The following is a 144,179-nucleotide window of genomic DNA, read 5'->3' as shown; positions in this document are numbered from 1 at the left end:
TGATGATCATGATAATTTTTATGCGCGCTCGCTGGCCGTTTAAGAGTGGGCACGACCATGCGCACACACCGTACGGGACACAGCGGACTGGAAGTGAGCGCTGACATCTCCTAGGAAGGAGATGGGGACCAGCACTCACAGATCCATGGCTGAGGGCGTTGGGAGTGAGTGAACCCGACGGAACCGCGGCCATAGACGCTACACTCTGGAAGAGTGAAGACCTCTGCTAGAGGGCGCAGCTCACCCCATCCTGATATAGACTGACCACAAGAACCTCACTTATCTCCAGTTGGCTCAACGGCTAAAAACCGTCAAGCCAAGTGGTAGCTGTTCTTCACCCATTTCCAATTTGTGCTCCACTACCGTCCCACCGACAAAAATGTGGGGGCTGATGCCCTGTCCTGGTCGTTTGAAACAAAAAAAAGACACTGTGGAGACCCCTCAATGTATCACAGACCCATCCTGCATTATTACTGCTAATCCCCTGCAAGTTAGACATACCTCCGGGGAGGGCTTTTGTTCGGTTGGCAGACATGAGGAGAATTCTTCGCTGTAGACACAGCTACAAACTTGCTGGGCACGTGGGTGTTCATAAGACTCAAGATCTGATTGCTCGTCATTTCTGGTGACCCACACTGCCCAAAGATATTGTGGACTTTGTCTCTTCCTGCACTGTCTGTGCGTCTAACCAGGTTGCTCATTCCAAGCCTGCCGGTCTGCTCCAACATCTGCCTGTGCCCAACGGCCCCTTGCAGCATATCGCAATGGACTTTGTCACAGATCTCCCTCCCTCAGCAGGATGCAATATGGTCTCAGTGGTGGTGGACCGGTTCTCGAAGATGGCACATTTTATTCCACTGACAAGCCTACCTTCTGCTCCTCGACTGGCAAATCTCTTCATTCAGCACATCTTCTGCTTGCCTCTTTATATCGTGTCTGATCAGAGGGTTCAGTTCCACTCGAAATTCTGGAGAGCCCCCTGTAGGCTCCTGGATGTGAAAGTGGACTTTTCCTCAGCCTACCATCCCCAGTCCAATGGTCAATTCGAGAGGATTAACCAGATCATGGAGAATTATCTTCGTTATTTCATCTCCATGCAGCAGGAAGACTGGGTACAGCTTCTTCCATGGGCCAAGTTCTCACATAACAACCACACAAGTGAGTCCACTACTTCCACACCATCCTACATTGTCTACCGCCAACATCCATGAATCCCTCTTCCCGCTCCAGCTACATCTCAGGTACCCGCAGCTGACTCTGCATTTAGGTACTTCCCACAAATCTGGCAGCAGACCCGGTCCTCTATTCTGCTGGCTATAATCGACAGAATAATAAAAAAGTTATGTAATGTGGAAGGTGGGGAGGAAAAAACAAAAATTAAAAACCTAAAAAATAATTGCAGAGGGAAGGGGTTAAGACATACCGAATGTATAACAGGCATTACCACATGGGACCTTTTATAGGCCATGAGTTGTCAGTATAAAACCATCAGCCTTACAGTGTCAGGGCTGGAAGACAAGCGTCCAATGAAGAAGCTGTGCTCGTGTGATCACCGAGGGAGCTGTAACGCTCAATAGCGACCACAGCATTTAAGTGGTGTGACATAAGGAGGGAGCTCCCTCTGTCAGCCATCAACGACCTGCAAATACGTAAACCGGCCGCGGATGGGATGCCATGGCAGCCGATGGCCTAACAAAGGCCGACGGGCCGGTTATGACTATAATCCTATTTAGTTGTGCATCAGCAGATTGCATCGTGAAGTTCCCTAGTGAGACTAAAAAAAATATATTAAATAGAATTAAAGTTTATTTTAAAAAAACGTAAAAGTTCACAGTAAGGGTATGTTCACACGTAGTCAACCAAAACGTCTGAAAATCCAGAGCTGTTTTCAAGGGAAAACAGACCCTGCTTTTCAGACGTTTTTTACCAACTCGCATTTTTACCAACTCATTTTTTTACCAACTCGTTTTTGGAGCTGTTTTCATTGGAGTCTATGAGAAAACAGCTCCAAAAACGTCTGAAAGAAGTGTCCTGCACTTCTTTTGACGAGGCTGTATTTTTACGAGTCATCGTTTGACAGCTGTCAAACGACGACGCGTAAATAACAGGTCGTCTGCACAGTACGTCGGCAAACCCATTCAAATGAATGGGCAGATGTTTGCCGACGTATTGCAGCCCTATTTTCAGACGTAAAACGAGGCATAATACGCCTCGTATACGTCTGAAATTTGGCCGTGTGAACATACCCTAACAATTTTTACCATAAGGCGGTTTAATTTGTACAAGTATAAAAAAAAGACACACATATAGCGCCACGATCGTAACGACCCGAACTGTGAACACGTTATTTAAGAATGCAAAAAAACACAGCCAAATAACTATTTTTTACATTTGTTAATTAAAATCAGACAGTGAAACGTATTCTTTAATTTTTTTTAATCTATTTTATTTTTTTATTGTAGTTTTAAAAAAAAAAAAAAATTCTCTGCAGAGGTCATTGTGCAGAGAGGGGGAGGAGGGGAGCTGTGTCCATCACCTATTGTCAATGGTGGATCTTGTGCTATCTATATATGGGTGTTACCCGTCAGTGTAATTCTGCATGTGATAATAATGAGATGACTGCTGAGAAGTGATCTCTACAGAACAGGAAGGATCAGTCTAATATGAATGGTGGATCCTGTTAGCAGAGGGAAAAGTGCAAGATATTTTAATTATTTTTAAATACAGATAATGAAAAATGCAAAAATCTAAAAGAAAAGTCTAAAGAAAAATGTTTAAAGGGAATGTCGGGAATAAAACCTTTTTTTTAAGTAAGTTATTTATTTCTATTATATTTTTTACGTTTTTTTGCTGTATTTTTTCTTTCTTCCACATGGTGGAAAGTATTAAAAATTAAATAATAATTTGACATGTTTTCCTATTTTGGCCACCAGAGGGAGCACTTCCCAGACTTACAGCAAGGTGAATAAGGCAAAGCAACCGGACTCACAGCTGTCGTAAATGTGGGAGGGAACCTCACCCCCCCCCTCCTACAAGCCAGGAAAAGGTGTCTTCAAATTGCTAAGCAGTGCCCGGCTGCCATTTTGGGTGTGATTCTGCAGCTGGCAGAAGCTGTAGGACACACCAAAAGGCTAAGGGTGTGTTCACACGCTTACTAAATTAAAGGGAAAATAGCTCCTGATTTTCAGGCATTTTTTTATCAAACTCGCATTTTTGGCGCCACTTTTTTACGGCCGTTTTTGGAGCTGTTTTTCTATAGAGTCAATGAAAAACGTCTCCAAAAACTTCTTTTTGGCGGGCGACATTTTACGTGCAGTTTTTGGAAAACGGCCGCGTAATACCCCCCGTCGGATCAGAATGCCGTATTTCACATTGAAACCAATGGGCAGATGTCTGTAGGCGTTCTGTTTCTGATTTTTCAGTCGTATTTCGAGACGTTTACTGCGTGTGAACATAACCTAAGGGTATGTGCACACACACTAATTACGTCCGTAATTGATGGACGTATTTCGGCCACAAGTACCGGACCGAACACAGTGCAGGGAGCCGGGCTCCTAGCATCATACTTATGTACGATGCTAGGAGTCCCTGCCTCGCTGCAGGACAACTGTCCCGTACTGTAATCATGTTTTCAGTACGGGACAGTTGTCCTGTTGCAAGGCAGGGACTCCTAGCATCGTACATAACTATGATTCTAGGAGCCCGGCTCCCTGCACTGTGTTCGGTCCGGTTCTTGCAGCCGAAATATGTCCGTCAATTACGGACGTAATTAGTGTGTGTGCACATACCCTTAGAACGATGAAAGTGAAGTGAATGACTTTTCAGTTGACCGGTTCACACGGCGTGTATTTGACAGGTTTTTTTGCGCATTTTACGTGCCAAAAACCGCATAAAAAAATTGCTTGATTACATTTGATTTTTCATGTTTGGGTTGTGTGTGTGTGTGTGTGTTCGCCGCTAATTCGCAGCTATGAAGTATCAGCGGCGCCCGTGCATACTCCGCTCTGCTACAAACACACACACACACACACGCAGTCAGCACTACTACATACATACATACACACACACACACACACACACACACACTCAGCACTGCTACATACATACAAACAAACAAACACTCAGCTCTGCTACACAGACACACACTCAGCACTGCTACATACAGACACACTCTCAGCACTGCTACACACACATTCAGCACTGCTACACAGACACACACACACTCAGCACTGCTACATAAATACATACACACACACACACAGCCCTGCTACACAGACACACACTCAGCACTGCTACATACACACACTCTTAGCACTGCTACACACACTCAGCACTGCTACACAGACGCACACACTCAGTTCTGATACATACATACATACACACAATCAGCACTGCTACATACAGACACACACTCAGCACAGCTACATACAGACACACACACTTCGCTCTACTACGTCAGACAAGTTTAGCTCCTCACACTGTCCACACAGACAGTACATGTAGCGACGGGGGGGGGGGGGCGGGGGCCTGTGAGAGAAAGAGGGACAGACAGAGACACACACCTTAACTGCAGTGAAGATGGTCTTCATAATGGCGCCTATCTACCTACAAACCGGCTTCTCTGCTGTGTGACTCTGACCTGCATCTGCGAGTATACCCCTCTGAAAAAGCCATCTACGCGAAACGCGCGTCGGGGATTCTCCGTACTCGGGAAGTTACTGAACTACAGGAACCATATGGGTTAGTAACGTTCTATGCTGTGCACTATACTTTTGACTTGCTCCTTTTTCTTGTGGCTGTACTTTCTGGGAAGATCTGTCTGCTTCATGTGGGCTCTTGTAGGTATCTTTCTGACCATTACATAAGTCCATCGTACAATTTTTATCTACAATGTTATTATAAGTCTGGCTATATGTATGATGCAATTTACCTAAATTACATATCTTGGCTTTTTGCCTTTACTGCTATTAATCGCATTCATTTGTCACCTTAGCTTTAGCTGATATTTCATTATTTGTTAGAAAGACCTTTTCTTCCTGTAGCTGCATTTATAAGAAGTGGTTCCTCTATGTTCCTTTACGTCACTTGGGAGGTGTACAGTTCTTGGATTTGTAGTCTATTTTTAAATTATATGTAATCTGTATTGTCCTAATAAAATTTATTTTTCTATGCCACTGGCAAACTTTATCCTAATAGTGCATGACTCCTTTGTTCTCAGTGTTTTTCATACATACACACAATCAGCACTGCTACATACAGACACACACACTCAGCACTGCTACATACAGACACACACACTTCGCTCTACTACGTCAGACAAGTTTAGCTCCGCACACCGTCCACACAGACAGTACATCTAGCGACGGGGGCGGGGGCCTGTGAGAGAAAGAGGGACAGACAGAGACACACACCTTACCTGCAGTGCAGATGGTCTTCATAATGGCGCCTATCTACCTACAAACCGGCTTCTCTGCTGTGTGACTCTGACCTGCATCTGCGCAGTACAGAGCCAGATAGCAGAAGCAATGAACGGCTGCCGTTCATGGAGTCCTATGCATTGTGCTGCCGTATTCCATCTCTGTATGTGTCGTTAATCGACACATACAGAGATTAAAAAAAAATGGCAGCCCCATAGAGAAGTAAAAGTTTGAATACATTAAAAAGTAGAAAGTGACAAAAATAAATAAAATTTTTATTAAAATTATCTCCACGTGCTTATTTCAACAATCCAGTTTTAGTGTTGCTAAACCCAGTCTGGCGGCTCAGTTGGCAGCGTTTGGCAGACACACAAATGTCAAGATTGGGCAGTCCCTTTTTAGATAGTGCCACAGAGCCCTCTGTAGATACTGCCACAGTGCCCTCTGTAGATACTGCCACAGTGCCCTCTGTAGATATACTGACACCCACCCGTAGCTAATGCCACAGTGCCCTCTGTAGATTCTGCCACACACACTGCTCCCCCCCAGTAGATAGCTCCATTGGGGCTCCCTCTAGGAGTGGAATCCCCAGCCAGAGTGTTGCCGACGCTTTGGCCAGGGATTCCTCGGCTGGATGAGCCCCTGATGTCACTGTCCATACACAGTGACGTCAGGGGATCCTCCTGGACCGGAATGTGAGGTCAGGGGCATTCGCAGAGCCGTTGTCCCAGAGCAGAGCACTAGTATAGGCGCTGCTCCGGAACTCTGGGGAAGTCACTGACATCAGTGTCCATATATGGACAGTGATTTCAGGGGCTTGCCCAGAGCTGGAGTCCTGGAGCAGAGCCGCTTCTAGCACTCTACCTGGGATTCCAGCTCTGCTCTTGATACCACTGTTCATATATGGACCGAGATGTCAGGGGCAACCCCAGAGCTGGAGTCCCAGGCAGAGCACTAGTAGCACTCCTACTGGGACTCCAGCTGTGCTTCTGACATCACTGTCCAGATCTGGGGAAGCCCGAGACATTGCTGTCCATATGTGGACAGCGATGACAAGGGGATTCCAGAGTCCCAGAGCAGAGCCTATACTAGCACTCTGCACGGGACATCGCTCTGGGGAAGACCCTGACAACACTGTTCATCAGTGGCATAACTACCATGGAAGCAGCCGTAGCGACTGCTGGGGGGCCCGCGGCTTGAGGGGGCCCGTGCCATCAGCCGACATGTCCCCCATATGCATGGTGGCACCGCCAGCAGCCGTTATGGCTGCTACAACGGTAGCGACTCTACTACGGGGCCCGTGCCGCCGAGCCTCTGACAAGTATAGGCCAGGCAACATAGGCCCTCTCATGCCCGGGGGCGTCGCTAGCACCGGAGGGGGCCTCAGTGCTAGCGACAATGACCCCTCTTGCAGTAATTGTACCTGCGTCTATAGCACGCAGGTACAAATACATGCATTAGCGCTGGATAGCCGGGCAGGTTCCGTGTCCGACCTTTCAGCGCATTAGAATAATGTGCCTTACAATAATGCGGATTGGCGGGGCAAAATAACCTATCAATCAGCGCCTTTCAACGACGGTAGCGTAGATTCTGCCCTGCTTAGAAGAGAGCAGATCTGCATTGCCACTGGACCATGCGGGAACGGGATCAGGGTATGTAATTATTTATTTTTTTGCTACAAAGACTGAGTGGCATTATCTAGAGTGGGGGCTCTATCTAGAGTGGGGATGTGGGGCACTACACCGTGTTCCAAATTATTATGCACATTGGATTTAAGTGTCATAAACATTTAATTATTAGTTTTTCAATTAAACTCATGGATGGTATTGTTTCTTAGGGCGCTTTGGATCATTGCAATCAATCTCAGACACCTGTGATAATTAGTTTGCCAGGTGTGCCCATTCAAAGGAAACCTACTTAAGAAGGACGTTCCACATTATTAAGCAGGCCACAGGTTTCAAGCAATATGGGAAAGAATAAGGATCTCTCTGCTGCCGAAAAGCGTGAAATAGTGCAATACCTTGGACAAGGTATGAAAACATTGGATATTTCAAGAAAACATAAGCGTGATCATCGTACTGTGAAAAGATTTGTGGCTGATTCAGAGCACAGACGGGTTCGTTCAGATAAATGCATAATGAGGAAGGTTTCTGACAGACAAATTAATAGGATTAGGAGAGCAGCTGCTAAAATGCCATTGCAAAGCAGAAAACAGGTATTTGAAGCCGCTGGTGCCTCCGGAGTCCCGCAAACCTCAAGGTGTAGGATACTCCAAAGGTTTGCAAGTGTGCATAAAGCTATTATTCGGCCACCCCTAAACAATGCTCACAAGCAGAAACGGTTGCAGTGCGCTCAGAAATACATGAAGACTAATTTTAAAACTGTGCTCTTTACTGATGAGTGCCGTGCAACCCTGGATGGTCCAGATGGATAGAGTAGTGGATGGTTGGGGAATGGCCACCATGTCCCAACAAGGCTGCGACATCAGCAAGGAGGTGGCGGAGTCGGAGTCATGTTTTGGGCTGGAATCATGGGGAGAGAGCTGGTAGGCCCCTTTAGGGTCCCTGACAGTGTGAAAATGACCTCTGCAAAGTACATAGAGTTTATGACTGACCACTTTCTTCCGTGGTACAAAAAGAAGAACCGTTCCTTCCGTAGCAAAATTATCTTCATGCATGACAATGGACCTTCTCATGCTGCAAAGAATACCTCTGTGTCATTGGCTGCTATATAGCATAAAAGGAGAGAAACTCATGGTGTGGCCCCCATGTTCCCCTGACCTCAACCCTATTGAGAACCTTTGGATCATCCTCAAGCAAAATATCTATGAGGGTGGGAGGCAGTTCACATCAAAACAGAAGCTCTGGGAGGTTATTCTGACATCCTGCAAAGATATTTAACTGGTTGCCGACACAGGACGAGTATGCTCGTCCTGAGCAGCGAGCACTTCGCGCATTAGGACGAGCATACTCGTCCTGTGTGACAGCCGTCTGTGCCGTCTCTGTGTGTGCGATCGAGAGCGGGGCAACGGCTGTAATACACAGCCACGGCCCCGCTCTGACAGCGGAGAGGAGAGAAACATCTTCTCTCCGCTGTTAACCCTTTGAACGCCGCGATGACAGCTGATCGCGGCGTTCAAGGAGGGGGGACTGCACATTGATCGCGTCACAGAAAATAACTGTGACGCGATCAAAGCCCACAACTCGTATGGCCAGACAGCCCAGGGTCCAGTGAAGGACCCCAGGGCTGTCTGAACATATTTCCTGTTGTTAGGGCATACTGAGGTATGCCCTAACAACTGCCTGTGTACGATCAGTAACAGGCTAATGTACTGGCATATAGATCTATGCCAGTACATTACAGTTACAAAATAAAAATCAAAATGATAAATCCCTTTATGGGATTAAAAAAAAAAGTTAAATGAATGTAAAAAAAAAATAATGGTAAATAAATAAATAAAAAGTAAATAAAATACACAGAAATACACATTTTTTATAATAAATCAACTTTTTAAAATATAAGTCCCAAAACATGAAATAATATAGACATATTTGGTATCGCCACGACCGTAACAACCTGTACAACAAATGTGTACCATTATTTATGATGATCGGTGTATTGTGTAAAAAAATAAATATTAAAACTGCTGCACAACTGCTTTTTTTCTGCATTTTAATCTATTTAAAAATTTATAGAAATTAAACGATAATGTATTTGTACCAAAAAATGGTACGTACATAAAGTACAACTCGTCCCGCAAAAAACAAAGTCTCATACAACTACGTCGTACAAAAAATAAAAGCGTTATGAGCGTCGGGATGCAAAGAGGGAAATATAAAAAAAATTGCTCTGTCCTCAAGGCTAAAATTGGCCGTGTCCTTAAGGGGTTAAGCAGAAACTGTCCAAATACTCACAAATTCAATGGATGCAAGAATTGTGAAGGTGATATCAAAGAAGGGGTTCTATGTTAACATGTAACTTGGCCTGTTCAGTTTTTTTTGATTGAAAGAGCTTTTGATTTCTGTAAATAGGACCTCCTGATGCTGCAAATTCAACAAATGACCATTTTAATTCTCTTTACAACCTTTAAAATGTTTTGATCTCTGTTGTGCATAATAATTTGAAACAGTGCATTTTGAGTTTTTTACTTCTAGAAAAAAATCTGTTATCATTACGAGATTTGTTCAATAAAATTTGCATTATACTCCAACGGTTGATGGCTTGAAGATTATACTGACTGTCATTTGCATCGACTATTTAGGAAAATCATTGAAAAATAATATTTGCATAATAATTTGGAACGCGGTGTATTAGGGTGCTTCGTCCCTTTTGCTTTAGTGCTTCTAGGTTGTTGTTGTCATTAGTAACCTATTCTATATCACATGTAATATCAGTGACAGAAGCATACACTGTAGTAGCATCCACTGAACACAGCTTGTTGCCATTAGTAACCTCTTCTATATCACATGTAATATCAGTGACAGAACCATACACTATAGTAGCAGCCACTGAACACGGATTGTTGTCATTAGTAACCTGTTCTATATCACATACAATGTCAGTGGTGAAACATACACTATAGTAGCATCCACTGAACACGGCTTGTTGTCATTAGTAACCTGTTTTATATCAAATGTAATATCAGTGACAGAAGCTACACTATAGTAGATCCACTGAACACGGCTTGTTGTCATTAGTAACCTGTTCTATATCACATGTAATATCACATGAATTTTCTTCTTCTTCGCACATATATTTATTCATTATATATATTATTCACTTAATTTCTTTTTTACTACTTTTTCACACACATTTACGTCTATATTCTTTCTTTTCTTTGTTTATTTATTTATCTTTCTTTATAAAGATTATATAAATATTTAATGTATATTTTCACTCTATATATATATATATATATATATATATATATATATATATATATATATGATACACCTATATATTTTTCCATTTAGTATTTCGTAGTACCATGCCTTATTTATTATTACTATTTATTATTATTATTTTTTACTTTATTTATTATTTCTTACTTTCATTTATATTTTAAATATCTATGGATATCTATATAACACTGTGTTTCACTATATACACTTTTCAATGTTCCATATATACCTTCTGGTTGTATGCATAATTTATATGGGTCCTATCTTGTACATATATATGTTTTGACTCATATTATTTCACTTTATTATTAATTAATTTTAATTAATTATTTATTTATTTTATTTTTTTCTCTCATGGATTTTTCTCATGATTTTTACACCATTTATCACATACATCTCTCTCCTGTATATTATTCTATATAGACATGATACAATGAATATTTGCGCAATATGTATTATTTTGACATCAGATAGTACCCACTTACTTCTTTCTATACACATCTATTTATATATTGATATATTTTTAATTCCAATATTTTTAGAATGTAGTGAATAGAAGTTAAATCTATATAGGTGACCAGCATATATCTCCATTAAATATACACCAAAACCATGTTAAGCATCAGAATATCCTTACTTCTATGTGGATATATATATAATTATATCGATTGAATATGCCATTGATATACACGGGGTACATATATCTACATTGTGCATCACCAGTATGGTGAAGCATACTGTGTATTATAAAGATCTGCTTCGTTATTCCCATGTATTTGCTTATGTTTGGTTTATTTTGTATTTGATATTAAACCTCAGCACATGTTGTCTTTATATATATATATATATATATATATATATATATATATATGTTCTACTAATGGTTTAAAAATTAATAAGTAACATCTATGGCTCCTCGCTTGGATATTGCCGTCCCGTCGGACATGTCAGACATTGTCTTGGTTATATCTTACCTTTCTGCAGTGTCTGTATGTGCGCTTGTGTCGGGGGGAGTGTCCTGGTGTCCTTCTGATCCGTGCGTCTGCATCTGGGGGGGCGTGTCTCCATGGCGTCAGACGCCGTGGATCCACGCCCTCCGGATGACGCGCGGTCGGGGGATTCCCATGGGCTCTCCTGTCCGGACACATGACGCCAATGACTACAGACTTTATGCGTCACGTGACATTTGTCTGCAACTTTGATTGGACGGCTATTTATGTAAAGGGGAGGCCCCTGCTGGAGAGACGCCACCCCCGGACGAAGGCATTTCGCCGAAACGCGCGTCGGGACTGACGTTCTCTCTTTGCAGAGGGCTATTATGGGTATGTCATATGCTGTACTTTTCGTGTACTACTTTGCTCCAACCATCTGCATTATTACCAATTGCACCTGCATCTATTAGGTCTATCAACAGGCAGTTATCTGACGTTACTTCTCAGCTCTCTGTGGTTTTCTGCAGCAGAGTCTCCTATCTCTGCTCTCTCACACATGTTATGCAATTTTTTGCAAAATGTTATTTATATAGAAGCTGCAATCATCCCCCTGGTTAGACTTCTTTTGGTCTAGTAGTACACATACTTATTTATTTTGTGTTACCTATATGTCCTCTGTAACTGATAGACGTTTTATTCCATGCTTTGCATGATTCATCTTTTAATATTGTTATATTGTTATACTCAATAGAATTCATATATGTTTTTCTAAAACGACTATGTGTTAATTGACCCTACAGTTTATAGGTTTTCTATTGTTTGAAGAGGGCAATACACAAAGGTTTACTTGGTTTCATTACAGGTCTAGTGTAGGATATAGGTACTCATAGAGCATATATTTACACATATATTTATACACTAACTAGACCTCCCCTGCATGTACCAGTAGGTTACTGTAGTAGCATCCAATGAACACGGCTTGTTGCCATTAGTAACCTGTTGTATATCACATGTAATATCAGTGACAGAAGCTACACTATATTAGCATCCACTGAACACGGCTTGTTGCCATTAGTAACCTGTTCAATATCACATACCATGTCAGTGGTGAAACATACACTGTAGTAGCACCCACTGAACACGGCTTGTTGTCATTAGTAACCAGTTCTATATCACAAACAATATCAGTGACAGAAGTATACACTATAGTAGCATCCACTGAACATGGCTTGTTGCCATTAGTAATCAGTTCTATATCACATGGAATATCAGTGACAATATCTACATTATAGTAGCACCCACTGAACACGGCTTGTTGTCATTAGTAACCAGTTCTATATCACAAACAATATCAGTGACAGAAGTATACACTATAGTAGCATCCACTGAACATGGCTTGTTGCCATTAGTAACCTGTTCTATATCACATGTATTATCAGTGACAGAAGCATACACTATAGTAGCTTCCACTGAACATGGCTTGTTGCCATTAGTAATCTGTTCTATATCACATGTAATATCAGTGACAGAAGCTACACTATAGTAGCATCCACTGAACACGGCTTGTTGCCATTAGTAACCTGTTTTATATCACATGTAATATCAGTGGTGAAGCATACACTATAGTAGCATCCACTGAACATGGCTTGTTGCCATTAGTAACCTGTTTTATATCACATGTAATATAAGTGGTGAAGCATACACTATAGTAGCATCCACTGAACACGGCTTGTTGTCATTAGTAACCTGTTCTATATCACATGTAATATCAGTGTCAGAAGCATACACTATAGTAGCATCCACTGAACACGGCTTATTGCCATTAGTAACCTGTTCTATATGACATGTACTATCAGTGGCAGAAGCATACACTATATTAATATCCACTGAACACGGCTTGTTGTCATTAGTAACCTGTTCTATATCACATGTAATATCAGTGACAGAAGCACACAGTGTAGTAGCATCCACTGAACACAGCTTGTTGCCATTAGTAACCTGTTCAATATCACATACAATGTCAGTGGTGAAACATACACTGTAGTAGCATCCACTGAACACGGCTTGTTGCCATTAGTAATCAGTTCTATATCACATGTAATATCAGTGACAGAAGCTACACTATAGTAGCATCCACTGAACACGGCTTGTTGCCATTAATAACCTGTTCTATATCACATGTAATATCAGTGACTGAAACATACACTATAGTAACATTCACTGAACACGGCTTGCTGTCATTAGTAACCTGTTCTATATCACATGTAATATCCGTGACAGAAGCATACACTATAGCAGCATCCACTGAACACAGCTTGTTGCAATTAGTAACTTGTTCTATATCACATGTAATATCAGTGACAGAAGCATACACTGTAGTAGCTTCCACTGAACACGACTTGTTGCCATTAGTAATTAGTTCTATATCACATGTAATATCAGTGACAGAAGCATACACTATAGTAGCATCCACTGAACACGGCTTGTTGTCACTAGTAACCTGTTCTATATCACATGTAATATCAGTGATAGAAGCATACACTAAAGTAGCATCCACTGAACACAGCTTGTTGTCATTAGTAACCTGTTGTATATCACATGTAATATCCGTGACAGAAGCATACACTATAGTAGCATCCACTGAACACAGCTTGTTGCCATTAGTAACCTGTTGTATATCACATGTAATATCAGTGACAGAAGCATACACTGTAGTAGCATCCACTGAACACTGTTTGTTGTCAATAGTAACCTGTTCTATATCACATGTACTATCAGTGACAGAAGCATACACTATAGTAGCATCCACTGAACACAGCTTGTTGTCATTAGTAACCTGTTCTATATCATATGTAATATCAGTGACAGAAGCATAAACTATAGTAGCATCCACTGAACACGGCTTGTTGCCATTAGTAATCAGTTCTATATCACATGTAATATCAGTGACAGAAGCATACTTTATAGTAGCATCCACTGAACACAGCTTGTTGTCAAAAGGAACCTGTTGTATATCACATGTAATATCAGTGACAGAAGTATACACTATAGTAGCATCCACTGAACACAGCTTGTTGTCATTAGTAACCTGTTCTAGATCACATGTAATATCAGAGATAGAAGCATACACTATAGTAGCATTCACTGAACACAGCTTGTTGTCATTAGTAACCTGTTGTATATCACATGTAATATTAGTGATAGAAGCAAACACTATAGTAGCATCCAATGAACACAGCTTGTTGCCATTAGTAATCAGTTCTATATCACATGGAATATCAGTGACAATATCTACATTATAGTAGCACCCACTGAACACGACTTGTTGTCAATAGTAACCAGTTCTATATCACAAACAATGTCAGTGACAGAAGCATACACTGTAGTAGCATCCACTGAACACGACTTGTTGTCATTATTAACCTGTTCTATATCACATGTATTATCAGTGACAGAAGTATACAATATAGTAGCATCCACTGAACACAGCTTGTTGCCATTAGTAATATGTTGTATATCACATGTAATATCAGTGACAGAAGCACACACTATAGTAGCATCCACTAAACATGGCTTGTTGCCATTAGTAACCTGTTTTATATCACATGTAATATAAGTGACAGAAGCTACAATATAGTAGCATCCACTGAACACAGCTTGTTGCCATTAGTAATCAGTTCTATATCACATGTAATATCAGTGGTGAAGCATACACTATAGTAGCATCCACTGAACACGGCTTGTTGCCATTAGTAACCTGTTCTACATCACATGTACTATCAGTGACAGAAGCATACACTATAGTAGAATCCACTGAACACAGCTTGTTGTCATTAGTAACCTGTTGTATATCACATTTAATATCAGTGACAGAGGTATACACTATAGTAGCATCCGCTGAGCAAGGCTTGTTGCCATTAGTAACCTGTTCTATATCACATGTAATATCAGTGACAGAAGTATACACTATAGTAGCACCTGCTGAACACGGCTTGTTGTCATTAGTAACCTGTTCTATATATCATGTAATATCAGTGACAGAAGCATACACTATAGTAGCATCCACTGAACACAGCTTGTTGTCATTAGTAACCTGTTGTATATCACATGTAATATCAGTGACAGAAGCATACACTATAGTAGCTTCCACTGAACATGGCTTGTTGCCATTAGTAATCTGTTCTATATCACATGTAATATCAGTGACAGAAGCTCCACTATAGTAGCATCCCCTGAACACGGCTTGTTGTCATTAGTAACCTGTTCTATATCACATGTACTATCAGTGACAGAAGTATACACTATAGTAGTATCCACTGAACACAGCTAGTTGTCATTAGTAACCTGTTCTATATCAGATGTAACATCAGTGACAGAAGCATACACTATAGTAGCATCCACTGAACACGGCTTGTTGTCATTAGTAACCTGTTCTATATCACAAACAATGTCAGTGACAGAAGCATACACTGTATTAGCATCCACTGAACACGGCTTGTTGCCATTAGTAACCTGTTGTATATCACATGTAATATCAGTGACAGAAGCATACACTATAGTAACATCCACTGAAAACGGCTTGTTGTTATTAGTAACCTGTTCTATATCACATGTAATATCAGTGACAGAAGCACACACTATAGCAGCATCCACTGAACAAAGCTTGTTGCAATTAGTAACCTGTTCTATATAACATGTAATATCAGTGACAGAAGCATACACTGTAGTAGCTTCCACTGAACACGGCTTGTTTCTATTAGTAATTAGTTCTATATCACATGTAATATCAGTGACAGAAGCATACACTATAGTAGCATCCTCTGAACACAGCTTGTTGCCATTAGTAACCTGTTGTATATCACATGTAATATCAGTGACAGAAGTATACACTATAGTAGCATCCACTGAATACGGCTTGTTGTCATTAGTAACCTGTTGTATATCACATGTAATATCAGTGACAGAAGTATACACTATAGTAGCATCCACTGAATACGGCTTGTTGTCATTAGTAACCTGTTCTATATCAGATGTAACATCAGTGACAGAAGCATACACTATAGTAGCATCCACTGAACACGGCTTGTTGTCATTAGTAACCTGTTCTATATCACAAACAATGTCAGTGACAGAAGCATACACTGTATTAGCATCCACTGAACACGGCTTGTTGCCATTAGTAACCTGTTGTATATCACATGTAATATCAGTGACAGAAGCATACACTATAGTAACATCCACTGAAAACGGCTTGTTGTTATTAGTAACCTGTTCTATATCACATGTAATATCAGTGACAGAAGCACACACTATAGCAGCATCCACTGAACAAAGCTTGTTGCAATTAGTAACCTGTTCTATATAACATGTAATATCAGTGACAGAAGCATACACTGTAGTAGCTTCCACTGAACACGGCTTGTTTCTATTAGTAATTAGTTCTATATCACATGTAATATCAGTGACAGAAGCATACACTATAGTAGCATCCTCTGAACACAGCTTGTTGCCATTAGTAACCTGTTGTATATCACATGTAATATCAGTGACAGAAGTATACACTATAGTAGCATCCACTGAATACGGCTTGTTGTCATTAGTAACCTGTTGTATATCACATGTAATATCAGTGACAGAAGTATACACTATAGTAGCATCCACTGAATACGGCTTGTTGTCATTAGTAACCTGTTCTATATCACATGTAATATCAGTGACAGAAGTATACACTATAGTAGCATCCACTGAACATGGCTTGTTGTCATTAGTAACCTGTTCTATATCACATGTAATATCAGTGACAGAAGCATACACTATAGTAGCATCCACTGAACATGGCTTGTTGTCATTAAAGAAACAAACGGAATGCAGGAGCTGCACTGTAGCATATATTGGTGTTATCCTCAGAGGAATCTTGACAAAAAACCTCAAACCAAAATTAGATCCAAATCCACAAGAAGAGGCAGCACTTCGATAGTATAGAAAAATACAAAATTAATTCACCCAAAATACAGGCAACGTTTCACCTTCCCCATGAAGGCATTTTCAAGCAATGAATATGTGTGCTCAAAGCATATATCTATAGTGTGCAAAACATGCAAATCGGCAATGTAAGATAATCATACATGATTAACAATAATGTGAACAATACAATAGAATAGTACAGAATAAAGAGTTTGCAATTAATGCAGAACATGTAAAAAATGTGAATCAATAGTTTAATATCAAATATAAACATATCTAAAAATAATCACATAAAATACATAGATATGTCATAAAGTATAAATTATAGTGATAAGAGTTACAGCTGGCACTCACCCATAGTTGTCACGAACCCCTTACCTGTTCTGGCTAAGAAAATCAAGGTAATGTTCTATTACCGTCATGACGCGCAGAAATCTCGGTGTTTTGAAAAACCCACTGCGCATGCTCACATCGGATCATTGAGTTCTCACTAACCACCAATCATGTGTTAGATTGGGGAAGGTTGTGAGAAGGTCATATGACCGTAAATGCATTATCATTGCATTTATTACTGAATTCCCCTGACTTATTGCATGGAGCCAAGTCCCAGAACCCGAACAGTTATTTTTAACAGGGAATATACATATAGAACGGCACTATATTTATGGTTCTCTTAACCACCAACAATCAGGAGGAATATGTCCCTGTATACAGGGGCACAATCCAACAGAGGATCACCAATATAAAACTCGGGATGCGTGTATCACCTACCCCAAGGAAAAATTAGGATTGACGGATTTCAGTGACCAATATATGTACGTGCCAGGGACATGTTCCTCCTGAGTGTGGGTTTATTGAAAATGTATTGTATGTCGTTTTTTTACACATTTTATTATGTAACAAGTTGATTGATGTCAATTGAACTAATGTATAATTCACCTGGGAGACACCGATCACAATTTTCACAGGCTGAAATAAACCATGTGACTTTTTGTATCTACCTATTTAAAGATGATTTTTTTAGATATGATGTTAGGCTTGAAAAAGACCCTTCACTGACTATGGGTCGAAACGTTGCCTGTTTGCCGTAAGATGTTTTGACAATAAAACCGTTTTGAAGATCTGGAGACGTGTTGTGAAGGATCTGCCAGGCACAGCTTCGGGGTTAACTCCCTTAATTAATCAGTCAGCACCTGAATCTACATCCCTGAGACTGACTCCAGCTTCCACCACTCAGGCTGGCAGGCTTAGGAGTGGGAGAGCCTATCGCAGCCTGGCCAGACTCAGCTAGCTCCCGCCCTCTGTCTATTTATACCTGCATTTCCTGTTCCTCCTTGCTTTTTATTCTTTTTCGTGTGGTTTCCTGGCCCAGCTACAGCTCCTTCTATTTTGTTCCTGCTCCATACAGACCCTGGCTTACTGACTACTCTTCTGCTCTTCGTTTGGTACCTCGCACACTCCTGGCTTGACTCGGCTCGTTCACCACTCTGGTTGCTCACGGTGTTGCCGTGGGCAACTGCCCCTTTCCCTTGCTTGTATTCCCTTGTATGTTTGTCGTGTTTGTCGTGCACTTACTGAGTGCAGGGACCGCCGCCCAGTTGTACCCCGTCGCCTAGGGCGGGTCGTAGCAAGTAGGCAGGGACAGAGTGGCGGGTAGATTAGGGCTCACTTTTCCGTTTCCCTACCCCCCGGTCATTACATAATAACAAGCCCATACCTAGTCTACCCTGGTCCCTGACACCACTATGGACCCCCGTGAGACCCTGGCTCAGCAAATGCAGGGTCTCTCCCTACAGGTCCAGGCCCTGGCTCAGAGGGTCAACCAGCCTGATGCTACCTTGGTAGTTCCCCTCCCCGCACCTCTTGAACCCCACCTCAAGTTGCCCGACCGGTTCTCAGGGGACCGGAGGGCTTTTCTCTCCTTTCGGGAGAGTTGTAGGCTTTACTTTCGTTTAAAGCCTCATTCCTCAGGTTCTGAGAGCCAGCGGGTGGGTATAATTATGTCCCGGCTCCAGGAAGGGCCCCAAGAGTGGGCCTTCTCCTTGGCTCCCGACGCCCCTGAACTTTCCTCCGTTGATTGTTTCTTTTCTGCTCTCTGACTTATTTATGACGAGACTGACAGGACTGCCTTTGCCGAGAGTCAGCTGGTGACCTTACGTCAGGGTAAGAGACCGGTTGAGGAGTATTGCTCTGACTTTAGGAAGTGGTGCGTAGCTTCTCGGTGGAATGACCCTGCCTTAAGGTGCCAGTTTAGGTTGGGTCTGTCGAATGCCCTGAAAGACCTGCTAGTTAGCTATCCCTCTTCTGACTCCCTAGACCAGGCTATGGCTTTAGCGGTACGACTTGACCGACGTCTCAGGGAACGACAACATGAACGTTTATGTGTTTTCTCCTCCGACTCCCCCATGATGCCTCCCGAAGTTCCGTTGCTTCGTTCCTCCAGGAAAGACTCAGAGATACCTATGCAACTCGGGGCCTCCGTGTCCCCCCAACAACGTAGAGAATTCCGCAGGAAGAATGGTCTCTGCTTCTACTGTGGGGATGACAAGCATCAAGTGAACAACTGTCCTGAGCGTAAGAATGCAGCCAGAGAACTTCCGCGCCTAAGTGATCATCGGGGAGGTCACTTGGGCGCACAGGTATTTCCAGTAAATAGGAAACGTACTAAGATCTTGCTTCCCTTTCAGGTCTCTTTTGGTGGTAGGTCTGTTACCGGCAGTGCCTTCGTGGATTCAGGGTCCTCTACTAATATTATGTCTGTGGAATTTGCTATGTCTCTTGCTATGCCTCTGATTGATTTGCCTAAACTTGTCCCGATAGTGGGTATCGACTCCACTCCTCTTGCTAATGGTTATTTTACACAGCATACCCCTGTTTTTGAACTCCTTGTTGGCTCCATGCATTTGGAGCAATGCTCTGTACTGTTGATGCAGGGATTATCGTACCACTTGGTTCTAGGCCTTCCCTGGTTGCAGTTGCATAATCCCACGTTTGACTGGAATACTGGGGAGCTAACCAAATGGGGTAATGAATGTTGTACGTCATGTTTTTCTGTTAATTCTATTTCTCCCCCTGAGGAGGCGAATACGCTACCCGAGTTTGTTCAGGACTTCGCTGATGTTTTCTCTAGGGAGGCCTCCGAAGTGTTACCTCCTCATAGAGAATACGATTGCGCTATCGAATTGGTACCAGGAGCTAAGCTTCCTAAGGGTAGGATATTTAATCTTTCTTGTCCCGAACGTGAAGCCATGAGAGAGTATATCCAGGAATCCCTGGCCAAGGGTTACATTCGTCCCTCTTCTTCTCCGGTAGGTGCTGGCTTCTTCTTCGTGGGGAAGAAGGATGGTGGTCTTAGGCCATGCATTGACTACCGTAGCCTGAATAAGGTCACGGTAAGGAACCAGTATCCCCTTCCTTTGATTCCTGATCTCTTTAATCAGGTTCAGGGGGCCCAATGGTTCTCTAAATTGGATCTACGGGGGGCGTATAACCTTATTCGCATCAAAGAGGGGGATGAGTGGAAGACTGCGTTTAACACGCCCGAAGGCCATTTCGAATACCTCGTCATGCCCTTTGGGTTGTGTAATGCCCCTGCGGTCTTCCAGAATTTCATAAATGAGATTTTGAGAAATTACCTGGGGATATTTCTTGTAGTGTACCTTGATGACATACTGGTGTTTTCCAAGGACTGGTCCTCCCACATTGAGCATGTCAGGAAGGTGCTCCAAGTCCTTCGGGAAAACAAACTGTTTGCCAAAACCGAAAAATGTGTGTTTGGGGTACAGGAGATACCATTTTTGGGTCAAATCCTTACTCCTCATGAATTCCCCATGGACCCCGCCAAGGTTCAGGCTGTGGCGGAATGGGTCCAACCTGCCTCCCTGAAGGCGTTACAGTGTTTTTTGGGGTTCGCTAATTATTACAGGAGATTTATTGCTAACTTCTCGGTCATCGCTAAGCCTCTAACGGACCTCACTCGCAAAGGTGCTGATCTCCTCCACTGGCCTCCTGAGGCTGTCCAGGCTTTTGAGGTCCTTAAGAAGTGCTTTATCTCGGCCCCGGTGCTGGTTCAGCCCAACCAAATGGAGCCATTTATCGTGGAAGTTGACTCATCTGAGGTGGGAGTGGGGACTGTCTTGTCCCAGGGTACCAGGTCCCTCACCCATCTCCGCCCCTGTGCCTACTTCTCCAGGAAGTTTTCGCCAACTGAGAGTAACTATGATATTGGCAACCGCGAACTCTTAGCCATTAAATGGGCATTTGAAGAGTGGCGCCACTTCCTGGAGGGGGCTAGACACCAGGTAATGGTCCTTACCGACCACAAGAATCTGGTTTTCCTAGAATCTGCCCGGAGGCTAAACCCGAGACAAGCTCGATGGGCGTTATTTTTTACCAGATTCAATTTTTTGGTTACCTATAGGGCTGGGTCTAAAAATATTAAGGCTGATGCACTGTCGCGTAGCTTCATGGCCAGCCCTCCTTCGGAGGAAGATCCTGCTTGTATTTTGCCTCCAGGTATAATCATTTCCTCGATCGATTCTGATTTAGTCTCTGAAATTGCTGCTGCTCAAGGTTCAGCTCCCGGGAACCTTCCTGAGAACAAGCTGTTTGTTCCCCTGCAATTCCGGCTAAGGGAAAATCATGACTCCGCACTATCTGGTCATCCAGGCATCCTGGGTACCAAACACCTCATTACCAGAAATTATTGGTGGCCTGGGTTGCCTAAAGACGTTAAGGCCTACGTCGCCGCTTGTGAGGTTTGTGCTAGGTCCAAGACTCCCAGGTCCCGACCAGCGGGCTTACTGCGTTCGTTGCCCATTCCCCAGAGACCTTGGACACATATCTCCATGGATTTTATCACCGATTTGCCTCCATCCCAAGGCAAGTCGGTGGTGTGGGTGGTGGTAGACCGCTTCAGTAAGATGTGCCACTTTGTGCCCCTCAAGAAACTACCCAACGCCAAGACGTTGGCTACCTTGTTTGTCAAACACATCCTGCGTCTCCATGGGGTCCCTGTCAATATTGTTTCGGACAGAGGGGTACAATTTGTTTCATTGTTTTGGAGAGCCTTCTGTATGAAGTTGGGGATTGATCTGTCCTTCTCCTCTGCCTTCCATCCTGAAACCAATGGTCAAACGGAGAGGACTAATCAATCTCTAGAACAATAATTAAGGTGTATTGTCTCTGACTGTCAATATGATTGGGTCTCATTCATTCCCCTCGCCGAATTTTCCCTTAATAACCGGGTCAGTAACTCGTCAGGGGTCTCTCCCTTTTTCTGTAATTTTGGGTTTAATCCACGGTTCTCCTCCGTTTCACCTGGTAGTTCCAACAATCCCGAGGTAGAGGTCGTTCATCGGGAACTGTGCACAGTCTGGGCCCAGGTTCAGAAGAACCTAGAGGCGTCCCAGAGCGTACAAAAAACTCAGGCTGATAGAAAACGTTCTGCTAACCCCCTGTTTATGGTCGGGGATCTGGTGTGGTTGTCGTCTAGGAACTTGCGTCTCAAGGTTCCGTCCAAGAAGTTTGCTCCCCGGTTTATTGGGCCGTATAAGGTCATTGAGGTCCTCAATCCTGTCTCCTTCCGGCTGGAGTTACCCCCGTATTTTCGTATACACGACGTGTTTCATGCCTCCCTCCTTAAACGCTGCTCCCCGTCCTTGGCTCCCTCAAGGAGACCTCCTGTTTCCGTCCTCACCCCTGAGGGGGTGGAATTCGAGGTGGCCAGGATTGTGGACAGCAAGATGGTCCAAGGCTCCCTCCAGTACCTGGTCCATTGGAGAGGTTACGGGCCCGAGGAGAGGACTTGGGTACCCGCCCGGGATGTTCACGCTGGGGTATTGGTCAGGAGGTTCCACCTGCATTTCCCCAGTAAGCCATGTCCACTTAGAAAGGGTCCGGTGGCCCCTCATAAAAGGGGGGGTACTGTAAAGGATCTGCCAGGCACAGCTTCGGGGTTAACTCCCTTAATTAATCAGTCAGCACCTGAATCTACATCCCTGAGACTGACTCCAGCTTCCACCACTCAGGCTGGCAGGCTTAGGAGTGGGAGAGCCTATCGCAGCCTGGCCAGACTCAGCTAGCTCCCGCCCTCTGTCTATTTATACCTGCATTTCCTGTTCCTCCTTGCTTGTTATTCTTTTTCGTGTGGTTTCCTGGCCCAGCTACAGCTCTTTCTATTTTGTTCCTGCTCCATACAGACCCTGGCTTACTGACTACTCTTCTGCTCTTCGTTTGGTACCTCGCACACTCCTGGCTTGACTCGGCTCGTTCACCACTCTGGTTGCTCACGGTGTTGCCGTGGGCAACTGCCCCTTTCCCTTGCTTGTATTCCCTTGTATGTTTGTCGTGCACTTACTGAGTGCAGGGACCGCCGCCCAGTTGTACCCTGTCGCCTAGGGCGGGTCGTTGCAAGTAGGCAGGGACAGAGTGGCGGGTAGATTAGGGCTCACTTGTCCGTTTCCCTACCCCCGGTCATTACACGTGTGCTGTTGTCCTACTACTTTTCTTAGAATTTGCATTATGCCAGAGTGGGTTTGCCTGGCTTGACAGCATGCACCGCAAAGGACTCGGGACTTGTGCTGCTTCAAATTTTCTACTTTGGCTATATACAGGAGTATGTGACAAAAAACAGTATTACAAGTGACAGTCAACACGGTTTTACTAAGGACAGAAGTCGTCAAACCAACATGAATTGTTTTTATGAAGAGGTGAGCAGAAGCCTAGACAGAGGGGCCCCTGTGGATATAGTGTTTTTGGACTTTGCAAAGGCATTTGACACTGTCCCTCATAGACGTCTAACGGGTAAATTAAGGACTATAGGTTTAGAAATTATAGTTTGTAATTGGATTGAGAATTGGCTCAAGGACCGTACCCAGAGAATTGTGTTCAATGATTCCTACATTGAATGTTCACCGGTTATAAGTGGTGTACCCCAGGGCTCAGTGCTGGGACCACTATTATTCAACTTATTTATTAATGATATAGAGCATGGGATTAATAGCACTATTTCTATTTTTGCAGATGACACCAAGCTATGTAGTATTGTTTAGTCTATGGAAGATGTTCGTGAATTGCAAGCTGATTTGGACACACTGGCAAATGAGGCTTAATGTAGATAATTGCAAAGTTATGCATCTGGGTACGAACAACGTGCATGCATCATATGTCCTAGGGGGAGCTACACTGGGGGAGTCACTTGTTGAGAAGGATCTGGTGTACTTGTATATCATAAATTAAATAACATCATGCAATGTCAAGATATTGTCGTGTATTAAAAGAGGCATGGACTCGCGGGACAGGGATATAATATAACCACTTTACAAAGCATTAGTGCGGCCTCATCTAGAATATGCAGTTCAGTTTAGGACACTTGATTAACGTTCATGTCTGTGTATGTGGCTGCACATCGTGTTCTAGTAAGAACGTGATGCTGCTGTGTAAATGAATGGAGAGGAGTGTATGACGCTGACTGGTCACTGATTGGTCTGCGTCATACACTCCTCTGTACAACGCCCACTTGGTCGAAAGTAAAAACACACCCACTCGGGCATTAAGAAACTCATTAGCATAAAGCTAAAAATCGCTAATAAAGTGGTTTCAAATAGATTGTTTTTCTAAATAAAAAGCATTACTGTCACCTACATTATAGCGCCGATCACATCATGTAGGAGATAGGGCACTTATAATGTGGTGACAGAGCCTCTTTAATATCTCCTAATGCAAAAAATAGTAATGGGCTAGGTAATGTCCCTACGGAACAACCTCCCTTGTATAATGAAAAGGCAACTCCATAATAATTACATATGCACACAAGAAACAGAGTATAGAGCCAAGTATATATGAAAAGAATAACTAATTTTATTAAATACATATAAAAACAAACATGTTAAAAAGCTACATGAGTGGAGAGACTCTATATGATATAAACACAGGTAAATAGTAAAGCCAGGTGTACGATGTATTTAAAGTCCTTATATTGAGGACATATGAATAGGGCAGTGTGCTATCATGTATAAATTTAGTTGTTTGAGTGTGGGCTATTTTGTTAAAGGGACTCTGTCACCACATTATAAGTGCCCTATCTCCTACATAAGGAGATGGGCGCTGTAATGTAGGTGACAGTAATGCTTTTTATTTAAAAAAACGATATTTTTTCACAAAGTTAGCAGCGATTTAAGTTTATGCTAATGAGCTTTCTTAATGCCCAAGTGGGCGTACTTTTACTTTCGACCAAGTGGGCGTTGTACAGAGGAGTGCATGACGCTGACCAATCAGCATCATGCACTCCTCTCCATTCATTTACACTGCACTAGCGATATAGATATATCGCTATGTGCAGCCTCATACACAAGCCCTAACATTACTACAGTGTCCTGATAATGAATACACATGAAATCCAGCCTGGACGTCATGTGTACTCAGAATCCTGACACTTCTGAATCTTTTTTTGTGAGATTCCGGCAAGTGAAACGATATCTCGTTTAGTTCCGAGATCTCGCGAGATTTCGTATCCATTGCTTGACTCTCACAAAAAAGATTCAGAAGTGTCAGGATTCTGAGTACACATGACGTCCAGGCTGGATTTCATGTGTATTCATTATCAGGACACTGTAGTAATGTTAGGGCTTGTGTATGAGGCTGCACATAGCGATATATCTATATCGCTAGTGCAGTGTAAATGAATGGAGAGGAGTGCATGATGCTGATCGAAAGTAAAAGTACGCCCACTTGGGTATTAAGAAAGCTCATTAGCATAAACTTAAATCGCTGCTAACTTTGTGAAAAAAGATCGGTTTTTTAAATAAAAAGCATTACGGTCACCTACATTATAGCGCCCATCTCCTTATATAGGAGACAGGGCACTTATAATGTGGTGACAGAGTCCCTTTAAGGACAGAAATGTCCAAAGAGTGTTTTCTAGAGTAAAATACTCCTAACATCAATAACTCAGATAGCCTTGAGGAAGCGGATATCACGAAACGTGCGTCGGGGTTCTACACAAAGGTATCCAGGCTACCAGGACTACTATTATGGGTAAGGCTATCTGAGTTATTGATGTTAGGAGTATTTTACTCTAGAATACACTCTTTGGACATTTCTGTCCTTAAAGAGGCTCTGTCACCAGATTTTGCAACCCCTATCTGCTATTGCAGCAGATAGGCGCTGCAATGTAGATTACAGTAACTTTTTTATTTTTAAAAAACGAGCATTTTTGGCCAAGTTATGACCATTTTTGTAGTTATGCAAATGAGGCTTGCAAAAGTCCAAGTGGGTGTGTTTAAAAGTAAAAGTCCAAGTGGGCGTGTATTATGTGCGTACATCGGGGCGTTTTTAATACTTTTACTAGCTGGGCGCTCTGATGAGAAGTATCATCCACTTCTCTTCAGAACGCCCAGCTTCTGGCAGTGCAGATCTGTGACGTCACTCACAGGTCCTGCATCGTGTCGGCCACATCGGCACCAGAGGCTACAGTTGATTCTGCAGCAGCCTCGGCGTTAGCAGGTAAGTCGATGTAGCTACCTACCTGCAAACGCTGATGCTGCTGCAGAATCAACTGTAGCCTCTGGTGCCGATGTGTCCTCGCTCGTCTGACACGATGCAGGACCTGTGAGTGACGTCACAGCGTGATCTGGCAGAAGCTGGGCGTTCTGAAGAGAAGTGGATGATACTTCTCATCAGAACGCCCAGCTAGTAAAAGTACTAAAAACGCCCCGATGTACGCACATAATACACGCCCACTTGGACTTTTACTTTTAAACACACCCACTTGGACTTTTGCAAGCCTCATTTGCATAACTACAAAAATGGTCATAACTTGGCCAAAAATGCTCGTTTTTTAAAAATAAAAATGTTACTGTAATCTACATTGCAGCGCCTATCTGCTGCAATAGCAGATAGGGGTTGCAAAATCTGGTGACAGAGCCTCTTTAACAAAACAGCCCACACTCAAACGACTAACTTTATACATGATAGAAAAATAAATAAATAAAAGTTTTAACTAATAAAAACAATAATCGCCCTGTTTCCCTGATCAACTCCTTTATTATTAGAAAAAAAATGAAAACATGAAAAAAAACTATACATAATAGGTATCGCCACGTTCGGAACGGCCTGATCTATAAAAATGTCACATTACTTTTACCGCACGGTGTACAGCGTAAATTTTTTGGTCATCTTGTCTCCAAAAAAATTTAATAAATAGTGATCAAAAAGTTGTAAGTAAAACAAAATGGTACCAATAGAAACTACATTTCGTCACGCATAAAACAAGCCGTCCCGCAGCGATATCAACTAAAAAATAAAAAAGTTATGGCTGTCAGAAAATGGCGAGACTAAAACATTATTTTTTTTTAGAAAATAATATTTTTATTGTTGGAACGTAGTGAAACGTAAAAAAAACCATATAAATTTTGTGTCACTGTAATCGTATCGACCCGCAGAATAAAGTTAACATGTTGTTTATACTGCATGGTGAACACTGTAAAAAAAAACAACAAAAAAACGTTTTTGGTTTTCCTTATCTCCCAAAAAAATGGAATAAATAGTGATAGGGGAAAAAAAAAAAAAAAAAAAAAAAAAAAAAAAAAATCGCATGTACCCCAAAATGGAACCAGTAAAAATTACAGCTCGTTCCACAAAAAACAAGCCCTCACACAGCTCCATCAACGGAAAAATAACACGTTATGACTCTCAAAACGCAATGACGCAACATAACGGCCCAGACTCATTTTTTAGGTCCAGTAGAATTTCACTAAATACCCCACATCATCATTTGCTGGACCCCACAAGTGGACCCCGTGCAGCAGAGATGAGGAAACTTTAGGGCCTTGTGCTGTTTATAGGGCTAGTGAAGAAGTCAAAGATTAGGCAATACTGGAGCGCAGATATTTTGTATAATACCCAATAAACCCGGCGTGTGTATAAAGGATTGGCTCAAAGCGTACCACACCAATCCATGGATTATTCATTCTCCCCATTATTACATCATCCTATTATGCCCTGATGCACTCCGCCCAGCTTACATATACCGATGTACTACACACAGTTTACATATACCCTGATGTACTACGCACAGTTTACATATACCCTGATGTACTCCGCCCAGCTTACATATGCCCCCACATTATAAAATAAAATACCACTAAAACACCAAGCAAAATCTGCGCTTCAAAAGCCAAATGGTGGTCCAACTGAGCCTGGCAGTGTGTCCAAATGGCAATTTATGACCACATATGGGGTATTACTGTATTCTGGAGAACCCGCTTAACAATTTATGGGATGTGTGTCTACGGTGGTACAAGCTGGGCACTGAAATGGCATATCTGTGGAAAACGGCAATTTTCAATCTGCAACATCTATTGTTTACTCATTTTTGCAAAACACTTGTGCGGTCAAAATGCTCACTACACCCCTAGATAAATTCTTTTGAGGGATTTAGTTTCCAAAACGGAGTAATTTTTCAGGGGTACCACTGTACTGGTACTATAGCTCAATGCAACATGGTGTCAAAAAACGAATCTTGTAAAATCTCCACTCCAAATACTAAATGGCGCTCCTTCCCTTTAGAGCCTTGCTGTATGTATAAATAGCAGTTTATGACCACATGGGTATTTCCGTACTCTGGAGAAGTTGCTTTACAAATATTACAGTGCTTTTTCTCCTTTATTTGATGAGAAAATGAAAAATGTTGAACTTATGCTACGTCTTATTGGAAAATAATGTAATTTTTCAATTTCACTGCCCATTTCTAATAAAATCTATGAGACACCTGTGGGGTCAAAATTCTCACTACCCCCATAGATGAATTCCTCAATGGGTGTAGTTTGCCAAATAGAGTCACTTTTGGGTAGTTTCCACTGTACTGGTACCTAAGGTGCTTTGCAAAAGCGACATGGTGCAGAAAAACCAATCCAGCAAAATCTGCTCTCCAAAAGCAAAATGGCGCTCCTTCCCTTCTGAGCCCTGATGTGTATTCATACAGTGGTTTATTACCACATATGGGGTATTTCCGTACTCTGGAGAAGTTGCTTTACAAATGTTATTGTGCTTTTTCTCCTTTATTTTATGAAAAAATAAAACATTTTGACCTAAAGCTACCTCTCATGTTTACTGCCCAATTCTAGTGAAATCTATGAAATGCCTGTGGGTTCAAAATGCTCACTACACCCCTAGATGAATTCCTCAAGGGGTGTAGTTTCCGAAATGGAGTCACTTTTGGGGGGTTTCCATTGTAGTGGTACCTTAGGAGCTTTACAAATGTGACATGGTGCAGAGAAATGAATCCAGCAAGATCAGTGCTCCAAAAGCTAAATGGCGTGCCTTCCCTTCCGAATCCTGCCGCTTGCCCAAACAGCAGTTTATGACCACATGTTTGGTATTTCCGTACTCTGGAGAAGTTGCGTTACAAATCTTGGGGTGCTTTTCCTCATTTATTTGTTGAAAAAAATTTAACATTTTGAGGTAAAGCTACATCTTATTGGAAAATAATGTAATTTTTCATTTTCACTGCACAATTCTAATGAAATCTATGAAACACCTGTGGGGTCAAAATGCTCACTACACCCCTAGATGAATTCCTCAAGGGGTGTAGTTTCCAAATGGGGTCTTTTTTGGGGTGTTTCCTTTATTTTTGCACCACAAGTCCTCTTCTAACGTGACATGGTGCCTGAAATATAATTTAAGGAAAGGAAGGCCCAAAAATCCTCTAGGTGCTCCTTTGCTTCTGGGGCTTTTGTTTCAGTCCAGTAGCGCACTAGTGCCATATGTGGGATATTTCTAAAAACTTCAGAAATCAGGGCAATAAATATTCAGTTGTGTTTCTCTGGTAAAAACCTTCAGTATTACAGGAAAAATGGAATTTCTGCAAAACAAAATGAAATTTGCAAATTTCCCTTCCACTTTGCTTTAATTCCTGTGAAACGCATAAAGGGTTAAGAAACTTTCTAAATGCTGTTTTGAATAATTTAAGGGGTGCAGTTTTTAAAATGGGGTGATTTGTGGGGGTTCCTAATATATAAGGCCCTCAAAGCCACTTCAGAACTGAACTGGTCCCTTAAAAACATAGGCTTTTGAAATTTTCTTTGAAATTAGAGAAATTGCTGCTAAATTTATAAGCCTTGTAACGTCCTAGAAAAATAAAAGGATGTTCAAAAAATTCTGCCAATCTAAAGTACACATATGGGAAATGTTAGCGAGTCACTAATGTGTGGTATAACTATCTTTCTTACATGCAGATACATTTGAAATTAGAAGATGCTGATTTTTTGAAAAATTTCTCTAAATTTTGGTGTTTTTCACACAAAAATATTGAATATAAATCGACCAAATTTTTTCACTAACTTAAAGTACAATATGTCACGAGAAAACAATCTCAGACTCGTTTCGATAGGTAAAAGCATTCCCAAAATATTTCCACATAAAGTAACACACGTCAGATTTAAAAAATGAGGCTGTGTCATAAGGTCCAAAAGTGGCTGTGTCCTTAAGGGGTTAAATTAATCTCACAAAGTGATACATCGGATTTTAAAACAATGGGTCTGTGTTTACAATGCCATAATTTGCTGAGTCACCAAGGGGCTATTGTCTGTCAATAACCTGGTGAGTGAAAAATATTTTTTTTCCCTCCTATAGCTTTTCCCACATTCCAAACAAGAATACAGGATTTTTTGATGCAATTTTTTTGATGAGTTGTAACATTTTATTTCCATGTAAAATATTTTCCATATATAGAACATCAAAATGTCTTCTCCCCTCTGTGAGTTTTCTCATGTTTAACAAAACTTGGTTTATGTGCAAAACCTTTCCCACATTCTGAACATGAATACGGCTTCTCTCCTGTGTGAATTCTCTCATGTGTAACAAGATTTGATTTTTGCGTAAAACATTTCCCACATTCTGAACATGAATATGGCTTCTCTCCCGTGTGAATTCTCTCATGTTCAGCAAGACTTGATTTTAGTACAAAACATTTCCCACATTTTGAACATGAAAATAGTTTCTCTCCTGTGTGAATTCTCTCATGTATAAGAAGGTATGATTTTTCTCTAAAACATTTCCCACATTCTGAACATGAATACGGCTTTTCTCCTGTGTGAATTCTCTCATGTTTAACAAGACTTGATTTATCTGGAAGACATTTCCCACATTCTGAACATGAATACGGCTTCTCTCCTGTGTGAATTCTCTCATGTTTAACAAGACTTGATTTATCTGGAAGACATTTCCCACATTCTGAACATGAATACGGCTTCTCTCCTGTGTGAATTCTCTCATGTTTAACAAGACTTGATTTATCTGGAAGACATTTCCCACATTCTGAACATGAATACGGCTTCTCTCCTGCGTGACTTACCTTATGTTTAACAAGACTTGATTGAACTGCAAAACATTTCCCACATTCTGAACATGAATATGGTTTTACTCCTGTGTGAATTCTCTCATGTAAAGTAAGATGTGCTTTAAGTCTAAAGCATTTCCCACATTCTGAACATGAATACGGCTTCACTCCTGTGTGAATTCCCTCATGTTTAACAAGATTTGATTTGAGTGTAAAACATTTCCCACATTCTGAACATGAATACAGATTCTCTCCTGTGTGAGTTCTCTTATGTGTAACAAGATATGATTTGCGTGTAAAATATTTCCCACATTCTGAACATGAATACGGCTTCACTCCTGTGTGAATTCTCTCATGTATAAGAAGGTATGATTTTTCTCGAAAACATTTTCCACATTCTGAACATGAATACGGCTTTTCTCCTGTGTGAATTCTCTCATGTAAAGTAAGTTGTGATTTTTTGGTAAAATATTTTCCACATTCTGAACATGAATGTGCATTTACCCCTGTGTGAATTCTCTCATGTAAAGTAAGATCTGCTTGATCTCTAAAGCACTTCCCACATTCTGAACATGAATACGGCTTTTCTGCCGTGTGATTTCTCATATGTGAAACAAGATTTGATTTTGTTGTAAAACATTTCCCACAATCTGGACATGAATATGGTTTCTCTCCTGTGTGAATTCTCTCATGTGCAACAAGATTTAATTTGCGTGTAAAATATTTCCCACATTCTGAACATGAATACGGCTTCTCTCCTGTGTGAATTCTTCTGTGCTTATAAAGACCTGAATTTTTTGTGAACGGTTTACCACATTGAAACCTTTTACCCCCTTCCTGAGCTGCACATGTGGTAACAATCTGCGATTGGTCAGGAGATGGTTCCTCATGATTAGGGGAATTATATGATAGATCTTTACTGTGAAGTCCTGGATGTACATTAAGGGCAATGTGGTTTTCTCCTGAAGACTGTTGCTTGATATCTTCATCTTCTACTTCATAATTTATCAAAAACATTACGTTTCCCTCAGAGTTCTTACTGGCATCTTCTGTTAGGATTAAAAATTAATTTTGTGATTTTTAGATTTTTCAAACCACAAAGTAGACAACTTTATGACATATTAGGCTGCATGCAGGTTTTTTTTTTTTATATAGTCAATCAGAAGTGGATCCAGCAGGAAGGAAAGGTTTGAGCCATTCCTTTCAAAACCAGCACTGGATTTGGCGCAAAAAAAATTCACCAAATACTGCCACAGAAATTGAATTGCCTAATTACAGCCTTATAAATCTTTCAAAAACACTTTAAATGTACAATAATTTTTAATGAAAAACTTGTGTTAATCTAATAGTATACCTGATATCTAGGAATTTTGCTACTTTCGCTCTTTAAAAAATGTCTGCATTATCCTTGCAAAGTCTGTATAAAGTAACTGCCACTAGGTGACTCCTTTTCTATAACTTGTTGTCGACCTGTGGTTGTTCTACAAATTCAGTCCCTAGTTACAGAGAACAGTAGACATGCAGAAAATGGGGATGCCTCTCTCTGCTAAAGCTCCCTGTACTCATAGCCTACCTGAACTCGCTCATGCAAGACGCTACTGCAAGGAATACATCTGTCTGCTTTGTTAAAGATTTTTTCTGAATTTCCAGCATCTGACTCCGATGTGCACTTTGCCCTAGATATCTAATGTTTGCTGCAAGTATTTCTCAATAATAACTAAAAAGCTGCATGTACAGAGTTCTCACCCCACACTAAAAATTTGTCTTTTGCAGAGAATTGCAGGAAATCGTGGCATTATGCCTTGACTTTATAAAAATTGCGGCAAAATTGAACAGTTTTGCTTTTATTTGTAAGAATATTCAAAGCTCTGAAATGCAGGTATGATATAATAACATTGTCGGGTACTGAGGAGCATGACTATTTTGAGCTATTGGTGGCCTATCCTGAGGATAGGCCATCAATTTTTAAGGGATGGACAACCCTTTAACAAACCTCCCATTTCACTTTCTAAATTCATTATTACTTACCTGTGGTAACATCTTCTGGAATTTCCTCCTCCACTCCACTCTTATACGGTTGATCGCCAATCACCCATTCTTCTTCTGCATCAACCTCTGCTTTCATATTAGTCAGATCATTCCCCTGATTTCACATATGTAACAATTCAGTACAATACAGCAGAGAGTGCGAAGAATCTAACAGATCAACATAAGAAACCACCAAAATCTATGACATCTATGACCGCAGGACCAAAAAGGTCCACACACCCCTATATAGTCCTGGTATAGAACTCGGCTTCATCTACCTGATGATTCTCTGGGACATTGTGATTTTCCTCTGGACAATCCTGGGAATACAGAGGACAGGGACATCTCTCCTACTGGATCCATCTGTAGGAATCACACAGTGACTAAATCCATGACTACTGTATATATATATATATATATATATCAGACACTTCCCTCAACACTTCTATGCTTATTGATCAGAGCCGAAATGACAATGTTGCGCCGCGGTCCCAGTGCTTTGTAAGCCGCAGGCCTATTGTATCGTCCGCGATCGCAGACCTCAGATTTCTATAATCATGCAGATGTCTTCCTCCCCAGAGATGCCAGCACATGCGGCCGTCCTGTCCTGCAGTAACCACTGGGGTGTGCACAAGCTCATTTCTGGCCTTAATGGGCCAGAGAACACACATGTTTTAGATTGACGGATTGCTCCCATGGTCACCATGGACTATAAGAAGGGCCCTGCCCATTCCTTCATTGCCTGAGGGTTGTTGTGTTACCCGTGTTAGTCTTTGCAAATGGTCCCTTAGTGTTTTCCAGTTCCCAGTTTTCCTGTTCATGCTACCTGTATCCCGTGCTACCTTGTTCCTGTGCCGTAGAAAGTTGGAGTCGTGTTGTGTCGTATACTACGCCTGCTGTATTTCGCCACGCCTGGTGTCTTCCTGCTGCCAAGGTCCCATCAGAGCTTGCCATCGCTACTGTCTGTATTGCCACAGGTACCCTTATTCGAACAATTGACTTTGCCTTGGTATCATGTTTGGCCAGCTGCTATCCCGCTACGGCAGGACGGCCCAGTGGGTCCAAACCCATCATGACAGTAAGCTCAGGCGATGGACCCGCTGGTCAACCCAAGACCATGATGACGTCACAAGGGATGTGAGCGGATATGCTAGACCTCCGGTCTCGACAGGACCAACTCTTCCAGGCGTTGAACATTATTGCACATCGGCTGAATGTGCAAGCTGCAGTTTCCCCAGCACCTGCTCCTATTGCTTCTGCTGTTCCTCCTACTAAACCTCCGGGCAGTACTGACCCTCCGACTACATGCCCCAGTTGTGGAATGGGGTCCAAGTGCCTGAACCGCTGCCTGGGGCACATCCATCTGGCCCAGCCTCCCCAGCCTCAGTCATTGGCAGGATTGCCTGCTCACTATTCAGTTTGCGGATGTTTTTAGCAAGAAGGAGGCGGAGACGCTGCCCCCACACCGGGTGTATGGTTGCCCAATTGAACTGGTTCCTGACACATCCCTTCCCCGTGGAAGGGTATACCCTCTCTCCTTGCCAGTCAGTCTATGTCCGCCTATATTAAGTAGAATTTGGAGAGGGGCTTCATACGAAAATCCTTCTCCCCGGCCGGGTTATTCTTTATCAAAAAGGACGGATCTCTTCGACCCTGCATCGACTACCGGGGTCTCAACCAGATCAAAATAGATATCCATTGCCACTGATTTCTGAGCTTTTTGACCGCATACGAGGAGCCAAGATTTTTTCTAAACTAGACCTGCGTGGGGCTTGCAACCTAGTCCGGATTCGCCATGGTGACGAATGGAAGACAGCATTTAACACCAGAGACGGGCACTATGAATACCTGGTGATGGCCTTCGGTCTGTGTAACGCTCCCATGGTCTTCCAAGAATTTGTTAATGACATCTTCCGTGACCTCCTCTATGTCTGTATTGTGGTCTATCTTGATGACATCTTACATTTTTATCCAGACCCGACGACTCATCAGAGACATGTCCGTCAAGTTTTGCTGAGATCAAGGGAGAATCACCTGTATGCCAAGTTGGAGAAGTGCGTGTTTGAGAGAAATGCTCTACCCTTCCTGGGCTACATCATCTCGGATAAAGGCCTCAAGATGGATCCTGAGAAGGTAAAAGGCCGTCCTGGAATGACCACATCCTCAAGGCTTAAGGTCCATACAGCGTTTCCAGGGATTCGCCAATTTCTACCTGCAGTTCATCCCAAACTTCTCACTGGCAGCTCCCATTTCCACCCTCACCAAAAAAGGCATGAACGCCAAGGCGTGGACTCCAGTAGCGGAATCCGCATTTAATAGCCTGAAGAGTGCCTTCACGTCAGCCTCTACCTTCCATCATCCTGATGTATCTCGACACTTTTGTTACTCTAAACTTTCTCTTCTGCAGAGCGCAACTACTCGATTGGGGATTGGGAGTTACTGGCCATCAAATTGGCCCTGGAGGAGTGGAGACATCTACTAGAGGGTGCAGTCCATCCCATCCTGATATTTACTGACCACAAGAACCTCACCTATCTCCAGACGGCCCAACGAGTGAACCCCCGTCAAGCCAGGTGGTCGCTGTTCTTTGCCAGGTTCCAGTTTAAGCTCCAGTATCGCCCTGCCGATAAGAATGTGAGGGCCGATGCCTTGTCCAGGTCATTCGAGATAGAGGACAACATAAAGTCTCCACAAAACATCATTGATCGGTCCTGCATTATCTCTGTCAATCCTTTGCAAGTAAGAGACAACCCTCCGGGGAGGACTTTTGAGCGCTTGGCAGACAGAAGAAGAATCCTTCGCTGGGGACACAGTTCTAGACTGGCGGGTCACGTGGGTGTCCGTAAAACCCGAGACCTGATTGCCAGTCATTTCTGGTGGCCCACGCTGCCCAAAGACATGATGGACTTTGTCTCGTCCTGCACGGTGCGCGCGGCTAACAAGGTTGCTCACTCCAAGCCTGCTGGCCGGCTCCAGCCGCTGCCTGTGCCCAATGCTCCCTGGCAGCATATAGCAATGGACTTTGTTACGGACCTGCCTCCCTCTACTGGATGCAGTGCGGTCAGGGTGGTTGTGGACCGCACTGCATTTCGTTCCGCTGACGGGTATACCTTCCGCCTTTCGACTGGTCGACGTCTTCATCCAACACATCTTCCGTCTGCATGGCTTACCTCTGCATATCGTGTCGGATCGGGGGCTTCAGTTCACCTCGAAATTTTGGAGAACCCTCTGCAAACTCCTTGATGTAAAGTTGAACTTTTCCTCAGCCTACGATGCCCCGTCCAATGGCCAAGTCGAGAGGATCAAACCAAATCATGGAGAACTATCTACGACACTTCATCTCCTGGCAGCATGATGACTGGGTGCAGCTTCTTCCTTGGGCCGAGTTCTCCTATAACAACCACACAAGTGAGTCTACCGCTTCTACACCGTTCTTTAATGTCTACAGTCAACATCCACGAATTCCTCTCCCTGTGTCAGCTTCGTGCCTACAGCGGACTCTGCATTCAGGGACTTCCTAAAAATCTGTCAGCAAACCTGATCCTTTACTCTGCTGGCGGTCAGCCGCATGAAGCGAAAGGCAGACACAAGGAGAAGAGAGCCTCCCCAATTTCTTCTGGGTACCAAGGTCTGGCTGTCCTCATGCAATATCCGGCTGAGGGTGTCGTCGTGCAAATTCGCTCCCAGGTTCCTCGGACCCTTTGAGATCCTCCAGCGGATCAACCCGGTCTCTTAGAAGCTTTGGCTGTCCGATATCCTACCCTCAGAATCCCCAACTCCTTTCACGTGTCTCTTCTGAAGCCTGTGGTCCTGAACTGCTACTCTAAGACTCTTAGCCCTGCAGTTGCCCCCAGCGGTTCTGCCGATGTATTTCAGGTAAAGGAGATCTTGGACTTCAAGAGGAAAAGCCTTTTACTTGGTGTATTGGAAGGGGTTTGGTCCAGAAGAGAGGTCCTGGGAGTCAGAGGAGAACCGAAATGTCTTCCCTCATTAAGAAGTTCCTCTCTCATTCTGGCCCCAAGAAGAGGGGGCATACTGTAATGTCCGCGGTCGCAGACTCCTATCATCCTGCAGATGTCTTCCTCCCTAGAGATGCCAGCACATGCGGCCATCCTGTCCTGCAGTGACCACTGGGGTGCGCACTCGATCTAATTCCCAGCCTTAATGGGCCAGAGCACACACGTTTTAGATTGACTGATTGCTCCCATGATCACCCTGGATTAGAAGAAGGGCCCTGCCCCTTCCTTCATTGCCTGAGCTTTGTTGTGTTACCCCTGTTAGACTGCCTTCTACTCCACCATAGTATTCAATTGCATTTGTCTCCTAAGGATGTGAATACACCTGAAATCGCCAGCACACATGGGTCCTATTATTAGAGCCCCGTGCCAACCAAAAGAGTACCAGATTTTTGACCAGGAACAATACTCCCTGCTTATATGGGAAGTCAAAATTTACGAGAGGGAACCCACGGTCAGACAAAGTACCTGTAAGGAAAACAACTACTCCAAGATTTCTCTCTACAAGGGATGGAAAACCACGGAGGTGTTATAGTTATATACCTCCAAGTTTAATTTCCCTGGTGCTGTTATGGCGAATGGGAAAAAAAATAATATTTATGAATACATTTACCAGTAATTGGTTTTCTGTGAGTCTATGAGAAGAACTACACTGTCCTCCTCCATATATACACTGATCATCCATAACATTAAAACCACTGACAGGTGAAGTGAAGAACATTGATGATCTCGTGACAATGGCGCCTGACAAAGGGGGGATATTAGACACGAAGTGAATAGTCAGTTCATTAAGTTAATGTGTTTGAAACATGGAGAAGTATAAAATTACAAAGGACAAATTGGTCAGAGTATCCCCAAAAACTGCCAGTCTTGTGGGGTGTTTCTGGTATGTAAAGGTTCGTACCTACGAAAAGTGCTCCAAAGAAGGACAACCGATGTACCGGCAACAGGGTGATTGGAGGTCAAGACTCAATGTGCGTGAGGAGCTCATCTGGTCCCAACCCACGGAAGGGTTATGTACGACAAATTACTGTAAGGCCTCGTTTACACGAGCGTGATATACATCCGTGCGTCGCGCGTGCTATTCACGCGTGTCGTACGGACCTATATAAAAGTCTATGGGGGCATGCAGACAGTCCGTGAGTTTTGCTCAGCGTGAGTCCGCTGAAAAAAACTCACGACATGTCCTAAATTTGTGCGCTGTTCGCGCATCACGCACCCATTGAAGGCAATGGGTGCATGAAAATCACGCGCACCCCACGGAAGCACTTCCGTGGGTTGCGCGTGATTCACGCAACAGTAGTCAAAAGTATGTTTGCAAACAGAAAACACCACGTGCTTTTCTGTTGACAAACATCCAAACGGAGTGTCATCATGATGGCGGCTGCGCGAAAATCACGCAGCCGCGCATCATACAGGGCTGACACACGGAGCTGGTAAGTGCCTTTTGTGCACGCAAAACGCCGCATTTTTTGCGTGCGCAAAACACACACGCTCGTGTAAACCAGGCCTAAAAGTCACTGCTGGCTATAATAGTAAGGTGTCTGTACACGCAGAGCATCACAGCTTACTGCGTATGGGCTGTGTAGCCCCAGACCAGTCAGGGCGCCCATGCTGACCCCTGTCCACCACGAAAAGTGGCTACAATAGGCAGCATCAGAACTGGGCAATAAAACGTGACGTGGTCCGATAAATCCTGTTTTCTTTTACATCATGTGGACGGCCGGGTTATGTCACTTACCTGTGGAAGAGATGGCAGCAGGATGCATTATGGGAAGAGAAGCCGGCAGAGGCAGTGTGATGATCTGGGCAATGTTCTGTTGGTCCCGGAATTCATGTAAATGTGACACGTACCACCTACCTAAATATTGTTGCAGACAAGTAACCGTTATGGCAGCGGTATCCCTAACGGCAGTGCCCTCTTTCAGGAGGATAATGCCCCCTGACAAAATGCTAATATTGATCAGGAATGGTTCAAGGAGTTGACTTGGCTCCAAATACCCCAGATCTCAATCCGATCGATTATCTGTGGGATGGTCTGGAGAACAAGTCCGATTCATGGAGCCCGCACCTCACAATTTACAGGACTTGAAAGATCTGCTGCTAACGTCTTGTGCCAGATCTCATGGAGATGTCACGTCTCCATGGGTCAGAGCTGTTTTGGCAGCCTGAGGGCGACCTACACAATCTTAGGCATGTGGTTTTAATGTTATGGCTGATCAGGCTAGACACAGAGAGACATTTTACATAGTTACATAGTTAGTGGGTTAAACAAGGTCTAAGTCCATCAAGTTTAAACTTTTTAGACTTACAAACCCCAATTCATCCAGAGGAAGACAAAAAATACTTTATAGAGGACTTGTCGGCTCTCCTCACACGTCTATTTTAGTGCATAATTGTATTCCCCGTGAATCAACAATTCTGGAGCATTTTTTCTCAGAACTCTGCACCATGCTGTTCCTCTGTTATTCCTACTGGAAATGTAAGATTAAATTCAGAAAAGGGTGTTACCATTCCCTTTGGGAAATAGTCGTGTCACTACACCTTCTGATATTGTCAGCACTGATTGGACATGGTCAGACTATATGGACACGCCCCCAGATGGTAACACACTAGATGTCAAATCATTCATACATTTCTAGGAGGAATAACAGAGGAACAGCACAATAAAAAGTTCTAAGAAAAGGTGATGTATAATTATTAAATTATGGGATATGCAAGTATTTAATTTACACAACGAATCCCAGTAGATCCAGAGGAAGGTAAAAAACAATCTTTACACGACAAAGACCCAATTCTACATAAAGTAGAAAATACCTCCCTGCCCCGGCTGACAATCGAACAGATCCCTATTCTACATTTCTACCACTGACCCTGTGTATTGTGTCTTACAAAGAAGATATTCAACCCTTTGTTATATCTGGACATGATTGTCATGTCTGCTGTTCCCACATCAGTCGCAGATCAGTCGCTGGTTATATAAGACTATGTTCACACATGGAAAAATGGTGGCAGAAATTTCTGTGATTGTCCAACTCATCTGATTGTGGTTAGTAAAAATTCATGTACCTGTTGCAGAAAGAACAACATTCAGTTATATAGAAACTTCTACTACAAATCTGTGACTATTCCCTAGTGCAGCCCTGCAGCAAAGCAAGGAACGTGTGATCGGAGATCAGGAATCACATGTCTGTGTATACTGCACATGATGAAATGAACACTTCAACAAAAAAATTAATAATATATAAATGATATATCTATATCTCACCTTGTGATGTGCGCGGCCAGTAGTTCTCCATCATAACCTCCTCGTACAGATCCTTGTGTCCTGCTAGATACTCCCACTCCTCCATGGAGAAATAGACCGCGACATCCCGACACCTTATAGGAACCTGACACACACAATGATACAGTCATCACCCAGACACCTCCAGTGCTGTTACTGTAGAATTTCCCAGGATTCCCAGCAGTGTCACCTCTCCAGTCAGCAGCTCAGTCATCTTGTAGATAAGTTCTAAGATCTTCTTCTCATGTATCCGGGAGTGAAGGGGAGGCTCTGTGATGGGGCTCTGACTACTGCTCCATCCTCCTGACTCATGGATGATGGGAGTCGTACGGTCACCCGATGTCTTCTTCACTATTGTGTACTCCTGTGTATGGAGAGAGACACTTAGAGACTGAACACAGTATTCCCCCCTCAGTAGAAAGAGGGAGATTGTGACCCCGTTGTATAGAGCTCTAGTGACCCTACATCTGTAATACTGGAGACCTCACCTACAAAAAGACATTGAAAAAATAGAACGAGGCCAAAAGTAAAAAGGAAATAATATTGAGGGGACTAGATGGACCATGTGCTCTCCTCCTGCCGCCATCTTCTATGTTTCTATATAGATGTCATCCTGATCCTCCTGGTTCCTGGTCATTCTCATTACTCTACAACATTACTATTGCTGCATTGGTGACATGACACATAACTGACCATATTGGTGGCTGATCTTCAGCTTCTTGACGTCACTTGGAAGGTCTGGACGCTGTTATACAGGACACTGGATTCTTCCTATTATGTATTGTCCCTTCCCTATGTGGGACTTGTTCTATAATGTAGAAAAGTTTACCTCTCCGCTCAGCAGGTAGATGATCTCCAAGGTGAAGTCTAATATTCTTCTGCTCATCTCATTCCTGTCCTTGTCCATCCTTGGTGGGTCATTCAGGAGAAGGAACGTTGTGGAGGAGAAGATGAGAAAACTGGAGGAACTGGAGGATCTAGTACTGCAGACGTCTTTATGAAGAAAGGAGAAGATGGAGATCATACAGGGGACAGCATCATGTGTGACATACAGAACCTCACTTATTCATCATTGAGAGAAATATTTTCTCAAAGCCGTCACCACATGGATTAACCCCTTCCCGACATTCGCCGTATATATACGGCGCACGTTGGATGGGGGAAAACGAGCAAATGTGTCGGTTGTGTGTTGCAGCTAACACTTCAGGGTAACGAGAGGGATCTCAAAAGCGAACGCGGCATTTAAATTACTAGAAACAGGGGGTGGCCCCCTGTTACGTTCCAATGGCCCCCCACGCGACGCGTTCAGGGGGCACCGTTGGATAGCATGGCAGCCTGAGGGCTTGATGAAGGTCCCCAGGTCCGCTATCATATCGTGCAAGAGATCCAACGATCACTGGTTAAAGTCTCCTAGGGGGACGAGTAAAAAAAAAAAGGGAAAAACAGTAAAATAAATAAAGTAAAAAAAAGCCAGTTTTCCCATTTTCCCTCAAGCACAATGTAACAAAAAAACAAAACAAATTAACATAACTGGTATCAACGCGTCCGTAAAAGCCTGGACTATTACAATATGTCATTATTTAGTCCGCACCGTGAACGCTGTAAAAAATTTAAACCATCAGAATTGCTATTTTTTGGTCACTTTATCAACAGCAAACAGAAAAAAAAATATAGCTCGCACAGCAAAAAAAAAAAAAAACCCTCATATCGCTCAGTCAACAGAAAAAGAAAAAACTTATGGCTCTCAGAATGTGGTGACAAAACTCAAATGTTATTTTTAACAATCAATTTTTTTTTCTTGTAAAAGTAGCAAAACATAATAAAAACCTAAATAAATTTGGTATCGCTGTAATCGTATTGACGCGCAGAAGAAAGTTAACATGCCGTTTTTACCACACGCTGTACACGTAACGACTAAACTCCCCAAAAGATAAAGGAATCGCTGTTTTTTTCCTATTCCATCTCACAAATAGTTTTTTTCCAGTTTCCCACAACATTATACGGAAATTTTGATGGAAAAATAAAAGAGTTATGGCTTTTGGAAGGCGAGGAAGGGGCGACGAAAGTTAAAATCCGAAAAATGGCTGCGGCGAGAAAGGGTTAAAAGGGTATTCCCAACACGAACATTTCTTCCCAGGATATGCTAGAAACGTCGGATAGATGCGGCTCCACCTCTGGCCGTGCTCGGCTGTTTCTGGAACTCCTATACAAGTCAATGAAGAGAGTCGTGCACATGTGTGGTCACCTCTCCATTCATTCTTCAACTGGATGTAGTCATCACCTCACCAGGCGAGTCGGGGGACCCCCGTTTTCCACATAGAGATGGGACCCCATATATCAGACACTTGCAACATATCTCTCAGGTGAGAAGAGTAAAATGAAGACATTCCCCCCCCCCCCAGGCGATGAAGACCTGACTCCTGACAACCTGACACATGGCGGATACTGGGGAGACTTTGCTGACATCTCACAAGACGTGGTGCACACTATGCAGTCAGCGTTTGATATAAACTGTGAGGTTCTGCAGCAGCTGAGGTCACATTATATATAAAGGAAACATGCAGTGTGATTTCTTATCATCATGTTATAGCGCAGGTGGAGCGGAGCAGAGTGATACATTGTTTTGTGGGATAAGATTCTGTATAAACTTGTATTTTACTAATTTAACCCCTTCCTGCACAGAACATTTACCGCTCAGGAGTTGTTCACAGGCTATAGGGAAGTCCGGACACCTGCTGCAAAGGCTGGAGATCTGAGAGAACTACGATTATAACCGTTTCACCCCTTCGATGCTGCGGTCAATAGTGACTGAGGCATCTAAGTGTTTGGGGGGGGGGGGCTCCTCTGTAAGTTCATCCTCACCTCGAGATTGTGGACTAATGATGAGTTGTCAATTTCAATTGTGTAGAGAGGAAAAAATAACTTCACTTACATAATGTTTTATTATGGATTTTTTTTTAAACTATAAATAATTGTTATCACCCCAAAAATAATGACCGGACTTATGAATTACGATGTTTTACGACTTCTTTCAGCGTGAAGTTTAAGGAGTTTAGAAACATTATTGTAAAGTGTCTTCCCATTTGCGGTCAGGACTGGATGACATTATTCGGGATGGTGTAAGAATTATTGCAGAGAGACCCCAACACGAGGACAACGTCTCCCCCGAGTTTATGTGAGAGTGAAATACGGAGTCAGACTTGTCTCACCACTGAAGGTTATTTCCACCGTGGTCATAAAAAGCCGATCCTGGAATTATAACAAAGCTACAAATAGTTCTTCATCTTGTACAGATAACGGGGTCACTAGTAAGACAGATATAGATTATAACACATCACGTCATTTATCTCATCCGCTCTCTACAATGTCAGGTTCAATATGTCGGTTGTACAACATTCATGGTGCGAATACATAAACCTCTTCTAGACCGTACCAAGAAAGTCGCCAGTAATCCATCAGTCATGTCCAAACACGGCCATCCCCATGACAACACTGAATGTCATGGTGCGGCAGAGAAGTATGGGGAAGGTTTACAGAATGGGCGATTTTACGAAAAAAAACCAAAATCTAGATTATTTTCAACCCTATAGACAATTTTCGATTTTAATCTCGATGTTATTATTTTTAGGAGTAATTAACCCCTTAGTGACCAGCCTATTTTTTGCCTTCATTACCAAGCTAGTTTTTACGTTTTTAAACCGTCTCATTCAATGAGATATAACTTTTTTATTTTTGCGTCGACATAGCTGTGTAAGATCTTGTTTTTTGCGGGACAAGTTGCATTTTTTAATAGCACCATTTTGGGTTACATATAATTTATTAACGTTTATTAATATTTTTTAAGGGGGGACGAAAAATCAACAGCAATTTCTCCACTCTTTTTTGTGTCCTAAATTTACACCGTTTACCGTATTGTATAAATAACACAATAACTTTATTCAGCGGGTTGTTACGATTGCAACGATACCAAATTTATATACAATCGAAGAAAGGAACTGCAGCACTCAAGTTAATCTAAAGAAGTGTATTTGATTTATTCACCAATCATTAAAAACACTTGCAACATTTCAACTCATGAATGGGTCTTTATCAAGCGCACCAAATGTATCGTTTTCTTATGTTTTACTACTTTTACACAGTAAAAACCCTTTTTTTTTTCAAAATGACTTGTTTTTGTGTCTCCATATTTAAAGAGCCATAACTTTTTATATTTTTCTGTTGATGCAGTTGTATGAGGGCTTTTTTTTGCGGGACAACTTGTATTTTTTATAGGTACCATTTTGGAGTACACGCAACTTTTTGATCACTTTTTATCAGATATTTTTAAGGCAGGTTTCACAGAAAACAGCAATTTTTGCATTGTTTGTTATTTTATTTTTTACGGCGTTCGCCGAGCGGGCTAAATAATGTAATAACTTTATAGTTGGGGTCGTTACGGATGTGTCAAAACCAAATATGTGTAACTTTTTTTTTTGTAACCCCTTAACGCCCTGTGACGTACTATTACGTCACGGGCGGTGGACTGTTAACGCGAACTGACGTACTATTACTTCATCACGTTAACAGGGTACTGTGTCTGCAGACACAGTTTTAAAGCAGTGACAGCTTAACGATACCACTGCTTCAAGGCCAGGACCAGAGCTAGCCTCCGATCCGCCGATTAACCCCTTAGATGTAGCCCTCAAAACCGAGCGCTGCATCTATGGTGTTTACAAGCAGATCGGAACACTGCAATGAAATTGCGGGGTTTCCGATGACTGCTCCGGCAGACCGGAAGCCTAGCAATGGCCACCTGTCTGCCTAGAACAGACGCATGCTAGGTCCCGCCCAGAGGCGGGGCCTAAAAGTCTTCCGGCCGCAGTAACAAAATTGTGCAGGCTCAGAAGCTGAGCCTGCGACATCAGCCGCTGGTGTCAGCTGTATATATGGTTGTGTTCAGATGGCACTGGTTTCTTTGGGTGCTCGAGGTAGGGTCCCAACCCGGGTATAGGTTAAGAATTTGTACTCGGCACACCTTGCTTGTGTTACAAAAATATATTTTTTTATTTTTATTATGGATGCCAGAGGCTGTATGTGCGACGTCGACGTTTCGGTCAGACAGACCTTCGTCGGGCACTGAGCCGTGCTGGGGACTGGATCGGTACAAAATGATGCGTGTATAGCGCTGCTGTGGTCAGTAACCGGCGGCTTACCGCTCTGTGTTGGCGCCAACACAGAGCGGTAAGCCGCCGGTTACTGACCACAGCAGCGCTATACACGCATCATTTTGTACCGATCCAGTCCCCAGCACGGCTCAGTGCCCGACGAAGGTCTGTCTGACCGAAACGTCGACGTCGCACATACAGCCTCTGGCATCCATAATAAAAATAAAAAAATATATTTTTGTAACACAAGCAAGGTGTGCCGAGTACAAATTCTTAACCGGTGTCAGCTGTATGTTACAGCTGACAACATGCTGTAACGGCAGGGAACGGAGCTAGCTCCGATCTCTGCCATTAACCACTTATATGCCACGATCAAAAGCGATCGCGGCATCTTAGTGGTTTGTAGAGATCGGTATCAACACGACGTGATCGTGACAAAGCCGATCCTTGCTATGGCAACCGGAGGCCTAATAATGGCGTCCTGGTCTGCCACGTACAATAGCCCATTAGGCCCCGCCCACAGACGGGACCTAATAGGCTTGCTGTCAGAGAATGACTGACAGATCTAATGCATTGCACTACGTGGGTAGTGCAATGCATTAGAGTAAAGATCAGAGGTGCAGGCCCTCAAGTCCTTTAGTGGGACAAAAAACAAAAGTTGAAAAAAGTTGAATAGAAGTGTAAAAACAAAAGTTTCAAGTTAATAAAAACAAACACTGACTTTTTTCCTATAATAAGCCTTTTATTATAGGAAAAATATGAAAACGTTAAAAAAAAAGTATACATATTTGGTATCACCGTGTCTGTAACGACCCAATCTATAAAACTGTAATGTTATTTTTCCCGCACGGTGAACACCGCAAAAAAAAAACAATAAAACAACAATGCCATGATCATAATGTCCCATATACCCCCAAAACAGTAGCAATAAAAACTACAACCCGTCCCGCAATAAACAAGCCCTTACACAGCTTTTTTGACTGAAAAATAAAAAAGTTCTGGCTTTCCGAATATGGCGACACAAAATGTGCAGAGTGTCCAAAGCGAATAAGATCGGGCACCATTTATCAGTGCGATACTGGCCACATATCTCTGAAATATTATTTATTTACCAAATTATTATACCCTGATGTTCTCAGCAGATTACATATGCCCCCACATTATAAACTAAAATACCAGCAAAACCCCTAAACAGAACTACCAAGCAAAATCTGCGCTCCAAAAGCCAAATGGCGCTCCCTCTCTTCTGAACCCTACAGAGTGCACAAACAGCAGTTTACGTCCACATATTGTGCACTAAAATTGCATATCGGCGGAAAATGTAAATTTTCACTTTGCACCATCCGCTACGCATTAATTATTAATGGAAGAACACTTGTGGGGGCAAAATGCTCACTACACCCCTTAAAATGCCTCAAGGGGTGTCGATTCCAAAATGGGGGTCACTACTTGGGGGTTTGTTTTACTATTTGACCTCGGAGACCTGCAATTGTGGTCCAATGCTGTGAAAATCACCAAAATAGACCTCAAATGCGCATGTTGCTCTTCACTTCTGAGCTCTGTAAAATGTCCAGGCAAATGTTAAATGCCTTGAGTGGTGTAGTTTCCAAAATGGGGTCACTTCTTGGGGGCTTCTACTATACTCTGGTACCTTAGAGTTTTGCAAATGCAACATGGCGCCCAGAAACCAATCCAGCAAAATCTGCATGCCAAATAGCGCTACTGCCTTTCGGAGCCCTGCCGTTTGTCCAAGCAGCAGTTTATGACCACATGTGGAGTAATTACGTACTCTGGAGAAATTGCTTTACAAATGTTGGGGTGCTTTTTCTCCTTTTATCCCTGAGTAAATAAAAATATTCAACTTTTTAGTGAAAAAAATGCTGATATTAATTTTTACGGCCTAATTCCAATAAATTCTGCAAAAGACCAATGCTTACTATACCCCTAGAAAGATTCCTTAAGGGGTGTAGTTTCCCAAAAGGGGTCACTTTTGGGGATTTCCTACTATTTTAGTCCTGCAGGCACTTTGCAAACGTGACAGGTCACCCGAAAACCATTTGAGCTCCAAATGGTGATTCTTCCCTTTTGACCCCTGCCGTGTGTTCCCTTTTTGACCCCTGCCTGCCAGAGTTTATGACCACTTATGGGGTATTGCCGTAATCGAGAGAAATTGGTTTTCAAATGTTGGGGTGCTTTTTCTCCTTTATGCCTTGTAAAAATTGAAAATTTCAACTTTTTATTAGAAAAAAATTGGATTTTCATTTTCCCAGCCTAATTCCACTAAAGTCAGCAGAAAACCTGTGGGGTCAAAATGCTCACTATACACCTCGATAAATTCCTTGAAGGGTGTAGTTTCCCAAATAGGGTCACTTTTGGGGGGTTTCCACTGATTTCATCCCTCAGGAACTTTGCTAATGTGACATGGCACCCAAAAAATCATTGCAGCAAAGCTTGAGCTCAAAAAGACAAATGGTGCTCCTTCCTTTCTAATCGCTGCCGTGTGTCCAAACAGCAGTTTATCACCACATATGGGGTATTTCCGTAATCGGGGAAAATTGCTTTTCAAATGTTGGGTAGTTTTTTTCTCCTTTATGCCTTGTAAAAATTAAAAATTTCTACGATATATTCAAAATAATGTATATTTTAATTTTCACGGCTTCAGTCCACTAAATTCAGTAAAAACACTGTAGGGTCTAAATGTTCACTATACCCCTTGATAAATTCCTTGAGGGGTGTAGTTTGTGAAATGGTGTATTTTTGGGGTGTTTTCACTGTTTTGGTATCACAAGACCTCTTCCAACGGATATGGTGCAAAAATATATTTGAGTAAAAAGAAGGCCCCAAAATCCTCTAGGTGCTCCTTTGCTTCGGAGGTTTGTATTTCAGCGAATTGGCACACTAGGGCCACATGTGGGATATTTCTAAAAACTGCAGAATGTGGGCAATAAATATTAAGCTGTGTTTCTCTGGTAAAACCTTCTGTGTTACAGGAAAAAAGGATTAAAAATGTAAAAAAAAAATACATTTGTACATTTCATCCCTACTTTGCGGCAATTTTTCTGAAACGCCAAAAGGGTTAATAAACTTCCTAAATGCTGTTCTAAATACTTTGAGGGGTTCAGTTTTTAAAATGGGGTGATTTATGTGGATTTGCATTGTATGGGCACCTCAAAACCACTACACAACTGAACTCATCCCTGTAAAAACAGTCTTTTGACATTTTCTTGAAAATGTGAGAAATTTCTGCTAAAGTTCTAAGCCTAAGGATGTTCAAAAAATGATGCCAATCTAAAGTAGACATACGGGAAATGTTAATTAGCATTTAATTTGTGCGGTATTACGATCTTTCTGAGGGTATGTTCACACGCAGTGACCAAAAACGTCTGAAAATACGGAGCTGTTTTCAGGGGAAAACAGCTCCTGATTTTCAGACGTTTTTGTAGCAACTCGCGTTTTTCGCTGCGTATTTTACAGACGTTATTGGAGCAGTTTTTCAATGGAGTCAATGAAAAACCGCTCCAAAAACGTCAAAGAAGTGTCCTGCACTTCTTTTTCGCGGGCGTCTTTTTACGCGCCGTATTTTGACAGCGACGAGTACAATTACACCCCGTGGGAACAGAACACCGTAAAACCCATTGAAAGCAATGGGCAGATGTTTGTTGGCGTAATGAAGCCGTTTTTTCAGGCGTAATTCGAGGCGTAAAACGCCCGAATTACGTCTAAGAACACGGCATGTGAACATACCCTTACAAGCAGATACATTTAAATTTAGAAAAATGCTAATTTTTGGTGTTTTTCACAATAGAATACAGAATGTATAAACAAAATATTACCACCAACTTAAAGTATAATGTGTCACGAGAAAACAATCTCAGAATCGCTTAGATAGATATAAGCATTCCAGAGTTATTAGCACATAAAGTGACACGTCAGGTTTTAAAAATGGGGCTTTGTCCTGAACGTGCCAACTAGTCCATGTCCTTAAGGGGTTAATAATAAAGCATTTTGTAAGGGGAAAAAAGTGGAATTTTCATTTTTTTTCACTTTGTATATTTATTTATTTAATATAAAATTTATTAAACTTTTTTTTCGTTTTTTACTAGTCCCATTAGGAAACTTCCCTATGCGATCATCCGATCGCTTTTATAATACACTGCAATACTTCTGTATTGCAGCGTATTCCTACCTGTCCGTGTAAAACGGACAGCTATCTGTTAGGCCATGCTTCTGGCATGGCCTAGCAGGCATTAACTACAGGCAGACCTGGGGGCCTTTATAGGCCCCTGGCTGCCATAGAAGACATAGGGACCCTTTGATCTTATCACGGGGTGCTGGTGGGATGAGAGAGGGAGCTCCCTCCCTCCAATACCACTCAGATGAGACGATCGCTATTGTGCGCCGCATCTGCGGGGTTAAACAGGTGAGATGGATACTTAATTCTATATCGCCCGTTCGAGCAGGTCTGCTCCCAGCCCTCAGTTACCAGAGGTAGCTGGGGGCAGGGAGATTTAACTGCTCATCTCGGCGTTTATTCCTATGCAGCACCGTAAAAAGGAAATGGCTTTGAATAAAGCCCGAAAGTTGCCACCGTAATAACACTAATGGGCGGTCACTAACGGGTTAAGGAATTACAGTGCATGCATTTCCCTTATCTAAAAAATACCAAGACACAAAACTTTTACATTAGGGAATTGCAGGCACATCTATTCTATAATATACACCGATTATCAGGATTGTCTCTCTCACACATAGTACCAGGGACAATCCTGATAATCAGTATATATTATATAAGTGATCACACATAGTACCAGGGACAATCCTGATAACCAGTATATATTATATAAGTGATCACACATAGCACCAGGGACAATCCTGATAATCAGTATATATTATATAAGTGATCACACATAGCACCAGGGACAATCCTGATAATCAGTGTATATTATATAAGTGATCACACAGCACCAGGGACAATCCTGATAACCAGTGTATATTATATAAGTGATCACACATAGCACCAGGGACAATCCTGATAATCAGTGTATATTATATAAGTGATCACACATAGCACCAGGGACAATCCTGATAATCAGTATATATTATATAAGTGATCACACATAGCACCAGGGACAATCCTGATAATCAGTGTATATTATATAAGTGATCACACACAGCACCAGAGACAATCCTGATAATCAGTATATATTATATAAGTGATCACACATAGCACCAGGGACAATCCTGATAATCAGTATATATTATATAAGTGATCACACATAGTACCAGGGACCATCCTGATAATCAGTATATATTATATAAGTGATCACACATAGCACCAGAGACAATCCTGATAATCAGTATATATTATATAAGTGATCACACATAGCACCAGAGACAATCCTGATAATCAGTATATATTATATAAGTGATCACACATAGCACCAGAGACAATCCTGATAATCAGTGTATATTATATAAGTGATCACACATAGCACCAGAGACAATCCTGATAATCAGTATATAATATATAAGTGATCACACATAGCACCAGGAACCGTCCTGATAATCAGTATATATTATATAAGTGATCACACATAGCACCAGGGACAATCCTGATAATCAGTATATATTATATAAGTGATCACACATAGCACCAGGGACAATCCTGATAATCAGTATATATTATATAAGTGATCACACATAGCACCAGGGACCATCCTGATAATCAGTATATATTATATAAGTGATCACACATAGCACCTAACAGACATCCTGATAATCAGTATATATAAGTGATCACACATAGCACCAGGGACAATCCTGATAATCAGTGTATATTATATAAGTGATCACACATAGCACCAGGGACAATCAGTATATATTATATAAGTGATCACACATAGTACCAGAGACAATCCTGATAATCAGTATATATTATATAAGTGATCACACATAGCACCAGAGACAATCCTGATAATCAGTGTATATTATATAAGTGATCACACATAGCACCAGGGACAATCCTGATAATCAGTGTATATTATATAAGTGATCACACATAGCACCAGGGACAATCCTGATAATCAGTGTATATTATATAAGTGATCACACATAGCACCAGAGACAATCCTGATAATCAGTATATATTATATAAGTGATCACACATAGCACCAGAGACAATCCTGATAATCAGTGTATATTATATAAGTGATCACACATAGTACCAGGGACAATCCTGATAATCAGTATATATTATATAAGTGATCACACATAGCACCAGGGACAATCCTGATAATCAGTATATATTATATAAGTGATCACACATAGCACCAGGGACAATCCTGATAATCAGTATATATTATATAAGTGATCACACATAGCACCAGGGACAATCCTGATAATCAGTGTATATTATATAAGTGATCACACATAGCACCAGGGACAATCCTGATAATCAGTGTATATTATATAAGTGATCACACATAGCACAAGGGACAGTCCTGATAATCAGTATATATTATATAAGTGATCACACATAGCACCAGGGACAATCCTGATAATCAGTATATATTATATAAGTGATCACACATAGCACCAGGGACAATCCTGATAATCAGTATATATTATATAAGTGATCACACATAGCACCAGGGACCATCCTGATAATCAGTGTATATTATATAAGTGATCACACATAGCACCAGGGACAATCCTGATAATCAGTGTATATTATATAAGTGATCACACATAGCACAAGGGACAGTCCTGATAATCAGTATATATTATATAAGTGATCACACATAGCACCAGGGACCATCCTAATAATCAGTATATATTATATAAGTGATCACACATAGCACCAGGGACAATCCTGATAATCAGTATATATAAGTGATCACACATAGCACCAGGGACCATCCTGATAATCAGTATATATAAGTGATCACACATAGCACCAGGTACAATCCTGATAATCAGTATATATTATATAAGTGATCACACATAGCACCAGAGACAATCCTGATAAATCAGTATATATTATATAAGTGATAACACATCTCACCAGGGACAATCCTGATAATCAGATATTATATAAGTGATGACACATAGCACCAGAGACAATCCTGATAATCAGTATATATTATATAAGTGATCACACATAGCACCAGGGACAATCAGTATATATTATATAAGTGATCACACATAGCAACAGGGACAATCAGTATATATTATATAAGTGATCACACATCGCACCAGGGACCATCCTGATAATCAGTATATATAAGTGATCACACATAGCACCAGGGACAATCCTGATAATCAGTATATATAAGTGATCACACATAGCACCAGGGACAATCCTGATAATCAGTATATATTATATAAGTGATCACACATATCACCAGGGACAATCCTGATAATCAGTATATATTATATAAGTGATCACACATAGCACCAGGGACAATCCTGATAATCAGTATATATTATATAAGTGATCACACATAGCACCAGAGACAATCCTGATAATCAGTATATATTATATAAGTGATCACACATAGCACCAGGGACAATCCTGATAATCAGTATATTATATAAGTGATCACACATAGCACCAGGGACAATCCTGATAATCAGTATATATTATATAAGTGATCACACATAGCACCAGGGACAATCCTGATAATCAGTGTATATTATATAAGTGATCACACATAGCACCAGGGACAATCCTGATAATCAGTATATATTATATAAGTGATCACACATAGCACCAGAGACAATCCTGATAATCAGTGTATATTATATAAGTGATCACACATAGCACCAGGGACAATCCTGATAATCAGTATATATTATATAAGTGATCACACATAGCACCAGGGACAATCCTGATAATCAGTATATATTATATAAGTGATCACACATAGCACCAGGGACAATCCTGATAATCAGTATATATTATATAAGTGATCACACATAGCACCAGGGACCATCCTGATAATCAGTATATATTATATAAGTGATCACACATAGCACCAGGGACAATCCTGATAATCAGTATATATTATATAAGTGATCACACATAGCACCAGGGACCATCCTGATAATCAGTATATATTATATAAGTGATCACACATAGCACCAGGGACCATCCTGATAATCAGTATATATTATATAAGTGATCACACATAGCACCAGGGACAATCCTGATAATCAGTGTATATTATATAAGTGATCACACATAGCACCAGGGCCAATCCTGATAATCAGTATATATTATATAAGTGATCACACATAGCACCAGGGACCATCCTGATAATCAGTATATATTATATAAGTGATCACACATAGCACCAGGGACAATCCTGATAATCAGTATATATTATATAAGTGATCACACATAGCACCAGAGACAATCCTGATAATCAGTATATATTATATAAGTGATCACACATAGCACCAGGGACCATCCTGATAATCAGTATATATTATATAAGTGATCACACATAGCACCAGGGACCATCCTGATAATCAGTATATATTATATAAGTGATCACACATAGCACCTAACGGACATCCTGATAATCAGTATATATAAGTGATCACACATAGCACCAGGGACAATCCTGATAATCAGTGTATATTATATAAGTGATCACACATAGCACCAGGGACAATCCTGATAATCAGTATATATGATATAAGTGATCACACATAGCACCAGGGACCATCCTGATAATCAGTATATATGATATAAGTGATCACACATAGTACCAGGGACAATCCTGATAATCAGTATATATTATATAAGTGATCACACATAGCACCAGGGACAATCCTGATAATCAGTATATATAAGTGATCACACATAGCACCAGGGACAGTCCTGATAATCAGTATATATTATATAAGTGATCACACATAGCACCAGGGACCATCCTGATAATCAGTGTATGTTATATAAGTGATCACACATAGCACCAGGGACAATCCTGATAATCAGTATATATTATATAAGTGATCACACATAGCACCAGGGACAATCCTGATAATCAGTGTATATTATATAAGTGATCACACATAGCACCAGGGACCATCCTGATAATCAGTATATATTATATAAGTGATCACACATAGCACCAGGGACCATCCTGATAATCAGTATATATTATATAAGTGATCACACATAGCACCAGAGACAATCCTGATAATCAGTATATATTATATAAGTGATCACACATAGCACCAGGGACCATCCTGATAATCAGTATATATTATATAAGTGATCACACATAGCACCAGGGACAATCCTGATAATCAGTATATATTATATAAGTGATCACACATAGCACCAGGGACAATCCTGATAATCAGTATATATTATATAAGTGATCACACATAGCACCAGGGACCATCCTGATAATCAGTATATATTATATAAGTGATCACACATAGCACCAGGGACAATCCTGATAATCAGTGTATATTATATAAGTGATCACACATAGCACCAGGGACAATCCTGATAATCAGTGTATATTATATAAGTGATCACACATATCACCAGGGACAATCCTGATAATCAGTATATATTATATAAGTGATCACACATAGCACCAGGGACAATCCTGATAATCAGTATATATTATATAAGTGATCACACATAGCACCAGAGACAATCCTGATAATCAGTATATATTATATAAGTGATCACACATAGCACAAGGGACAGTCCTGATAATCAGTATATATTATATAAGTGATCACACATAGCACCAGGGACAATCCTGATAATCAGTATATATTATATAAGTGATCACACATAGCACCAGAGACAATCCTGATAATCAGTATATATTATATAAGTGATCACACATAGCACAAGGGACAGTCCTGATAATCAGTATATATTATATAAGTGATCACACATAGCACCAGGGACAATCCTGATAATCAGTATATATTATATAAGTGATCACACATAGCACCAGAGACAATCCTGATAATCAGTATATATTATATAAGTGATCACACACAGCACCAGGGACAATCCTGATAATCAGTGTATATTATATAAGTGATCACACATAGTACCAGGGACAATCCTGATAATCAGTATATATTATATAAGTGATCACACATAGCACCAGGGACAATCCTGATAATCAGTATATATTATATATGTGATCACACATAGCACCAGGGACAATCCTGATAATCAGTATATATTATATAAGTGATCACACATAGCACCAGGGACAATCCTGATAATCAGTATATATTATATAAGTGATCACACATAGCACCAGGGACAATCCTGATAATCAGTATATATTATATAAAAGTGATCACACATAGCACCAGGGACAATCCTGATAATCAGTATATATTATATAAGTGATCACACATAGCACCAGGGACAATCCTGATAATCAGTATATATTATATAAGTGATCACACATAGCACCAGGGACAATCCTGATAATCAGTATATATTATATAAGTGATCACACATAGCACCAGAGACAATCCTGATAATCAGTATATATTATATAAGTGATCACACATAGCACCAGGGACAATCCTGATAATCAGTATATATTATATAAGTGATCACACATAGCACCAGGGACAATCCTGATAATCAGTATATATTATATAAGTGATCACACATAGCACCAGAGACAATCCTGATAATCAGTATATATTATATAAGTGATCACACATAGCACCAGGGACAATCCTGATAATCAGTATATATTATATAAGTGATCACACATAGCACCAGAGACAATCCTGATAATCAGTGTATATTATATAAGTGATCACACATATCACCAGGGACAATCCTGATAATCAGTATATATTATATAAGTGATCACACATAGCACAAGGGACAGTCCTGATAATCAGTATATATTATATAAGTGATCACACATAGCACCAGGGACAATCCTGATAATCAGTATATATTATATAAGTGATCACACATAGCACCAGAGACAATCCTGATAATCAGTGTATATTATATAAGTGATCACACATAGTACCAGGGACAATCCTGATAATCAGTGTATATTATATAAGTGATCACACATAGCACCAGGGACAATCCTGATAATCAGTATATATTATATAAGTGATCACACATAGCACCAGGTACAATCCTGATAATCAGTATATATTATATAAGTGATCACACATAGCACCAGGGACAATCCTGATAATCAGTATATATTATATAAGTGATCACACATAGCACCAGGGACAATCCTGATAATCAGTATATATTATATAAGTGATCACACATAGCACCAGGTACAATCCTGATAATCAGTATATATTATATAAGTGATCACACATAGGACCAGGGACAATCCTGATAATCAGTATATATTATATAAGTGATCACACATAGCACCAGGGACAATCCTGATAATCAGTGTATATTATATAAGTGATCACACATAGCACCAGGGACAATCCTGATAATCAGTATATATTATATAAGTGATCACACATAGTACCAGGGACAATCCTGATAATCAGTATATATTATATAAGTGATCACACATAGCACCAGAGACAGTCCTGATAATCAGTATATATTATATAAGTGATCACACACAGTACCAGGGACAATCCTGATAATCCGTATATATTATATAAGTGATCACACATAGAACCAGGGACAATCCTGATAATCAGTATATATTATGGAACAGCTGAGCCTGCAATTCCCTTATGTAAAAGAATTGTGCCATATTATAAACAAGGATATCGGATTTATACTGCGGATTCACGGCGCATTTGTTGCAGAATTTCCCTATTAAGTTCAATAGGAAAGTCAAGTTCCGCAACAATCGTCATTGTTCCCAGAATCCTCTGCGGCTACACCGCGTCTTCACAGCAACGATGCAGGTTACATATATATATATATATATATATATATATATATATACATATACATATATATATATAAAAAGAAGGCGTCATGTGACCCCTGTAGCCAATCACAGGCTGGAGAGGTCACATGACAGAGCAGCCGGAAGAGCAGGTACGTTTTGCTATGGTAATGTTCGGAGAGGTGAGGATCGGCCTTGTTGTAGTACATCATTACAAAATACGACTCGTCCCACAAAACAACAGACCACTACAAAGACCAGAAATAGCAACTTACCCCAAAGAGGCCGGCACTGATGGGGTTAAATCCCTGCTCAGTCTGGGTTTAGGACTCCAGTGGGCGGGGTCACTCAATGATTGATACACACTCCTACAGCAACGACTGATAACAGAGAGAACACCCGACCAGCGCCTGGTCTCTACCTCGAATACTGCAATCGCTGAAGGACCTGTGCTGATGTCTCCACCATGGGACCGGCGCAGGAGGGGCGGAGCTTAGCAATAGAAAGTAGTAATGGATCAAGGACCTGTGACGATATCAAGATCACGTGACCGGTGTATCAGGGGGCGGAGCTTAGAAGTGGAAAGAATGAAGAATGGATGAAGTACCTGTGATGAGAAACATGTGACCACTGCAGGAGTTGTCTGAGACCTGAGATAATGTCACAACCATGTGACTGGGGCAGGAAGGGCGGAGCTTATCAGTGGAGAGAAGTGTTGGATAAAGGTCCTGTGACAATCACATGATGTGAGGGCTTGGTGAGGGGCGGAGCTCTGTGAGGGGGCGGGGCTCCTGTGCTATGTGGAGAAGTGATGGATTCAGCGTTTTCTTCTTCTTTTATAGGTTTAGGCAATTGTGTGAAAGCTGGAGCCAGGGGAATGGTGGGAGTTGTAGTCCTCTACTCTTATACCTCCTCCGTGTAATGTCCACTAATATCACATAACAGCCTAGACATGCTGGGAGTTGTAGTCCTCTCCTCCTATACCTGCTCCCTGTCATGTTCTCTGATATTCAGTTACATAGTTTGTATGGTTAAAAAAAAGACATGTCCATCAAGTTCAACCAAGGGAAGGGATGAAACAACATTTCTACACATTGACACAGGAGTTTATATTTTCTCATTACAGGAAATTATCTAAGCCTTTTTTAAAGCCATCTCCTGTCCCTGCTGTGACGGCTTCTGCGGTGACCATTCCATAGATTCACAGTTCTCACAGTAAAGAAGGTTTGTCGTCTCTGCAGGTTGAACCTTTTTTCTCCAGACGGAGGGAGTGCCCCCTTGTTTTTTGAGGAGGTTTTACATGGAACAGGATTTCACCATATTTTTTGTATGTGCCATTCATATATTTATATAAGTTAATCATGTCCTCCCTTAGTCATCTCTTTTCAAGGCTAAAAAGGTTTAATTCTTTCAGTCTTTCCTCATAACTTAGATTCTCCATGCCCCTAATTAGCTTTTTTGCTCTTCTTTGTATTTTTTCCAACTCCAGGGCATCCTTTCTATGAACTGGAGCCCAGAACTGGACTGCATATTCTAGATGAGGCCGCACTAATGCTTTGTAAAGTGGCAATATTACATCCCTGTTCCGTGAGTCCATGCCTCTTTTAATACACGACAATATCCTGCTGGCCTTTGAAGCAGCTGATTGACACTGCATGCTGTTATTTAGTTTATGATTTACAAGTACACCCAGATCCTTCTCAACAAGTGACTCCCCCAGTGTAGCTCCCCCTAGGACATATGATGCATGCAGGTTGTTGGTACCCAGATGCATAACTTTACATTTATCTACATTAAACTTAATTTGCCAAGTGGATGCCCAAACACTTAGTGTGTCCAAATCAGCTTGCAATTCACAAACATCTTCCATAGTCTGAACTATATTACATAGCTTGGTGTCATCTGCAAAAATAGAAACAGTGCTATTAATCCCATCCTCTATATCATTAACCCCTTCCCGCACCTTGACGTAACTGCACAACAAGCTGTGAAGTAAGTTCATGCACCTTGACGTGCAGTTACGTCGGCACTTTAAAAGTTAACCGCCGCGCGGCGCTACACCGCAGAGGCGGTTAACTGTGTAGTCTGCCTGCCCTGGTGTCCAGGTAGAGTACAAGGGACCAATCGAAGCGGTCCCTTGTTAGAGAGGCTCCGATTGGTTAGTCTGTACAGACTAATCAATTGGAGATTAGCACGTTAGAGATCAACGTCAGAGGCTCTGATCTCCTCTGTTGGAGTCAGGAAGTGGAGGAGATCAGAGCCTGCAGCCGTCGTGTGCAACGAGTGTTGAACAAAAAAAACACTTAAAACCCACATTAACGCCATGATCGCAGTCCCAAACTGTGATCACCCCCTCCCCTCCCAGTCTATAAGGGAGCTTTTCTTTTGTTACTTTTTTTTTTAGTCAGATCTAGTCAGTTAGTCAGCGTCAATTTAGCCAGTGTTAGATTAGTCAGATCTAGTCAGCGTCAATTTAGTTAGTGTTAGTGTCAATTTAGTGTTAGTCAGCGTCAATTTAGTCAGCGTCAGACCGCCTGTAAACGTCAGATCGCCCGTTAGCGTCAGATCGCTCGTGTTAGTTTAGTCAGATCTAGTCAGCGTCAATTTAGTCAGTGTTACTCAGCGTCAGTGTTGACGTCAATTTAGTCAATGTCAGACCGCCTATCAGTGTCAGATCGCCCGTTAGCGTCAGATCGTCCATTAGTCATCGTCAGACCGCCTGTTCGTCAGCGTCCGTTAGTCTCAGTCAGTTAGCGTCCTTCAGTTAGCGTCAGTCAGTGTGTGATTGTCAGTTAGTTATTGTCTTTTTGCAAGTGTAGTTTAGTGTTAGTCAGTTATAGTGTCATACAATAAAAAAAATTAAATATATTAGTGTACGTTAGTGTTAGTATTTAGCGTTTTATGTAAAAAAAAAAAAAAAAAAAAGTTCTATTCTACATTTTTTTGTATACACTTTCTACAGTATACAAGATTACATAAACCTTTACTGTACACACAAAAAAAAATGGCCCGCAAAACATTTTCTGCGTAGGAGGCGTATGAGATGCTGGCATCGGACACAGATACTGCGAGTGATGTAGGGTCCGCTTTTGTGTTGTCCTCTTCCTCAAGTGACACTGAGGAACCTCCTCGCAGTCGCAGGAGGGTTAGTGTTCAGGTTACACCTGCACCTAATTGGTTGCCCCCAACCTCCTACACCCCCCAAGTACCGGACTTTACTGCTGCTGCAGGGGTCCAAGTCCAGGCAGCAGGGGTGTCTGAAATTGAGTTTTTTCAGCTCTTTTTTTCGGACAGCATTGTGGACAAAATTGTAGAGCAAACTAATCTTTGTGCTCAACAATTTATTACTGCCAACCCCGGTAGTTTTTATGCCAGGCTATACAGGTGGCATCCCACCGACAAAACAGAAATGCTGCAGTACTGGGGATTGGTCCTAAATATGGGCCTAACAAAGAAGCCATCAGTGAGGGCCTATTGGTCCACTGATATTTTTTACCACTGCCCCTTATACCGCACCACAATGCCCAGGGCTCGTTTTGAGGCAATACAGAAGTTTTTGCACTTCAATGATAATTCCCAGTGCCCCCCCCCCCCCCAGGATCACCCAAATTTCGATCGACTCTATAAAATTAGACCCCTTATTTCCCATTTGGCCCAAAAGCTTTCCATGTCATATACCCCTGGAAGAGAAATTGCTATTGACAAGTCCCTGGTGCATTTGAAGGGAAGGGTGAAGTTCAGGCAGTATTTGCCCAACAAACGTGCCAGGCATGACATCAAGATCTACAAGTTGTGTGAGTCGGAGTCGGGCTACACACATACTTTTAAAATATACGAGGGAAGAGACAGTCAGATTGAACCCCCAAACTGTCCACCCGTCCTGACCACAACTGGGAGGATTGTCTGGGACCTCCTGCACCCACTGTTTAATCAGGGGTACCACTTGTATATTGACAACTGGTACACAAGTGTACCCCTGTTCAAATGCCTGGTGGAACAAAAAACGGTGGCGTGTGGGACGGTCCGCAAAAACCAGAGACCGCTCCCAAAAACCCTTCTCGGCCAACCCCTGCAGCGTGGGGAGAGCAGGGCGGTCCAAGGCGAAGGGGTCCTATTTTTGAAATTCAAGGACAAGAAGGATGTGTTGATGCTAACATCCATTCATGATGCCACCTGCTCTCTTGTCCCTGTGCGTGGTGCAACACCCACCACCACGTCACGGCCTGTCTGCATCCAGGCATATAACAAATTTATGGGGGGAGTGGACCTTTTTGACCAGATGCTCAAGCCGTACAATGGCATGCGGAAATCAAAAATTTGGTATAAAAAACTTGCGGTGTACTTTATCCAAATGGCATTGTACAACTCCTTTGTAATATACAGGAGCACTGGTCAGGAGGGGACATACCTGGAGTACCAGGAGAAGGTAATCAAATCCCTTCTCTTTGGGAATGTGGCAGAGGTAGGAGAAAGTTCTGCCTCTGCAAGTACGGATGTCCCCAGGATAGTTCCAGGGCAGCACTTTCCTGGTGAATTGCCGTCCACCTCAAAAAAAAGCCACCCCCAGAAGAGGTGTCGTGTCTGTGCCAAAAGAGGCATAAGAAAAGACACGACATACCAGTGGAACACCTGTCCCACCCACCCTGGACTGTGTATGAAGGAGTGCTTCCGGATATACCCCACCTCTCTGGATTTCTAAATTTTATTTTCATCTGTCCCTTTCATTTATAATTTTCGGCCCTTTCATTTACAATTGCCGTCCCTCCCATTTACCATAACCATTTCACCATTTAAAATGTGAACATCCCCATAACAAAACTAAAAATTCCCATTATACCCCTAGATGAATATCTAGGATTTGTAATATGGTGTAGTATCTGCACAATTTTTTAGGCCTATGCAAACATGACATGTGCCCAAAAATCATCCAAGTAAAATAAGGCCTCAAAATCCTTGTGATGTTCCAATATTTTCTGTCCCTGACCATATGTCCAGCAACAGAGAATTAGGGCCAATTTGGGGGTATTTCTAAACTCAGAAGAAATATCCTGATAAATGTTGAGGTGCTTTTCTTCACTTGCATGCTCTGTGTCTGAAAATTCTGTCCTATAAATGAAGCATTTGTCATATGTTCTTTTTCACGCCAGATATCCACAAGATTCTGCAAAAAAACTATGGGGTTAAAAAAGTGATCACACCACTAGAAAAAAATTCATTGAGGGGGCGTAGTTTTCAAAATGGGGTCACTTTTGGGGTGTTTACACTGTTTTGGTCCCACACAGTGCATTGCAAACGCGAAATGGCACTAAAAACTATTCTAGCAAAATCTGCGCTCCAAAATCCAAATGACGCTCCTTCTATTCTGAGCCTGTGGGTCCAAACAGCAGTGTATTACCACATATGTGGTATTGCCGTAATCGGGAGAAATTGCTTTACAAATTGCTTTTTGTCCTTTATTCTTTTTTAAAATCTAAAATTTCTATGTTTTTTCAGAAAAAAAGTAGGTTTTCATCTTCACACACGAATGTAAATAAATTTTTCAAAACAACTGTGGGGTCAAAATGCGAACTATACCACTAGAAAGATTCATTGAGGGGTGCAGTTTCCAAAATGGGGTCACTTTTTCTCTGTTTTTACTGTATCGGCAGCACAAGAACTCTTCAAATCTGACATGGTGCCTAAAATATATTCTAAAAAAAGGAGGCCCCAAAATCCTCTAGGTGCTCCTTTGCTTCTGAGGCCTTTGCTTCAGTCCGTTAGCACACTAGGGCCACATGTGGGATATTTCTAAAAAGTGCAGTATCTGGGCAATAACTATTCAGTTGCATTTCTTGGGAAAAAACCTTCTGTGTTACTGAAAAAAATGGATTACATATGAATTTTGGCAAAAAAAAAAATGAAATCTGTAAATTTCACCTGTAGTTTGCTTTAAATCCTCTGAAATGCCTAAAGGGTTAAAACACTTTCTGAATGCTGTTTTGAATACTCTGAGGGGTGCAGTTTTCAAAATGGGTTCATTTATGGAGACTTTCTAATATATAAGGCCCCTAAACTAACTTCAGAACTGAACTGGTCCCTGAAAAAATAGCCTTTTGACATTTTCTTGAAAATATGAGAAATTGCTGCTAAAGTTCTAAGCCTTGTAACGTCCTAGAAAAATAAAAGTAGGTTCCAAAAACGATGCAAATATAAAGTAGACATGGAAAATATAAACTAGTAAGTATTTTGTGTGGTAATACTATTTGTCTTCCAAGCAGATAGATTTAAATTTCGAAAAATTTAAATTTTGATGGTTTTCACAATTAAATATTGAATTTATCGACCAAATTTTTTCACTAACATAAAGTACAATATGTCACGAGAAAACAATCTCAGAATCGCTTGCATAGGTAAAAGCATTCCAGAGTTATTACCACATAAAGTGACACGTCAGATTTGAAAAATCGGCTTCGTCCTGAAGGCCAAAACAGGCTCAGTCCTGAAGTGGTTAATAAATAAGTTGAATAATAGTGGTCCCAGCACTGAACCCTGGGGTACACCACTTATAACCGGGGACCATTCAGTGTAGGAATCATTGAGCACAACTCTCTGGATACGGTCCTTAAGCCAATTCTCAATCCAATTACAAACTATACTTTCTAAACCTATAGGCCTTAATTTACCCATTAGACGTCTATGGGGGACAGTGTCAAATGCCTTTGCAAAGGCCAAAAACACTATATCCACAGTGGCCCCTCTGTCTAGGCTTCTGCTCACCTCTTCATAAAAACAAATCAGGTTGGTCTGACAACTTCTGTCCTTTAGTAAACCGTACTGGCTGTCACTTATACTACTATTTATTGTCACATAATCCTGTATATAGTCCCTCAATAGCCCCTCAAACATTTTCCCCACGATGAATGTTAAACTTACTGGTCTATAATTACTCAGGGAAGACCTAGAGTCCTTTTTGAAAATAGGCACATTTGCCCTGCGCCAGTCCCTTGGCACTATACCAGTCACTAGACAATCTCTGAATATTATGAAGAGGGGGAGAGAAATAACTGAACTAAGCTCTTTAAGAACTCTAGGGTGTAACCCATCTGGTCCCGGGGCCTTGTATACATTTATTTTATTTAACTTAGCTTGGACCATATCTACATTCAGCGAATTCAGTAAATCAACTGATATATAAACCGCACTGGCACCGGAAGCTGCTCTTTCTTCTGTTGTATATACAGAGCCAAAGAACCCATTTAGTAACTCTGCCTTCTCTTGATCCCCTGTGACCAACTCCCCATTACCACTATTTAGGGGTCCTACATGTTCAGACCTTGGATTCTTTGCATTTATATACTTGTACAATTTTTGGGGATTTGTTTTACTATTATTGGCCACCTGCCTTTCATTTTGCATTTTTTGCTGATTCTATTACTTTTTTTGCAGATTTTATTAAGCTCTTTATGTTTTACAAAGGCTACAGATGTACCCTCAGATTTGTATTATTCAAATGCCCTTTTTTTTGTCATATATTGCCCTTTTTACAAAAGGTGTAAGCCATGTGGGGTTTAATTTTAGTCGTTTATACTTGTTACCTATAGGAATAAATTTTGCACTATAAATTATACAAAGTGGATTTTAAGATCTCCCATAGATCATTTGTACCTTTATTTGACATTAGAGGTTTCCTGTCTATGTCCTGAATTGTAGCCCTCATGCTGGTGAAATTGGCCTTCTTAAAATAATAGGTAAAATGTAACTATATTGTGGTCACTGTTACAGAGGTTTTCACGAACATTGACATTCCCAACAAGCTCTGCATTATTAGAAATGACCAGATCCAACAGAGCTTCACCTCTAGTCGGGTCTTCCACAAACTGGCCCATAAAATTTTCCTGCAATAGGTTGAGGAAATTTCTCCCCATCACAGTTGAAGCCAAACCATGATACCAATTAATATCCTAGTAATTAAAATCTCCCATTATCACTACAGTACCCGCCTGTGCAACCGCTCCATCTGTTTATATAGCTGACCTTCTATCTCCTCAGTTATATTGGGGGGTCTATAGATTACACCAAAAGCAATTTTTTCAGTGTTTACCTCCCTTTGTAATTCCACCCACAAGGTTTCAATCTCCTCACAATCTTCACCCACTATTGTCTTTCACACTCAACTTCATATTACTTCTCGCATACAGACATACACCACCGCCTTGATATCACTTCTCACATACAGACATACCCCACTGCCTTTCCTATTTGGCGTCTTTCCGAAACAGTGTAAAACCCTGTGCCCAGTCGTGAGAAGAGTCTAGCCATGTTTCTGCAACACCAACTAAGAGTCTGGACATGCTAGGAGTTGTAGTTCTCTCATCATATCTCCTCCCTGTAATGTCCTCTGATATTCCATAATAATATCCTGGACATGCTGGGAGTTTTAGTTCTCTCATCTTATACCTCCTTCCAGTAATGATATCACATAACAGTCTGGACATGCTGGGAGTTGTAGTTCTCTCGTTATATCATCTCTCTGTAATGTCCTCTAATATTCCATAACAGCCTGGGAGTTGTAGTTCTCTCTTCATATCTCCTCCCTGTAATGTCGTCTGATATCTCATCGTAACAGCCTGGATATGCTGGGAGTTGTGGTCCTCTCCTCATATACTCCTCCCTGTAATGTCCTCTGATATCCCATAATAGCAGCATAGACATATTGGGAGTTGTAATTCTCTCTTCCTATGTACTCTTCTATGTAGGCCATTGTTTATTCTGATGTTGCAGCAGATTTTCTAGATTCTGATTTGGCCAAGAAGTTGTGGATTATCCCTGCACCTCTGGAGAAACCCATCGACATTTGTTCGTTGGATGGTACTCGTGTGTCTGAAGGATCGGTAAGATGCCGTACTCCTGGTCTGAAATTTTCAGAAGGAAGCATCCACTGTGAGACTATTTCTCTTCTGTTAGTTCTCTCTCCTCCTATACAATTATTTTGGGGTATCCTTGGTTGTTCCTCCATAATCCAGTGTTTGATTAGACTTCAGGAGAATTAGTGCAGTGGGAAAGTTTTGTTCAGGGAGAGGTTTTACTTCCCCCGATTCTAGTCGCAGTCACCAGGGTCTGCCTGTTAAGTATAGAGAATTTGTGAATGTTTTGTAACATAACTGCTGATCTTCTTCCCCCTCATAGAGAGTATGACTGCTCCATTGATCTAGTTCCACGTTCCAAAAACCTTAAGGCGGACGCCCTTTCTCGCAGTCTTCTACAGCAACATGTGGAGACACCTGTACCTTCTTTCATCATTCCTCCTGATAAAATGGTGACAGGGCCAACAAAGGATATTTCTGATTTACTCTTGCAGGCTCAGTCTCAGGAACCTCCAGAGAAACCCGCCCAACGCTTTTTTTTTTCCTAGTGACCTTAGACCTGCTGTTCTTTTAGAGATTCATGGCAGTAAGTTGGCGGGTCTTTCAGGTATCACTAAGATGTGCAAGACCATGTCTCAATCAGTTTGGTGGCCAGATATGCGGAGAGATGTAGAAAGGTTTGCTGTGGAATGTGACATCTGTGCTCGCAATAAGACATCTACAGCATTACCTTTTGGTCAGTTAGAACCTTTGCCAACTCCCAGGAAACCATGGACACACATATCCATGGACTTTATTTTCAAGGTGACCAGATCCGGGGGGAGAGATACCAAATAGGTTGTTGTAGACCGGTTCAGTAAAATGGCCCATTTTATACCCTTGTCTGGCTTGTCCTCTGCTGATAAGCTGGCTACTCACTTTGTTCAACTAGTGGTGAGACTTCATAGTATTCCTGAAAATATTGTATCTGATAATATTGTATCTGACATGGGTTCACAGTTTGTGACTCAATTTTGGAAGGCCTTTGTGCAAATGTAGGTATTGATTTGGGTCCTCCGCCACCTATCATCCACAGACCAATGGTCAGACAGATAGTGAACCAGACATTAGAGCACTATCTCCGGTGTTGTTTCAGATTTACATGATGATTGGGTCCAGTTTTTGCCATGGGCAATTTGTTTGTAACAATTTGTGTCATGCATCCACTAATGTCTCTCCATTTTTCTGTAACTATGGTTTTCACCCATAGGCATCTTCATTTACCGTCAGTGCGGGTTTTGACATTCCATTGCTCAGACTGAGGATTAAGATGTTGAAGTAAAACTGGAGTAAGGTCCATGGGGCTTTGGGCTCAGCTGCCCTTCGTGCTAAATGCAAGTTTGATCGCCACCGCAGGCCACATAAGTTCAAAGTGGGAAATAGAGTGTGGTTGTCCATCAAAAACATCAGTTTAAGACAACCATGTGGCAAGTTGAATCTAGATTTATTGGTCATTTTAAGATTTTAAGACAAATTAATCCAGTTTCCTTAATGGTGAATTTACAACAAAGCATGAGAATGCCCAGGACTTTTCATTGTTCTCTTTTTAGGCCTGTGTATACTTTCAGAAGGGCGATCCGTAGAACTCCTCCTGTTTTGGTTCGTTGTCAGCCTGAGTTTGTGGTCCAGAGGATCCTTGATTTTGAATGGCGTGGCAGACAACTCCATTACCTTGTTGATTTACGGGGTAACGGCCCAGAGGAAAAGTCCTGGGAACAGCTAGAAACATCCATTCTGATAGATTTTTTTAGTTAAACAATTATTATTTAAGTGATTACACATTGTTTTAATTTTTAAAATGTTTCACAAGTCAGGAAATATTATAAATTAGATTCTAATTTATAACATTTCCATGTGCTGGGCACTAGAGGGAGCAGTTCCCAAAATTGCAGCATGGTCAATGTGGTAAAGCAACCTCATTGCTTTATGCTGCAAATTTGGGGTAGACACACTCTCTCTAGTATCGTCACACAATCCCCCCTCCCTTCTTCTAGCTTTTTTTTGCTGCAAAATTTGGAAAAAAAGCACTCGCTCTAGTGAGCTCTGAGAATCCCCCCCTCCTTTATCCTGGCTAGTGCCGGGATAAACGAGGGGATTGAACGGTCTAACCTCCTACACTGTGTGTCGCCATTTTTTGAGCTAACACACAGTGTAGTAGGTTTACATACAGTAGTAAACACACACAAACACGAACATACATAGAAATCTCTTACCTGCTCCTGCCGCCGCGGCTCCCTCCGGCCCGTCCGCTCCGTCTGCTGCCGCTGGTCCAAGTGCACAAGTCCGGAAGCCGCGACCGGAAGTAGTAATCTTACTGTCCGGCCGCGACTTCCGGATCACAGGAAAATGGCGCCGGACGGCGCGCATTTCAAATTGGACTGTGTGGGAGCGGCGCATGCGCAGTTCAAACACAGACGGCGTACACAGAAGTGGATGGGACGGGCCCCGTTCGCAGTCCCTATGGGACTGTGGCTGCCGTATTCCATGTCTGTATGTGTCGTTAATCGACACATACAGAAATGGAAAAAAAAATGGCAGCCCCCATAGGGAAGAAAAAGTGAAAAAATAGAAAAAAGTAACACAAATAAATAAAAACGTTTTTAATAAAACACTAACATTAAACTGATATGAAAAAAAAAATTGTGGTGACACTGTTCCTTTAAGGGATCATCAGCCCTCTTTGAAGGGCTTGGTAATGTTACGATTAGCAGCAGGACTGGTGCTAATCAATGATTTCTGTTATCTCTATGTTTGGGCGTTGCTAGACAATGCCCTTGATCTGTGTCTGGATTTGGTCATCATTTAGCTTTGCCTGGTTAATTAGGGCAGAGTACTTTTCTGGGGGCTAGTATATACTTCAGGCCTGGATTACTCATGTACTGGTTATACTGTTTCTCTCATGTGCTAAATTCTTTACAGATTCTAGTTGGTGATGTTTTTCTTGTCTATGTATATGTGTTTGTTTGAAGTGTGAGACCTGTTGGTCTTCCGAGAGATCTAGTTTTTGTAAAGTGGCTTTTATGTGTATCTTGGTATCAGTAGTTCCCCTGGTTTGTTTGCCTTTCCTGTGCATTTGATCTGCTGCCAAGGTGTTGTCTTTCCCTGCTGTGGGATAGTATTCAGATAGGGTCAGTTAGTGCTGTTAATTCTTTCCCACTGTCTATTCATCTGTTAAAGAGGCTCTCTCACTAGTTTAGTAATGCCCTATCTCCTAGCTAATCTAATAGGCACTGTCACACTGACAATGCTAGTGAAAATTGTGCGTTTATTACTTTAAAAGTTATGAGCTTTTTTCTAAATATGTAAATGAGCCTTTATTAGGCAAGTGGGTATCAACAGCAGCGATTCTCTTTTCGTGAAGCTACCTCACAGCCTCTGACGCTGTCCTATCAGCACGAAGCTGCTTCACACAGAATGAGAGAATGAAGCTGGAGGGTAGGGGGATCACTTAAAACAGCCACATCTCGGGCTGTGGACCACCTATAACAGTGGTATATGAAAGATGAGATTCTAATGTTTCATATGACACCAGAATTGCAGTTCTAGCTGTGACACAATCGGAGATATTGCCATTTAAATACAGTCGGGAATGGAAGCTGTATACTATATGATCACACTGTGTTGCTGGGCCGGGAAGGGGTAGAAGCTGTATGACGATTGGATAGTGTCCTATAGAAAACATTACACTGTTAGGAGATAGGGAATTAATAAACTAGTGACAGATCCTCTTTAACTGCTTTCATGCTATTCATCTGCCATCCACTCCATTTATGCGCATCCATCTTCTACTAACTTTAGTGTTCGGTTCAGCTTTTCGCTGAAGTCACTTTATGAATTAATTATTACTTACCTGTGGTAACACCTCCTGGAATTTCCTCCTCAACTTCACTCTTACACGGTTGATCGCCCCTCGCCCGCTCTATTTCGGCTTCATCCTCCGCTTTAATATTAGTCAGATCTTCCCCCTGATTTCACATATGTAACAATTCAGTACAATACAGCAGAGTGCGAAGAATCTAACACATCAACATAAGAAACCACCAAAATCTATGACCACATTTATGATCGCAAGACCCAAAAGCTCCACACCCCCCTATATAGATCTGGTATAGGACTCAGCTTCATCTACCTGATGATTCTCTGGGACATTGCGATTTTCCTCTGGAGAGTCCTGGGAATACAGAGGACTGGGACATCTCTCTGGTGGATTTCTCCTACTGGATCCATCTGTAGCAAACACACAGTGAATGAATACATGACCATTGTATATCTGTCTATATATCAGACACTTCCCTCAAGACCTGCAATTACATGTTTACTTTTAGAGCGTAAATTAATTATAGTATTTGTGTCCCCACCACTGTTCCCTATAAAGTGCGTGGCTGTGCTCACTAAACTAACACTAATTCCGCGCACTGTCACGGCCGGTGGGTGGATGCAGTGGCAGATCATGCCGGTGGTGTCGCTAGCACCGGAGGGCGGACCCGGCGCTAGCGACAGCTATATTCACTTGCATCTGCGTCCTCAGGATGCAGATACAAATAATGCAGCCTATAATGCGTTGGGAAAACCCCCTTCACAGGCTGGCATGATAACGTCACTGAATAACGGTGGTCTGCGCAAGCGGTCCTGCCCGCAAGGCTGTGCATCGCTCTGTCCGTTGCGGGAAAGAGGAAAGGTAAGTACAATATAAGGCTATGTGGGACTATTTACAAGAGGAGTGGCTGTGTGGCACTATTTACAAGAGGGGGGCAGTTTGGCACTATATACAAGGGCGTGCTGTGTGGCAGTATATACAAGGTAGGGTCTGTGTGGAATTATATACAAGGGGGTATGGCACTTCATACAAGAGGGGGAGGGCTGTGTGGTGCGCTTTACAGGGGGTGTGTGTGTGTGGCGCTATCTATACAGAGAAAGACTCAAACAATGTTTGAATTTGCGCACGGCAAAGGCATATACCTCTGCTACTCACAAACACTACATGCATGGCGATAAGGGGAGCAAACTCATGGCTTACTTAGCTAAAAAGAGAAGAAAGCAGAACTATATCTCCAAAATCCAGTCTCCTACTGGAGCTGTACTTGAGGACACCAATGACATTGTTGCTGAGTTTTGCTCCTTCTATCAAACACTGTATGACCTATGTCCTGGGGAGACGCCCAAGGACCTTGCGGACAGAACTGAGATAATTGAGTCTTTCCTAGACTCCCTTTCTCTTCGTACCTTAACTGCTACGCAAAAAGCCCAACTAGAATCCCCTTTTACACTTAAAGAAATCTGTGATGCGCTCTCCAGTATGCCCTTTAGTAAGTACCCAGGTCTTGACGGCCTTCCAGCCTCATACTATAAACAGTTTGGAGACGTCCTGCTGACATTCTGCCTCAGAGTATGTAACTCTCTTAACGCTTCTCAACATTTCTCTCCTTCAGCGCTCGAAGCACATATTTCGGTATTACCAAAAGAGGGTAAAGACCCGTCGCTATGCGGTAGTTATCGCCCTATATCACTTTTGAATGTGGATGTTAAATTATATGCCAAAATCATAGCTAACAGGATGCAATCCTTACTCCCTGTAAAGGATCTGCCAGACACAGCGCCCGTGGTTAATCAGTCTGCACCTGCTCCTAGGTCTGATAGAGTGACTGGATCTGCTACCACTCAGGCTGGTAGGCTTAGGAGTGGGAGAACCTATCACAGCCTGGCCAGACGGTTCTAGCTCCTGCCCTCGGTCTATTTATACCTTCATTTCCTGCTTGTCTTTGCCTGTGATTCTTTCATGTTTCCTGGCTCTGCTGCCCCTGCTATTACTATTGACCTCTGCTTCTTATCGACCCTGGCTTTACTGACTACGCTCCTGCTCTGCATTTGGTACCTCGTACACTCCTGGTTTGACTCGGCTCGTTCACTACTCTTGTTGCTCACGGTGTTGCCGTGGACAACTGCCCCATTTCCCTTAGCTTCTGTGTACCCTTGTCTGTTTGTCTGTCGTGCACATATTGAGCGTAGGGACCGTTGCCCAGTTGTACGCCGTCGCCTAGGACGTGCCGTGCAAGTAAGCAGGAACTGAGTGGCGGGTAGATTAGGGCTCACCTGTCTGTCTCCCTATCCCGACATTACACTCCCATTCCTGATTGACCCAGAGAAGACGGGTTTTGTTAAAGAGGCTCTGTCACCAGATTTTGCAACCCCTATCTGTTATTGCAGCAGATCGGCGCTGCAATGTAGATAAGAGTAACGTTTTTATTTTTTTAAAACGAGCATTTTTGGCCAAGTTATGACCATTTTTGTATTTATGCAAATGAGGCTTGCTAAAGTCCAACTGGGCGTGTATTATGTGTGTTACATCTGGGCGTGTTTACTTCTTTTACTAGCTGGGTGTTGTGTATAGAAGTATCATCCACTTCTCTTCAGAACGCCCAGCTTCTGGCAGTGCAGACACAGCGTGTTCTCGAGAGATCACGCTGTGTCATCACTCACTTCCTGCCCCAGGTCCTGCATCGTGTCGGACGAGCGAGGACACATCGGCGCCAGAGGCTACAGTTGATTCTGCAGCAGCATCGGCGTTTGCAGGTAAGCTACTGTTCCTACCCTCCCTGAATTGCGGTCTCAACCTGGTTTCTCGTCTGTCAATTTTCTCACTTACACTCACCTCAAAAGGTGTTACCTGGGAGCGTTTAGGCAGCGACCAATAGACCGCCTGTTACCCCGGTTGGAAGCAACCCTCCTCCTTCGACAACCACCTAAGAAGCTTATTACACTATACTATAATAATCTCATTAAGATGAATTCAACAATACAGCCCTCCTTTCTTAAAGCTTGGGAGTTGGAACTTAAGACTACTTTTTCTGACGAGGACACCAAGGAGGTTTTTCGAAACTCCCTTGGGACCTAAAGATGTATTAATTTGCAAGAATCCTCATACAAACTGACCTCTAGGTGGTACAAGACTCCCTGGGTATTGCATAAAATGTGTAACAACATCTCCCCAGACTGTTGGAGGTGCCATAAAGACCCGGGAATATATCTACACTTGTGGTGGGAGTGTGAGAAAATCTCCCCCTTTTGGTCCAGATACAAAATGTCCTCAACACCATAACTCATTCCTCTATTGTTATTACCCCTCGTGTAGTGTTCCTAAACCTGTGGCCAACATTCCCTGGGGTGGCCCCCAAGGAGCTATGGTTACAGCTCTTCGCGGAGGCCAAATCTCTACTACCGTTGTATTGGAAGACCGAGGTTGCGCCACCATTGGCTTAGGAAGGGAGCCCAGCTTGTGAGAATGGGGGAGCTTTGGCATCCTGAGTAGCACTCTCATTCCAAGTACCAAATTATCTGGGCACCCTGGTTTGAATTCTGCAAAAATTACTCCTTTCAACACCTCTGGGGTGCAGACCCCCCCCCCCCCCTCTGTGTTGGATAATGTTGATTGATATTCTAGTTTGGGAATACTTTCTAAACATTCCCACAAGGCCTGATGTTCTTGGAGACCTCTCTCCTTGAGCGTTTCTTTTCCCTCCTTCTCTATTGCCTTCATCTCTACCCCCTCCCCCTTGACGTTGGGTGCATGTGGTGAGAACATACAACAAGATGCTCATACTTCTTTAATGTTCTGTTTGTATGATTTGGTCTGTTTAATATTGAGATAACGAATTGTACATACGATTCTTCTTATTGTGAATTCTAACAATTACCCGTATATTGTATGTAGTGTGGCTCTTATGCATATTGTAACTCACATATTGCCTCTCTCTAAAACCTCAATAAAATGTTATTTAAAAAATAAATAAATAACAAAATGGAATAAAAAGTGATTAAAACCTCGCAGGTACCCCAAAATGGTTTTATTAAAAACTACAACTTGTCCCGCAAAATATATGCCCTTATGCCGCTTCAATCGACAAAAAAATGAAAAAAGTTATGGCTTTTGGAAGGTGGGGAGGAAAAAATGAAAATCTGAAAAACTGGCTGTGGCGGGAAGGGGTTAAAATGTGGGCGTGGTCTAAATGAGATGACATCATGACGTGTGGGCCAGTCCCACCCTGGAAGGAGAAGACACACGTGATGAATTACCCTCCCCACAAATGTGCACAGATGTGTAATGTTATGGCCCCCACATCACAGATTTACAGCAGGTGTTCTCAACATGGCTTCAACATGGCCGCTAGTCCAGCCTGTGTCCACAGTAATGCCAAACATATATTTATATCTGTCTCTTCTTACCTTGTGATGTGCGCGGCCGGTAGTTCTCCATCATAACCTCCTCGTACAGATCCTTGTGTCCTTCTAGATACTCCCACTCCTCCATGGAGAAATAGACAGTGACATCCTGACACCTTATAGGAACCTGACACACACAATGATACAGTCATCACCCAGACACCTCCAGTGCTGTTACTGTAGAATTTCCCAGCATTCCCAGCAGTGTCACCTCTCCAGTCAGCAGCTCCGTCATCTTGTAGATAAGTTCTAAGATCTTCTTCTCATGTATCCGGGAGTGAGGGGGAGGCTCTGTGATGGGGCTCTGACTACTGCTCCATCCTCCTGACTCATGGATGATGGGAGTCGTACAGTCATCCGATGTCTTCTTCACTATTGTGTACTCCTGTGTATGGAGAGAGACACTTAAGAGAACTGAACACAGTATTGCCCCCTCAGTAGAAAGAGGGAGATTGTGACCCCGCTGTATAGAGCTCTAGTGACCCCACATCTGTAATACTGGAGACCTCACCTACAAAAAGACATTGAGAAATTAGAACAAGGCCAAAACTAAAAAGGAAATATTAGGGGTACAAGATGGACCATGTGCTCTCCTCCTGCCGCCATCTTCTATGTTTCTATATAGAGGTCATCCTGATCCTCCTGGTTCCTGGTCATTCTCATTGCTCTACAACATTACTATTGCTTCACTGGTGACATGACACATAACTGACCATATTGGTGGCTGATCTTCAGCTTTTCTGCTGTTGGCTTGACATCACTTGGAAGGTCTGGACGCTGTTATACAGGACACTGGATTCTACCTATTATGTATTGTCCCTTCACTATGTGTGACTTGTTCTATAATGTAGAAAAGTTTACCTCTCCGCTCAGCAGGTAGATGATGTCCAAGGTGAAGTTTAATATTCTTCTGCTCATCTCATTCCTGTCCTTGTCTATCCTTGGTGGGTCTTTCAGGAGAAAGAACGTTGTGGAGGAGAACATGGGGAAACTGGAGGAACTGGAGGATCTAGTACTGCAGACGTCTTTATGAGGAGAGGAGAAGATGGAAAATCATGCAGGAGACAACATCATGTATAAAAAAAAAAAAAACAAGAACCTCACTTACTGATCATTGAGAGAAACATTTTCTCAAAACCGTCACCACATGGATTAAAATGTGTATGCCCAACACGGAAATTTCTCCCCAAGATATGCCAGAAATGTCTGATAGATGCGGCTCCCACCTCTGGCCGTGCTCGGCTGTTTCTGGAACTCCTATACAAGTGAATGGAGAGAGTCCTGCACATGTGTGGTCATTTCTCCACATGGATGCAGTCATCACCTCACCAGGCTATTTGGGGTACCCCGTTCTCCACATACAGGTGGGACCCCAGTTATCAGACATTTATGGCATCTCTCTCAGGTGAGAATTTGCAGCTTAGAAAAGTAAAATGAAGACATTTCCCCACACAATGAAGACCTGACTCCTTACAACTTGACACATGGCGGATACTGGGGAGACATTGCTCGCATCTCACAAGACATGATACACTATGCAGTCAGTGATTGATATGAACTTTGAGGTTCTGCAGCAGCTGAGGTGACATTATAAATAAATGGAACATGCAGTGTGATCTCTTATGTTATGTCGCAGGAGTAGTTGAGCTGATTGATAACAGAATTTTTGTACTTACCAGTAAAATCTTTTTCTCGTTGAATTCACTGGGAGACACAGTATCATGGGTATAAGCCGCAGTCACTAGGAGACTGATACTAGGTAAGTATGAAAAAAAGTGTGGCTCCACCCAGTGGGCTATAACCTCTGTTGAACACTCAGCTCCTCTTGTACCAAGAGCAGTAGAGGAGCAGAGAAGATTTAACACAATATGTATTCCATGAGAAAGGCAATCTCAAGAAGCCCAAAAACATAACAGTAAAAAAATAGGGCGGAACCTGTGTCCCCCAGTGAATTTAACGAGAAAGAGATTTTACTGGTAAGTACAAAAATCCTGTTTTCTCGTTAAAGTACTCACTGGGGAACACAGTACCATTGGACATCCTAAAGTAGTCCATTAGGGTCGGAAAAAAGAATCATAGCCATGCGAGCAGCCTAAACAATGGGTGTTTGCAACACCATCCGACCCAAACTGGCATCGGCAGAGGCCAAAGAATGGATCCAGTAAAACCTCAGAAAAATATGTAACGAGGACCAGGTGACAGCTTTACGAACCTGAAGGACAAAAACATGATAAAACACCTCCCAGGAGGCCCCAACTGCCCTGGTAGAATGAGCAGTGACCCGGAAGGGAGGTTATAAACCCTTAGCAGAGTAGGCACTTTTAAACGGCCAACCAGATCCAGCTAGCAAAGGTGGCCTTTGAAGCTGGGCCAATCTTATGAGGGCCCTTAGGAACAACAAATAGGGAGTCCGACTTTCGGAAGGACTTCATAGCAATGTGGACCCGAGTGGCTGTGACGACATCCATGCAATGTTAGGCACGTTCACGTGGATGAGAACGTTTAGAACAAAACAAAGGAAAGACAATGTCCTCATTAATTTGGAAGGAGGAAGCCACCTTAGGAAGGAAAGATGGAAATGGACGTAGCACGACCTTGACCCTATGAAAAAACGTAAACGGAGGTTTGCAGGACAAGGCTGCCAGCTCATAAACTCTACAGATAGAGGTGATCGCCACAAGGAGAACTACCTTCCAAAATAAGATCCTGAGAGAAACTTCCCACAAAAGGTTCGATGGGTGCAGCCTGGAGAGCGTCAAGGACCAAATTGTGATCCCATGATTCGAGAGGAGATGGATAAGAAGGAGCACAATGTGTGACTCCCTGCAAAAAAGACTTAATTGGAGCGCGGAAAGTCATTAAGTGTTGGAAAAAAAATAGATAGGGATGAAACCTGCCCCTTTATATAGTAGCCAATCTAAGTCCATGAGCCAAGCCAACGTGGAAGCAGGCCAAAATTTGTGAGATGGAAAAACGGAGGGGGTGGAGCTGATGGGATTCACACATCTACAATAAAACAACCAATCGCGATGGTAAATTCTTTGGGATTGAGTCTTCTGGGCCTTAATCATGGTCTGAATGACCGGATCAGAGAAACCTTTGAACTTCAAAATCGCAAATTCAATAGCACAGCCGTCAAAAGCAGCCGAGATAAAACAGAGTGGAACATTGGACCTCTGGAAAAGAGGTTGTGCCGCTGAGGAAGCGGCCATGGGGCATCTGCTAACATGAGCATGAGATCCGCATACCAAGCCCTGCGAGGCCAGTCTGGGGCCACTATAATGGCTGGGATTCCTGCGTCCTTGACCCTTTTCAGCACTCGATGCAGGAGTAGAAGGGGAGGAAAAAGATAAAGGAGGTTGAAGGATGACCAGGGTAGAACCAGAGCGTCGGCTCCTATGGCCCTGGAATCCCTGGTTCTGGTGACGTAGTCCGGGCACTTGTGATTAAGGTGAGAGGCGAAGAGATCCACGTCTGGGAAACTCCACCGAATGCAAATGCGCTGAAAATCTCTGGATGAAGAGATCATTCTCTGGGATCCAGGCATTCCGCCTTCCAGTTGTCTACTCCTGGAATGTTGTAATGGTTGCAGCCGCCGATCGTCACCGTCCTACTTCCCCGGGCGGGCGCCAGCTTCTATCACCTCCGTGCCGGCATCCTCCACCTCCTTTCCGGGGATGCCGGGGTGTTCTGGCCTCTGTCACTGCTGCTCATAAGGTGCACTAGCTCGCTCCTGGCCTTAAAGGGCCAGCACGTGCACCAGGAAAATCTCCCCAACCTATCCCAGCATACTAGGAACTAAAAAAGGGACTCTGCCCATTCATTCCTTGCCAGAACAATGTTGTGTCAACCCATGTTTGTCTAGCAAATGATTAGCTGTATTCTGTTTTCCTGTATCCAGTATCTGTGTCCAAGTCAAGTCAAGTGTTTGAAATGACTGGTGAAGTCAAGTGTCCGTGTCAAGTCTTCTATTCAGGTACTCTAGTCCTAAACACTATCATTGACCCTTGTTTGGCCAGCTGCTACTCCGCAACAGCGGACCGGCCCAGTGAGTTCACATTCCCCACGAGGCGTGACAGATGTGCACCGCTGAGATTTCTGGGACATTTTGTTCCGTTCAGTGAAGGATCTTAGGGGTTTTCTTCCATAGAGTCCTCTTTCCTGTACCTCCGTGATGATTGAGGTAAGCCACTGCTGTAGAGTGGTCTGTCTGTATCCGCACTGGAAGAGTCTGGAGACGAGACTTCATGTTGATCTGTAGCGGAGCTTCCGAATCGGATCAGATGCCCTGGACTGTGAGGCAGCCAAAGAAACCCCCCCCCCCCCATCCAGACAAACTTCCATCCGTTGTGATGACTTGCCAGTTGATAGTTGTTGGGTTTTTCCTGAAAGATGCCTGGGAAAGACATCCACCACAGCAGCTCCTCCTTGACTGAAGGGGGCAGACGAATCATCAGAACCAAGCACTCCGGAGACTTGTCCCAACTAAATAGAATAGCCAGCTAGAGATCGGGAGTAAAATTTAGCAAATGGGACTGCCATGAAGTCCCCAAGACTTTCATGAAGCGAATGGAGCATTCCTGTGGAGTACTGTCACTGTCCTGTTTGAAAGGTGCCTTCACCAGAAGATCGGCCAAATATGGGATAACCGCTATCCCCCTGGATCTGGGAAAAGCCATGGGCGCCGCCATGACATTGGTGAAGACCCTTGGAGCCATGGCCAGCCCAAAGGGGAAGGCCATAAACTGGAAAAGCTCTGAACCTACTGCAAAGTGCAAGAAACGCTGATGTACTTGAACAATGGGAACATGAAGAGAAGTATCCCTGATATCTATTGAGGACAGGAACTCGTCGACCTCCAAGGAAGCGACTACCAATCGAAGAGACTCCACGAAAAAACCTTTGAATCTTCAAATATCGATTGAGACGTTTTACATCCAAAATGGGTCGAAGAGATCCGTCCTTCTTTTGTACTCTAATAAGGGATGGAATAAAACCCTTTGAACAGTTCTGGAGTTCATACTGGGACAATTGCTCCTTGATGGAGGATGCTTTGAATGGCTTGAGAAAAAGCTTGGGCCCTGGAGGGGCACCGAGGGGGCGCTGACAGGAAAAAACGCCCAGGAGGGCGAGAAGAAAACTGTATTTTGTAGCCTGTCGACAACCTCCCGCACACAGGCGTCTTCAATGTCTTCGAGCCATGGCTCCTGGAAGAAGAGCCGCCGTCCCCCAATACGATGGAGCAGCTCAGATGAGGGCAAATTTTAAGTATGTGGTAGCCCACTGTGCCGGAGCAGGTCTAGCGGGTCTGTTGCAAGGCTGCCAGGAGTTTCTACACCGGAAAAAATGTCTGTGCGTTCGGAAGGGAGTTCTGCCTCTGACGTGGGGCCGAGTACCAAAATGAACGAAATCATCTTTCTCTGCTGACTGAGGGAACTGGGCGTCGTCTTTGACAACATTGTTGAAGTAAAGTGCTCCTTCTTCCTGTAGCCTCAGAAATGAGTTCGACCAGGCCATGTCCATAAAGGAGATCCTGGGCAAACGGAAGGTTTTCGTCCTTCATAGGGTCACTTCCTAGAGGTACTGTCAGTATCCCAGTTCCTAGTCCAAATGGCCCAGCAGACAGCTACCGCATTAGCCGACCTTTGGAGATCACAGATGCATTTAGACATCTGCAAAAGCTCTGCAGCTAGCAGGGAATTATCCACTTGGTAGTCCCCCGAATCAATTGTGTCCTGTAGTTGAGTATTAGTTCAATACTAGCCATGCTAAACAAATATGCTGCAAAAGGGAGTCTGACTGAAGCTGCGACCATGCTGAAAGTGGCTTTAGCCATAGACTCCACTTCAGCATCAACATGAACCTTTAAGGCGGAAGCATCTGCAAACGGAAAGGTAGTATTTTCATAAAGCCGGGCCATTGTAGCATCTACCTTGGGGTGAGCTGACCATTTGGCAATACACTCATCAGAGAAAGGAAACATATAGTCTGCACTGTTGTACAGATGCATAGACCGGTCAAAGTGTTTCCATGAATCAGAAAACAATGTCAAAACCCTTGTGATCTGGAAAGACCAGAGGGGGTTGCCTGTGGAGCTGCAATAACTCAAAGAAGAAGTTGGTTCAGATATAGCTCTTGAATGAAAAGAATGGAGGACGCCTGTAGCATTTTTGTCCAAAGAGGAAACAGAGGAAGAATGATACGGTTTTGATTTCCGGGCCCGCTTTCGGGATGCACTGGGAGAACTAGAACGAGTGCAATCCAGGGAAGAACGTCTGGGGGCCTAAATGGACTGTGGTGCCTGAGAGGGATCAGACAATTGGGACGCTAACTGCTGAGGAAGGCGTTGTAAGGCATCCGCCATGGCCTGAGAAAGAAGGGCGAGTTTATCTACCTCCTGGGTGAGCGAAGCCGCCCATTGGGGGGCAATATGCTCATTAACCATGCGAGATGGGGAGTCCTGTGATGCTTTAGGTGGAGTGCACTGAACACAGACTGGTTCAGCCTGCTCGCATGGAAACTTAGTACTGTACCGCGAACACACAAGGTGCGTAACAATAGTGGGGGTGTTGGGGGTCTTAGTAGCTTTTCCCTTTGATGACATATTATGAGCATTTTACAAAAAAACACCATAGCCAATGGCTATCCTAGCGCTGTATGACTTCTGTATACCGCTCAGTGTACTATGGCGTTCACTACTGTTAAGAATTATCTGACGAGAACAGAATTACCCCTCTCCTCCATCCAAAAACCTGCGCCGTGCTGATTGTACAGGGCAGGCATGTGACTCAGGTCCTGCTTGGTGAGCAATCAAAACGGGAAAATGGTGCAGGAACACAGTGGGGCGGGGAGGAGCGCCGGCGGTAGTGCAAGGGGCGTGGCCAGCTTGCAACCTAGCAGAGAACCAATGGCGCAGTCCGTGGAACGCCGTGGCTTGTAGTAAAAAGTAGAAGATAATGCCTAAGTATGTCTGCCAGCACATGTGTTAGAGACCTCATTAGTAAGGACACAACATCCGAGAAAAAAACAACCCTCTATATATAATGCCGCAAAGCCTGCTGACATAGTCTGAATGCTCCCCCACCAAAGAGGCTCCCAATGGCGGCAGGAGAACTTACCTGTCAGTCATCTTCAGGCGCAGCCTGTCACCCTATAGGAAAACACACACAAGTAGTGCGGCTGTCCGGCATCCTCAACCGTCGAGGGCGCTAATAGGGAACTGGGTGACCAGAGCGGTAACATCCAACAGAGGGGTGGGGATTCACCGATGTGGAAATAGCATCCGCCAAAATGCCGGGCATTAACGGAAAGGGTGGGCATCCCTACCGCTCAGCGCCTGCAGGGAAGTCACCAAGTGGAACACACGAGGGACTCGTACCCTGAACCTGAAAACGAAATAAAAATAAAATATCTAGCAAAATGTCTGCCTCCTACAGACACTAGGCTAAAACTGAGGAGCGGGGTGCTCAGCAGAGGGTACAGCAGAGCCAAATATTATTTTTATATTTACCTAGTGTCCTAGTGACAGCGGCCTCTACCCATGGTACTGTGTCCCCAGTGAATACTTTAACGAGAAACATTGTTTTGTGGGATAAGATTGAGTATAAACTTGTATTTTACTCATTTAACCCCTTCCTGCACAGGACATTTACCGCTCAGGACTCAGTCACATGACATAGGGAAGACCAGACACCTTGCTGCAAAGGCCGGAAACCTAGAAGAACTGCGATTACGGCCATTGAACCTCTTCAATGCTGCAGTCAATAGTGACTGAGACACCCAAGTGTTTGGGAGGGGGCTCCTTGTAAGACCCTCCTCACCTGGAGATTGTGGAGTAATGAGGAGTTGTCAATTTCAATTGTGTACAGAGAAAAAAAAAATCATAATAAAACATTTTGGAAGGTGAAGTTTTTATCGGCCCAAAAATAATGACCCGACTTATAAATGATGATATTTTACGACGTCTTTCAGCGTGAAGTTTATAAGGAGTTTAGAAACATTATTGTAAAGTGTCTTCCCATTTGCGGTCAGGACATTCCAACCCCAGCTGTTTAACCCTTTGATTGCCCCGGTCCGTGACCGCGGCATGATCAAAGGGAAATCCCTTCTTTGAGACCCGGTGATGCGATCAAACACCAGGGAATCCCTCTGCAGTCAGCCCTGGGGACCTACCAAGGACCCCAGGGCTGTCTGTTCCGTTTGCCTGCTGTTCGGGCACACTATGTGCTGCCCGATCAGAAGCCTGTGTCATAGTGACACAGTGTAATGTATTAGTTACAGGGTTATGCTAATACATTACAAGTAAAAAAAAAAATCTAAATAAAGATATCCCTTAACCCCTTCCCGCCCAATCACGTACAGTTACGTGATTAAAGCTGGTGGATTACCGCCTTTTCACGTAACTGTACGTGATGGAGATGAAGCTGGAGCTAAGCCAGCGACATCACCGCCGGGTGACTGCTGTATATTACAGCTGTCATCCTGAGGTATCGGCCAGGACCGGAACTAGCATCCGATCCGGCCGATTAAACCCTCACATGCTGCGTTCAATAGAGATGGCAGCATGTGAGGAGTTTATAGCCACCGGCACCCCAGCAACGTGATCGCTGGGTTGCCGGTGGCTGCAAAGGCGATCGGAGGGCTAATACTTACCTCCCGATCAGCCTGTAACGGAATCCTCCTATGCCCCGTCGTCGGCGGGGCCCAGGAGGCTTCCGGTACCATCGGCAAGATGGCGCCGGCTCAGCTTCCAGCTCAGAAGCTGAGCCGGTGTCATCAGCAGTGGGTGTCCGCTGTATGTTACAGCGGACACCCCGATCTATCGCCGGGAACCGGAGCTAGCTCCGATTCCTGGTATTAACCCCTTCGATGCAGCGATCCATTGTGATCGCTGCATCCTAGAGGTTTGTAGCAAATCGGCAGCCTTGCCACGCGATGGCAAGGCTGGCGACTGCTACTATGGCAACAGGAGCCCTAACAATGGACTCCTGTCTGCCATTACGTAAGCTGATTAGGCCCCGCCTAGAGGCGGAGCCTGATCGGCTTGCTGTCAGTGAACAACTGACAGTTCCAATACATTGCACTACATAGGTAGTGCAATGTATTAGAACATCAAACAAACAGTTGGATATTCAAGTCCCCTAGTGGGACTAAAAAAAGAAAAGTGTCAAAAAACTAAAAATAAAAGTTGTAAAACATACAATAAAAGTTTCAAGTAATAAAATAAAACACAATCGCCCTTTTTCCCTTAAGTCATTTATTATTGAAAAAAATAATAAAGCCATACATATTTGGTATCGCTGCGACCGTAACAACCTAAACTATAAAAATATTATGTTATTTATCCAGCGCAGTGAACGCCGTAAAAAAAAACCCTCAAAAACACTGCCATAATTACTGTTTTTTTGGTCACCGTCTTCCAAAAATTGAAATAAAAAGTGATCAAAAAGTCGCATGTATCCAAAAACGGTACCTATAAAATCTATACCTGGTCTCGCAAAAAAGAAACCTCACACCGCTCCATCGACGAAAAAATGTAAAAGTTATGGCTCTCACAACATCGCGACAGAAGAAATACATTCTCTTTCCAAAAGTAATTTTATTGTGCAAAAAGTTATAAAAAAGTTCTATAAATTAGTTATCGCCGGAATCGTACTGACCCACAGAATAAAGGTAACATGTAGTTTATAACGCATGGTGGGGCGCTGTATAAAAAAAAACAAGCTATGGCAGAATTGCTGTTTTTTTGTCACCTTGCCTCCCAAAAAAAGGATAACAAGTGATCAAAAAGTCGCATGTACCCCAATATGGTACCAATAAAAGCTACAGCTCGTCCCGTAAAAAAAACAGCCCTCTTACCACTACGTCTATGAAAAAATAAAATAAGTTAAGGCTGCAATAAGTCAGGAAAGAAAAATATTCAGTTGTGCCGGCCCGAGGGGAACATTTCTTCTGTTTCATAAGGCGATGTATCAAGGCACTAAAATTAGGGAACCAGGAAGGGGAGGGCCCAACCATATCCGCTGGAAGCGAGGGCGTCCGTATTATACCAGGACAACACTTTCCCGGCAAAATTCCCCAAACTGCCAAGGTGCAGAGTGTGGACCAAAAGGGGGATAAGGAAGGACGCCAGTTATCAGTGCGACACCGGCCTGTGCAGAAAGGATCGATCACAGCGTAACACACATCTATGGATTATTTTATTTATTTTTTTACCTTATTATTATACCACCTGACTATGCCCCTGATGTACTCTGCCCAGCTCAGATATGCCCCACATTATAAACGGAAACAACAGTGATACTCCAAACAAAACTATTACCAAGCAAATTCCACGCTCCAAAAGCCAAATGGCGCTCCCACCGATCTGAGCCCTACAGCATGCCCAAACAGCTGTTTATGTCCACATATATGGCATCGCCATACCCGGGAGAACCCTTTTAACAATTTTTGAGGTGTGTGTCCCCAGTGGCACAACATATTTGACAATGAATTGGCATATCTAGGGCAAAATTTTAATTTCTACCTTCGGCAGCGCAATCATTTATGGAAAAGACACGTGGGGTGAAAATGCTCACTACACCCCTTAATAAATTCCTTGAGGGGTACAGTTTCCAAAATGGGGTCACTTCTCAGGGGTTTCTTTTATTTCACATCAAAGCCTCTGCAATTGTGAACCAATACTTTATATGTCGCCAAATTAGGCCTCAATTTTACATGGTACTCTTTCACTCCTGAGCCCTGTCGAATGTCCAGGCAAAAGATTAGGGCCACACGTAGGGTGCTTCTAAAACCGGGAAACACCGCATAAAAATTGAGAGCTGTCTTGTTATTGTGGCACAAGCCGGGCACCACATATTGGCGTATCTAAGGAAAAATTTCTATTTTCACTCTCCCACATCGTGTGCACACGAATTTCTGCAAAACACCTGTGGGGTTAACATGCTCACTACACCCCTAGGTGAATACCTTGAGGGTGTTGTTTCCAAAATGGGGTCACTTCTGGGGGGAATCCACTATTTTGGTTCCACAGGGACTTTGCAAATGCAACATAGCGACCAGAAACCAAATGGAGCTAAATCTGTACACCAAAAGCAAATGGCGCTCCTTCCCTTCTGTGCTCTGCCGTGTGCCCAAACAGCAGTTTATGACCACGTGTGGGGTATTGCCGTACTCCAGAGAAGTTGCTTTACAAATGTTGGGGTTCTTTTTTTCCTTTATTTGTTGAGAAAATTAAAAATTTGGAACTAAAGCTATGTCTTATTGAAGAAAAAGGATTTTTTTTATTTTCACTGCCCAATTCTAATAAAATCTATGAAACACCTGTGGGTCAAAATGCTCACTACACCCCTAGATGGATTCCTCAAGGGGTGTCGTTTTCTCAATGGAGTCACTTTTTTGGCGTTTTCACTGTTTTGATCCCTTAGGGGCTTTGCAAATGCGACATTGCCTCCGCAAACCATTCCTGCTAAATTTGAGCTCCAAAAGCCAAATGGCGCTCTTTCCCTTCTAAGCCCTGCCGTGTGTCCAAACAGCCGTTTATTACCACATGTGGGGTATTGTTTTACTCGGGAGAAGTTGCTTTACAAATGTTGCGGTGCTTTTTCTCCTTTAGTCCTTGTGGAAATTAGAAAAAATTAGCTAAACCTACATTTTCTTTGAAAGAATGTAGATTTTAATTTTCACGGCCTACTTCCAATAATTTCTCCAAAAAACCTGCGGGGTCAAAATGCTCACTATACCCCTAGATAATTTCCTCAAGGGGTCTAGTTTCCCAAATAGGGTCACTTTTGGTGTATTTCCACTGTTTTGGCACCGAAAGAGCCCTTCAAACCTGACATGGTGCCTAAAATATTTTCTAATAAAAAGGAGGCCCAAAATCCACTAGGTGCTCCTTTGCTTCTGAGGCCGGTGCTTCAGTCCATTACCACACTAGGGCCACATGTGGGATATTTCTAAAAACGGCAGAATCTGGGCAATAGATATTGAGTTGCGTTTCTCTGGTAAAACTTTCTGTGTTACAGAAAAAATAGATTAAAAATGAATTTCTGCAAAAAAAAAATGAAATTTGAAAATTTCACCTCCACGTTGATTTAATTTCTGTGAAACATTTAAAGTGTTAAGAAGATTTCTAAATGCTGTTTTGAATACTTTGAGGGGTGAAGATTTTAAAATGGGGTGACTTTTTGGCGGTTTCTAATATATAAGGCCCTAAAAGCCGCTTCACAACTGAACTGGCCCCTGTAAAAATAGACTTGAAATTTTCTTGAAAATGTGAGAAATTGCTGCTAAAGTTCTAAGCCTTGTGATGTCATAGAAAAATAAAAGGACGTTCAAAAAACGATGCCAATCTAAAGTAGACATATGGGGGATGTTAATTAGCAACAATTTTGTGTGGTATAACAGCCTGTCTTACAAGCAGATACATTTACATTTAGAAAAATGCTAATTTTTCACAAAATTTTGGTGTTTTTCACTGATAAATATTGAATTTATCTACCAAATTTTTCCACTATCATAAAGTCCAATGTGTCACGAGAAAACAATCTCAGAATCGCTTTGATAGGTAAAAGCATTCCGGAGTTATTACCACATAAAGTGAAATATGTCAGATTTGAAAAAATGGGTCTGGTCCTGAAGGCCAAAATGAGCTTGGTCCTGAAGGGGTTAATGGGAATAAAAAATAAATAAATAAATCAAAAAAAGTAACAAAAAGTCATTATTTTGAATAAAATAAATTTTATTGCCCCTACACTAAATAAAAACAAAAAACCTACACATATTCGGTATCTGCACGACCGTAATGACCTGAAGAATTAATCTAACCGGTTATTTAGCGTGAAACGTGAATGAGATAAAAATAAAGTAGAAAAACAATGGCGAGAATGGCTTTTTCCTATATTCACGCCGTAAAAAAAATATTATTTTAAACTGTGGGGAACAAAAATAGTATTTCTCTCGCATAAAACACGGCCTCACAAAGCCACGTCAGTGAAAAAAGAAAAAAGTTATGGCGGCTGAAAGGCAAAAACAGAAAAATGTAGCTGGTCATGTAGGGGTTAATGGTGCGAATTCATAAACCTCTTTGGGGAGATTCACACGAACGTTGCGTTTTTGCGCACGCAAACAACGCGGCGTTTTGCGAGCGCAAAAACCATTTGACAGCTGCGTGTGTCATGCGTGTCTGATGCGCGGCTGCGTGATTTTCGCGCAGCCGGCATCATAGAGATGAGGCTTGTCAACGCCCGTCACTGTCCAAGGTGCTGAAAGAGCTAAATCTTTCAGCACCCTCGACAGTGAATGCCGAACACAACAGCGAAAAACATGTAAAAAAAAGGATAAAGTTCCTACTTACCGAGAACTTCCCGGCCGTTGCCTTGGTGACGCGTCCTTGGTGACGCGTCCATGGTGACGCGCCTCTCTTGACATCGGGCCCCACCTCCCTGGATGACGCGGCACTCCAAGTGACCGCTGCAGCCTGTGATTGGCTGCAGCCTGTGCTTGGCCTGTGATTGGCTGGAGCTGTCACTTGAACTGAAGTGTCATCCCGGGAGGTCGGACTGCAGGAAGGAGACAGGAGTAATCGGTAAGTTAGAACTTCGTTTTTTTTTTACAGGTTCATGTATTTTGGGATCACAAGTCACTGTCCATGGTGCTGAAACAGTTTAACTCTTTCAGCACCATGCACAGTGAATGTCTCCCGACGTCGCGGACCGGAAATTTTTTGGCCGGGTTCGGCCAAAACGAGTTTGGCCGAACCCGGTGAAGTTAGCTTCGGTTGTCGGGGTTCGCTCCTCGCAAAGACACTCCGTTTGGATGCTTGGAAACAGAAAAGCACGTGGTGCTTTTCTGTTTCCATTCATCCTTTTGACAGCTGTTGCGCAAACACGCAGTTCGCACGGAAGTGCTTCCGTGCGACATGCGTGGTTTTCACGCACCCATTGACTTCAATGGGTGCGTGATGCGTGAAATACGCAGAGTTATTGAACCTGTCGCGTATTTTGCGCAGCGAACAAACGCTGCGCAAAATACACGGACTGTCTGTACTGCCCCATAGACTTCTATAGGGCATTGCGTGCCGCGCGAAAACCACGCGCCCTACACGCTGCCAAATCCCGCTTGTGTGAATCCCCCCTTAGACTGTAAGGGTATGTTCACATGCAGTGTTTTCAGACAACGCCCCTAATGCGCCTACAAACTTCTGACCATTGCTTTCAATGGGAATTCCGATGTTCTGTTCCCACGAGGTGTCATTTTACGCGTCGCTGTCAAAATACGGCGCGTAAAATGACGGCTCGTCAAAAGAAGTGCAGGACACATCTTGGGACGTTTTTGGAGGCGTTTTTCATTGACTATCGAAAAACAGTTCCAAAAACTGGTGAAAAAAACGGCGCAAAAAACGCGAGTTAAAAAAAGGTCTGAAAATCAGGAGCTGTTTTCGACTGAAAACATCTCGGTATTCTCAGACGTTTCTGGTCACTGCGTGTGAACACTCCCTAACAAGAAAGACGCCAGCAATCCCTCAGTCATGTCCAAGAGCAGCCGTCCCCATGACAACACTGAATGTCACGGTGCGGGGGGAGAAGTATGGAGGGGTTTACAGGCTGAGCCCGCTCCACACGCTGCGGGTGTATTATAGCGGACACCTCGCGCTAACAGCCAGGATCAGGGAGATCGCCGATCCCAGACATTTAACTACTTAGATGCCGTGGAAAATAGTGTTTCTGGAATCTAAGCTGTAAGAAAGAGGGGGTGATCCGCTCATCGGCTTCTCCGATGTAATCACGGGGTGCAGATGGTTGTCATGGCAGCCTGGGGGGTAATGACGGTCCGCCATCTTTCTGCTCCTATTAACCCCTTAATATTAATCACGATATATCGCGATACATTAGTATTACAGTGAATTGTACCGGCGATCTGATCATCACTCGTTCACGTCCCCCAGAACAGGAATGACTTTATTAGAAAAAACAGTCAAATAAAGTTTTCATTTATGAATAAAAAAAAAAAACCTCCACAAACGATTTTCCCAAATATTCTGTAAAGTAACGTAAAAAACCAGAACCAGAAACATAAGTGGAATAACGGCGTCCGTGAGAGTCAGAAATACAACAGAACGTTATTTACCCGCACGGCGAACACAGTAATACCAAACACCACAATGGCGGATTATTGGTCGCTATAAAAAAATATATTAATAATGTAGTAAAAAGTGATGAAAATCCACAGCTCGTCCCGCAGAATCTAATCCTCGCGCCATCGACTGACAAATAACAAAGCTATAGATCTGACAAGACGGAGGAAAAAACGGAACCGGTCCTGGTGATTATAGAGGCCGTCACCAGATTATAACCCCATCTCCTATTGCGTGATCGGCGCTGCGATGTAGAGAACAGCAACGTTTAGGGGTTTTTTGAAAAACGATCATTTTTGCCCAAGTTATGAGCAATTTTATATTTATGCAAATGAGTTTTTCAATGGACAACTGGGCGTTGTAAATAGAAGTGTGTGGCGCTGACCAATCAGTGACCAATCAGCATCATACTCTTCTCATCGCTCCCACCCAGCTTCTTTCACTGCACAGACACACGGCGTGTTCTCGCGGGATCACGCTGTGACGTCACTTCCTCCCACAGCTCCTTCACCATCGCGTCGGACGAGAAGAGACACATCGGCTCCAGGCGTCCGAGAGGGTACAGTTGAATCTGCAGCAGCATATCTCGGACGCCTGGAGCCGATGTGTCTTCTCTCGTCCGACGCGCTGGTGGGAGGAAGTGACATCACAGCGTGATCCCGCGAGAACACGCTGTGTGTCTGTGCAGTGAAAGAAGAAGGCGTCATGTGACCCCTGCAGCCAATCACAGGCGGAACATTCGCTACGTGTGAACATTCCCTTAAACCGCACGGTGAACGACATTAACAAGAAATGTATAAAAGTCAGTGAATAAGTTGTATGTCCCGAATATTATGTCATTACAAAACACGACTCGTCCCGCAAAACACCCGACCACTACAAAGACCAGAAATAACTACTTACCCCAAAGAGGCCGGCACTAGAGGGGTTAAATCCCGGCTAGGAGTTCAGTGGGCGGGGTCACTCAATGATTGATAGTTATTTGTATACAGACTGATAACAAAGAGAACACCCGACCAGCGCTGCTCTCCACCTCGTACACGGCAATAGCTGAAGGCCTTCTGATGACGTCACCCACATGTGACCGGGGCAGGAGGGGCGGAGCTTATCAGTAGAGAAGACGTGGCGGATAGACCTGACCATATCAAGATCACGTGACCGCGGCATCAGGGGCGTAGCTTACAAGTGGAAAGATTGATCGATGTATGAAAGACCTGTGACGAGGATCACGTGACATGAGGGGCGGAGTTCTGGTCCATTCCGTCCTGGTCACATGGTGGTGACGTCATCACAGGTCCTTCAGCTTTTGCCGGGTATTCGATAGAGCAGCGCAGGCTGGGTCTACATGACTTCCGGTCACCGCTGTTGTGTTCTCTGTTATCAGTCAGGAACTTTCCCACGATGCAGTAGTAAGGTTACATGAGGTCATTTCTATCCGGTTTTGGTGCGTTTTTGTTTGGCACAGTGTTGGTAATTATTATTAATTCTTTTAAGTGGGAGGGATTAACCCCTTGGTGACATCAGATCTATAGTATTATGTTGTACGTGCGTCATCACACTAGAAGGAGCGGAGCCTGCACCGTACACGACTACTGACAGCCGCCTGCAAACGCTAAGATCAGAGACAGCGCAATCCCTGCTGTTTAACCCCTCATAAGCCGTGATTAATAGTGACCGCGGCATCTGATCAGTTAGAGATCGCGGCTTCCTCTGTCCTCTGAAGAAAGTGCGCGATTCCGACCGGTTACCAGTGTAATACGTTTTTGTTTTTTTTAGAAAAAAATTATGTGAATGTTAAAAATAAGTAACGGAATCGCCGCATCCGTTATTGTCCAAATTATTTAAATATCAAATTATTTAACCCTCAGAAATAATTCACATGTGAACGTCGCTTTTATTGGTCGCCGCGATTCTCCAACGTATGGAATAAAAAGTCCCCAAAATGTCACCAACAAAATCTACATCTCGCCCCACAAAACCCCTCACACCGCGCAATCACCGGAAATATAAACTCCTCACACTGCGCAATCACCGGAAATATAAACCCCTCACACCGCGCAATCATCGGAAATATAAACCCCCCCACACAGCGCAATCACCGGAAATATAAACCTCTCACACCGCGCAATCACCGGAAATATAAACACCCTCACACCGCGCAATCACCGGAAATATAAACCTCTCACACCGCGCAATCACCGGAAATATAAACCCCTCACACCGCGCAATCACCAGAAATATAAACCCCCTCACACCGCGCAATCCCCGGAAATATAAACCCCCCCACACCGCGCAATCACCGGAAATATAAACCCCCTCACACCGCGCAATCACCGGAAATATAAAACCCCTCACACCGCGCAATCACCAGAAATATAAACCCCCCCCACACCGCGCAATCACCGGAAATATAAACCCCTCACACCGCGCAATCACCGGGAATATAAACCCCCTCTCACCGCGCAATCACCGGAAATATAAACCCCTCACACCGCGCAATCACCGGAAATATAAACCCCTCACACCGCGCAATCACCGGAAATATAAAACCCCTCACACCGCGCAATCCCCGGAAATATAAACCCCCCCACACCGCGCAATCACCGGAAATATAAAACCCCTCACACCGCGCAATCACCGGAAATATAAAACCCCTCACACCGCGCAATCACCGGAAATATAAAACCCCTCACACCGCGCAATCACCGGAAATATAAACCCCCCCACACCGCGCAATCACCGGAAATATAAAACCCCCCACACCGCGCAATCACCGGAAATATAAACCCCTCACACCGCGCAATCACCGGAAATATAAACCCCTCACACCGCGCAATCACCGGAAATATAAACCCCTCACACCGCGCAATCACCGGAAATATAAACCCCCTCACACTGCGCAAACACCGGAAATATAAACCCCTCACACCGCGCAATCACCGGAAATATAAACCCCCCCCACACCGCGCAATCACCGGAAATATAAACCCCCCACACCGCGCAATCACCGGAAATATAAAACCCCTCACACCGCGCAATCACCGGAAATATAAACCCCTCACACCGCGCAATCACCGGAAATATAAAACCCCCCACACCGCGCAATCACCGGAAATATAACCCCCCCTCACACCGCGCAATCACCGGAAATATAAACCCCTCACACCACGCAATCACCGGAAATATAACACCGCGCAATCACCGGAAATATAAAACATTACACACCGCGCATTCACCGGAAATATAAACCCCTCACACCGCGCAATCACCGGAAATATAAAACCCCTCACACCGTGCAATCACCGGAAATATAAAACCCCCCACACCGTGCAATCACCGGAAATATAAACCCCCTCACACCGCGCAATCACCGGAAATATAAACCCCCTCACACCGCGCAATCACCGGAAATATAAACCCCCCCACACCGTGCAATCACCGGAAATATAAAACCCCCCACACCGTGCAATCACCGGAAATATAAACCCCCTCACACCGCGCAATCACCGGAAATATAACCCCCCCACACCGCGCAATCACCGGAAATATAAACCCCCTCACACCGCGCAATCACCGGAAATATAAACCCCCCACACCGCGCAATCACCGGAAATATAAAACCACTCACACCGCGCAATCACCGGAAATATAAAACCACTCACACCGCGCAATCACCGGAAATATAAACCCCCCCACACCGCGCAATCACCGGAAATATAAAACCACTCACACCGCGCAATCACCGGAAATATAAAACCACTCACACCGCGCAATCATCGGAAATATAAACCCCTCACACCGCTCAATCACCGGAAATATAAACCCCCTCACACCGCGCAATTACCGGAAATATAAAACCCCCTCACACCGCGCAATCACCGGAAATATAAACCCCTCACACCGCGCAATCACCGGAAATATAAACCCCTCACACCGCGCAATCACCGGAAATATAAACCCCCCACACCGCGCAATCACCGGAAATATAAAACTCACACCGCGCAATCACCAGAAATATAAATCCCCTCACACCGCGCAATCACCGGAAATATAAAACCCCTCACACCGCGCAATCACCGGAAATATAAAACCACCCACACCGCGCAATCACCGGAAATATAAACCCCTCCACCCCACACCGCGCAATCACCGGAAATATAAAACCCCTCACACCGCGAAATCACCGGAAATATAAAACCCCTCACATCGCGCAATCACCAGAAATATAACCCCTCACACCGCGCAATCACCGGAAATATAAACCCCCCCCCGACACCGCGCAATCACCGGAAATATAAACCCCTCACACCGCGCAATCACCGGAAATATAAAACCACTCACACCGCGCAATCACCGGAAATATAAACCCCCCACACAGCGCAATCACCGGAAATATAAAACCCCTCACACCACGCAATCACCGGAAATATAAACCCCTCACACCGCGCAATCACCGGAAATATAACCCCCCCACACCGCGCAATCACCGGAAATATAAACCCCCTCACACCGCGCAATCACCGGAAATATAAACCCCCCACACCGCGCAATCACCGGAAATATAAAACCACTCACACCGCGCAATCACCGGAAATATAAAACCACTCACACCGCGCAATCACCGGAAATATAAACCCCCCCACACCGCGCAATCACCGGAAATATAAAACCACTCACACCGCGCAATCACCGGAAATATAAAACCACTCACACCGCGCAATCATCGGAAATATAAACCCCTCACACCGCTCAATCACCGGAAATATAAACCCCCTCACACCACGCAATCACCGGAAATATAAAACCACCCACACCGCGCAATCACCGGAAATATAAACCCCTCCCCCCCACACCGCGCAATCACCGGAAATATAAAACCCCTCACACCGCGCAATCACCGGAAATATAAAACCCCTCACATCGCGCAATCACCAGAAATATAACCCCTCACACCGCGCAATCACCGGAAATATAAACCCCCCCCACACCGCGCAATCACCGGAAATATAAACCCCTCACACCACGCAATCACCGGAAATATAAAACCACTCACACCGCGCAATCACCGGAAATATAAACCCCCCACACAGCGCAATCACCGGAAATATAAAACCCCTCACACCACGCAATCACCGGAAATATAAACCCCTCACACCGCGCAATCACCGGAAATATAACCCCCCCACACCGCGCAATCACCGGAAATATAAACCCCCTCACACCGCGCAATCACCGGAAATATAAACCCCCCACACCGCGCAATCACCGGAAATATAAACCCCCCACACCGCGCAATCACCGGAAATATAAAACCACTCACACCGCGCAATCACCGGAAATATAAAACCACTCACACCGCGCAATCACCGGAAATATAAACCCCCCCACACCGCGCAATCACCGGAAATATAAAACCACTCACACCGCGCAATCACCGGAAATATAAAACCACTCACACCGCGCAATCATCGGAAATATAAACCCCTCACACCGCTCAATCACCGGAAATATAAACCCCCTCACACCGCGCAATTACCGGAAATATAAAACCCCCTCACACCGCGCAATCACCGGAAATATAAACCCCTCACACCGCGCAATCACCGGAAATATAAACCCCTCACACCGCGCAATCACCGGAAATATAAACCCCCCACACCGCGCAATCACCGGAAATATAAAACTCACACCGCGCAATCACCAGAAATATAAATCCCCTCACACCGCGCAATCACCGGAAATATAAAACCCCTCACACCGCGCAATCACCGGAAATATAAAACCCTCACACCGCGCAATCACCGGAAATATAAAACCCCTCACACCGCGCAGTCACCGGAAATATAAAACCCCTCACACCGCGCAATCACCGGAAATATAAAACCACCCACACCGCGCAATCACCGGAAATATAAACCCCCCACACCGCGCAATCACCGGAAATATAAAACCACCCACACCGCGCAATCACCGGAAATATAAAACCCCTCACACCGCGCAATCACCGGAAATATAAAACCACCCACACCGCGCAATCACCGGAAATATAAACCCCTCCCCCCCACACCGCGCAATCACCGGAAATATAAAACCCCTCACACCGCGCAATCACCGGAAATATAAAACCCCTCACATCGCGCAATCACCAGAAATATAACCCCTCACACCGCGCAATCACCGGAAATATAAACCCCCCCCCCCCGACACCGCGCAATCACCGGAAATATAAACCCCTCACACCGCGCAATCACCGGAAATATAAAACCACTCACACCGCGCAATCACCGGAAATATAAACCCCCCACACAGCGCAATCACCGGAAATATAAAACCCCTCACACCACGCAATCACCGGAAATATAAACCCCTCACACCGCGCAATCACCGGAAATATAACCCCCCCACACCGCGCAATCACCGGAAATATAAACCCCCTCACACCGCGCAATCACCGGAAATATAAACCCCCCACACCGCGCAATCACCGGAAATATAAAACCACTCACACCGCGCAATCACCGGAAATATAAAACCACTCACACCGCGCAATCACCGGAAATATAAACCCCCCCACACCGCGCAATCACCGGAAATATAAAACCACTCACACCGCGCAATCACCGGAAATATAAAACCACTCACACCGCGCAATCATCGGAAATATAAACCCCTCACACCGCTCAATCACCGGAAATATAAACCCCTTCACACCACGCAATCACCGGAAATATAAAACCACCCACACCGCGCAATCACCGGAAATATAAACCCCTCCCCCCCACACCGCGCAATCACCGGAAATATAAACCGCCCCCCCACACCGCGCAATCACCGGAAATATAAACCCCTCACACCGCGCAATCACCGGAAATATAAAACCACTCACACCGCGCAATCACCGGAAATATAAACCCCCCACACAGCGCAATCACCGGAAATATAAAACCCCTCACACCACGCAATCACCGGAAATATAACCCCCCCACACCGCGCAATCACCGGAAATATAAACCCCCTCACACCGCGCAATCACCGGAAATATAAACCCCCCACACCGCGCAATCACCGGAAATATAAAACCACTCACACCGCGCAATCACCGGAAATATAAAACCAATCACACCGCGCAATCACCGGAAATATAAACCCCCCCACACCGCGCAATCACCGGAAATATAAAACCACTCACACCGCGCAATCACCGGAAATATAAAACCACTCACACCGCGCAATCATCGGAAATATAAACCCCTCACACCGCTCAATCACCGGAAATATAAACCCCCTCACACCACGCAATCACCGGAAATATAACCCCCCCACACCGCGCAATCACCGGAAATATAAAAAGCCCCACACACCGCGCAATCACCGGAAATATAAAACCCCTCACACCGCTCAATCACCGGAAATATAAACCCCCTCACACCACGCAATCACCGGAAATATAACCCCCCCACACCGCGCAATCACCGGAAATATAAAACGCCCCACACACCGCGCAATCACCGGAAATATAAACCCCCTCACACCGCGCAATCACCGGAAATATAAAACCACTCACACCGCGCAATCACCGGAAATATAAAACCCCTGACACCGCGCAATCACCGGAAATATAAAACCACTCACACCGCGCAATCACCGGAAATATAAACCCCTCACACCACGCAATCACCGGAAATATAAACCCCTCACACCGCGCAATCACCGGAAATATAAACCACCCACACCGAGCAATCACCGGAAAAATAAAACCCCTCACACAGCGCAATCACCGGAAATATAAACCCCTCACACCGCGCAATCACCGAAATATAAAACCCCTCACACCGCGCAATCACCGGAAATATAAACCCCTCCCCCCCACACCGCGCAATCACCGGAAATATAAAACCCATCACACCGCGCAATCACCGGAAATATAAACCCCCCCCCCCACACCGCGCAATCACCGGAAATATAAACCCCTCACACCGCGCAATCACCGGAAATATAAACCCCTCACACCGCGCAATTACCGGAAATATAAACCCCTCACACCGCGCAATCACCGGAAATATAAAACCCCTCACACCGCGCAATCACCGGAAATATAAAACCCCTCACACGGCGCAATCACCGGAATTATAAAACCCCCCACACCGCGCAATCACCGGAAATATAAAACTCCTCACACCGCGCAATCACCGGAAATATAACACCCCTCACACCGCGCAATCACGGAAATATAAAACCCCTCACACCGCGCAATCACGGGAAATATAAACCCCTCACACCGCGCAATCACCGGAAATATAAAACACCTCACACCGCGCAATCACCGGAAATATAAAACCCCTCACACCGCGCAATCACCGGAAATATAAACCCCCTCACACCGCGCAATCACCGGAAATATAAAACCGCGCAATCACCGGAAATATTATTTACCGCATTATTATACACTCTTATTATTCCCTGATGTACTCCGCACAGATTACATACGTCCCCATATTATAAACTGGAATACCAGTAATACCCGAAACAGAACTGCCAAGCAAAATCTGCGCTCCAAAAGCCAAATGGTGCTGCCTCTCTTATGAGCCCTACAGCATGCCCAAACAGCAGTTGACGTCCACAGACATGACAATGCCATACCCAGGAGAACTAGCTTAACAGTTTGATATATTTGTCTTCAGTGGCACAAACTGGGCACAACGTATTGTGCACTAAATTGGCATATCAGTGGAAAATCTTAATTTTCACTTTGCACCATCCGCTGGGCACTAATTTCTAATGTAGAATCTCCTATGGGGTCAAAATGCTCACTACACCCCTTAAAATGCCCTAAGGGGTGTAGTGTCCAATATGGGTGTCACTACTTAGGGGTTTGTTTTACTATTTGACCTCAGAGCCCTGCAATTGTGGGCCAATGCTGTAAAAAAAAAAAAAATATCACCAAAATAGACCTCAAATGCGCATGGTGCTCTTCACTTCTGAGCCCTGTCTTGTCCAGGCAAATGATAAATGCCTTGAGGTGTGCAGTTTTCAAAATGGGGTCATTTCTTGGTGTTTCCACTGTACTCTGGTACCTCAGGGGTTTTGCATATGCGACATGGTGGCCAAAAACCAATACAGCAAAATCTGCATGCCAAATAGCGCTCCTGCCTTTCTGAGCCCTGCCGTGTGTCCAAACAGCAGTTTATAACCACATGTGGGGTATTGCCGTAATCGAGAGAAATTGCTTTACAAATGTTGGGGTGCTTTTTCTCCAGTATCCCTTGTGAACATGAAGACATTCTACAATTTAGTGGAGCAAAATGTAGATTTTCATTTTCATGGCCTAATTCCAATAAATTCTGCAAAAGACCTGTGGGGTATAAATGCTCACTATACCCCTACACCGCATTCCAAATTATTATGCATATGTTATTTTTCGCTGATTTTCCTAAATAGTTGATGCAAATGACAGTCAATATAATCTTCAAGCCATCAACCGTTGGAGTATAATGCTAATTTTTTTGAACAAATCTAATGATGACAGATATTTTTTTAGAAGTAAAAAACTCAAAATTATTATGCACAACAGAGATCAAAGCATTTTAAAGGTTGTAAAGAGAACTAAAATGGTCATTTGTTGAATTTGCAGCATCAGGAGGTCATATTTACAGAAATCAAAAGCTCTTTCAATAAAAAAAAACTTAACAGGCCAAGTTACATGTTATTATAGGACCCCTTCTTTGATATCACCTTCACAATTCTTGCATCTATTAAATTTGTGAGTATTTGGACAGTTTCTGCTTAAAGGCAATGTGTTGCCAGAAAAACATGTTTTTTTTTTTTTAATTAAACATTTAGTGTGTGGGTGATTAAACATTGTTCAAATTTTTTTTATTTTTTTCACGAGTCAGGAAATATTATAAATTAATTCTAATTTATAATATTTCCCATTTCTGGTCACTAGATGGAGCTATTCCCAAAATTGCAGCATTGCAACATTGGGTGAAAAGCCCTCGCTCTAGTGAGCTCTCAGCATCCCCCCCCCTCCTTTATCCTGGCTAGTGCCGGGATAAACGAGGGGTTTGAACGGTGTAACTGTAAAGGATCTGCCAGGCACTACGTCTGGGTATAATCCCAGGATTAATCAGTCGACACCTGAGGCCAGACCTCTGAGACTGACACCTGCTCCCACCAATCAGGGTGGCAGGCTCAGGAGTGGGAGAGCCTATCGCGGCCTGGTCAGTCAGAGTTAGCTCCGCCCCTTGTCCATTTATACCTGCCGTTTTCTCTTCCTCCTTGCTTGTTATTCTTCTTGGATTCCTGGCCCCACTGCTGCCTTGCTCCAGCCTGCTTCTGCCGTGCTTCTGCCTTGCTTCAGTTCCGTTTATCCTGCGTTGCTCTGCCCCTGGCTTGCTTCTGCTCCGTGCTCCCGTTTGTATACTCCACTACTTCCTGATCCTGACTGGCTCATTCACCGCTCCGTCTCCTCGCGGCGTTCCGTGGGCTACTGTATTCCCTTGCGTGTTCCCTGTTTGTACTCCTTGCACTTAGACAGTGTAGGGACCGCCGCCAAGTTGTACCCCGTCGCCTAGGGCGGGTCGTTGCAAGTAGGCAGGGACAGGGCGGTGGGTAGATTAGGGCTCACTTGTTCCCTTCACCTCCTTCCTGCCATTACATAATAACAAGCCCTTACCTAGTCTACCATTTCTTCTACGCTGACGCTATCATGGACCCCCTTGAGACCCTGACCCAGCAGATGCAGGGCCTCTCCCTACAGGTCCAGGCCCTGGCTCAGAGGGTCAATCAGTCTGACGCTGCCTTTGTAGTACCCCTCACCTTTAGAACCCAACCTCAAGTTACCTGACCGGTTCTCAGGGGACCGTAAGACTTTTTTCTCCTTCCGGGAGAGTTGCAGACTTTATTTCCGCCTAAAACCTCACTCCTCAGGTTCCGAGAACCAGCGGGTGGGTATCATTATATCCCGACTCCAGGAAGGGCCCCAAGAGTGGGCCTTCTCCTTGGCTCCTGACGCCCCAGAACTTTCCTCCGTTGATCGGTTTTTCTCTGCCCTCGGTCTCATTTACGACGAGACTGACAGGACTGCCTTAGCCGAGAGTCAGCTGGTGACCTTACGTCAGGGTAGGAGACCTGTTGAGGAATACTGTTCTGATTTTAGAAAGTGGTGCGTAGCTTCTCGGTGGAACGACCCGGCCCTAAAGTGCCAGTTTAGGTTAGGATTATCTGACGCCCTGAAGGATCTGCTGGTTAGCTACCCCTCTTCAGACTCCCTAGACCAGGTTATGGCCCTAGCAGTACAACTTGACCGACGTCTCAGGGAACGTCAACTTGAACGTTTCAATGTTTTCCCCTCTGACTGCCCTGCGATTCCCCCCGAGGTCCCGTCTCCTCGCTCTTCCACTGAGGACTCGGAGGTACCTATGCAACTCGGGGCCTCCATGTCCCCTCGACAACGTAGAGAGTTTCGCAGGAAGAATGGTCTCTGCTTCTATTGTGGGGATGACAAGCATCTACTGAACACCTGTCCCAGGCGCAAGAATAAGCAGCCGGAAAACTTCCGCGCCTAAGTGATCATCGGGGAGGTCACTTGGGCGCACAGGTATTTCCCGTTAATACTAAACGCAATAAGATTTTGCTTCCCTTTCAGGTCTCGTTTGCTGGCCGGTCTGCCACTGGCAGTGCCTTCGTGGATTCGGGCTCATCTGCTAATATCATGTCTGTGGAATTTGCTATGTCTCTAAAAATGCCTTTTATTGATTTACCTTATCCTATCCCGGTAGTGGGTATCGACTCCACTCCTCTTGCTAATGGTTATTTTACTCAGCATACTCCTGTTTTTGAACTCCGTGTTGGCTCCATGCATTTGGAGCAGTGCTCTGTACTGGTGATGCAGGGATTATCGTCCGATCTGGTATTAGGTCTTCCCTGGTTGCAGCTGCATAATCCCACGTTTGATTGGAATACTGGGGATCTCACCAAATGGGGTAGTGATTGCCTGATGTCATGTCTTTCGGTTAACTCTATTTCTCCCCGGGAGGAGGTAAACACGCTTCCTGAGTTTGTTCAGGACTTCGCTGATGTGTTTTCTAAGGAGGCCTCCGAGGTGTTGCCCCCTCATAGAGATTACGATTGCGCCATCGATTTGGTGCCTGGTGCCAAGCTTCCTAAGGGGAGGATATTTAATCTTTCATGTCCTGAACGTAAAGCTATGAGGGAGTATATCCAAGAATGCCTGGCCAAGGGTTTCATTCGCCCCTCGACTTCTCCTGTAGGTGCTGGCTTCTTCTTCGTGGGGAAGAAGGATGGTGGTCTTAGGCCGTGCATTGATTATCGGAACTTGAATAAGGTCACAGTAAGGAACCAGTATCCCCTTCCTTTGATTCCGGATCTTTTTAATCAGGTTCAGGGGGCCCAATGGTTCTCTAAGTTCGATCTACGGGGGGCATATAACCTTATCCGCATCAAAGAGGGGGATGAGTGGAAAACTGCGTTCAACACGCCCGAAGGTCATTTCGAATACCTAGTCATGCCCTTTGGGTTGTGTAATGCCCCTGCCGTCTTCCAGAATTTTATTAATGAAATTCTGAGAGATTACCTGGGTAATTTTCTTGTAGTGTACCTTGATGACATACTGGTGTTTTCCAAGGACTGGTCCTCGCACGTGGAGCATGTCAGGAAGGTCCTCCAGGTCCTTCGGGAAAATAATCTGTTTGCGAAGACCGAAAAATGTGTGTTTGGGGTACAGGAGATACCATTTTTAGGTCAAATCCTCACTCCTCATGAATTCCGCATGGACCCTGCCAAGGTTCAGGCTGTGGCGGAATGGGTCCAACCTGCCTCCCTGAAGGCGCTACAGTGTTTTTTGGGGTTCGCTAACTATTACAGGAGATTTATTGCCAACTTCTCGGTCGTCGCTAAGCCTCTTACGGACCTTACCCGCAAGGGTGCTGATGTCCTCCATTGGCCCCCTGAGGCCGTCCAGGCTTTTGAGACCCTCAAGAAGTGCTTTATCTCGGCCCCCGTGCTGGTTCAGCCCAACCAAAGGGAGCCATTTATTGTGGAGGTTGATGCGTCCGAGGTGGGAGTGGGGGCCGTCTTGTCCCAGGGTACCAGCTCCCTCACCCATCTCCGCCCCTGTGCTTACTTCTCTAGGAAGTTTTCGCCCACGGAGTGTAACTATGATATTGGCAACCGCGAACTTTTAGCCATTAAATGGGCTTTTGAAGAGTGGCGTCACTTCTTGGAGGGGGCCAGACACCAGGTAACGGTCCTTACTGACCACAAGAATCTGGTTTTCCTAGAATCTGCTCGGAGGCTTAATCCTAGACAAGCTCGTTGGGCACTATTCTTTACCAGATTTAATTTCTTGGTTACCTATAGGGCTGGGTCCAAAAATATTAAGGCTGATGCACTGTCACGTAGTTTCATGGCTAATCCTCCTTCTGAGAAGGATCCTGCTTGTATTTTACCCCTGGTATAATTGTTTCTGCCACTGATTCTGACTTAGCCTCTGACATCGCGGCTGATCAAGGTTCAGCTCCCGGGAACCTCCCTGGGGACAAACTGTTTGTCCCCCTGCAATACCGGCTAAGGGTACTCAGGGAAAACCATGACTCCGCTGTAATGGCAGGAAGGAGGTGAAGGGGAAGTGAGCCCTAATCTACCCACCGCCCTGTCCCTGCCTACTTGCAACGACCCGCCCTAGGCGACGAGGTACAACTGGGCGGCGGTCCCTACGCTGGCTAAGTGCACGGGAAGACAAACAGGGAACACGCAAGGGAAGGGGCAGTAGCCACGGAACGCCACGAGGAAACGGGGCGGCGAACGAACAGTCAGGACCAGGACGAAGTGAGTACACCCGAGCGGGCACGGAGACAGAAGCAAGCCAGGGGCAAAGCAAAGCAGGTCGAGCAGAACTGCAGCAAGGCAGAAGCACGGCAGAAGCAGGCTGGAGCAAGCAGCAGTGGGGCCAGGAATCCAAAAGAATTACAAGCACTGAGGGAGAGCACAGGGCAGGTAATAAAGGGCAGGGGGCGGAGCTAACTCCGACAGACCAGGCCGCGATAGGCTCTCCCACTCCTGAGCCTGCCACCCTGGTTGGTGGGAGATGGTGTCAGTCGAACAGGTCTGGCCTCAGGTGTGGATTGATTAATCCCAGGAGTATAGCTAGATGAAGTACCTGGCAGATCCCTAACAGTACTCCCCCTTTTATGAGGGGCCACCGGACCCTTACTAAGGGGACCCGGTTTAGTGGGGAAGAGGAGGTGGAACCTCCTGATCAATACCCCAGCGTGAACATCACGGGCAGATACCCAAGTCCTCTCCTCCGGCCCGTATCCTCTCCAATGGACCAGGTACTGGAGGGAGCCCTGGACCATCCTACTGTCCATAATCTTGGCCACCTCGAATTCCACCCCTTCAGGGGTGAGAACGGGAACAGGAGGTATCCTCGAGGGGGACCAGGACGGGGAGCAGCGTTTAAGGAGGGAGGCATGGAAGACGTCATGCATGCGAAAGGATGGGGGGAGCTCCAGACGGAAGGATACAGGGTTGAGGACTTCAATGATCTTATAAGGTCCAATAAATCGGGGAGCAAACTTCCTGGACGGGACCTTAAGGCGCAAGTTCCTGGACGACAACCAGACCAAATCCCCGACGACAAACCGGGGGTTAGCAGAACGTCTACTATCCGCCTGAATCTTTTGTGCGCTCTGGGACGCCTCTAGGTTCTTCTGAACCTGGGCCCAGACAGTGCACAGTTCCCGATGAACCTCCTCTACCTCAGGATTATTGGAACAACCAGGGGAGACGGAGGAGAACCTTGGGTTAAACCCGAAATTACAGAAAAACGGGGAGACCCCTGACGAGTTACTGACCCGGTTATTCAGGGAAAATTCAGCAAGGGGAAGGAATGAGACCCAATCGAATTGACAGTCAGAGATGAAACACCTTAAATATTGTTCCAGGGATTGGTTGGTCCTTTCCGTTTGGCCATTAGTTTCGGGATGGAAGGCGGAGGAGAAGGACAGATCAATCCAACTTTTTACAAAAAGCTCTCCAAAATAAGGAAACAAATTGTACCCCTCTGTCAGAAACGATATTGACTGGGGCCCCATGGAGACGCAGGATGTGTTTCACAAACAAAGAAGCTAATGTCTTGGCGTTAGGTAGCTTCTTAAGGGGCACAAAGTGGCACATCTTGCTGAAGCGGTCGACTACCACCCACACCACCGACTTGCCCTGAGATGGAGGCAAATCGGTGATAAAATCCATGGAGATATGGGTCCAAGGTCTCTGGGGGATGGGCAAGGAACGTAGTAGGCCCGCAGGTCGGGACCTAGGGGTTTTGGACCTAGCGCAAACCTCACAAGCGGCGACGTAAGCCCTAACATCTTTAGGCAACCCAGGCCACCAATAGTTTCTGGTAATGAGGTGTTTGGTGCCCAAGATGCCAGGATGACCAGATAGAGCGGAGTCATGGTTTTCCCTGAGTACCCTCAGCCGGTATTGCAGGGGAACAAACAGTTTGTCCCCAGGGACGTTCCAGGGAGCTGCACCCTGATCAGCCGCGATATCAGAAGCTAAATCAGAATCCGTGGCAGAGACGATTATACCAGGGGGTAAAATACAAACAGGATCCTTCTCGGAAGGAGGATTGGCCATGAAACTACGTGACAGAGCGTCAGCCTTAATATTCTTGGACCCAGCCCTATAGGTAACCAAGAAATTAAATCTGGTAAAGAATAGTGCCCACCGAGCTTGTCTAGGATTAAGCCTCCGGGCCGATTCTAGGAAAACCAGATTCTTGTGATCCGTAAGGACCGTTACCTGGTGTCTGGCCCCCTCCAGGAAGTGCCGCCACTCCTCAAAAGCCCATTTAATGGCTAGAAGTTCGCGGTTGCCAATATCATAGTTACTCTCCGTGGGCGAAAACTTCCTAGAAAAGTAAGCACAGGGGCGGAGATGGGTGAGGGAGCTGGTACCCTGGGACAAGACGGCCCCCACTCCCACCTCGGAAGCGTCAACCTCCACAATAAATGGCTCCTCTTGGTTGGGCTGAATCAGCACGGGGGCCGAGATAAAGCACTTCTTGAGAGTCTCAAAGGCCTGGACGGCCTCAGGGGGCCAATGGAGGACATCGGCACCCTTGCGGGTAAGGTCCGTAAGAGGCTTAGCGACGACCGAGAAGTTGGCAATAAATCTCCTGTAATAGTTGGCGAACCCTAAAAAACACTGTAACGCCTTAAGGGAGGCAGGTTGGACCCATTCCGCCACAGCTTGAACCTTGGCAGGGTCCATGCGGAATTCATGAGGAGTGAGGATTTGCCCTAAAAATGGTATCTCCTGTACCCCAAAGACACATTTTTCAGTCTTAGCAAACAGATTATTCTCCCGAAGGACCTGGAGCACCTTCCTGACATGCTCCACGTGGGAGGACCAGTCCTTGGAAAACACATCGGTGAAGTCCTGAACAAACTCAGGAAGCGTGTTTACCTCCTCCCGGGGAGAAATAGAGTTAACAGAAAGACATGACATAAGACATTCATTACCCCATTTGGTGAGATCCCCAGTATTCCAATCAAATGTGGGATTATGCAACTGCAACCAGGGAAGGCCTAAAACCAGATCAGACGATAATCCCTGCATCACCAGTACAGAGCACTGCTCCAAATGCATGGAGCCAACCAGGAGTTCAAAAACAGGAGTATGCTGAGTAAAATAACCATTAGCAAGGGGGGTTGAGTCGATTCCTACTACAGGGATAGGATAAGGTAAATCAATACAAGGCATCTTTAGAGACATAGCAAATTCCACAGACATGATATTAGCAGATGAGCCAGAATCCACGAAAGCACTGCCCGTGGCAGACCGGCCAGCAAACGAGACCTGAAAGGGAAGCAAAATTTTATTGCGTTTCACATTAACGGGAAATACCTGTGCGCCCAAGTGACCTCCCCGATGATCACTTAGGCGCGGAAGTTTTCCGGCTTCTTATTCTTGCGCCTGGGACAGGTGTTCAGTAGATGCTTGTCGTCCCCACAGTAGAAGCAGAGACCATTCATTCTGCGAAACTCCCTACGTTGTCGAGGGGACATGGAGGCCCCGAGTTGCATAGGTACCTCCGAGTCCTCCGTGGAGGGGCGAGGAGACGGGACCTCGGGGGGGATCGCAGAAAAGTCAGAGGGGAGCACACTGAAGCGTTCTAGCTGACGTTCCCTGAGACGTCGGTCAAGTCGTACTGCTAGGGCCATAACCTGGTCAAGGGAGTCAGGCGAGGGGTAGCTAACCAGCAGATCCTTCAGGGCGTCAGATAATCCTAACCTAAACTGGCACCTTAGGGCCGGATCGTTCCACTGAGAAGCTACGCACCACTTCCTAAAATCAGAACAGTATTCCTCAACCGGTCTCCTACCCTGACGTAAGGTCACCAGCTGACTCTCGGCTAAAGCAGTCCTGTCAGTCTCGTCGTAAATGAGTCCGAGGGCAGAGAAAAAACGATCAACAGAGGAAAGTTCAGGGGCGTCAGGAGCCAAGGAGAAGGCCCACTCTTGGGGCCCTTCCTGGAGTCGGGATATGATGATACCCACCCGCTGGTTCTCGGAACCTGAGGAGTGGGGCTTTAGGCGGAAATACAGTCTGCAACTCTCCCGGAAGGAGAGAAACGTCTTACGGTCCCCTGAAAACCGGTCAGGTAGCTTGAGGTCAGGTTCTAGAGGTGAGGTGAGGGGTACTACTAAAGCAGCGTCACCCTGATTGACCCTTTGGGCCAGGGCCTGGACCTGTAGGGAGAGGCCCTGCATCTGCTGGGTCAGGGTCTCAAGGGGGTCCATGATAGCGTCAGCGTAGGAGAAATGGTAGACTAGGTAAAGGCTTGTAATTATGTAATGGCAGGAAGGAGGTGAAGGGGAAGTGAGCCCTAATCTACCCACCGCCCTGTCCCTGCCTACTTGCAACGACCCGCCCTAGGCGACGAGGTACAACTGGGCGGCGGTCCCTACGCTGGCTAAGTGCACGGGAAGACAAACAGGGAACACGCAAGGGAAGGGGCAGTAGCCACGGAACGCCACGAGGAAACGGGGCGGCGAACGAACAGTCAGGACCAGGACGAAGTGAGTACACCCGAGCGGGCACGGAGACAGAAGCAAGCCAGGGGCAAAGCAAAGCAGGTCGAGCAGAACTGCAGCAAGGCAGAAGCACGGCAGAAGCAGGCTGGAGCAAGCAGCAGTGGGGCCAGGAATCCAAAAGAATTACAAGCACTGAGGGAGAGCACAGGGCAGGTAATAAAGGGCAGGGGGCGGAGCTAACTCCGACAGACCAGGCCGCGATAGGCTCTCCCACTCCTGAGCCTGCCACCCTGGTTGGTGGGAGATGGTGTCAGTCGAACAGGTCTGGCCTCAGGTGTGGATTGATTAATCCCAGGAGTATAGCTAGATGAAGTACCTGGCAGATCCCTAACATCCGCTCTATCTGGTCATCCTGGCATCTTGGGTACCAAACTCCTCATTACCAGAAACTATTGGTGGCCTGGGTTGCCTAAAGACGTTAGGGTTTACGTCGCCGCTTGTGAGGTCTGTGCTAGGTCCAAGACCCCTAGGTCCCGACCTGCGGGCTTACTACGTTCCTTGCCCATTCCCCAGAGACCTTGGACCCATATCTCCATGGATTTTATCACCATTTGCCTCCATCTCAGGGCAAGTCGGTGGTGTGGGTGGTAGTAGACCGCTTCAGCAAGATGTGCCACTTTGTGCCCCTTAAGAAACTACCTAACGCCAAGACGTTCGCTTCTTTGTTTGTGAAACACATTCTGCGTCTCCATGGGGCCCCAGTCAATATCGTTTCGGACAGAGGGGTACAATTTGTTTCCTTATTTTGGAGAGCTTTTTGTAAAAAGTTGGAGATTGATCTATCCTCCTCCGCCTTCCATCCCGAAACTAATGGCCAAACGGAAAGGACTAACCAATCCCTGGAACAATATTTAAGGTGTTTCATTTCTGACTGTCAATTTGATTGGGTCTCATTCCTTCCCCTCGCCGAATTTTCCCTGAATAACCGGGTCAGTAACTCGTCAGGGGTCTCCCCGTTTTTCTGTAATTTCGGGTTTAATCCTAGGTTCTCCTCCGTTTCCCCTGGTTGTTCCAATAATCCCGAGGTAGAGGACGTTCATCGGGAACTGTGCACAGTCTGGGCCCAGGTTCAGAAGAACCTAGAGGCGTCCCAGAGCGTACAAAAGATTCAGGCTGATTGTAGACGTTCTGCTAACCCCCGGTTTGTCGTCGGGGATCTGGTGTGGTTGTCGTCGAGGAACTTGCGCCTTAAGGTCCCGTCCAGGAAGTTTGCTCCCCGATTTATTGGACCTTATAAGGTCATTGAAGTCCTCAACCCTGTATCCTTCCGTCTGGAGCTGCCCCCATCCTTTCGCATACACGACGTCTTCCATGCCTCCCTCCTGAAACGCTGCTCCCCGTCCTGGTCCCCCTCGAGGAAACCTCCTGTTCCCGTTCTCACCCCTGAGGGGGTGGAATTCGAGGTGGCCAAGATTGTGGACAGTAGGATGATCCAGGGCTCCCTCCAGTACCTGGTCCATTGGAGAGGATACGGGCCGGAGGAGAGGACTTGGGTACCTGCTCGAGATGTTCACGCTGGGGTATTGATCAGGAGGTTCCACCTTCTCTTCCCCACTAAACCGGGTCCTCTTAGTAAGGGTCCGGTGGCCCCTCATAAAAGGGGGAGTACTGTAAAGGATCTGCCAGGCACTACGTCTGGGTATACTCCCAGGATTAATCAGTCGACACCTGAGGCCAGACCTCTGAGACTGACACCTGCTCCCACCAATCAGGGTGGCAGGCTCAGGAGTGGGAGAGCCTATCGCGGCCTGGTCAGTCAGAGTTAGCTCCGCCCCTTGTCCATTTATACCTGCCGTTTTCTCTTCCTCCTTGCTTGTTATTCTTCTTGGATTCCTGGCCCCACTGCTGCCTTGCTCCAGCCTGCTTCTGCCGTGCTTCTGCCTTGCTTCAGTTCCGTTTATCCTGCGTTGCTCTGCCCCTGGCTTGCTTCTGCTCCGTGCTCCCGTTTGTATACTCCACTACTTCCTGATCCTGACTGGCTCATTCACCGCTCCGTCTCCTCGCGGCGTTCCGTGGGCTACTGTATTCCCTTGCGTGTTCCCTGTTTGTACTCCTTGCACTTAGACAGTGTAGGGACCGCCGCCAAGTTGTACCCCGTCGCCTAGGGCGGGTCGTTGCAAGTAGGCAGGGACAGGGCGGTGGGTAGATTAGGGCTCACTTGTTCCCTTCACCTCCTTCCTGCCATTACAGTAACCTCCTACACTGTGTGTCGCCATTTTTTGAGCTAACACACAGTGTAGTAAGCTTACATACAGTAGTAAACACACACAAACACGGAACATACATTGAAATCTCTTACCTGCTCCTGCCGCCGCGGCTCCCTCCGGCCCGTCCGCTCCGTCTGCTGCCGCTGGTCCAAGTGCACATGTCCGGAAGCCGCGACCGGAAGTAGTAATATTACTGTTCCTTCCGGTCCACAGGAAAATGGCGCCGGACGGCGCCAATTTCAAATTGGACTGTGTGGGAGCGGCGCATGCGCAGTTCCCACACAGACGCCGTACACACAAGTGAATGGGACGGGAGCCGTTCGCAGTCCCTATGGGACTGTGGCTGCCGTATTCCATGTCTGTATGTGTCGTTAATCGACACATACAGAGATGGAACAAAAAATGGCAGCCCCCATAGGGAAGAAAAAGTGTAAAAATAAGAAAAAGTAAAACACAAACACACAAATAAATATAAACGTTTTTAATAAAGCACTAACATCTTTAACATATAAAAAAATAATTTGTGATGACACTGTTCCTTTAAATATCTTTGCAGGATGTCAGAATAGCCTCCCAGAGCTTCTGTTTTGATGTGAACTGCCTCCCACCCTCATAGATATTTTGCTTGAGGATGCTCCAAAGGTTCTCAATAGTGTTGAGGTCAGGGGAACATGGGGGCCACACGATGAGTTTCTCTCCTTTTATGCCCATAGCAGCCAATGACACAGAGGTATTCTTTGCAGCATGAGATTGTCCATTGTCATGCATGAAGATAATTTTGCTACGGAAGGAACGGTTCTTCTTTTTGTACCACGGAAGAAAGTGGTCAGTCATAAACTCTATGTACTTTGCAGAGGTCATTTTCACACCGTCAGAGACCCTAAAGGGGCCTACCAGCTCTCTCCCCATGATTCCAGCCCAAAACATGACTCCGACTCTGCCACCTCCTTGCTGATGTCGCAGCCTTGTTGGGACATGGTGGCCATTCCCCAACCATCCACTACTCCATCCATCTGGACCATCCAGGGTTGCACTGCACTCATCAGTAAACAACACGGTTTGAAAATTAGTCTTCATGTATTTCTGAGCGCACTGCAACCGATTCTGCTTGTGAGCATTGTTTAGGGGTGGCCGAATAATAGCTTTATGCACACTTGCAAACCTTTGGAGTATCCTACACCTTGAGGTTTGCGGGACTCCAGAGGCACCAGCGGCTTCAAATACCTGTTTTCTGCTTTGCAATGGCATTTTAGCAGCTGCTCTCCTAATCCTATTAATTTGTCTGTCAGAAACCTTCCTCATTATGCATTTATCTGAACGAACCCGTCTGTGCTCTGAATCAGCCACAAATCTTTTCACAGTACGATGATCACGCTTAAGTTTTCTTGAAATATCCAATGTTTTCATACCTTGTCCAAGGTATTGCACTATTTCACGCCTTTCGGCAGCAGAGAGATCCTTATTCTTTCCCATATTGCTTGAAACCTGTGGCCTGCTTAATAATGTGGAACGTCCTTCTTAAGTCGTTTTCCTTTGATTGGGCACACCTGGCAAACTATTTATCACAGGTGTCTGAGATTGTTTACAATGATCCAAAGAACCCTAAGACACAAAACCATCCATGAGTTTAATTGAAAAACAAATAATTAATTGTTTATGACACTTAAATCCAATATGCATAATAATTTGGAACACGGAGTAGATAGATTCCTTGAGGGGTGTAGTTTCCCAAATGGGGTCACTTTTGGGGGTTTCCACTGTTTTGGCCTCTCATGGGCTTTGCAACTGAAACATGGCACCTGAAAAACAATCTAGCAAAATTTGAGCTCCAAAAGCCAAACGGCCAATCCTTCCCTTCTGAGCCCTGCCGTGGATCCAAACAGCAGTTTATTACCAAATATGGGGTATTTCCGTACTTTGCTTTACAAATGTTGTGGTTCTTTTTCTCCTTTATCTATTGTGAAAATGGAAAAATCTGAGCTAAAACGACATTTTATTAGAAAAAAAAATGTAGATTTTCATTTTCAGAGCTTAATTATACTAAATTCAGCAAAAAAAACTGTGGGGTCATAATGCTCGCTATATCCCTTGATAAATTCCTTGAGGAGTGCAGTTTGCCAAATGGTGTCTTTTTTGGGGTGTTTTCTTTGTTTTGGCCCCACAAGACCTCTTCAAACCCGACATGGTGCCTAAAACATATTCTAATAAAAAGAAGGCCCCAATATCCACTAGGTGCTCCTTTGTTTCTGAGGCCTGTGTTTCCATCCAGTAGCACACTAGAGCCACACATGGGATATTTCTAAAAACTGCAGAATCTGGGCAATAAATATTGAGTTGCGTTTCTCTGGTAAAACCTTCTGAGTTACAGAATTTTTTTTTTATTAAAACTGATTTTCTGCAAAAAAAAATATAAAAATGACATTTGTAAATTTCCCCTTTAATTTGCTTTCTTGTGAAACGTCTAAAGGGTTAAGAAACTTTCTAAATGCTGTTTTGAATACTTTGAGGGGTTCCGTTTTTAAAATCGGGTGATTTATAGGGCGTTTATAGAATATAATGCCCTCAAAACCAGTTCAGAACGGAACCGGTCCCTAAAATAAGGCTTTTTATATTTTCTAAGAAATTTGAGAAATTGCTGCTAAAGTTCTAAGCCTTGTAACGTTCTAGAAAAATAAAAAGGACGTTAAAAAAACAATGCAAACACAAAGAAGACATATGGAATATGTGAAATAGTAGCTATTTTGTGTGGTATTACTATCTGTCTTACAAGCAGATACATTTAAATGTAAAAAAAAAATGTTTGCTAAATTTTGGTGTTTTTCATAAATAAACACTGAATGTGTCAACCAAATTTTACCACTAACTTAAAGTCCAATGTGTCATGAGAAAACACTCTCAGAATCGCTTAAAAAAATAAAAGCATTCCAAAGTTATTACCACTTCAAGTGGTCCTTAAGGCCAAAACAGGCTTAGTCACTAAGGGGTTAAAGGACACACTGAGTGTGTAGTAAACACGCACACTTGTACCTTATAGGAAAGATTGTTGCTATTTGCATGAGACTTGAACGGAGCTAGTAGTCTAACACACTAATTTTGGCTAACACAAATACCAAAGACTTTTTTTTTTTTTTTTACACCGAACAAGGAAAGAACCAAGGAGTCTCTAAGTCAAAAAAATATATATACATAATCTTTTTATTTGACAATATTACACTGTTTACACAAAATGAGTTTCTAAAAATGAATCACAAATAAAAGCATGGCCGCCACATGGGTCAACTGTTAATCAAATATGGTCATGTAAGTAAAGACATATTAAAGTATACCTCAAGACAACAGTATAGGTAGCATGATATAGATAAGGTGAGGTATACTGGCTACAGGTGATATGTTAAACTGCTTCAAAAAGTCGGTAAGAGGGATGTTACTCCCATGCATGAAAAGTGCAATAGAAATAGGACTGAATGAACAATGTGTTATAATGTCCAAAAAAGAGAGCTAATGCATGTATAGATACTAGGCTAATAACCATATATATGTAAAGGCCCAAATACCAAAAAAGCAGCGAACAATAGACCAAGGAGTACTAGCAAAGTACTAACCCATGTAGCTGAGACTCCAAGAATGGCAGCCGGCCCCAACGCGTTTCGGCTTCCACCTTCGTCTGGGGGTGGCATCTACAAATATATCCCTCCTATTTATCTAACCTAGGGACCAATCAGGAAACGATTGGCCAGGTGAAAATATTATACAATACAATTACCTCAATCAGCTGTGGCGTCATGTCCGCGTTTATCAGTAGACAAACATCACATGGTGTGGGCATCATGTGATACGCGATGAGTGCGCCGCGTGATGATGTCACAGCGGCGCCCTTCATCCCGCACACATCAAGATGCCGACTCCTAGTGAGTTGCTAAGGACGCCAGCGCATGCGCACTAGATTGAGGCATGTTGATGATAATTCCACCAAGTACAATATGTACGTATAGAAAGAGATTACACACCGTGCAATAGAATTAAGATATTCAATGTTTATAAGTGTATCAGTACCCATAGCGGTCTATGAAAATATATGGTTTTTAACACAAGGAAAGCACCTTTGTGATATACAGCACAAGATCTTCAAGAAATTGCATAATAGATTATATTAAAATACGTGACTTTATATTAAAAGAAATATTGACTCGTAGGTGAGCATGGATTAAATCATATTCACACAGAATATACTGTGTTTAAAAATACAAATTAGTGTATATACATATATTTTTTTTGTATTTTTTATATTTTTTTTATAAAGTGAATAAGTAAGTGTTGTATATGACAGGAAAATATATACATATATATACATGCAAAATATACGTCGCAAACGCATGACAATATATTATATAAAGTGAATATAGAAATAGATATATATCATATAGTGATGAATAATTATTGTCATACTCATGTATATATGTACATAGATCATATGCATATATAATCGGGTAAAAAAAATAAAAAATATATATATATATATATATATATATATATAAAAATTTGTGTACAAAGTAAATTAGTGCTAATATAATACATAAGGGTATAAAAATATATACATTTCGATACTAAAGTGCAATAGTGTGAAAATTCATAGAATTTACAAATTTGTTAAAAATTATACATTTCATTATTTTATTTTACGCTGCCATATATAGACTACTGCAGGAATTAGAAATGCACGTTCAATATTGGGACATGAAATGCACCCTCCACAAGGGGAACACCCCATTTAGGGCCCTTGGTCCCAAAGAATCTAATTCCCTGTGAAACTGGGGTATAAAAACTTCTGACCAAATGGTCTTTCAGATTTTTAGCACGACGGTAGGTTACAGACGGCAGTGTAGGCAATATTTTATTGAGTATCGGATCGGCTTTCAGAATCGGCCAGTATCTCTTTAAGTGAGCTTTCATCTCTTCCCAGCGAGAATGATATGGTGTGATAAATCTCACCTCGTTGATTTTATTTTCTCGAACCGCTGGTTGTAATAGTTTGTTTCTCTCCTTTTCTTGAGCTCTTTTTTTCGCTTTCCTGATACACCGATTACTGTAGCCCCGATCCATGAACCTATATTCTAAGTCCTTAGCCTGTTTTCTGAAATCTTCCTCCCTAGAACACGTACGCTTTAGTCTAAGAAATTGACCTGTGGGAATAGCAGCAATAGTTTGTTTCGGATGTGCAGAGGTAGCGTGTAAAAGAGAATTTACAGATGTCTCTTTCCTGAATAGATCAATTTGGACATCACCATTTTCATCACATTGGATTTTGATGTCCAAAAAATCTACTTGTTTTTTGTCACATTTGTATGTGAGTTTGATATTCTGATCGTTCAGATTTAATTCTGCCATAAATTGCTGCAATTGTTCAAGAGTCCCCTGCCAGATCAAGAAGATATCGTCAATGAAGCGAGCCCAGAAAATGACTTGGTTCATTGACGTACCGTGATCTGACAGGAATAAATTTCTCTCCCACAGCCCCAGGAACAAATTGGCATATGAGGGCGCACAAAATGCCCCGATTGCGGTTCCCTGGAGTTGTAGGTAGAATGACTCATTGAACGTAAACACATTGTGTGTCAAGGCGAAGTCTAATAATACACCAAGCAGTTTAATGAGCCCTTCCTCCAAATTACTCATACTCAAGAAAAAATTGGTAGATTTGATCCCATCGTGGTGTCTAATGCTGGTATAGAGCGATTCAACGTCGCAGGTGACGAACCACATGTCGACATCTAGATGGGTGCATTCCAATTTCTGTAAGAGATCTGATGAGTCCCTAATATAGGAGGGTAAACATTCCACTAATGGCTTAAGATAATAATCTATAAATTTACAGATATTCTCTGTAAAATTACCTTGGCCAGAGATGATCGGTCTTCCTGGTGGAGTCTTTATATTTTTATGGACTTTTGGCAAAAGATACAATGTCGCTACTACAGGTATTGGAACAATATAAATCTTTGGTCACAACTCCATCGTCCATCGCTTGTTTTAGAATTTTAGCCAGTTGTTCACTATAGGAAGAAATAGGGTTGAATGTTAGTTTTTTGTACTATTTTTTATCCCTTAACTGACGATTCGCTTCGTTTTCGTACATTGTCCTCGGCCACACAACAATGTTTCCCCCTTTGTCGGCGGGTTTGTAAATGACATCTCTAAGATTTTTTAACTTATGAAGGCTTTCTCTTTCATTTTTAGATAGATTGTCGTTAACCAAAGTTGTTGATATTTTATCAAATTCTTTGGATACTGTTTTCACGAATGTATCAATTGCTGGGCATAGGAATAGAGGTGGAAATTTGGCCGATTTTCTTTTAATGCAATCAGGAATGGCTCTTACCTGTGTGTCATCTTGTTCACCCATAAGTGTTTCTAGATCTCTTAATGTAGTCCTTTCCTCAACAGTTTCAAAGATCTGATCCTCTTCCTTATAGTGCCATCTCTTGAACATCAAGGTTCTGGCAAACAGGTTCAGATCTTTTATTGCTGTAAATGCATCAAATGGTGCAGTTGGTGAGAAAGTCAAACCTCTGCTTAATACATTTATATCAGTTACAGAAAGTATATGTTCTGACAAATTGATTACCTTGGGGTTTCGATCCAAGGACTCGGCAGGTCTGTTGGCTCTCCTTTTATTATAGCCGCTATCTTTATAATCAAATTTGCGTTTGGATCTAATGGGTCTTTGACTAAGTGTGAGGGACTGTGGTGTTGTTACTTCATTCTCACTCTGAAGTGAAGTGGAGGACATAGATGATGATGTACTCAAATTTCCCTGACGTTCTTTCCATCTCCAACGATATACTCTATGTTGAGATGCATCATTTTGATCTCTTACAAGTTTTTTGGTCTTTATGACTTGAATCTCCTTCTCCCAGATCTCAAACTGTTTATCCAAATGATGGCTAAACAGTGAGAGATTTTCTGGTGTGGTAATCTCTTTCAGTGTAATATGTAGTGCCTCGATTTCACCATCTATTGTTTCTAATGTTCCTTTATTGAGGCCTATAAGTAGATTCATAAACTTTTTAGAACATATATTACAGGCTTCTTCCCAATCAGAAATGAAGCTCTCATTATCTATGGGGAAGGAGGGAAATAGCTGTATGCGCAGCCCCCTAGGTATTAGCCCTTTCTGTATGTACTGTTCGAGAAAGGCTCTGTTCCACCAGGTTTTTGTTCGTCTATGGAGTAAGTTCTTAAGTTTCCTTTGTATGTCTAGACTGTTTCTCTGATCACTGGTGCTAGTATCTGTGGACTCATTATTAAAAACAGATTCAATTTTGGACTGCCAGGCACGTTCTCTGGCTTTGTAGTCCATCGGGATTGTGATGCCCAATTCTGTAATAAATACAGACAAAAATACAATAAATCCTATATACAGGGCATGCATGCTGCATCATCTGGCACAATATATATGTATCCTCCCTTATAACTTACGACTGTACTCCCAAAATATATTACACCGAACAAGGAAAGAACCAAGGAGTCTCTAAGTCAAAAAAATATATATACATAATCTTTTTATTTGACAATATTACACTGTTTACACAAAATGAGTTTCTAAAAATGAATCACAAATAAAAGCATGGCCGCCACATGGGTCATTGACGATATCTTCTTGATCTGGCAGGGGACTCTTGAACAATTGCAGCAATTTATGGCAGAATTAAACCTGAACGATCAGAATATCAAACTCACATACAAATGTGACAAAAAACAAGTAGATTTTTTGGACATCAAAATCCAATGTGATGAAAATGGTGATGTCCAAACTGATCTATTCAGGAAAGAGACATCTGTAAATTCTCTTTTACACGCTACCTCTGCACATCCGAAACAAACTATTGCTGCTATTCCCACAGGTCAATTTCTTAGACTAAAGCGTACGTGTTCTAGGGAGGAAGATTTCAGAAAACAGGGTAAGGACTTAGAATATAGGTTCATGGATCGGGGCTACAGTAATCGGTGTATCAGGAAAGCGAAAAAAAGAGCTCAAGAAAAGGAGAGAAACAAACTCTTACAATCAGCGGTTCGAGAAAATAAAATCAACGAGGTGAGATTTATCACGCCATATCATTCCCGCTGGGAAGAGATGAAGGATCACTTAAAGAGATACTGGCCGATTCTGAAAGCCGATCCGATACTCAATAAAATATTGCCTACACTGCCGTCTGTAACCTACCGTCGTGCTAAAAATCTGAAAGACCATTTGGTCCGAAGTTTTTATACCCCAGTTCCACAGGGAATTAGATTCTTTGGGACCAAGGGCCCTAAATGGGGTGTTCCCCTTGTGGAGGGTGCATTTCATGTCCCAATATTGAACGTGCAGAAGAGTTTACTGATTCTGAGAGAAGTAAAACATTCAAAATTGTGTGGCACATTACATGTGCTACACGCGGGGTGGTATACTATGCAGTGTGTCCATGCAACAAAGTATACATAGGATTGACCACACGCGAATTCCGAATCAGAGTACGTGAACATGTGCGGGATATTGAATCCACAAAGGAGGTCAATGATACTGATAAAATAGAAAAATTTAAAACTATTCCACGCCATTTTAAACAGTATCACAATTGCAATTCCAGATTATAAAAGGTACGAGGAATAGACCATGTGGAATTAAATATAAGAGGTGGAGATTTGATGAAGAAATTACTGAGATTGGAAAGTAAATGGATCTGGACTTTGAAGACCATGCAGCCGAGAGGCTTAAACGAATCGCATGGGTATGCCGCGTTTCTCTGATCACTGTGTATGTGTTTGTGTGGCATCATTTTTAATTTTATTTTTGTGATGTAATAATACTTTTGTGATTTTAACATATGTTCTTTTTCTCTCCTAGTTTCTCTTTCCTAGTTTACCAGATGTAGACGTGTATGAAATACTATCGATATTCAGTGATGCATTATTTTCGCAGTGAAAGACAACAAACTATGCCAAAGCGTTGTGTTACATTGATTTATATACATAGAGTAACTTGCTTTTCAGATGTTTTCTAATTCCTGCAGTAGTCTATATATGGCAGCATAAAATAAAATAATGAAATGTATAATTTTTAACAAATTTGTAAATTCTATGAATTTTCGCACTATTGCACTTTAGTATCGAAATGTATATATTTTTATACCCTTATGTATTATATTAGCACTAATTTACTTTGTACACAAATTTTTATATATATATATCAGATATAAAAAAATGGCGACAGCACCCTGCAACACTAATGCCACCTAAACCACTAAATATAAATAGATATGCACTAAAGCTCAATCTACCTACAAATAGGGAGGTTCTTAGTGCACATTTTGATCAAAAAGTGTTAGCCCACCTGCCACGACAAGGCGACCTCTGTAAGGTGGGAACCTACGCTGCACATACACCCAGAACTGGGACTAAGCCTACATATATACCTGGGGATGGTAGGATCCAGCATTGAACTGATTAAAATCACCCATATATATATTTTTTACCCGATTATATATGCATATGATCTATGTACATATATACATGAGTATGACAATAATTATTCATCACTATATGATATATATCTATTTCTATATTCACTTTATATAATATATTGTCATGCGTTTGCGACGTATATTTTGCATGTATATATATGTATATATTTTCCTGTCATATACAACACTTACTTATTCACTTTATTTCACTATATAAAAATAAAAAAAATATGTATATACACTAATTTGTATTTTTAAACACAGTATATTCTGTGTGAATATGATTTAATCCATGCTCACCTACGAGTCAATATTTCTTTTAATATAAAGTCACGTATTTTAATATAATCTATTATGCAATTTCTTGAAGATCTTGTGCTGTATATCACAAAGGTGCTTTCCTTGTGTTAAAAACCATATCTTTTCATAGACCGCTATGGGTACTGATACACTTATAAACATTGAATATCTTAATTCTATTGCACGGTGTGTAATCTCTTTCTATACGTACATATTGTACTTGGTGGAATTATCATCAACATGCCTCAATCTAGTGCGCATGTGCTGGCGTCCTTAGCAACTCACTAGGAGTCGGCATCTTGATGTGCGCGGGATGAAGGGCGCCGCTGTGACATCATCACGCGGCGCACTCATCGCGTATCACATGATGCCCACACCATGTGATGTTTGTCTACTGATAAACGCGGACATGACGCCACAGCTGATTGAGGTAATTGTATTGTATAATATTTTCACCTTGCCAATCGTTTCCTGATTGGTCCCTAGGTTAGATAAATAGGAGGGATATATTTGTAGATGCCACCCCGAGACGAAGGCGGAAGCCGAAACGCGTTGGGGCCGGCCGCCATTCTTGGAGTCTCAGCTACATGGGTTAGTACTTTGCTAGTACTCCTTGGTCTATTGTTCGCTGCTTTTTTGGTATTTGGGCCTTTACATATATATGGTTATTAGCCTAGTATCTATACATGCATTAGCTCTCTTTTTTAGACATTATAACACATTGTTCATTCAGTCCTATTTCTATTGCACTTTTCATGCATGGGAGTAACATCCCTCTTACCGACTTTTTGAAGCAGTTTAACATATCACCTGTAGCCAGTATACCTCACCTTATCTATATCATGCTACCTATACTGTTGTTTTGAGGTATACTTTAATATGTCTTTACTTACATGACCATATTTGATTAACAGTTGACCCATGTGGCGGCCATGCTTTTATTTGTGATTCATTTTTAGAAACTCGTTTTGTGTAAACAGTGTAATATTGTCAAATAAAAAGATTATCTATATATATTTTTTTGACTTAGAGACTCCTTGGTTCTTTCCTTGTTCGGTGTAATATATTTTGGGAGTACAGTCGTAAGTTATAAGGGAGGATACATATTTATTGTGCCAGATGATGCAGCATGCATGCCCTGTATATAGGATTTATTTAAATACCAAAGACTGCTGCACTTAGGTTTAAACTATTGAAATGCTTCGCTCAGTGTCAGCCCTGGTTATTGAGGCACAAATCGCGCTGAGTAAACGGATTACAGAAGCAAACCAAAAGTGTAACAGTATTGTACGTCGCTCTCACTTATTTCTAGTGAGAGCAAGCTCCTAAAGCTTGTGTGTCAGATAGAGATTGCAGAAATCAGATGTTATGTGAGTGGAGCTGCGATAAACCATGCCACACTATTACCACAGGTGGACATTCGGCCCAACAGACACCGCACTGCTTATACAGACTAGCGTAACTCCTCGCTAGTCTGTAAGAATTGCTCCGCTATGCAAACGCTGTGTTTAGGCAGAGCGGGGCAAATAGAGTTCAAGCCTACAAGCATAAATTACCATTCTTCGATTAAACTTTCCCTTATGTACAGCTGGGTTGTCCCGACTGGCGTTGGAAAAAAATACAAAAGAAGAGCAATGAAGCTAATAAGGTGCATGGAGAATCTAAGCTATGAGGAAAGATTAAAAGGTATTAAACCGATTTAGCCTTGAAAACAGACGACTAAGGGGGACATGATAAACTTATATAAATATATGAATGGCACACACAAAAAATATGGTGAAATCCTGTTCCATGTAAAACACCTCCTCAAAAAACATGGGGTACTCCCTCCGTCTGGAGAAAAAAAGGTTCAATCTGCAGAGGAGACAAGCCTTACTTACTGTGAATCTATGAAATAGCAGACCGCAGGAGCTGGTCACAGTGGCTACAGTAGATGGCTTTAAAAAAGGCTTAGATAATTTCCTAGAACGTAAAAATATCAGCTCCTATGTCAATGTGTAGAACTTTTGATTCATCCCTTCCCTTCTCCCATCCCTTGGTTGAACTTGATGGACATGTGTCTTTTTTCAACCGTACTATGTAACTGTAAGGTCCGCAACCTGTCGTTCCCACTCACCCCTCGACCGCAGACTCCCGAGTGCTGACTGGCATCTCCTTCCTAGGAGTTTCCAGCACTCACTCACGCTCCTAGGGTGCGCGCGCTCGTGCCCGGCCTCAAAGGGCCAGCAAGCACACATGAAAAATAACACTAATCAGCCCTAATTACCCTGGACTATAAAAAGGGCTTTGCCCTTTCACTCTTTGCCTGAGCATTGTTGTGTATTCCCATGTTAGTCTTGCAAATAGTTGCTTAGTTGTTTCCGGTTCCCAGAGTTCCCGTGCCCTGCTACGTGTATCCCGTGCTGTGTTTGTTCCTGTGCCCTCTCTAGTGTTGGAGTCGTGTTGTGCCATCTGCTATACCTGCTGTCATAAACCACGTCTGGCGTCATCTGCCACGCCTGGTATCATCCGCCACATTTTGCATCACCTGCCGTCAAAGTTCCATCTGTGCATAAGCCGCTGCTACTGTCTGGACTATTACAGGTACCCTTGTGCTTGTACTTTGCATAGACTTGGTGCACTGTTTAGCCAGCTGCTACCCCGCTACGGCGGTGCGGCCTAGTGGGTCCACATGCCAACGGGCCGTAACAGTAAGCTCAGGCCATGGACCCCGCTGGTCACAAGTCATACAGGCAGACATGCGAGATGTTTGCTAACGACATGACCAACTTCTCCAGGCGGTGAATGCCATTGCACATCGGCTAGATGCACAAGCTGCAGTCTTCGCGGCACCTGTTCCTCCTGCTGTTCCTCTTGCTACATCTCCTGTCAGTACTAGTGACTATCCCCGATTCTCCCTGCCACTACCTCCTCGCTATGACGGGGACGCGAGGACCTGCAGGGGGTTTCTGAACCAATGCCAGATTGACTTCAGAGTGCATGCAAAGGCCTTTCCTTCTGATGCAAGGATCGCCTTCATAATCTCTCTCCTTACTGGCAAGGCCCTGGCATGGGCGTACCCCATTTGGGACAACCAGGAACCAAAGATCCACGACTTAGAGTTTGTTTTTTTTACAGACTTTACGTATAGTATTTGAGGAACCTGCGAGAGTCTCTACTGCAGCTGCATCACTGCTGACCCTTTGCCAGGGAGACTTCCCCATGGGTGAGTACGACATTCAGTTTCATACCATGGCCTGGAACAACGAGGCCTTGGTGGCTACATTCTGGCAGGGACTGTCTTCTATGATTAAAGACAGGTCCGCGGCAAACTTTATCCAACAGGATCTAGTGGATCAGCTCCAGTTGCAGACGGTTTCCTTGGAGACACCCTTGGCTGTTGCCTCTGTGAATGGACATCCTCTGCCCGATCCTATGGTGTCTGTGACCAAGCCACTGAAGCTCCAAGTGGGAGCCCTTCATATCAAACAGATTACATTCCTCATCTTGCCTAAAGCTGTGAATCTTGTTTTGCTGGGCCTGCGTTGGCTCCGGCTTCATGACCCAGTCCTGGACTGGAATTTCGGGGATCTCCAATGGGGCTCCAAATGTCTCCACCGCTGCCTGTTAGAGATCCATCCTGTTTAGCCTTCTGTCTCAGTCGTTAACGGGATTACCCACTCATTATTTGCAGTTTGCAGACGTCTTCAGCAAGAAGGAGGCTCAGATGCTTCCCCCACATCGGGCGTACGACTGTCCGATTGAACTGGTTCCTAATGCCTCCCTGTGGATGGGTATATCCACTCTCCTTGCCAGAGACTCCGTCTAGGTCAACGAGAATCTGGAGAGGGGTTTCATACGAAAATCCTCTTCCGCGGCCGGGGGCCAGTTTCTTCTGCGTTAAAAATTAAGACGGATCTCTTCGACCCTGCATTGACTACCGTGGTCTCAACCAGATCGCAGTCAAGAATAAAGACCCGTTGCCACTAATATCCGAACTATTTGACCGCGTACGTGGAGCCAGGATTTTCTCTAAACTAGACTTGCATGCGGCTTCCAATTTAATCCGAATCCATCAAGATGATGAGTGAAAGACGGCATTCAACACTCAAGACGGGCACTACAAATACTTGGTGATGCCTATCGGACTGTGTAACGCACCCGCAGTCTTCCAGGAATCAATGATATATTCCAAGACCTCCCCTATTTCTGTGTTGTGGTCTATCTTGATGATATTTTGATAATCTCTCCAGATCAGACGACACATTGGAGGCATGTCCGTCAAGTTCTGCTGCGTTTAAGGGAGAATCGTCTGTATGTCAAGCTTTAGAAGTGCATTTTTGATAAAAATTCTCTGCCCTTCTTGGGCTACACCATCTCGGATCAGGGTCTCAAGATGGATCCTGAGAAAGAAAAGTGCGTCCTGGAATGGCCACGTCCTCGGAGACTGCGGTCCATAAAGCGTTTTATTTTGGATTCGCCAACTTCTACCGGCAGTTTATCCCAAACTTCTCATCATTGACGGCCCCCATCACTATTCTTACCAAGAAAGGTATGAACGCCAAGGTGTGGACTCCAGAGGCAAAATCAGCATTTAATAGCCTCAAGAAAGTCTTCACTTCAGCCTCAATCCTCCATCATCCTGACATGTCTCGGCAGATCTCATTGGAGGTGGACGCTTCCTCTGTTGGTACAGGTGCACTACTGTTCCAAAGAAGTTTAAAAAGAAAGGCAGTGGTGTGTGGCTATCACTCGAGACTTTTTTCCCCTGCATAGCGCAATTACTCTATTGGGGATCAAGAGTTACTGGCCATCAAATTGGCTCTGTCATGGTCACAGGGTGTGTGGAACCAAAAGGCCGCTCCGCCGTAGCGGAGAGGCAGCTGACCAGGTCTCAGTCTATACAAAAGTCTATAGCAGTTCGTAAGTCTATAGCAGTTTGTAATACTCGGGTACCTGAACTAGTCCAGACAGTGGCTGTAGCTTCAGCACGGATGGAGGTCGGTGCAGCCGGTTGCGCCAGATGTGGCGGGCAGTAGATGTGGCAGAAGACACTGGACGTGGCAAACGATAGCAGGTGCAGTAGGACATATCTCCAACACTAGTAGGCACAGGAACAACAAAAGAAGCAAACAGCACGGGATACAGGAACACGTAACAGGGCACAGTTAACAACTGGAACGGGAAACACTAAGGGACCATTTGCAAGACAGACTAGGGATATACTAACAATGCTCAGGCAAGGATCAGAAGGGCTGGGGCCTTCTTATAGACCAGGAAATCATGTGGGTTGATTATTTTCATGTTTGCGCGCTGGCACTTTAAGAGCGGGCACGAGCGTGACCGCGCACCCTATGGGACACAGTAGACCGGAGCAGAAGTGAATGCTGGCGTCTCCTAGGAAGAAGATGGGGAAAAGCGTTCACAGATCCATGGCTGCGGGCGTCGGGAGGTGAGTGAACCCCGTGGCCCGCGCTGCCATGGTGCTACAGTATCCCCCCCCCTTTTCTTGGGGCCAGAGCGAGAGAGGAATTTCTTAATGAGAGCAGGAGCACTGAGGTTCTCTTCCGGCTCCCAGGAGCTCTCCTCAGGACCAAACCCTCTCCAGTCCACCAAATAGAAAGTCCTTCCTCCTACCCTTTTGCAGTCCAGAATCTCCCTCACCTCGAACACATCGGAAGAACTGCTGGGATGGTTCAGGACCACTGGTTTCAGGAGGGACACATGAAAGGAGTTGGGGATTCTGATGGTAGGGGCAGCCACAGCTTATAAGAGACAGGGTTTATCTGTTGCAGAATTTCAAAAGGACCAAGGAACCTGGGAGCAAACTTGTATGAAGGCACCTTCAAACGAACGTTCCGAAAGGACAGCAAGACTTTGGTACCCGGAATATACTGAGGCGGCTCTCTTCTCTTTGTATCTGCTTTTCGCTTCATGCGATCGACTGCCAGCAAAATAGAGGAATTGCGCTCTGCAGAAGAAAAAACTCTCGAGTAATAGCCACATACTACTGCCTTTCCTTTGGAGCTCCTTTGGAACAGAAGTGCACCTGCACCAACAGAGGAAGCGTCCGCCTCTAATGAGAACTGCCGAAATATGTCAGGATGATGGAGGATAGAGGCTGAAGTGAAGGCTTTCTTATAAATGCAGACTCTGCCTCTGGAGTCCACACCTTGGCATTCACACCCTTCTTGGTAAGGGTATAGATGGGATCCGTCAGAGATGAGAAGTTTGGAATAAACTGCCGGTAGAAATTGGCGAATCCCAGACACCGCTGTATGGCCCCCAGGCCTTGAGGACGTGACCATTACAGGACAGACTTTAGTTTCTCAGGATCCATCTGAAGACCTTGATCCGAGATGGTGTAGCCCAGAAAGGGCAAAGTCCTCTTTTCAAAGACGCACTTCTCCAACTTGGCATATAAGCGATTCTCCCTTAGTCGCAGGAGAACCTGATGGACATGCCTCCGATGGGTCATCAGATCTGGGGAGAAAATCAAAATATCATCGAGATAAACTACAACACACATATAGAGGATATCTCGGAAGATATGATTGACGAATTCCTGAAAGACTGCGGGAGCGTTACACAGTCCGAAGGGCATCACTAGCTATTCGTAGTGCCCGTGACAGGTGTTAAATGCCGTCTTCCTTTCGTCACCCCGGCAAATCCGGATTAGGTTATGAGCCACCGGCAGGTCTAGCTTAGAAAAAATTTTGGCTCCTCGTATGAGATCAAACAGCTCGGATATACAGTACCGTTCAAAAGTTTAGGGTCACTTAGAAATTTCCTTATTTTTGAAAGAAAAGCACAGTTTTTTTCAATGAAGATAACATTAAATGAATCATAAATGCACTCTATACATTGCTAATGTGGTAAATGACTATTCTAGCTGCAAACGTCTGTTTTTTAATGCAATATCTACATAGGTGTATGAGGCCCATTTCCAGCAACCATCACTCCAGTGTTCTAATGGTACATTGTGTTTGCTAACTGTGTTAGAAGGCTAATGGATGATTAGAAAACACTTGAAAACCCTTGTGCAATTACGTTAGCACCGCTGTAAACAGTTTTGCTGTTTAGAGGAGCTATAAAACTGACCTTCCTTTGAGCTAGTTGAGAATCTGGAGCATTACATTTGTGGGTTCGATTAACCCCTTAACGCTCCAGGACATACTATTATGTCATGGTAAGTGCATCGTTCGCGCTCCATGACATAATAGTATGTCATGGAGTAAACACGGCGCCGTTCGCGCGGGGCGCGTTCATGAGCTGTGATAGCTGCTGTTTCCGACAGCAGGCTATCACAGCTCAATGTGCAGGGACCGATCGCGGTGGTCCCCGCAGATTTAACCCCTCAGAAGCCGCGTTCAATAGCGATCGCGGCTTCTTAGGGGTTAATCCGCCATCGCCGGCCTGCTACACAATAGCGGCCGGCGATGTTGACTATGGCAACCGGACACCAAAAAATGGCGTCCGGCTATGCCATCGACGGAAGCCTAGTGGGTCCTGACAGAGTCAGGACCCACTATGCTTGCTGTCAGTGAGTAGCTGACAGTTCTAATACACTGCACTACGCATGTAGTGCAGTGTATTAGAATAGCGATCAGGGCCTCCTGCCCTCAAGTCCCCTAGTGGGACAAAGTTAAAAAAAAGTAAAAAAAAGAAAATAAAAGTTTTAAAAGTAATAAAAGTAAAAATCCTCCCTTTTCCCTTATCAGTCTTTATTATTAAAATAAATAAATAAACAAATAAACTTACATAATTGGTATCGCCGCGTCCGTAATGGCCTGAACTACAAAATTATTTTGTTATTTATCCCGCGCGGTGAACGCCGTAAAAAAACCAAAAAATAAACCGTACCAGAGTCACTATTTTTTGGTCACTTCACCGCCTAAAAAATTGAATAAAAAGCGTTCAAAAAGTCGCATGTACCGAAAAACGGTACTGATCGAAACTACAGTTCGTTACACAAAAAATAAGTCCTCGCACGGCTTTTTTGAAGGAAAAATAAAAACGTTATGGCTCTTAGAATAAGGTAAGACAAAAAGTAAATGATTTATTACAACAAGTATTTTATTGTGCAAACGCCATAAGACATAAAAAAAACTATAAACATCTGGTACCGCCGTAATCGTATCGCCCCGCAGAATGAAGTGAATGTGTCATTTATAGCGCACGGTGAACGCTGTAAAAAAAATAGAACAAAAAAACAATAGTAGAATTGCGTTTTTTTAGTCACCGCGCCAAATAAAAATAGAATAAAAACTGATCAAAAAGCCGCATGCACCCCAAGAAAACTACAATGGATTCCTCAAGGGGTCTAGTTTCCAAAATGGGGTCACTTTTGGGGGGTTTTCACTGTTTTGGCACCACAAGACCTCTTCAAACCGGACATGGTGCCTAATAAAAAGGAGGTCTCATAATCCTCTAGGTGCTCCTTTGCTTCGGAGGCCGGTGCTTCAGTCAATTACCGCCCGAGGGCCACATGTGGGATATTTCTCAAAACTACAGTATCTGGGCAATAAATTTTGAGTTGCGTTTCTCTGGTAAAACCTTTTGTGTTATAAAAAAAATGGTATAAAAAGGATTTTCTGACAAAAAAAAAATTTACATTTCACCTCTACTTTGCTTTCAATTTCTGTGAAACACCTAAAGGGTTCATAAACTTTCTAAATGCTGTTGTGAATACTTTGAGGGGTCTAGTTTCTAAAAAGGGGTGTTTGATAGGGGTTTCTAATATATAGGCCCCTCAAAGCAACTTCAGAACTGAACTCTAACCTAAAAAAATAAATAAATGAGGCAATACTTCGCTTCTTACATTATACTGATAATGAGCCGTGCCCACCCCCAGATGACCCCAGTTTTAACCGTTTGTATAAACTGAGACCCCTATTAGACCGTTTCAGTGCCCGGTTTTCCCAAGCATACACCCCGAGAAGTGTATTTCTATTGATGAGTCCCTGGTACATTTTAAACGGAGGCTTCAATTCCGCCAGTACCTGCCGAGTAAGAGGGCAAGGTATGGCGTGAAGATGTATAAGCTGTGCGAGAGTGCATCAGGGTATACCTACAAATTTAGGATATATGAAGGGAAGGACACCAGTATTCAGCCCCAGCACCACCTCTACCTGGATAATTTTTATACCACCGTCCCGCTCTTCAAGTGCCTCGCTTCCAGAAGTCCTGCGGCATGCGGCACTGCTAAAAGAAATCTGAGAGGCCTCCCTAAGACTCTGCTTGGGCAAACACTCAGAAGGGGTGGAACCAGGGCACAATCTAGCAGCAACATATTGTGTGTCAAGTACAAGGACAAGATAGATGTCACACCAGTACCCATGTACCAGTACGAGGTACCAGTACAGAGACCCCCAAACCAGACTGCATCCTGGACTACAATAGGTACATGGGAGGGGTGGACTTGTCAGATCAAGTCCTGAAGCCCTACAGCGCCATGCGGTGTGGTATAAGAAGCTGGTCGTGCACATCATACCGAAAAGTTCCCCAAACTGGCAAGAAGGGAAAAAATCAGAGGTGCAAAGTCTGCTATATGAGGGTGATAAGGGAGGACACAATATATCAATGTGACATGTGTCCCGAAAAACTAAGGCTCTGTATGAAAGGGTGTTTTAAAATGTATCATACATCCCTTTATTTTTAATATACCCCAGTTTTACTTACCCCGATGCCCTCCGCACATCTTATTCCCCTCGTCTTTCCCCTCTGAACCCTGCTGTGTGCCCAGGCAGCTGATAACAGCCACATGTAGGGTATTGCCATACCCGGGAGAACCCACATTACAGTTTATGGGGTGTATGTCTCCGGTCAAAATGCTCACTACACCTCTAGATGAATGCCTCAAGGGTGTAGTTTTTAAAACGGGGTCACTTCTTGGGGGTTTCAACTGTACTGGTACCTCAGGGGCTTATGCATACATGACTTAGCACCATGACATCCCCAGTAGGCAAAATGGTGGTCCTTTCCTTTTGCGTCTCCCCATGGGCCCAAACGAGTTTATCACCACAACTGGGATATTGCCGCACTCAGGACAAATTGGGCAACAAAATGGGGTATTTTATTCCTTGTGAAAATAAGAAATTTTTAGCCAAAACGACATCTCATTGGAAAAAATTACATTTTTGTCAATTCACAGCCCATTTCAAATAAATTCTGTGAAACAACTATGGGGTCTAAATTGTCACAACACTCATAAATGAATTTCTTGAAGAGTGTAGTTTCCAAAATGGGGTCACTTCTGGTGGGTTTCCATTGCTTTGATACCTCTGGGGCTCTGCAAATGCGACATGGCACCCGAAAACCAATCCAGCAAAATCTGAACTCCAAAGAACAAATAGCGCTCATTTCCTTCTGAGCTCTCCCATTGGCCCAAACGGCAGTTTATCGCCACAAATGGGGTATTGCTGCACTCAGGGGAAATTGGGCAACAAAATGGGGTATTTTATTCCTTGTGAAAATAAGACATTTTGAGCCAAAACTACATCTTATTGGAAAAAAATAAAACATTTTTAATTCACAGCCCAATTCAAATAAATTTTGTGTAAAAACTATTGTGTCTAAATGGTCACAACACTCCTAAATGAATTCCTTGGGGGGTGTAGTTTCCAAAATGGGGTCACTTCTGGTGGGTTTCCATTGCTTTGATACCTCTGGGGCTCTGCAAATACCACATGGCACCCGAAAACCAATCCAGCAAATCTGGACTCCAAAGAACACACAGCACTCCTTTCCTTCTCGGCTCTCCCATGGGCCCAAACGGAAGTTTATCACCACAAATAGGGTATTACTGCACTCAGGAGAAATTGGGCAACAAAATGGAGTATTTTATTCCTTGTGAAAATAAGACATTTTGAGCCAAAGCTACATCTTATGGGAAAAAATTCCATTTTATTTAATTCACAGCCAAATTCAAATAAATTCTGTGTAGAAACTGTGGGGTCTAAATGGTCACAACACCCATAAATGAATTCCTTGAGGGGTGTAGTTTCCAAAATGGGGTCACTTCTGGTGGGTTTCCATTGCTTTGATACCTCTGGGGTTTTGCAAATGCGACATGGCACCAAAAACGAATCCAGCAAAATCTGCAATCCAAAGAACACACAGCGCTCCTTCCGTTCTGAGGCCTCCCATGGGCCCAAACGGCAGTTTATCGCCAGAAGTGGGGTATTGCTGCATTCAGGAGAAATTGGGCAACAAAATAACGTATTTTGTTCCCTGTGAAAATAAGAAATGTTGATGAAAAATTACATTTTATTGGAAAAAAATCATTTTTTTAATTTCACAGCCCAATTCAAATACATGCTGAGTAAAAACCGTAGGGTCAAAATGGTAACAACAACCATAAATTAATTCCTTGAGGGGTGTAGTTTCCAAAATGGGGTCACTATTGGGGGATTCCTACTGTTTTGGCACCTCAACACCTCTTCAAACCTGGCATGCTGCCTAAAATATATTCTAATAAAAAAGAGGCCTCAAAATGCACTAGGTGCTTCTTTGCTTCTAGGGCTTGTGTTTTAGTCCACGAGCGCACTAGAGCCACATGTGGGACATTTATAAGAACCGCAGAATCTGGACAATACATATTTAGTAGTATTTCTCTGGTAAAACCTTCTGTGATACAGAAAAAAATGGAATAAAATTGAAATTCAGCAAGAAAAATGAAATTTGCAAATTTCACATCCACTTTGATTTAATTCCTGTGAAATGCATAAAGGGTTAAAAAAAACTTCAAAATGCTGTTTTGAATACTTTAAGGGGTCTAGTTTTTAAAATGGGGGGTTTCTAATACATAGGCCCCTCAAAGCCACTTCAGAACCGAACAGGTACCTTAAAAAAAAGGCTTTTGAAATTTTCTTAAAAATATGAGAAATTGCTGTTCATGTTCTAAGCCTTGTAAACGTCCAAGAAAAATAAAAGAATGTTCAAAAAATGATGCCAATCTAAAGTAGACATATGGGAAATGTGAACTAGTAACTATTTTTGGTGGTATAATCTGTTTTACAAGCAGATGCATTTAAATTCAGAAAAATGCTATTTTTTTCTAAATTTTCTCTAAATTTTGCAATTTTTCACAAATAAACACTGAATATATCGACAAATTTTACCACTACCATGAAGCCCAATGTGTCACGAGAAAACAATCCCAGAATCACTTGGATAGGTTTAAGCATTCCGACGTTATTACCACATAAAGTGAAATATGTCAGATTTGAAAAATAAGCTCTAAACCTTAAGGCCCAAACTAGGCTGCGTCCTTAAGGGGTTAAACTCTCCAAATGGCTAGAAAAAGAGAGCTTTTATGTGAAACTCGACAGTCTATTCTTGTTCTTAGAAATTAAGGCTATTCCATTTGAGAAATTGCCAAGAAACTGAAGATTTCCTACAACGGTGTGTACAACTCCCTTCAGAGGACAGCACAAACAGGCTCTAACCAAAGTAGAAAGAGAAGTGGGAGGCCCCGCTGCACAACTGAGCAACAAGACAAGTACATTAGAGTCTCTAGTTTGAGAAATAGACTCCTCACAGGTCCTCAACTGGCAGCTTCATTAAATAATACCCGCAAAACGCCAGTGTCAACGTCTACAGTGAAGAGGCGACTCCGGGATGCTGGCCTTCAGGGCAGAGTGGCAAAGAAAAAGCCATATCTGAGACTGGCTAATAAAAGGAAAAGATTAATATGGGCAAAAGCACACAGACATTGGACAGAGGAAGATTGGAAAAAAGGGTTATGGACAGACGAATCGAAGTTTGAGGTGTTTTGATCACACAGAAGAACATTTGTGAGACGCAGAACAACTGAAAAGATGCTGGAAGAGTGACTGACGCCATCTGTCAAGCATGGTGGAGGTAATGTGATGGTCTGGGGTTGCTTTGGTGCTGGTAAAGTGGGAGATTTGTACAAGGTAAACGGGATTTTGGATAAGGAAGGCTATCACTCCATTTTGCAATGCCATGCCATACCCTGTGGACAGCGCTTGATTAGAGCCAATTTCATCCTACAACAGGACAATGACCCAAAGCACACCTCCAAATTATGCAAGAACTATTTAGGGAAGAAGTAGGCAGCTGGTATGCTATCTGTATTGGAGTTGCCAGCGCAGTCACCAGATCTCAACCCCATAGAGCTGTTGTGGGAGCAGCTTGACCGTATGGTACGCAAGAAGTGCCCATCAAGCCAATCCAACTTGTGGGAGGGGCTTCTGGCAGCATGGGGTGAAATTTCTCCCGATTACCTCCGCAAATTAACAGCTAGAATGGCAAAGGTCTGCAATGCTGTAATTGCTGCAAATGGAGCATTCTTTGACAAAAGCAAAGTTTGAAGGAGAAAATTATTATTTCAAATAAAAATCGTTATTTCTAACCTTGTCAATGTTTTGACTATATTTTCTAGTCATTTTGCAACTCATTTGTTAAATATGTGTGAGTTTTCATGGAAAACACAAAATTGTCTGGGTGACCCCAAACGTTTTAACGGTAGTGTAAGTGGCAACGGGTATTTATTCTGGACCGTGATCTGGTTGAGACCACGGTAGTCAATGCAGGGTCAAAGAGATCCGTCTCTCTTCTTAACGAAGAAGAAGCTGGCCCCAGACGGGGAGGAAGATTTTCGTATAAAACCCCTCTCCAAATTCTCCTTGATATAGGCTGACATGGATAAAGTCTCTGGCAAAGAGAGAGGATATACCCATCCACGGGGAAGAGAAGCATTTGGAACCAGTTCAATGGAGCAGTCATAATTCCGATGTGGAGGCAACGTCTCAGCTTCTCGCTTGCATTAGACATCCGCAAAACTGGCATACTGAGATGGTAGATTGGAGAGTGACTGAGGCAGAGGGAGCATAACAGGACGAACTTGTGACAGCTAATGGCTAGGTCATCTGAAACCCCATTGAAGAATCTCTCCGGAACCCCAGTCAAGAACCCTAGGCGTGTAGGCAAAGCCATGGCAGACCCAGCAGGATAGGATTGATAGCCTTAGGGAGTATAAGGAAGGCGATCTGCTCCGAATGAAGAGCTCCGACGCATAGTGTTAACGGCTCTGTGATGAACACAATCGGATCGGGCAATGGTAGACCATTCACAGAGGCAACAACCAGGAGTCTCTCCAGAAGAACTGTGGGTAGATGTAAACGATCCACTAGATCCTGCTGGATGAAATTAGCAGCTGCTCCAGAGTCAAGATAGGCGGAGGAGCGATGTGACGTCTCTACGGAGATGATGGCCTCAGGAATAGATAATTTGGATGATGTTTTAACATTTGGAGATGTCCCACCTAGAGTTGCCTCTCCAATCAACCCTAGGTACTGGAGTTTCCCGGTTTCTGTGGGCATTGGCGCACAAAATGACCCTTAAGGCCACAATACATACATACTCCAGAGGAGCGTTTTCGCTGCTTCTCTTGTTCAGACAACCGGACTCTGTCTACCTGCATGGGTTCTTCAGGTAGTGAACTAGGGGAAGGCAATAGTGGTCTCTGGACCGAGGGTGCTGGTCTGTGGACCCGGCTCTCCTGCCCAAACTCTTGAGTGCGCTCCCGTATTCTCATGTCAACCCGAGTGGCTAACAGGATGAGGGCATCCGAGGTAGAAGGAAGGTCGCGGGCCGCCAGTTCGTCCTTGATGAGAGAGGACAGTCCCTGCCAGAAGGTCGCCACCAGTGCCTCATTGTTCCATGCCAGCTCGGCTGCCAGGGTACGGAAGGAGATAGCATACTCCCCTACTGTGGAACCCTCTTGCGTGAGGGTCAACAGAGTGGCCGCGGCAGAGGATGTTCGACCCGGCTCCTCGAACACAGCACGAAAGGACTGCAGGAACAAGGCTAGGTCCGAGGATACAGGTCCTTGTTGTTCCAAGATTGGGTTCGCCCATGCAAGGACCTTGCCAACAAGAAGGGAGATGATAAATGCTACTTTGGCCTCCTCGGAGGGGAAGAGATGAGCCTGTAGCCTAAAATGAACCGTGCATTGGTTAATAAATCCTCGACATGCTCTGGATCACCGTCATAACAATGAGGAAGAGGCAGAGAAACTGTGGATCCGGAACGTACAGGAGGAGCAACGGGCAGTGGTACAGCAACAGCCTCTGGAGGAAGAACCGGAGGTGGAACAGTGAGTTGATCCAGACGGACCATGATAGAATTTACAGCCTCAAGGAGTTAATCCTGGCATGTTCGAAGGTCATGGATCTCTGACTGTATCTTCTGGACAGCGGACCAGGTCTCAGTCTATACAAAAGTCTATAGCAGTTCGTAACACTCGGGTACCTGAACTAGTCCAGACAGTGGCTGTGGCTTCAGCACGGATGGAGGTCGGTGGAGCAGGTTGCGCCAGACGTGGCAGGCAGTACAAGATGTGGCAGAAGACACTGGACGTGGCAGAAGACACTGGACATGGCACATGACAGCAGGTGCAGTAGGACACGACTCCAACAATAGTAGGCACAGGAACAAGAACACAGCACGAGATACAGGAACAGGTAACAGGTAACAACTGGAACGGGAACCACTAAGGGACCATTTGCAAGACAGACTTGGGATATACTAACAAAACTCAGGCAAGGATCAGAAGGGCTGGGGCCTTCTTATAGACCAGGAAATCATGTGGGTTGATGATCATGATAATTTTTATGCGCGCTCGCTGGCCGTTTAAAAGTGGGCACGAGCATGCGCACACACCGTACGGGACACAGCGGACTGGAAGTGAGCGCTGACATCTCCTAGGAAGGAGATGGGGACCAGCACTCACAGATCCATGGCTGAGGGCGTTGGGAGTGAGTGAACCCGACGGAACCGCGGCCGTAGACGCTACACTCTGGAAGAGTGAAGACCTCTGCTAGAGGGCGCAGCTCACCCCATCCTGATATAGACTGACCACAAGAACCTCACTTATCTCCAGTTGGCTCAACGGCTAAAAACCGTCAAGCCAAGTGGTAGCTGTTCTTCACCCATTTCCAATTTGTGCTCCACTACCATCCCACCAACAAAAATGTGGGGGCTGATGCCCTGTCCTGGTCGTTTGAAACAAAAAAAAGACACTGTGGAGACCCCTCAATGTATCACAGACCCATCCTGCATTATTACTGCTAATCCCCTGCAAGTTAGACATACCTCCGGGGAGGGCTTTTGTTCGGTTGGCAGACATGAGGAGAATTCTTCGCTGTAGACACAGCTACAAACTTGCTGGGCACGTGGGTGTTCATAAGACTCAAGATCTGATTGCTCGTCATTTCTGGTGACCCACACTGCCCAAAGATATTGTGGACTTTGTCTCTTCCTGCACTGTCTGTGCGTCTAACAAGGTTGCTCATTCCAAGCCTGCCGGTCTGCTCCAACATCTGCCTGTGCCCAACGGCCCCTTGCAGCATATCGCAATGGACTTTGTCACAGATCTTCCTCCCTCAGCAGGATGCAATATGGTCTCAGTGGTGGTGGATCGGTTCTCGAAGATGGCACATTTTATTCCACTGACAAGCCTACCTTCTGCTCCTCGACTGGCAAATCTCTTTATTCAGCACATCTTCTGCTTGCCCCTTTATATCGTGTCTGATCAGAGGGTACAGTTCCACTCGAAATTCTGGAGAGCCCCCTGTAGGCTCCTGGATGTGAAAGTGGACTTTTCCTCAGCCTACCATCCCCAGTCCAATGGTCAATTCGAGAGGATTAACCAGATCATGGAGAATTATCTTCGTTATTTCATCTCCATGCAGTAGGATGACTGGGTACAGCTTCTTCCATGGGCCAAGTTCTCACATAACAACCACACAAGTGAGTCCACTACTTCCACACCATCCTACATTGTCTACCGCCAACATCCATGAATCCCTCTTCCCGCTCCAGCTACATCTCAGGTACCCGCAGCTGACTCTGCATTTAGGTACTTCCCACAAATCTGGCAGCAGACCCGGTCCTCTATTCTGCTGGCTATATTCGACATAATAATAAAAAAGTTATGTAATTTGGAAGGTGGGGAGGAAAAAACAAAAATTAAAAACCTAAAAAATAATTGCAGAGGGAAGGGGTTAAGATATACCGAATGTATAACAGGCATTACCACATGGGACCTTTTATAGGCCATGAGTTGTCAGTATAAAACCATCAGCCTTACAGTGTCAGGGCTGGAAGACAAGCGCCCAATGAAGAAGCTGTGCTCGTGTGATCACCGAGGGAGCTGTAACGCTCAATAGCGACCACAGCATTTAAGTGGTGTGACATAAGGAGGGAGCTCCCTCTGTCAGCCATCAACGACCTGCAAATACGTAAACCGGCCGCGGATGGGATGCCATGGCAGCCGATGGCCTAACAAAGGCCGACGGGCCTGTCATGACTATAATCCTATTTAGTTGTGCATCAGCAGATTGCATCGTGAAGTTCCCTAGTGAGACTAAAAAAAATATATTAAATAGAATTAAAGTTTATTTTAAAAAAACGTAAAAGTTCACAGTAACAATTTTTACCATAAGGCGGTTTAATTTGTACATGTATAAAAAAAAGACACACATATAGCGCCACGATCGTAACGACCCGAACTGTGAACACGTTATTTAAACTACATGATGGATGCAAAAAAACACAGCCAAATAACTATTTTTTAAATTTGTTAATTAAAATCAGACAGTGAAACGTATTCTTTAATTTTTTTTAATCTATTTTATTTTTTTATTGTAGTTTTTAAAAAAAAAAAAAATTCTCTGCAGAGGTCATTGTGCAGAGAGGGGGAGGAGGGGAGCTGTGTCCATCACCTATTGTCAATGGTGGATCTTGTGCTATCTATATATGGGTGTTACTCGTCAGTGTAAGGCCTCATTTACACGAGCGTATGCGTTTTGCGCGCGCAAAAAACGCTGCGTTTTGCGCGCGTATGCATGGCGTATGCACTGCGTAAACGCAGCCTTGTTGCGTTTTAAACGCGCAAAAGGCATTTGACAGCTCCGTGTGTCATGATGCGCGGCTGCGTGATTTTCACGCAGCCGCCATCATAGAGATGAGGTAGTCGAGGCCCGTCACTGTCCAAGGTGCTGAAAGAGCTAACCGATCGGCAGTAACTCTTTCAGCACCCTCGACAGTGAATGCCGATCACAATATACACCAACCTGTGAATAAAAAAAGATGTTCAAACTTACCATGAACTGCCTGCTTCCTCCAGTCCGGTCTCCCGGCCGTTGCCTTGGTGACGCGTCCCTCTCTCGTCATCCGGCCCCACCTCCCAGGATGACGCCGCAGTCCATGAGCCCGCTGCAGCCTGTGATTGGCTGCAGCCTGTGCTTGGCCTGTGATTGGCTGCAGCTGTCACTTGGACTTAACTGGCATCCCGGGAGGTCGGACCGGAGTTATCGGTAAGTCAGAACGTCTTTTTTTTTTTACAGGTTCATGGATTTTCGGAGCGGAAGTCACTGTCCATGGTGCTGAACCAGTTTAACGCTTTCAGCACCGTGGACAGTGACTGTCTCCTGACGTGGCGTACCCGAACATTTTTTACCGGTTTCGGTCAAAACGAGTTTGGCCGAACCCGGTGAAGTTCGGGGCGCTCATCTCGAATTTGACACTCCGTTTGGATGTTTGTAAACAGAAAAGCACGTGGTGCTTTTCTGTTTACATTCAGGAGTTTGACAGCTCTTGCGCGAATCACGCAGTTCGCACGGAAGTGCTTCCGTGCGGCATGCGTGGTTTTCACGCACCCATTGACTTCAATGGGTGCGTGAGTGCGCGAAAAACGCACGATTATAGAACATGTCGTGAGTTTTTTTCTGCGCACACGCAATGAGCGCAATTCACGCATCGTCTAAACAGCCCCATTGACTAATATAGGTGCGTACGACATGCGTGCAAAGCACGCGCGTCGCACGCGCGTATAATACGTTCGTGTAAACGAGGCCTAATTCTGCATGTGATAATAATGAGATGACTGCTGAGAAGTGATCTCTACAGAACAGGAAGGATCAGTCTAATATGAATGCTGGATCCTATGTTAGCAGAGGGAAAAGTGCAAGATATTTTAATTATTTTTAAATACAGATAATGAAAAATGCAAAAATCTAAAAGAAAAGTCTAAAGAAAAATGTTTAAAGGGAATGTGTCGGGAATAAAACCTTTTTTTTAAGTAAGTTATTTATTTCTATTATATTTTTTACGTATTTTGCTGTATTTTTTCTTTCTTCCACATGGTTGAAAGTATTAAAAATTAAATAATAATTTGACATGTTTTCCTATTTTGGCCACCAGAGGGAGCACTTCCCAGACTTACAGCAAGGTGAATAAGGCAAAGCAACCGGACTCACAGCTGTCGTAAATGTGGGAGGGAACCTCACCCCCCCCCCCTCCTACAAGCCAGGAAAAGGTGTCTTCAAATTGCTAAGCAGTGTCCGGCTGTCATTTTGGGTGTGATTCTGCAAATGGCAGAAGCTATAGGACACACCAAAAGGCTAAGGGTGTGTTCACACGCTTACTAAACAAAGGGAAAATAGCTCCTGATTTTCAGCCATTTTTTAATCAAACTCGCATTTTTGGCGGCACTTTTTTACGGCCGTTTTTGGAGCTGTTTATCTATAGAGTCAATGAAAAACGTCTCCAAAAACTTATTTTTGGCGGGCGACTTTTTACGTGCAGTTTTTGGAAAACGGCCACGTAAACCCCCCCCCCCCCCCGTCGGATCAGAATGCCGTATTTCCCATTGAAACCAATGGGCAGATGTCTGTAGGCGTTCTGTTTCCGATTTTTCAGTCGTTTTTCGAGACGTTTACTGCGTGTGAACATACCCTTAGAACGATGAAAGTGAAGTGAATGACTTTTCAGTTGACCGGTTCACACGGCGTGTATTTGCCAGTTTTTTTTGCGCATTTTACGTGCCAAAAACCGCATAAAAAAATGCTTGATTACATTTGATTTTTCATGCTTGGTGTGTGTGTGTGTGTGTGAGTTCGCCGCTAATTCGCAGCTATAAAGTATCAGCGGCGCCCGTGCATACTCCGCTCTGCTACATACACACACACTCAGCACTGCTACATACATACATACAAACAAACAAACAATCAGCTCTGCTACACAGACACACACTCAGCACTGCTACATACAGACACACTCTCAGCACTGCTACACAAACATTCAGCACTGCTACAGACTCACACACACTCAGCTCTACTACACAGACATACACTCAGCACTGCTACATAAATACATACACACACACAACACTGCTACACAGACACACACTCAGCACTGCTACATACAGACACACTCTCAGCACTGCTACACACAATCAGCACTGCTACACAGACACACTCAGCTCTGCTACACAGATGCACACACTCAGCACTGCTACATACATACATACACACAATCAGCACTGCTACATACAGACACACACACTCAGTACAGCTACATACAGACACACACACTTCGCTCTACTACGTCAGACAAGTTTAGCTCCGCACACTGTCCACACAGACAGTACATCTAGCGACGGGGGGGCGGGGGCCTGTGAGAGAGAGAGGGACAGACAGAGACACACACCTTACCTGCAGTGCAGATGGTCTTCATAATGGCGCCCATCTATCTACAAACCGGCTTCTCTGCTGTGTGACTCTGACCTGCATCTGCGCAGTACAGAGCCAGATAGCAGAAGCAATGAACGGCTGCCGTTCATGGGATCCTATGCATTGTGCTGCCGTATTCCATCTCTGTATGTGTCGTTAATCGACACATACAGAGATAAAAAAAAATGGCAGCCCCATAGAGAAGTAAAACTTTTAATACATTAAAAAGTAGAAAGTGACAAAAATAAATAACATTTTTATTTAAATTATATTAAAAGCCATATAATTTAAAAAAATCATGACACTTTCCCTTTAACATAAAAACTTTGATACTAAGCCTAGAGCAGGGGTCTCAAACACGGCTGGGTAAGTGGGCCAGAAATAGAAAAAATGTGAAGTTAACGGGCCGCATTACGTTCAAATTTGATACATTACAAAATTGTTAATCAATTAGTTATTTGAACTACTATAACAATACAAAATTACTATTACAATACATTACTAAAATAATAGCGCTAGGTTTAGACTTAATGGAAATTTGCGAGATTTCTCCACGTGCTTATTTCAACAATCCAGTTTAAGTGTTGCTAAACGCAGTCCAGCGGCTCAGTTGGCAGCGTTTGGCAGACACACAAATGTCAAGATTGGGCAGTCCCTTTTTAGATAGTGCCACAGAGCCCTCTGTAGATACTGCCACAGTGCCCTCTGTAGATACTGCCACAGTGCCCTCTGTAGATATACTGCCACCCACCCGTAGCTAATGCCACAGTGCCCTCTGTAGATTCTGCCACACACACTGCTTGTAGATAGTGCCACCTCCCCCCCCCCAGTAGATAGCTCCATTGGGGCTCCCTCTAGGAGTGGAATCCCCAGCCAGAGTGTTGCCGACGCTTTGGCCAGGGATTCCTCTGCTGGATGAGCCCCTGATGTCACTGTCCATACACAGTGATGTCAGGGGATCCTCCTGGACCGGAATGTGAGGTCAGGGGCATTCACAGAGCCGTTGTCCCAGAGCAGAGCACTAGTATAGGCGCTGCTCCGGAACTCTGGGGAAGTCACTGACATCTGTGTCCATATATGGACAGTGATTTCAGGGGCTTGCCCAGAGCTGGAGTCCTGGAGCAGAGCCGCTTCTAGCACTCTACCTGGGATTCCAGCTCTGCTCTTGACACCACTGTTCATATATGGACCGAGATGTCAGGGGCGATCCCAGAGCTGGAGTCCCAGGCAGAGCACTAGTAGCACTCCTACTGGGACTCCAGCTGTGCTCCTGACATCACTGTCCAGATCTGGGGAAGCCCGAGACATTGCTGTCCATATGTGGACAGCGATGACAGGGGATTCCAGAGTCCCGGAGCAGAGCCTATACTAGCACTCTGCCCGGGACTTCGCTCTGGGGAAGACCCTGACAACACTGTTCATCAGTGGCATAACTACAATGGTAGCCGTAGCGACTGCTGGGGGGCCCGCGGCTTGAGGGGGCCCGTGCCATCAGCCGACATGCCCCCCCATATGCATGGTGGCACCGCCAGCAGCCGTTACGGCTGCTACAGCGGCAGCGACTCTACTACGGGGCCCGTGCCGCCGAGCCTCTGACAAGTATAAGTCGGGCAACATAGGCCCTCTCATGCCCGGGGGCGTCGCTAGCACCGGAGGGGGCCTCAGTGATAAGCGACAATGACCCCCTCTTGCAGTAATTGTACCTGCGTCTATAGCACGCAGGTACAAATACATGCATTAGCGCTGGATAGCCGGGCAGGTTCCGTGTCCGACCTTTCAGCGCATTAGAATAATGTGCCTTACAATAATGCGGATTGGCGGGGCAAAATAACCTATCAATCAGCGCCTTTCAACGACGGTAGCGTCGATTCTGCCCTGCCAATCAGCGCCTTTGAACGATGCGCCGCTTGTTCAGCTCCAGCAGACCTGCTCAGAAGAGAGCAGATCTGCATTGCCACTAGACCATGCGGGAACGGGATCAGGGTATGTAATTATTATTTTTATTTCTACAAAGACTGAGTGGCATTATCTAGAGTGGGGGCACTATCTAGAGTGGGGATGTGGGGCACTACACCGTGTTCCAAATTATTATGCACATTGGATTTAAGTGTCATAAACATTTAATTATTAGTTTTTCAATTAAACTCATGGATGGTATTGTTTCTTAGGGCTCTTTGGATCATTGCAATCAATCTCAGACACCTGTGATAATTAGTTTGCCAGGTGTGCCCAATCAAAGGAAACCTACTTAAGAAGGACGTTCCACATTATTAAGCAGGCCACAGGTTTCAAGCAATATGGAAAAGAAAAAGGATCTCTCTGCTGCCGAAAAGCGTGAAATATTACAATACCTTGGACAAGGTATGAAAACATTGGATATTTCAAGAAAACGTAAGCATGATCATCGTATGTGAAAACATTTGTGGCTGATTCAGAGCACAGACGGATTCGTTCAGATAAAGGCATAATGAGGAAGGTTTCTGCCATACAAATTAATAGGATTAGGAGAGCAGCTGCTAAAATGCTATTGCAAAGCAGCAAACAGGTATTTGAAGCCGCTGGTGCCTCTGGAGTCCCGCAAACCTCAAGGTGTAGGATCCTCCAGAGGTTTGCAAGTGTGCATAAAGCTATTATTCGGACACCCCTAAACATTGCTCACAAGCAGAAACGCTTGCAGTGGGCTCAGAAATACATGAAGACTATTTTGGATGGTTGGTGAATGGCCACCATGTCCCAAAAAGGCTGCGACATCAGCAAGGAGGGGGCGGAGTCATGTTTTGGGCTGGAATAATGGGGAGAGTGCCAGTAGGCCCCTTTAGGGTCCCTGACAGTGTGAAAATGACCTCTGCAAAGTACGTAGAGTTTATGACTGACCACTTTCTTCCGTGGTACAAAAAGAACCGTGCCTTCCGTAGCAAAATTATCTTCATGCATGACAATGGACCATCTCATGCTGCAAAGAATACCTCTGTGTCATTGGCTGCTATGGGCATAAAAGGAGAGAAACTCATGGTGTGGCCCCCATGTTCCCCTGACCTCAACCCTATTGAGAACCTTTGGAGCATCCCCAACCAAAATATCTAGGAGGGTGGGAGGCAGTTCACATCAAAACAGAAGCTCTGGGAGGCTATTCTGACATCCTGCAAAGATGTACAAGCAGAAACTGCCCAAATACTCACAAATTCAATGGATGCAAGAATTGTGAAGGTGATCTCAAAGAAGGGGTCCTATGTAAACATGTAACTTGGCCTGTTAAGTATTTTTTGATTGAAAGAGCTTTTGATTTCTGTAAATAGGACCTCCTGATGCTGCAAATTCAAAAATGACCATTTTAGTTCTCTTTACAACTTTTAAAATGTTT

General features: G+C 43.9%; 2 protein-coding genes and 1 long non-coding RNA gene across 3 annotated transcripts; 1 reads left to right on the top strand and 2 right to left on the bottom strand.

Annotated features, from left to right (window-relative positions):
* Positions 1-30,516: 30,516 nt before the first annotated feature.
* On the bottom strand, positions 30,517-75,154 carry LOC142674686 (uncharacterized). Its single transcript, XM_075847204.1, has 7 exons — positions 75,035-75,154; positions 70,944-71,041; positions 70,665-70,779; positions 41,712-41,875; positions 41,073-41,246; positions 40,865-40,988; positions 30,517-32,601 (listed from the first exon to the last, which is right to left on the bottom strand). The coding sequence occupies exons 1-7, from the start codon at positions 75,117-75,119 to the stop codon at positions 30,950-30,952; spliced, it is 2,412 nt and encodes an 803-aa protein (XP_075703319.1). The 5' UTR covers positions 75,120-75,154; the 3' UTR covers positions 30,517-30,949.
* Positions 75,155-75,182: 28 nt separating this feature from the next.
* LOC142674691 (oocyte zinc finger protein XlCOF29-like) lies at positions 75,183-91,329 on the bottom strand. Its single transcript, XM_075847207.1, has 3 exons — positions 91,068-91,329; positions 75,893-76,056; positions 75,183-75,416 (listed from the first exon to the last, which is right to left on the bottom strand). The coding sequence occupies exons 2-3, from the start codon at positions 76,013-76,015 to the stop codon at positions 75,183-75,185; spliced, it is 357 nt and encodes a 118-aa protein (XP_075703322.1). The 5' UTR covers positions 76,016-76,056; positions 91,068-91,329.
* A 141-nt stretch (positions 91,330-91,470) lies between these two features.
* Positions 91,471-119,517, top strand: LOC142674692 (uncharacterized). The gene is made up of 3 exons (XR_012851803.1): positions 91,471-91,573; positions 119,124-119,264; positions 119,381-119,517. It is a non-coding gene; the product is annotated as an uncharacterized LOC142674692 (long non-coding RNA).
* The last annotated feature ends 24,662 nt before the right edge of the window (positions 119,518-144,179 follow it).

Source organism: Rhinoderma darwinii, assembly GCF_050947455.1.
Source record: "Rhinoderma darwinii isolate aRhiDar2 chromosome 1 unlocalized genomic scaffold, aRhiDar2.hap1 SUPER_1_unloc_8, whole genome shotgun sequence".
Classification (NCBI taxonomy): Eukaryota; Metazoa; Chordata; class Amphibia; order Anura; family Rhinodermatidae; genus Rhinoderma; species Rhinoderma darwinii.
This window is presented reverse-complemented; position numbering and strand designations above follow the sequence as displayed.

What these genes read in the sequence shown, in the direction of transcription:
- LOC142674686 (XM_075847204.1), bottom strand. Translation starts at nt 75,119, where the DNA reads ATGGAGGAGTGGGAGTATCTAGAAGGACACAAGGATCTGTACGAGGAG. An exon ending in CCGGCCGCGCACATCACAAG is followed by an intron (nt 71,042 to 75,034) that starts GTAAGAAGAGAC and finishes TGTTTGCTACAG; the next exon opens with ATGGATCCAGTAGGAGAAAT. An exon ending in CTGGCCGCGCACATCACAAG is followed by an intron (nt 32,602 to 40,864) that starts GTGAGATATAGA and finishes TAATCCTAACAG; the next exon opens with AAGATGCCAGTAAGAACTCT.
- LOC142674691 (XM_075847207.1), bottom strand. Translation starts at nt 76,015, where the DNA reads ATGTTCTCCTCCACAACGTTCTTTCTCCTGAAAGACCCACCAAGGATA. An exon ending in TCTACCTGCTGAGCGGAGAG is followed by an intron (nt 75,417 to 75,892) that starts GTAAACTTTTCT and finishes CTCCATACACAG; the next exon opens with GAGTACACAATAGTGAAGAA.